This window comes from Schistocerca cancellata, unplaced genomic scaffold (assembly GCF_023864275.1).
Source record: "Schistocerca cancellata isolate TAMUIC-IGC-003103 unplaced genomic scaffold, iqSchCanc2.1 HiC_scaffold_1148, whole genome shotgun sequence".
Classification (NCBI taxonomy): Eukaryota; Metazoa; Arthropoda; class Insecta; order Orthoptera; family Acrididae; genus Schistocerca; species Schistocerca cancellata.
This window is the reverse complement of record NW_026047147.1, coordinates 1-123,202: the sequence shown is the minus strand read 5'-3', so window position 1 is coordinate 123,202 and position 123,202 is coordinate 1. Positions and strand designations below refer to the sequence as shown.

Here is a 123,202-nt window from a genome sequence, read left to right as displayed (position 1 = left end):
GTAATAAGGGACTATCCTTATTACGAAAAACTCGAAATACACACTGAAAAACCAAAGAAACTGGTACACCCGCCTAATATCTACATATATCTATATCTACATCTACATTCATACTCCGCAAGCCACCAACAGTGTGTGGTGGAGGGCACTATACTTGCCACTCTCATTACCTCCCTTTCCTGTTCCCGTCGCCTTCTGTTCCTGTAGTCAACATACTCTGTTTCGAGTCGTCGCTTTCGTTTACACGTCAGCGTGAAAATTCCCGTTGCTGCGAAAGTGAGGTAATAAGGGACTATCCTTATTACGAAAAACTCGGAATACACACTGAAGTGCCAAACAAACTGGTAAACCCGCCTAATATCTACATCTATCTACATCTACATTTATACTCCGCAAGCTACCCAACGGTGACTGGCGGAGGGCATTTTAAGTGCCACTGTCATTACCTCCGTTTCCTGTTCCAGTCGCGTACGGTTCGCGGGAAGAACGACTGTCTGAAATCCTCCGTGCGCGCTCAAATTTCTCTAATTTTACATGACCTCCTCAGGAGGTATAAGTAGGGGGAAGCAATATATTCGATACCTCATGCAGAAACGCACCCTCTCGAAACCTGGACAGCAAGCTACACCGCGATGCAGAGCGCCTCTCTTGCAGAGTCTGCCATTCGAGTTTGCTAAACATCTCCGTAACGCTGTCACGCTTACCAAATAACCCTGTGACGAAACGTGCCGCTCTTCTTTGGATCTTTTCTATCTCCTCTGTCAACTCGACCTCGTATGGATCCCTCACTGATGACCAATACTCAAGTATAGGTCGAACGAGTGTTTTGTAAGCCACCTCCTTTGTTGATGGACTACATTTTCTAAGGACTCTGCCTATGAATCTCAGCCTGGCAACCGCCTTACCAACAATTAATTTTATATGATCATTCCACTTCAAATCGTTCCGTACGCATACTCCCAGATAATTTACAGAACTAACTGTTACCAGTGTTTGTTCCGCTATCATACAATCGTAAAATAAAGGATTCTTCTTTCTATGTATTCACAATACATCACATTTGTCTATGTTAAGTGTCAGTTGCCACTCCCTGCACCAATTGCCTATCCGCTGCAGATATTCCTGGACTTCGCTGAAATTTTCTAAACGTCTGTACACAAGATTTCCACACTCCTAAACATCTCTAGGCCTACTGTTTTCGATCTCATAGTGTAGTGGAAACGTGAAGGGACACGTACAGCACAAAAGCTTACAGGCCGATCTCCTCTGTTGACTGACAGAGACCGCCGACAGTTGAAGACGGTCGTAATGTGTAATAGGCAGACACCTATCCAGAACATCACACAGGAATTCCAAACTTTATCAGGATCCGCTGCAAGTACTATGAAAGTTAGGCGGGAGGTGAGGAAACTTGGATTTCACGGTCGAGCGGCTGCTCATAAGCCACACATCACGCCGGTAAATGCCATACGACGCCTCGTTCGGTGTAAGGAGCGTAAACACTGGAAAAATGTTGTGTGGACTGACGAATCAGGGTACACAATGTGGCGATCCGATGGCAGGGTGTGGGTATGGCGAATGCCCGGTGAACGTCATCTACCAGCGTGTATAGTGCCAACAGTAAAATTCGGAGGCGGTGGTGTTATAGTGTGGTCGTGTTTTTCATGGAGAAGCCTTGCACCCCTTGCTGTTTTGAGTGGCACTATCACAGCACAGGCCTACACTGACGTTTTAAGCACCTTCTTGCTTCCCACTGTTTAAGAGCAATTCTGGGATGCCGATTGCATCTTTAAACATGATCGAGCACCTGTTCATAATGCACGGCCTGTGGCGGAGTGGTTACACGACAATAACATACCTGAATACTATAGAACGCCTTTGGGATGTTTTGTAACACCGACTTCGTGGCAGGCCTCACCGACAGAGATCGATACCTCTCCTCAGTGCAGCACTCCGTGAAGAATGGGCTGCCGTTTCCCAAGAAACGTGATTCAACGCTTGCCTGCGAGAGTGGAAGCTGTCATCAAGGCTAAGGGTGGGCCAACACCGTATTGAGTTCCAGCATTACCGACGGAGGGCGCCACGAACTTGTAAGTTATTTTCAGCCAGGTGTCCGCATACTTTTGATCGCACAGTGTACGTCACGTCTGTGTGACGCAGGCGTCTCGCACTCACCGGCGCAACGTACATAATTGATCAGCGCTCGGTTGTTTGTAATAAAAATTACTGTAGCCCCCAACGATCGGACGACGTCAAAAAAAAAATGGTTCAGATGGCTCTGAGCACTATGGGACTTAACTTCTAAGGTCATCAGTCCCCTAGAACTTAGAACTGCATAAACCTAAGTAACCTAAGGACATCACACACATCCATGCCCGAGGCAGGATTCGAACCTGCGACGGTAGCGATCGCGCGGTTCCTCGGACGACGTGACACAACGTCATAACGCTGAGGCGACGTAAGTCATGTGGCAGCGGTCTGCACACACACCGGTAGCGGTAGTGTAGTGTGCACAGGGCTTACGGCGGCTGCGCGTTGGTGGATCTGTCTTATGTACTCAGGTGACCCGTGCTAAATGTCTGCGATGTCATCATGGTCGTACGACGGAAATTAACGTACTTTGAATGGTAGCTGGAACTACGTGCATGGGACTTTTCGTTCCGGAAATCGTTGGGGACTTCAGTATTGCCAGATCCACAGTGTCAAGAATGTGCCGAGAGTATCAACTTTCAGACGTCACTTCTCAGCACAAATGAAACCTTCCCATCTCCTCTATACTTCTTTTGTTAATGATAACGTTCCCTTATACAATAACCTATGTAACCTTCCCTTAGGATTTCTATCTCTTGCTTAATGATAACAAATGAAATCTTCCCTTTCAAATTTATTATCTTACTCAATCTTCGCATACAAATTCAATTGCTGCTTATTAAAAGTGATTTTCTGATTATTTCGACGAAACATAGAATGTGTCGTCGTCGTGGCCCTCAGTCGTTATCTGCAATAACCCAAAACTGTTCCTTACCCTTTTTTACTGTTACTGGATCTCCATCTGACTGCTACATCGAGCTGTGACATGAATATACTTACTCTGGTTCACTATTCTCTATTAACTGCTGGTGGGCTGTCATAATAAGTGGCTGCATTTATTACCAAAGCTGACGTTATTCTTCATTAGCAAAGCTGACGTTAGTCTTTAATTAATTTGACTGAAGTTTCGTAATTCATAGTTACACTTTTTCTTGACAACAATAAAATTTTTGCAAAGTTTTACGTTGATGGTTTTTGGGATGGATTATAATCAGTAATGCAAGATTGCTGGCAAAAATTAATTATATTCTGAAAACGCTTCAAATATTTACTGTTGGTAATGAAATGATTTTACAAACGTTCAAATGGAACTTACTTTTTACCATAATCTTACAACTAGCAATGCGCAAACATACCTTCAGTAGTCTTGAGTTTCTCAAAAATTAATTCAATAATATTAGTTCCTCTTATGATAATAGTTAGCTGATGTCTCTGTACATCCGTTTATAATCTCTTGTAAATCATAGCTGGTGGCTGGCAGGCACACCGCTCCTCTCAACTTCTCGCTTCAGACCTGCTACCGACTCGCTTACTACTGACTTCCTACGAACGCTGGAGTGCGGTCTCTCCTGCTTTCTGGTGCAGACAATCCCTGCTAGCATTACAAAACGTATCAATGCGCGGTCTTTCCCGCTCTTTTCTTAAAATGTATCCATACGCGGTCTCTCCCGCCCTTTTTAAAATTGTATCAATGTGCGGTCTCTGTTGTCAACAATACTTTGGTGCTGACACTCCCTGCTACCACAATTACTTCCAACATGACAAATATTAATTATGCCTACTTAATCCTATTAATAAAATATAAACATCTTTCATAAATTGTGATTTGACAATAGACAATAGAAATATATACGTCTTACACAAAGAACGCAGTGGTCGAATATCTTTACTTAACGATCGGGAGCGAAGGTGTTTGTGAAGAATTGTCGGTGCTAACAGACAAGCAACACTGCGTGACATGACCTCAGAAATCACTGTGGGGCGTACGACGAACGTATCCGTCAGGGCACTGCGGAAAAAGTTTGGCGTTAATGGTCTGCGCCAGCTGGCGACCGACGCTAACAGCACCTCCTGGGCTGCATTAATAATTGTGTGCATTTGATCTATTTGATATTGTTAATATAAAAAGTTTTAACAAATTGATCCTGGCCACTGCCCAAAATAATTAGTAAAATTTTCTGTGGAGAGCAGGGAGGGGGGGGGGGCTATGTTAGTGGGCTGCTTCTGTGTTGGCGGCGCTGCGTAGCGCTTTCTTTGTATCTCTGACTGCGCTTTCTTTGTAAGAGACTCTGTGGCTGGTTCTCCGACCGTAAATGTAATAGACTGGCCGTGACGTCATTTTCGTAGCTCCAACATCTCTGGGCTAAAGTCACGTGAATGTTGGCAAAACATGGTTGTTTCGTGTTGCGCTTATGGCTGTACTCAGCATTTTGTCGGGGGAAATGGCATTACATTTCACGTGTGTTTCTACGATAGTGCAGATGCGTTTATTGAAATCTGCTGAAGTGACTTTTACATGTTCTTTTACACTTGAAATAGAGTATCGCGTAAATTAAAGTGTTGAAAGTGATACCTGTAATGTCAGACTCTTATTACATTTTGGAAAGTATCTGTGATAATTCGGTTACAGAAGTAAGTATAACTGTTTCTCGTTCCTACTCATAGGTTCCCTAAGGATGAAAACCTAAGGCAGCTTTGGATACAGGCCTTGAAACGGAAAATCTTTAACCCTTTTGCACATACGCGCCTTTTTGTATGTAGAGGTGAGATTATAATAAGGTAAGAGCACCTGTAGACGACACATGGAGAGAATTTTTTTCTACCCTCTAATACTATTAAATAAATGTAGGCTCCAAAATTATTTTCTGAAACTTCAAAGTCTCACCTTTCATCTAAAATATCATTTTTTTAAACTGATAGTTTAAACTTTTGTAAAAATAGTAGGAACTGAACCTTTCAAGTGCACCTAAAATTGATACTCTAAAATGGACCTGCTCCTAAAGTCGTCAATTTTGGCACCTATAGTTGACATTATTCCCATATCCCATCTTCTTTTATAAGTGACTAGAGCTCAAAACGCGGCGAATCCAATGTTTAAAGTTTTGACACGAGCCCACTCTTACTGTTTAAAAGAATTTTAACGACATTTTACTTCAATCGACAGTCGGCAAGACTCAGCGGAGCAGCGCCTCTGAGGAAGTCCAGCGCAGTTCTGGACGAAACGTAAGGAGCAGAAAAGTTCTTGGACCACGACCTCACATCCCGGAAAGTACAGGGCTATTACAAATGATTGAAGCGATTTCATAAATTTACTGCAGCTCCATTCATTGACATATTGTCACGACACACTACAGATACGTAGAAAAACTCATAAAGTTTTGTTCGGCTGAAGCCGCACTTCAGGTTTCTGCCACCAGAGCGCTCGAGAGCGCAGTGAGACCAAATGGCGACAGGAGCCGAGAAAGCGTATGTCGTGCTTGAAATGCACTCACATCAGTCAGTCATAACAGTGCAACGACGCTTCAGGACGAAGTTCAACAAAAATCCACCAACTGCTAACTCCATTCGGCGATTGTATGCGCAGTTTAAAGCTTCTGGATGCCTCTGTAAGGGGAAATCAACGGGTCGGCCTGCAGTGAGCGAAGAACCGGTTGAACACGTGTATCTGGACATGCTGGAAAATTGGCTCATGCCACAACTGGAGACCGACAGCGCCGACTTCATCTTTCAACAGGATGGTGCTCCACTGCACTTCCATCATGATGTTCCGCATTTCTTAAACATGAGATTGGAAAACCGATGGATCGGTCGTGGTGGAGATCATGATCAGCAATTCATGTCATGGCCTCCACGCTCTCCCGACTTAACCCCATGCGATTTCTTTCTGTGGGGTTATGTGAAAGATTCAGTGTTTAAACCTCCTCTACCAAGCAACGTGCCAGAACTGCGAGCTCGCATCAACGATGCTTTCGAACTCATTGATAGGGACATGCTGCGCCGAGTGTGGGAGGAACTCGATTATCGGCTTGATGTCTGCCGAATCACTAAAGGGGCACATATCGAACATTTGTGAATGCCTAAAAAAACTTTTTGAGTTTTTGTATGTGTGTGCAAAGCATGTGAAAATATCTCAAATAATAAAGTTATTGTAGAGCTGTGAAATCGCTTCAATCATTTGTAATAACCCTGTATATCAACAGCCATCTCTGTCTAAATCGGGGGTCCAGAATAGTACACTCAGCGTATAGAATGTTATTCTCGTAATCTTAAAACTGTCTGCCATGCCTTTCTTGAGCACTGCTTGCACAGCGACAATTTTTTTATTGTTAGAAGCATGCTTCTGCAGAAAACTGTTGAGCAGGTTACAAAACACAATAACTTTTGACAAAGTCACATTTCTTTCGGCACTTATTTCTACCGTAATTTTATAGAATGGGCTAAGTAAGGGCAGCACGTGATTTTTTTAAAGCCTACTCCGGGCTCTCGCTCCGTCTCGCTGTTGTCCGTCGGTCTTCGGAAAAAGGCGAACGAACTAACAAGGGGACATCCCCATCGCACCCCCTTCAGATTTAGTTATAAGTTGGCACAGTGGATAGGCCTTGAAAAACTGAGCACAGATCAATCGAGAAAACAGGAAGAAGTTGTGTGGAAGTATGAAAAAAATAAGCAAAATATACAAACTGAGTAGTCCATGTGCAACATAGGCAACATAAAGGATAAAGCGCGTTATGGGCGCCGTTGTCCCGTGGTTAGCGTGAGCAGCTGCGGAACGAAAGGTCCTTCGCTCAAGTCTTCCCTCGACTGAAAAGTTTAATTTTTTATTTTCAGACAATTATCAAAGTTCAGGCACTCACACATAATCAACTTCGCTCTCCAAAATTCCAGGACATGTTCAGATTTGCTTGGAGATATGCAGGATTTGACGGTCTACACGCGAAAAAATTGGAAAACGTTAAAAACATATGTTTTGACAGAGCACAGGGAAAACTGTGCGACTGTGAAACTTGCATTCATTTGTTGCCGTTTATGTGACAAACTCTTATGTTTTCATCACTTTTTTGGGAGTGATTATCACATCCACAAGAAAACCTAAATCGGGCAAGGTAGAAGAATCTTTTTACCGATTCGCCTAGTGTGCAAGTTAGGTGGGTCGACAACATATTCCTGTCATGTGACGCACATGCCGTCACCAGTGTCGTATACAATATATCAGACGTGTTTTCCTGTGGAGGAATCGGTTAACCTATGGCCTTGCGATTAAATGTTTTCAGTTCCCATTGGAGAGGCACGTCCTTTCGTCTACTAATCGCACGGTTTTGCAGTGCGGTCGCAAAACAGACACTAAACTTATTACAGTGAACAGAGACGTCAATGAAGGCACGGACAGATCGTAACTTTGCGAAAATAAAGAAAGTAAAATTTTTATTCGAGGGAATACTTGAACCAAGGACCTCTCGTTCCACAGCTGCTCACGCTAACCACGGGTCCACGGCGCTCATGTCTCATATTCTCCTTGATGTTGCATATGTTGCGCATGGACTACTCAGTTTGTATATTTTGCTTATTTTTTTCATAGTTCCACACAACTTCTTCCTGTTTTCTCGATTGATCTGTGTTCAGTTTTTCAAGGCCTATTCACTGAGCCAACTTATAACTAAATCTGAGGGGGGTGCGATGGGGAGGTTCCCTTGTAAGTAGCGAGGTTATCCGTCAACTAGTTCGCGTAGTTTGCCTGTGGGAGTGCTCTTCCGAAGTAGTTCGTTCGCGAACTACACAAGACTAATTCACATGCGCAGAACAGACTTTGTGTTGTCAACATACATTGCCGGCCTGGTCACGTGTTCTCGGGATGTCGTGTGTTTGTCCGTATAGCGCCCTGTACATTTAGAATGTCACTACATCTCTACTACAGACGGATTCTTTTCGTACGTGTCGTTGATTATTTATATATGTTGCGCAGACATTTTAACAATATCCATTTGATACCGGGAATAAACCAGCTACGTAACTTTTAAAGGCAAGTGATATTACATCCTGCTTCTTTGCGATAGGTGTCTCAGTTCAGATGCACTCGATTTTTGGTAGTTTTCGGTATGATACGGCACTTTATAGTATTACACAGCGTGACGTACATTTTTGCAGTGATAGTCTTGCAAAAAGACATGACAGTACGCTAGTACTTTTGCAAGTGTCCAAAAAACACAGAATTTGCCACACATTAGCGATGTGCTAATTCGTCCTTTTTTTTTATATTTCTGCATATTTATTTTCTCGTTTTTGCGACCTAAAGCACAATTTTTCTTCCTGGTGACACTTTGAAGTGTTTATTTAACACATTTTACGTACTTGCTCCTAGTTTATTAAATAAATAGTAGACTGAGTAAGAAGGGGGAAAAAAGGCGAGCGGAGAATAAATGTACTGTAAAGCAAATACAGTTGGTCATGTAACAGTCAACCCACATAACACCATTAAGGGAAGTGGTAAGTGACACAAATGAAAGAGTTTGAGGACATGTTTACTAATATTTTGCGTTTCTTAATCAAATGGTGAAGAAAATAAATTGAAGGCAAAATACACCAAAGAAGATGGATGCGTACTTTGATTAGCTACACTATCGTGTTTTTTATTTGATTTGTGCAGAAAATGTATTTAAGCTGAATGCAGAAATTGGTAGTAGGTGCTGTGGAAAATTAAAAATAGTTGGTATAGCATCTACCTTCATCCACACACGTCCAAATTTTTCTCTGTCTAAACATTCCTCTTCAAAGTGTTTTGAATACACTTTGGAATATTTTGTGGGGACAAAATTATTCCTCCTTATGTTCTGAAGCCACATCTTTACTCGTTGTTCATCCTTCGGGAAGCTAAAATATAAATCACACATAATCATTCTCCATCTCCTAGACACACTTAACATGGTCTCCTACTGAAACTTTATTGTAAACAAAAAGGTTTGGACACACATATTATACGAAGACAATTACAGACTCCCACTCTATTGAATTTATCTGTCTCCCGTCTTTCAAAGCTATCTACATAATCGACAAGTCACTGATAAATGCATGGAGGATAGTATTTGCTGAAACAACTAACCACTTTCCACTAGCAAATTTACGAGAGGAAGCGATTGTTTCTAAGCTTTTGTACAAGCCGTAATATCTATTATATAGTCATAAAATCGTAGAAAAATAGGTCTACAGAATGAAGCCTTAATTATAATACGTCTCGAAATTTTTAAACATAGTACCCATGAAAAGTTACTATCGCTCCTTTCACATATTTTTCTTTGCATCCGTAGCAACAAGAGTAATTCACCATAGCTATTACACTATCAACAAACGGTGAAAACACAACAAAAACTCTTGATATTATAAACTTAAAACTCTGCGGAAAGCACAAACGCATCGCAAAGTCCCGAAAACACGTGACAATCCCGGTGTAATGCTGACAACATGCGCAGAACGCAATGCTCACTCCAGAGATATTTACTCTATGGCTGGTTGGACTCGTTGTTGGAAGTTAATCGCCAGTTGTGTTGGGCAGTTGGAAGTTAGTCGCCAGCAGTGAGGGAAGTACTGTTGGGAAGTTGGAGGTGAACAGCCAGCAGTGATGGATATCAAATGTGAGAAGTTAGCATTGATGGAGGGTAGAGGTCTGAAGTGTTAGTGTAGGCGAATGATCTGAAAGTATCCGACTCCGAGATTGAGAATTATTCATCATTATACAGGGTGGTCCATTGATAGTGACGGAACCAAATATCTCACGAAATAAGTGTCAAACGAAGAAACTACAAACAACTAAACTTGTCTAGCTTGAAGGGGGAAACCAGATGTCGCTATGGTTGGCCCGCTAGATGGCGCTGCTATAGGTCAAACGGATATCGACTGCGTTTTTTAAAACAGGAACCCCCATTTTTTATTACGTATTTGTGTAGTACGTAAAGAAATATGAATGTTTTACTTGGGCCACTTTTTTCGCTTTGTGATAGATGGCGCTGTAATAGTCACAAATATATGGCTCACAATTTTAGACGAACAGTTGGTAACTGGTAGGTTTTTTAAATTAAAATACAGAACGTAGGTACGTTTGAACATTTTATATCGGTTGTTCCAATGTGATGCATCTACCTTTGTGAACTCATTATTTCTGAGAACGCAAGACTGATTACATGTTAATACCACATTAATGCAATAAATGCTCAAAATGATGTCCGTAACCTCAATGCATTTGGCACTACGTGTAACGACATTCCTCTCAACAGCGAGTAGCTCGCCTTCCGTAATGTTCACACATGCATTGACAATACGCTGACACATGTTGTCGAGCGTTGTCGGTGGATCACGATGGTAAATATCCTTCAACTTTCCCCACAGAAAGAAATCCGGGGACGTCAGATCCGGTGAACGTGCTTCGACGACCAACCCACCTGTCATGAAATATGCTGTTCAATACTGCTTTAACCGCACGCGAGCTATGTGCCGGACATCCATCATGTCCGAAGTACATCGTCATTCTGCCGTGCAGTGAAACATCTCGTAGTAACGTCGGTAGAACATTACGTAGGTAATCAGCATACATTGCACCATTTAGACTGCCATCTAAAATGGGGGCCAATTATCCTTCCTCCCATAATGCTGCACCATACATTAACCCGCCAAAGTCGCTGATATTCCACTTGTCGCAGCCATCTTGGATTTTCCGTTGCCCATTAGTGCATATTATGCCGGTATAAGGTACCACTGTTGGTGAATGACTCTTCGTCGCTAAATAGAACGCGTGCAAAAAAATCTGTCATCGTCCCGTAATTTCTCTAGTGCCCAGTGGCAGAACTGTACGCGACGTTCAAAGTCGTCGCCACGCAATTCCTGGTGCATAGAAATATGGTATGGGTCCAATCGATGTTGATGCAGCATTCTCAACACCGACGTCATTTGTTGCAGGTCGTGGTTGACGTTTCACATGTGGCTAACACTTCCTGTTTCCTTAAATAACGTAACTATCCGGCGAACGGTCCGGACACTTGGATGATGTCGTCCAGGATACCGAGCAGCATACATAGCACACGCCCGTTGGGCATTTTGATCACAATAGCCATACATCAACACGATATCGACCTTTACCGCAATTGGTAAACGGTCCATTTTAACACGGATAATGTATCACGAACCAAATACCGTCCACACTCGCGGAATAATACGTGATACCACGTACTTATACGTTTGTGATTATTACAACGACATCTATCACAGAGCGAAAACAGTGGTCCAACTAAAACATTCATACTTCTTCACGTACTACACGAATATGTAATAAAAATGTGGTTAACTATTTAAATAAACGCAGTTGATATCTGTTTGACCTATGGCAGCGCCATCTAGCGGGCCAACCATAGCGCCATCTGGTTTCCCCCTTCAAGCTAGACAACTTTCGTTCCTTGTAGTTTTTTCGTTTGATGCTTATTTCGTGAGATATTTGGCCCAGTCACTATCAATGGACCACCCTGTATATCTTTGTACTGGATGTCAATGACGATTTATACTCGGGTCAACAGAAACCTTCGATCTTACTCGTCGGCTTTGACCCGTGACGTAAGCGTGTTGTGGTGTGTGACGTCATTACGGCGCGGAGTTTGTTATGCGATTGTGGCGTGTTTGTAGATGTCTTGTTTTTGTTTGTGGTGCTTTCTGGTGGTGTGTTCATGGTTTTCGTTTGTTTTAATTTAATGCTCATTGCTGTACGTCGGGTGAGTTTGTTATTGAGTGTATTTGGTTGTGGTTTTTTGTTTAGGAATGGATATGAAAGACCGCCTTAATAGTGTTTTTAAGGGCTGTGGGTAAAATGTATAGGCCGAAAGTGTTTAGTTAGGGTGCATTTGTGTGTGATTGTGGTGGCCAATCTAGTTTCTGGGGCTGGAACTTTTTGGGTCTAGTGCAGCAGGGGATACAACCCGTCGGCTTTGAACAATGACGTCATTCCTTAGTCATAGATCGTAATGTCTTCACTTCGAGGCATAGTTCTGTGTTCTAATAAGCACTATCATTAAAATAATTGGATGTAAATGTAAAAGCGATCGCTTGACATTGGGTGCATCATTTTACTGATTGCTTAATGAAGTAGGATCAGTTTATTCTATCTCGTGAGATTTTTTTTTTAAAAAGCCAAAAAATCTTATTACGTACTGAAGGGAGCTAGAACACTAAGAAGAATCGCTTCTCGGCTTTTGACAAGATATTGCGTAATAAAGTAGGATCAGTTTATTCTATCTCGTGAGTTTTTTTTTAAAAGCCAAAAAACACTTATCAGGTACTGAAGGGAGCTGCTTAATAAAGTAGGATCAGTTTATTCTATCTCGTGAGTTTTTTTTTTAAGTCAAAAAATCGTTTCTTTACTGATTGCTTAATGAAGTAGGATCAGTTTATTCTATCTCGTGAGTTTTTTTTTAAAAAAAGTAATAAAGCTCTTATTACTTACTGAAGGGAGCTAGAACACTAAGAAGAATCGCTTCTCGGCTTTTGACAAGATATTGCTTAATAAAGTAGGATCAGTTTATTCTATCTCGTGAGATTTTTTTTTTTAAGCCAAAAAACACTTATTAGGTACTGAAGGGAGCTGCTTAATAAAGTAGGATCAGTTTATTCTATCTCGTTCCATGTTAGAGCTCATTTTATTACTTCTCTTCAAATCACATTAATCGTGGAATTGAAACACACAGCAACAGAACGCACCAGAGTGACTTCAAACACTTTGTTACAGGAAATGTTCAAAATGTCCTCCGTTAGCGAGGATAGGTGCATCCACCCTCCATCGCACGGAATCCCTGATGCGCTGATGCGGCCCTGGAGAATGGCGTATTGTATCACAGCCGTCCACAATACCGGGGTTGCGTAGACGAGAGCATTACGTGGGATGAGGTTCCAGGACAACGATGACGTGAAAATGTTTTTGGGAAATTGGTTCAAACATCAAGATAAAGAGTTCTTTGCAGGCGGAATAGAAAAGCTTGAAGCCTGTGCATTAATGTTCAAGGGGATTATGATGAAAAGCAGAAAAAAAGTATTGTTTTGTAAATATATACGCTTTTATCTCCAGACCAATTTGTCTCTTTCTTTATTGAATGACCCTCGTATCTGTCTGGTAAAAGAATCTTACACTCGCCATCGAGCTCTAGAGATGTTAGAGATGTTTTATATCCGTATCTTGTATTTACGCTGCTGGCGTTTATACTTTTGTATGAACGTCCTTCTTCTAACTCGCTAAGCCTCTTATGACACACTGGCGCGTTCACGTTATTGAGGTTCGTCTTCAACTGATTTCGTTCCATTTTTACTATATATATATACAGGGTGTTACAAAAAGGTACGGCCAAACATTCAGGAAACATTCCTCACACGCAAAGAAAGAAAATATGTTATGTGGACATGTGTCCGAAAACGCTTACTTTCCATGTTAGAGCTCATTTTATTACTTCTCTTCAAATCACATTAATCATGGACTGGAAACACACACCAACAGAACGTACCAGCGTGACTTCAAACACTTTGTTACAGGAAATGTTCAAAATGTCCTCCGTTAGCGAGGATACGTGCACCCACCCTCTGTCGCACGGAATCCCTGATGCGCTGATGCGGCCCTGGAGAATGGCGTACTGTATCACAGCCGTCCACAATACGAGCACGAAGAGTCTCTACATTTGGTACCGGGGTTGCGTAGACAAGAGCTTTCAAATGCCCCCATAAATGAAAGTCGAGAGGGTTGAGGTCAGGAGAGCGTGGAGGCCACGGAATTGGTCCGCCTCTATCAATCCGTCGGTCGCCGAATCTGTTGTTGAGAAGCGTACGAACACTTCGACTGAAATGTGCAGGAGCTCCATCGTGCATGAACCACATGTTTTGTCGTACTTGTAAAGGCACATGTTCTAGCAGCACAGTATGAAATCATGGCGGTCATCGAGAAAGTACAGTACATACTGACGAAACTAAAATGAACTCTAACATGGAAATTAAGCATTTCCGGACAAATGTCCACATAACATCTTTTCATTATTTGTGTGTGAGGAATGTTTCCTGAAAGTTTGGCCGTACCTTTTTGGAACACCCTCTATATGGATTTATCGGTTCTAGTTACACGACAGTATTCTTTAAAAGTCTTCATTATTGTCTTGAATGAAAAAATGGTTTTGGGCAATTTATACCAAATTATGACAGTTCAGATTTACCTGCTCTCACTAGAATGTTCGAGAATTCATTGTGTTCGTAGAATACGCCGTGCCTGCAGAAGCACAACGTGCCATTTATGTATCTAAATATAGTCTAAGGCCGACGGTATGCCAGGAAAACATTTACTGATAACGCTATAGACCTTTACTCTAAAGCTGCATTCGTCTATTTCTGCACAGTATACATCGTCAAATAAAAATAAAAAATGAAAAATAAAAACTTTCTGTCTGAATAACTGTGTAACGCTGCGTAGACGACAGAGTTTTGCCGCAGGCCTATATCAGACACTTTTTTAGGGTAGCCAGCTTCTAGCGCTAAACTTGAATCACGAGTGTCATGCTATTAACAATCAACACGACTTGACCTGAAGGCCTCTGATAAACAGCTGATATATTTTTGAAATTCTGCAGTAGAAATCTTAACCAGACTATGAGTAGCAGAGGTTTAGTAGCAGCCTGCTCGTCATTATTAATAAGAGCGTTCACCCAAATCCTTCTTCCGTGGAAAATGTACAAGAATTCGTCCACAATAACACAACTTGAGAAGGGAGTGAGACAGGGTTGTAGCCTTTCCCCGATGTTATTCAATCTGTATATTGAGCAAGCAGTAAAGGAAACAAAAGAAAAATTTGGAGTAGGTATTAAAATCGAGAGAGAAGAAATAAAAACTATGTAATTCTGTAAGAGACGGCAAAGGACTTGGAAGAGCAGTTGAACGGAATGGACAGTGTCTTGAAACGAGGATATAAGATGAACATCAACAAAAGCAAAACGAGGATAATGGAAAGTAGTCGAATTAAGTCGGGTGATGCTGAGGGAATTAGATTAGGAAATGAGACACTTATAGTAGTAAAGGAGTTTTGCTATTTGGGGAGCAAAATAACTGATGATGGTCGAAGTAGAGAGGATATAAAATATAGACTGGCAATGGCAAAGAAAGCGTTTCTGAAGAAGAGAAATTTGTTGACATCGAATATAGATTTAAGTGTCAGGAAGTCGTTTCTGAAAGTATTTGTATGGAGTGTAGCCATGTATGGAAGTGAAACATGGACGATAAATAGTTTGGAAAAGAAGAGAATAGAAGCTTTCGAAATGTGGTGCTACAGAAGAATGTTGAAGATTAGGTGGGTAGATCACGTAACTAATGAGGAGGTATTCAATAGGATTGGGGAGAAGTTTGTGGCACAACTTGACTAGAAGAAGGGATCGGTTGGTAGGACATGTTCTGAGGCATCAAGGGACCACCAGTTTAGTATTGGAGGGCAGCGCGGAGGGTAAAAATCTTAGAGGGAGACCAAGAGATGAATACACTAAACAGATTCAGAAGGATGTAGGCTGCAGTAGGTATTGGGAGATGAAGGAGCTTGCACAGGATAGAGTAGCATGGAGAGCTGCATCAAACCAGTCTCAGGACTGAAGACCACAACAACAACAACACAACTTCCAAACTGCTTGATTTTGGTTCTTTTTCAGGCGCTGCTGGCGTCGGCGGCTGTGTAGGCTCACAATCAGCAAGAGCAGCAAGTTTCGCGTATAAACTTTGAATGCCGCGTATATCGTCTTCAGATAGCTGCATGATGGTGTTGTTGTATAGCGCGTACATCATTGACTCAGCGACGTCGGAATGGGCACAACCTAGCGTGTGGCCATTTTCGTGAACCAAGACAGCGATCAAGTTTGTTTGTCAAGAAGGCGTATTATTGTCCACTTCCATGTGCTAGTATTCATCCTGACCACCATGAGTTTCAATAGGGTCGTTGTACAAATTAGGGTAATCTGCAAGAGCCAGTATGCGACCTCTCTCGTCAAAACTTCGTTGGCAGAATTGCAGTACTGAATTTTGCCTTACGCGAGCTCCTCTCTTGTTCTAAATGACAGTATCAGGATTTCGGTTGCTGTACTCAAAAGTAAGCTCTGTGTGGTGCTGCCAAATTTTAAAAGCTGCGTCAGCTGCTTGCAACATTTTTCTTGTGGCGAGACAGTAATGCCATTTTACATTCTTCATGTTCCATTTGTAGATGTGTGTAGTAAAGCTCAAAACGTTATCTTCCGCGCCACATCTTGGTTTCTCCTTTAACTGCGAAGTTTCGTCAGTCAGCTCGCCATTAGCTACTAGATTATATATCTGTCGAAATAACGTAAGTGCTTCTTTGAACGCTTCTTCATTCAATTTAGAAAGCTGATCTTCTTGGGCAGCCAAACAACCAAATTTGTGCAAGTACTTTATTGCTGCTTCATCTAGAGCAGATATTAATAAGATTAAAAATATTGAAACTACAATTATTCTGTTCATGGAAAATTTTTTATTGTTATTTTTTATTCAAGTCAATTTTCATGGATGGCTGCATACAAATATATAGAGTATGTGTTCAAAAGCATCTGGACACCTGGCTGAAAATGACTTGCAAGTTCGTGGCATCGGTAATGTTGGAATCCAACATGGTGTTGGCCCACTCTTAGCCTTGATGACAGTTTCCAATCTCGCAGTCAGGTGCTGGAAGGTTTCTTGGGGAATGGCAGCCAATTCTTCAGGGAGTGCTGCACTGAGGAGAGGTATCGATATCGGTCGGTGACGCCTGGCACGAAGTCGGCGTTCCAAAACATCCCAAAGGTGTTCTGTAGGATTCAGGTCAGGACTCTGCAGGGCAGTCCATTACAGGGACGTTACTGTCGTGTAACCACTCCGCCACAGGCTGTGCATTATGGACAGGTGCTCGATCGCATTGAAAGATGCAATCGCCACCCCCGAATTGCTCTTCAACAGTGGGAAGCAAGACAGTACTTAAAACATCAATGTAGGCCTGTGCTGTGATAGTGCCACATAACATAACAAGGGGTGCAAGCCCCTCCATGGACAACACGACCACACCATAACACCACCGCCTCCTAATTTTACTGTTGGCACTATACACGCTGGCAGATGACGTTCACATCCTGCAATCGGACCGCCACATTGTGTATCGTGATTCGTCTCTCCACATCACGTTTTTCCACAATTCAGTCGTCCAATGTTTACGCTCCTAGTCTGGAGCCGCGCGACCGCTACGGTCGCAGGTTCGAATTCTGCCTCGAGCTTGGATATGTGTGATGTCCTTAGGTTAGTTAGGTTTAAGTAGTTTTAAGTTGTAGGGGACTGATGACCTCAGATGTTAAGTCCCATAGTGCTCAGAGCCATTTGAACCATTTTACGCTCCTTACACCAAGCGTTGCATTGTTTGGCATTCACCGGCATGATGTGTGGCTTATGATTTCAACCGTCGGCGGTCTCTGTCAGTGAACAGACGAGGTCGGCCTGTATGGTTTTGGGCCATCCGGATCGTATAATAAAGTAGAATCAGTTATAGATATCAGCAACATGCAACTTACATTCAACAACAAGGAAGTGCAAACTATCCAGGACAATGAGAACAGTCCATGGTTCAAGGCCAAAGATGTGTCTGAAATTTTTTAGTATAAAAATACTGGCGATGCAAATACGTCAACACGTAGAAGTTGATGGCAAAGTGAGATGTGAAAGAATTTTTAACCCCCGAGATTTATGGGGGTTAAGGGGCAACGGAAAATCATCAATATTTATCAACGAAGCACCCTGTATTCACTGATCTTCTCATCCAAGAAAGAAGAGGCTAAGCAGTTTAAAAAGTGGCTCACATGATGTCTTACCATCAATCAGAAAATATGGTGAGTACAAGACGTATCAAAGCCAAATTACTCACTTGGAAAATATGAACAGAATTCGCGAAGAGCACATTCAAAATTTAAATGGAATAGTTGATAGAGCTGTAAGGAACTTTACTTGAATTATTACCTCATGTTGCTCCTAGAACAGTCAATAAAAATTTGAGACTGAAATGATTTGACGATGATTACGACTAAACTTACTATGACATCATAGTGGAGAGAAGAAATTTGCAACAACATTTGTACGGCGTAATGGACAGACATCGAAACAGAGAAGAAATGCTGAGGCTCGATTACAATCCAAATTCGATAAATTTGTACCAAAAATGAAGGAAAACTTGAGCATCGACTACCACATGAACTACACTACTGGCCATTAAAATTGCTACGCCAAGAAGAAATGCAGATGATAAACGGGTATCCATTGGACAAATATATTATACTAGAACTGACATGTGATTACATTTTCACGCAATTTGGGTGCATACATCCTGAGAAATCAGTACCCAAAATCTCTGGCCGTAATAACGGCCTTGATAAGCGTGGGCATTGAGTCAAACTGAGCTCCGATGGCGTGTACAGGTACAGTTGCCCATGCACCTTCGACACGATGCCACAGTTCATCGACAGTAGTGACTGGCGTATTGTGACGAGCCAGTTGCTCGGCCACCACTGACCAGACGTTTTGAATTGGTGAGAGATCTGGAGAATGTACAGGCCAGGGCAGCAGTCGAACATTTTCTGTATCCAGAAAGGCCCGTACAGGACCTGCAACATGCGGTCGTGCATTATCCTGCTGAAATGTAGGGTTTCGGAGGGATCGAATGAAGGGTAGAGCCACGGGTCGTTACACATCTGGAATGTAACGTCCACTGTTCAAAGTGCCGTCAAAGCGAACAAGAGGTGACCGAGACGTGTAACCAATGGCACCCCATATCATCACGCTGGGTGATACGCCAGTATGGCGATGACGAATACACGCTTCCAATGTGCATTCACCGCTATGTCGCCAAACACGGATTCGACCATCATGATGCCATAAACAGAACCTGGACTCATCCGAAAAAATGACGTTTTGCAATTCGTGCACCCAGGTTCGTCGTTGACTACACCATCGCAGGCGCTCCTGTCTGTGATGCAGCGTCAAGGGTAACAGCAGCCGCGGTCTCCGAGCTGGTAGTCCATGCTGCTGCAAACGTCGTCGAACTGTTCGTGCAGATTGTTGTTGTCTAGCAAACGTCCCCATCTGTGGACTCAGGGATCGAGGCGTGGCTGCACGATCCGTTACAGCCATGCGGATAAGATGCCTGTCACCTCGAGTGCTAGTAATCATTTGCATATCACAGCATCCTCTTCCTGCCGATTAAATTTGGCGTCTGTAGAACGTCATTTTCATGGTGTAGCAATTTTAGTGGCCAGTAGCGTATTTCAATATGAAGGCTGACTAGAAGCAAGACGGACTGATTAATGATATCAAATATCTCCATGAGGCTACGTTGTCGGCATAATTTTAATGGATCGAAATCCGTTAAAATTGTGGTTGCAGGTCATTCTTTTTGCGTACAAGTGTTCACACAGTCATAGTTTGCATTGTACCATCCACCTGTCGTTTCGACGGAAAGAGCGAGGCCGGCCGGAGTGGTCGTGCGGTTGTAGGCGCTGCAGTCTGAAACCGCGCGACCGCGACGGTCGCAGGTTCGAATCCTGCCTCGGGGCATGGATGTGTGTGATGTCCTTAGATTAGTTAGGTTTAAGTAGTTGTAAGTTCTAGGGGACTGATGACCTTAGAAGTTAAGTCCTATAGTGCTCAGAGCTCTTGAACCATTTTGAAAGAGGGACACGTGTTGCAATAACATTGATGTGTTGTCCACGTGTGTGCCTGCAATTTTGTGCTTATTTATTGCAAGAGCATTTAGTGTACCGTCAATCTACACTAGGTAAAGCTATGAATCACGCGCCAGCCTAGCGATAACAGCGAAGATAGCGGTGAGGGGCAATGGCCGCCGCCGCTGCTATCGCGGAAGTTTGTCACCCGTGCCCACACGCGCGTATAACTCAGAAACGTTGCGGTGTCTCGAAAAACTGAACAGTCTAAATTTCAAAATGTAATTTCTGCTCAGAGTTAAAGGCTTATACAAAATGAAAAAGGATGATCTTGTCGATGCTATAGAGAAGACTTATCCACAGCATCGACAAGCGGCTTATTTAAACAAATTTTCTAACAAAACTGTACGTGAGTTGAAGCGGATTGCAAAGGAAAATAGAGGGTTTCCAAATTCACACAGAAATAGTTTGGTGGCTCTTATAGATGCAGAGACAATTTTTAAAGAAAATCAGCAACATTCAATATACAACAGAATTGTTAGATGGCAAATACATAATCACGAGTGAGGAAAAAGAATGGTAAGAAAAAATGGTGAGAAAAAAATAGGTCAGCTTCTTCCATTTAAACCCGATGTATTTAGTACGCTGAAGAAAAAAAAAAGAAGCTACGCAATGAAGAACCACGTGAACAAAAACTATGTCGCTTGCGATAAAATGCGCCGGCGAAAAAGTGGCTGCTATCTTTTGGACGAAAAGCCGCCTCCGAAAAAAAGTGATGACGAAGAAGTCGCTTCAGAAAAAAAGTGGCAGCGAGAAAGGTGTCAACATTCTGCTAAAACAGCGGTCAGTTTTCGCCAAAAAAGTCACCGCCGAAATTTTGCAAAAAGGTGATCGTCATCTTTTGGCCGGAAAGTTGAGGGTTTGTCCTGAGCCGCCGCCCTTACTACTGCCCATTTCCCGTACGACCATTTCAGGATTGTACGGTGAATATCAGCAGTGCGGTAAAACATCAATTCTCCGGCATCGCTGCGGCCGGACAAGGATCCTGTAAGAACCGGACCAACGACGATTGAAGAGAATCGTTCAGCGTGACAGAAGTGAAACCCTTCCGCAAACTGCTGCAGTTTCAATGCTGGGCCGTCAACAAGTGTCAACGTGCGAACCATTTGACGAAATGGAGCCGGAGGCGAACTCATATATCCTTGGTGACTTCACGATACAAGGCTTTACGCCTCGGTTGCGCCCGACATTGGACTTTTGATGACTGGAAACACGGACGAGTTTCGCTGAATCGATGGACCCTGCATACCAGCAGGGGACTGTCCAAGTTGGTGGAGGCTCTATAATGGTGTGGAATGTTCAAATGTGTGTGAAATCTTATGGGACTTAACTGCTAAGGTCATCAGTCCCTAAGCTTACATACTACTTAACCTAAATTATCCTAAGGACAAACACACACACCCATGCCCGAGAGAGGACTCGAACCTCCCCCAGGACTAGCCGCATAGTCCATGACTGCAGCGCCACAGACCGCTCGGCTAATCCCGCGCGGCAATGGTGTGAAGCGTGTGCAGTTGCAGTGATATGCGACTCCTGATACGTCTAGATTCGACTCTGACAGGTGACACGTACGTAAGCACCGTGTCTGATCACCTGCATCCACTCATGTCGATTGTGCATTCCGAAGAACTCGGGCAATTCCAGCAGGACAATGTGACACCCCACGCGCCCAAAACTGCTACAGAGAGGCTCCAGGAACACTCTTCTGAGTTTAAACACTTCCGCTGACCACCAAACTCCCTAGACACGAACATTATTGAGCATATCTGGGAATCCCTGCAACGTGCTCTCCACCACCTCGTACTCTTAGGGATTTATGGACAGCCCTGCAGTATTCACGGTGCCAAGTGTCGTGTGGTTCAAATGGCTCTGAGCACTATGGGACTCAACTGCTGTGGTCATAAGTCCCCTAGAACTTAGAACTACTTAAACCTAACCAACCCAAGGACATCACACACATCCATGCCCGAGGCAGGACTCGAACCCGCGACCGCAGCGGTCGTGCGGTTCCAGACTGTAGCGCGTTTAACCGCTCGGCCACTCCGGCCGGCGGTGCCAATCCCCTCCAGCACTACTCCAGACATTAATCGAGTCCTTGCCACGGTGTGCTGCGGCACTTCTGCGTGCTCGTGGGGGCCGTATACGATATTAGCAAGCTGTACCAGTTTCTTTGGCTCTTCAGTGATCTTCAAACATTCCTTTCATTCTTGCGGTGTTTATGTATGTCTTTTGTCTTTTGCCCACCCTATGTACCTCGGTTGAACAACAAAAGAACAATATTGAAACCATTGAGGTCCGCAGCTCGTGGTCGTGCGGTAGCGTTCTCGCTTCCCGCGCCCGGGTTCCCGGGTTCGATTCCCGGCGGGGTCAGGGATTTACTCTGCCTCGTGATAACTGGGTGTTGTGTGATGTCCTTAGGTTAGTTAGGTTTAAGTAGTTCTAAGTTCTAGGGGACTGATGACCATAGATGTTAAGTCCCATAGTGCTCAGAGCCATTTGAACCATTTGAAACCATTGAGTACTGTCACCATAATGTATAGCAATATCTATTTGCTATTTTTTTTTTTTTTACTGAACGTCGTCCCAAAAAGGTGTACCAGTTTGTCTGGCTCTTCAGTGTTTATCATTTGTCAAAGGTATAGGAAGCACCCTTGTACATGAAAAATGTACTTACTGCACAACCAGGTGGGTATTTACGGATATGTCGCAAACGTAATAGCGAGAGAGACGTGATAAGGAAGTGTATAACAGGAAGAGGATGCAGGTTTCCAGTAGTCAAACAGATTTTACTAAAATTACCGGAAAGAAAATACGTACAGTTTTTAATGTCAGATTATCCCAATAGTTCTTGTAGACGAAAAATTTATGTGCTGTAAAAGCTTATTTCTTATGCTGCAATACTTTCCGCACGAGTGTGAAACACCTCTTTCAAACGATGTGAAATGTATGGCAGTGTGCTGTTATAAATATAATTGTATACTCCCATCTATACAATCGTAATTCGTTATACTTGACCTTGGTCATAAAGGATAGAAATCAGACCTAAAACGTAGTACCGCAGAACGAATATTGTGACGGAGAGTATTGCAGACATAAATAAAGAACCAGCTAGATCTCCGCTGCTCACGATCGGACCGTTGCACGGTGCGTGGCGGAGGGTACTTGACTCACCGAGGCCATCCTGCGCTCCGCAAATGCGTCAATACGCGCTGCTGTCGATGTCACCTCCCTCCCTCCCTCCCTCCACCCACCCATGACGTCAGCTCCGCGGCGTGTGCTGACCTCGCTCTGCAGTCACGCATTATCTCCCACTGCACGACGCCCGCTTCCTGCACGCAAACTGCTCTTATATTACCACACAACTAGCAGGCTTGCAGCGAGGCTATTTACTGCAGAGACTGCCACAGAGAGCTAGCCTACAGCTACGTGTATAATAGTGGAAAACAGTACGAAAATTAACATTGTCGGTCGGAATAGTTCCATGTAGTGTATATCCGACAGTGTGATATTCAATAAAATGATAAATGCAGCCAAGTAGAATCGCATTTGACGTCAGCAGTACAGAATACAGGGTGAAACTCGTAGGGCAGAAGGGAAGCAGGCATCATTAGCGACAGTGCGCGTTGTGTACGTAAAGCACGCTTTTACACAGCCACGTGGAGAACTGTCATCACGCGATGAAAAAACCAAAGATTGCTGCGTGGCAGAAGCTGACTCCTTCAACTTATTTATACACTACTGGCCATTGAAATTGCTACACCACGTAGATGACGTGCTACAGACGCGGAATTTAAGCGACAGGAAGAAGATGCTGTGATATGCAAATGATCAGCTTTTCAGAGCGTTCACACAAGGTTGGCGCCGGTGGCCACACCTACAACGTGCTCAATTGAGGAATGTTTCCAACCGATTTCTCATACACAGTTGACCGGCGTTGCATGGTGAAACGTTGTTGTGATGCCTCGTGTAAGGAGGAGAAATGCGTACCATCGCGTTTCCGACTTTGATAAAGGTCGGATTGGAGCCTATCGCGATTGCGGTTTATCGGCACGCGACATTGCTGCTCGCGTCGGTCGAGATCCAATGACTGTTAGCAGAATATGGAATCGGCGGGTTCAGGAGGGTAATACGGAACGCCGTGCTGGACCCCAACGGTCTCGTATCACTAGCAGTGGAGATGACAGGCATCTTATCAGCACGGCTGTAACGGATCGTGCAGCCACGTCTCGATCCCTGAGTCCACAGATGGGGACGTTTGCAAGACAACAACCATCTGCAGGAACAGTTCGACGACGTTTGCAGCAGCACGGACTATCAGCTCGGAGACCGTGGCTGCGGTTACCCTTGACGCTGCATCACAGACAGGAGCGCCTGCGATCGTGTACTCAACGACGAACCTGGGTGCACGAATGGCAAAACGTCATTTTTTTTCGGATGTATCCAGGTTCTGTTTACAGCATCACGTTGGTCGCATCCGTGTTTGGCGACATAGCGGTGAACGCACATTGGAAGCGTGTATTCGTCATCGCCATACTGGCTTATCACCTCGCGTGATGGTATGGGATGCCATTGGTTACACGTCTCGGTCACCTCTTGTTCGCATTGACGGCACTTTGAACAGTGGACGTTACATTTCATATGTCTTACGACCCGTGGCTCTACCCTTCATTCGATCCCTGCGAAACCCTACATTTCAGCACGTTAATGCACGACCGCGTGTGCAGGTCCTGCACGGGCCTTTCTGGATACAGAAAATGTTCGATTGCTGCCCTGGCCAGCACATTCTCCAGATCTCCAACCAATTGAAAACGTCTTGTCAATGGTGGTCGAGCAACTGGCCCGTCACAATACACCAGTCACTACTGTTCATGAACTGTGGTATCGTGTTGTACATGCATGGGCAGCTGTACCTGTACACGCCATCCGAGCTCTGCTTGACTGATTGCTCAGGCGTATCGAGGCCGTTATTACGGCCAGAGGTGGTTGTTCTGGGTAGTAATTTCTCAGGATCTATGCACCGAAATTGCGTGAAAATGTAATCACATGTCAGTTTTAGTATAATATATTTGTCCAATGAATACCCGGCTATCATCGGCAATTCTTCTTGGTGTAGCAGTTTTATTGGCCAGTAGTGTAGTTCGTCACAGCTAGCAGGCTTGCAGTGAGGATACTTACTGCAGTGTCTGTGACAAAGCGGTAGCCTGCATCTACATCTATAACAGTGGAAAACAGTACGAAAATAAACATTGCTGGTCGTAACAGTTGCATACAGTGCATATGACACAGCCACGCGGAAAACAGTTATCACGCGATGAAAAAGCAAAACTAGGTTCGTGGGAGCAAATGGGACTCCCTAACCACCTACCGCCAAGAAGTTGAATAGTTCAAGGGCAGAGATTTATAACTTCGTTAGATTCGCGCAAGATATGGACAGAATCGAAAATGTGGGCGAAGTAGAAAATTGTCTGAGGCATCGAAACGGTTACTTTTGCGCAGGGCAAGGGCCACAAATCGTTATTATTCTCAACTTGTTGCTGATTTACAGTCGCCAGCGACTGCCAGACGTTTGTCAAATGACAAACGTCATGCATTGGAGAAACGACTGCAGAAAGCTGCTCTCACACCCAGACACAAACAGGCTGGATTGCAGTTTACTGGAAAACCTATGTCACGGACTTGACAATGGGATAAAGTGGTCTTCAGGGACGAGAAGAAGTTTAACATAGGTATGGATTTTTCAGTATGATTGCAGTGATATAAGAGGAGAGCAGCATGTAAGAAAAGAGTGGAAATGTTCGCGGTGGAAGATTTGCGAGCCTTCTGCACTGAAGGTAATTCACACATTGCGTGGATCGACACTACGAAGAGCTCTACTATGTACATTAGGATGCTAGAGACATTTTTGTGCCAAGTTCCTACGGGACCAAACTGCTGAGGTCATCGGTCCCTAGGCTTACACACTACTCAGTTTCACTTAAACTAACGCTAAGGATAACACACGAATGCCCGAGGGACGACTGGATCATCTGAGGAGGAGGGGGGGGAGGGAGAGCCGCGCGAACCGTGGCAAGGCCCCTCGGACCGCGCGGATATCCCGCACAGCTTGCTAGAGACGGAATGGATTAGATTGTGTAAGGGGCTAGGGGACCAAAGCCTAACATTTCAACAAAACAAAGCGTCTGTGTGTGTTTCTGCACGACAAAAAGTTCAAAAAGTTGGTTTTAAGAAAAAGATAACGATGGTTTGCCCTGGCCTGCACCTAGCCTGGATTTGAATCCCGTGGAAGACTTTTGGGAAGTACTTACAAGGGTGTTTATCGCAATGGAACGGAATTTGAGGCCGTGTGTGAGCTGAAAAGTGCGAGGCGAGAAGCGTTGACGACAGTTTCACTGCAAGAACTACAAAACTTTCGAATTCGTCGAACGGTTCACACACGGCCCTCCATCCGCCAGTTTAGGCTTCGTTCAGTTCTCGTCTCTCTCTGAGGCCTCGATGACGTTTAAATTTGCTGCGAAGCTCTCTTTTCCTTCCTAGGAGTTTATTAACACCGTGGTCGAATCACGGAGGGTTGATGTCCCATGGTGCAGTTTATGAGAAATATAAATTATTTAACATTTTTCCACGATATTAAGCAATTATATTTGTCACATGTAAAAGAAACTGAAAGTCAAGGAATAATGCGATTATAAAGAAAAACTATTATCTGTAATGTAAGTATTACTATTATCTTTGTCCTTTTTGGCATCGGCGTGAAACAAAAAGAGCCAGACTGTCTTGTTCTGATAAGACGCCATTGTTCGCAGTCTACATAATAAGGTGTGTACATGTTTTATTATTTGAGCAGTGAGCTCCAATATAAGTCGAAAGTATTGCTGTTGTTAATTTTAACCGTAACCTGCCCAACATACCCCGTTTGCTTTTTCAATCATTTTTAAAAGAATTTCAGACGCCGCGCCGGCAGCAAGCTGAACGTCGCTGGACGGCGACAATTGGCAGCCATTAAGCGACAATTTAAAATTATCGTAATTATTATATCGTTCTTTCCACACGCGAAGCTGGAGATCGGCTATATTATTTCATTTATGATTTATAGCAAACTGGTATTTTCAAAGTACTTAGTGATATATTCAGACGATTTATATTACGTGCAATAGGATACAGACCTGGCCTGCGCCAAGGCGAAATTAAATCACACGTAAGTCCTTACGTATTGAAAATAGTTAAATTCCTTTGTGAGTGTGTGTTTATTGCCTATAATGATTAACTGTTTTTGAGAACAGTCTAGCCTAACTAACTTCAATAGTTACGCAGGATCCCACGAATTTTTGTGACAGTGAAATCTAAGAACGATCTGTGCCTTCGCATATCTTTGCAGTGAAACCAAAATCAAATTAAAAATAAAAATACAATATAAATTAGATAAAATAAAATAATAAAATCCCACATTCTCATTTAATTCAACGACACACACATTAATAGGTTATATACAGGGTGTTACAAAAAGGTACGGCCAAACTTTCAGGAAACATTCCTCACACACAAAAAAAGAAAAGATGTTATGTGGACACGTGTCCGGAAACGCTTAATTTCCATCTTAGAGCTCATTTTAGTTTCGTCAGTACGTACTGTACTTCCTCGATTCAAATTGTAAATTTTCACAGTCAACATGTGTGGGCTGACGAGAATCCGCACACAATTGTGCAATCACGTCATCGACACAGATTTTCTGTGAACGTTTGGGCAGGCATTGTTGGTGATGTCTTGATTGGGCCCCATGTTCTTCCACCTACGCTCAATAGAGCATGTTATCACGATTTCATACGGGCTACTCTACCTGTGCTGCTAGAACACGTGCCTTTACAAGTACGACACAACATGTGGTTCGTGCACGATGGAGCTCCTGCACATTTCAGTCGAAGTGTTCGTACGCTTCTCAACAACAGATTCGGTGACCGACGGATTGGTAGAGGCGGACCAATTCCGTGGCCTCCACGCTCTCCTGACCTCAACCCTCTCGACTTTCATTTGTGGTGACATTTGAAAGCTCTCATCTACGCAACCCCGGTACCAAATGTAGAGACTCTTCGTGTTTGAAGTCACGCTGGTACGTTCTGTTGGTGTGTGTTTCCATTCCATGATTAATGTGATTTGAAGAGAAGTAATAAAATGAGCTCTAACATGGAAAGTAAGCGTTTCCGGACACATGTCCACATAACATTTTTCTTTCTTTGTGTGTGAGGAATGTTTCCTGAAAGTTTGGCCGCACCTTTTTGTAACACCCTGTATATATATAGTAAAAGTGTAACGAAATCAGTTGAAGACGAACCTCAATAACGTGAACGCGCCAGTGTGTCATAAAAGGCTTAGCGAGTTAGAAGAAGGACGTCCATACAAAAGTATAAACGCCAGCAGCGTAAATACAAGATGCGGATATAAAACATCTCTAACATCTCTAGAGCTCGATGGCGAGTGTAAGATTCTTTTACCAGACAGATACGAGGGTCATTCAATAAAGAAAGAGACAAATTGGTCTGGAGATAAAAGCGTATATATTTACAAAACAATACTTTTTTTCTGCTTTTCATCATAATCCCCTTGAACATTAATGCACAGGCTTCAAGCTTTTCTATTCCGCCTGCAAAGAACTCTTTATCTTGATGTTTGAACCAATTTCCCAAAAACATTCTCACGTCATCGTTGTCCTGGAACCTCATCCCACGTAATGCTCTCGTCTACGCAACCCCGGTATTGTGGACGGCTGTGATACAATACGCCATTCTCCAGGGCCGCATCAGCGCATCAGGGATTCCGTGCGATGGAGGGTGGATGCACCTATCCTCGCTAACGGAGGACATTTTGAACATTTCCTGTAACAAAGTGTTTGAAGTCACTCTGGTGCGTTCTGTTGCTGTGTGTTTCAATTCCACGATTAATGTGATTTGAAGAGAAGTAATAAAATGAGCTCTAACATGGAAAGTAAGCGTTTCCGGACACATGTCCACATAACATATTTTCTTTCTTTCTGTGTGAGGAATGTTTCCTGAAAGTTTGGCCGTACCTTGTTGTAACACCCTGTATATGAAGTAGAGTTTTTAAGAAAGTTTTTACAAACCTGAAAACAGCACAAAGTTTTGCACATATACCTTGTTATCACATGCAGCGTTTTTCCTGGTTGTTTATGTTTTTCTTTACAGGTGTTTTACTTTCACTGCGTCGTCTTCAACCACATAGAAGTTAATGAAAAAAAAATTATTTATCTCGATATTTTATACGATTGGGAATGTTGTAATTCTATGTGAAAGGTAGTGTGTGTGCGCGCAAGGATTATCAGTACTAACACTGCAGTTCTTAAACGCCACTGTGTATGTAACGCGCCGTCACGTGTCTCAGTGCGTGATCTGACGAAGTAACGTCTCCTTTCCCCCCCCCTCTCTCACCCTCCCTCCCTCTTTCTCTCTCTCTCTCTCTTTCTCTCTCTCTCTCTCTCTCTCTCTCTCTCTCTCTCTCTCTCTCTCTCTTCGCAGAACGCGCGACAACCAGCCTTCGTAGCTGCTCTCTAGAAGCTGCGCCTTGTGTGCAACAGCAAATTGCGACGCAAAGAGAAGGAAGCAACTACAGAGGAAAGGCAAATAGTTGTCTCCCAAGGTGAAGAGAGCAAATCACTTTCAGAAGCTGCTGGTATTATTGGGACAAGCGAGGCAATTGTGTAGTCCATAGCAACGAAACAAATCGCTGTCGTTCAAAAGACGGAACATTAAACATTGACAGTATTTAAAGAAATAATGACGCTATATCATGATTACTGACAAAATAGTGTGTGTATCGCCAGGTTGAAGCCCTTCCGTCCGTGTTTGCTGTACAAATACAATGGTCTTGAACAAAGTAAGAGCATATGGACTATCAGACCAATTGTGTGATTGGATAGAAGAGTTCCTAGGTAACAGAACGCAGCATGTTATTCTCAATGGAGAGAAGTCTTCCGAAGTAAGAGTGATTTCAGGTGTGCCGCAGGGGAGTGTCGTAGGACCTTTGCTATTCACAATGTACATAAATGACCTTGTGGATGACATCGGAAGTTCACTGAGGCTTTTCGCAGATGATGCTGTGGTGTATCGAGAGGTTGTAACAATGGAAAATTGTACTGAAATGTAGGAGGATCTGCAGCGAATTGATTTATGGTGCAGGGAATGGCAATTGAATATCAATGTAGACAAGTGTAATGTGCTGTGAATACATAGAAAGATAGGGATGGGCGATGTACTTGAGGACAATATTATGGAAATGGAAGAGGATGTAGATGAAGATGAAATGGGAGATACGATACTGCTGCGTGAAGAGTTTGACAGAGCACTGAAAGACCTAAGTCGAAACAAGGCCCCCGGAGTAGACAACTTTCCATTGGAACTACTGACGGCCTTCGGAGAGCCAGTCCTGACAAAACTCTACCATCTGGTGAGCAAGATGTATGAAACAGGCGAAATACCCTCAGACTTCAAGAAGAATATAATAATTCCAATCCCAAAGAAAGCAGGTGTTGACAGATGTGAAAATTACAGAACAATCAGTATAACAAGCCACAGTTGCAAAATACTAACACGAATTCTCTACAGACGAATGGAAAAACTAGTAGAAGTCGGTCTCGGAATGATCAGTTTGGATTCCGTAGACATACTGGAACACGTGAGGCAATACTGACCTTACGACTTATCTTAGAAGAAAGATTAAGGAAAGACAAACCTACGTTTCTGGCATTTGTAGACTTAGAGAAAGATTTTGACAATGTTGACTGGAATACTCTCTTTCAAATTCTAAAGGTGGCAGGGGTAAAATACAGGAAGCGAAAGGCTATTTACAATTTGTACAGAAACCAGATGGCAGTTATAAGAGTCGAGGGACATGAAAGGGAAGCAGTGGTTGGGAAGAGAGTAAGACAGGATTGTAGCCTCTCCCCGATATAATTCAATCTGTATATTGAGCAAGCAGTAAAGGAAACAAAAGGAAAATTCGGAGTAGGTATTAAAACCCATGGAGAAGAAATAAAAACGTTGAGGTTCGCCGATGACATTGTAATTCTGTCAGAGACAGCAAAGGACTTGGAAGAACAGTTGAATGGAATGGACAGTATCTTGAAAGGAGGATATATGATGAACATCAACAAAAGCAAAACAAGGATAATGGAATGTAGTCGAATTAAGTCGGGTGATGCTGAGGGAATTAGATTAGGAAATGAGACACTTGGACGGTAAATAGTTTGGACAAGAAGAGAATAGAAGCTTTCGAAATGTGGTGCTACAGAAGAATGCTGAAGATTAGATGGGTAGATCACGTAACTAATGAGGAAGTATTAAATAGGATTGGGGAGAAGACGAGTTCGTGGCACAACTTGACTAGAAGAAGGGATCGGTTGGTAGGAGATGTTCTGAGGCATCAAGGGATCACCAATTTAGTATTGGAGGGCAGCGTGGAGGGTAAAAATCGTAGGGGGAGACCAAGAGATGAATACACTAAGCAGATTCAGAAGGATGTAGGTTGCAGTAGGTACTGGGAGATGAAGAAGCTTGCACAGGATAGAGTAGCATGGAGAGCTGCATCAAACCAGTCTCAGGACTGAAGACCACAACAACAACAACAGATCCTGAGAAATCAGTACCCATAACAACCACCTCTGGCTGTAATAACGGCCTTGATACGCCTGGGCATTGAGTCAAACAGCGCTTGGATGGCGTTTACGGGTACAGCTGCCCAAGCAGCTTCAACGCGATACCACAGTTCATCAAGAGTAGTGACTGCCATATTGCGACGAGCCAGTTGCTCGGCCACCATTGAAAAGACGTTTTCAGATGGTGAGAGATCTGGAGACTGTGCTGACCAGCGCAGCAGTCGAACATCTTCCGTATCCGAAAGGCCCATACAGGACCTGCAACATGCGGTCGTGCATTATCCTGCTGAAATACAGGGTTTCGCAGGGATCGAATGAGGGGTAGAGCCACGGGTTGTAACACATCTGAAATGTAACGGCCACTGTTCAAAGTGCCTTCAATGCAAAAAAGAGGTGGCCGAGATGTGTAACCTATGGCACCCCATGCCATCACGCCGGATGATACGGCAGTATGGCGATGACGAATACACGCTTACAATATGCGTTCACCGTGATGACGCCAAACAGGGATGCGACCATCATGATGCTGTAAATAGAACCTGGATTCATCCGAAAAAATTACGTCTTGCCATTTGTGCACCCAGGTTCGTCACCGAGTACACCATCGCAGGCGCTCTTGTCTGTGATGCAGCGTCAAGAGTAACTGCAGCCACGGTCTCCGAGCTGATAGTCCGTGTTGCTGCAAATATCGTCGAACTGTTCGTACCGATGGTTGTTGTCTTGCAAACGTCCCCATCTGTTGAGTCAGTGATCGAGACCTGGCTGCACGATCCGTTACAGCCGTGCAGATAAGATTCCTGTCATCTGTACTGCTAGTGGTACGAGGCCGTTCGGATCCAGCATGCCATTCCGTATTACCTTCCTGAACCCACCCATTCCATATTCTGCTAACAGTCATTGTATCTCGAGCAACGCGAGCAGCAATGATGCGGTACGATAAACCACAACCACGATAGGTTACAATACGACCTTTATCAAAGTCGGGAACGTGATGGTACGCATTTCTCCTCCTTACACGGGGCATCACTACAACGTTTCACCAGGCAACGCCGGTCAACTGCTGTTTGTGTATGAGAAATCGGTTGGAAACTTTCCTCATGTCAGCACGTTGTAGGTGTCGCTCTGAATGCTCCGAAAAGCTAATCGTTTGCATATCACAGCATCTTCTTCCTGTCGGTTAAATTTCGCGTCTGTAGCACGTCATCTTCGTGGTGTAGCAATTTTAATCGCCAGTAGTGTAAGTTCATTAGACCTTTTTTGTTCCGTATCCTCTCATCGATCAATCCCTAGAGTTTGCTGACGGTGGAAAAAAATCACCGTATAGATAAATTACACAGAGAAGTTAGGACGCAACGAGACGGTCTGACAGTTGGCGCCCCTCCGCTGCCAGGCCCCCGTATTTCATCAGACGTTTCACCTCACCAGACTGGAGCGCGTTCAGTGGTAGCAGTGCTGGCTGGTTAAACCCTCCTACCTGCCGTGCCACGCCCGCCTGCCCTGGATTCCAGATGGGAAGCCGCAACCCTCGCTCCAGGTCTGCACGCTGCCGCGCCTCTATAGCAACTGTTCCAGAACTACGCGGCTTTGATATAGGACCGTGTGGCGACGTAAAAAAAGACTAGTTTCCACAGTGGAATGAATGGAGAGTAACGGAAAGTGTTTAATTTGTAACTACATAAGACGAGAACGTAGCTTTTGCGTGCGCTTGTGTAATCCGTTTTTCTCTTCGGTTTGTATTTACGCCTTTGAGTGCGTTTTTGCCTGGGACGGTGAGGTCGTATCTAGTTGAAATTGATATCACGTACTGAGAACGGTAGTCGCTTGGCGGTGTCAAAGTTTTAAAATTGTAAGTGAAGGCATCGAGGAGTTACGGACGTTTATGCAGCGTGTTTTGAAACACGAAGAGCAGAGACGCGCCGCGCCGCCTGGCCCAGTAAGCGTAGTTTGCTTTGATATAGGACCGTGTGGCGACGTAAAAAAAGACTAGTTTCCACAGTGGAATGAATGGAGAGTAACGGAAAGTGTTTAATTTGTAACTACATAAGACGAGAACGTAGCTTTTGCGTGCGCTTGTGTAATCCGTTTTTCTCTTCGGTTTGTATTTACGCCTTTGAGTGCGTTTTTGCCTGGGACGGTGAGGTCGTATCTAGTTGAAATTGATATCACGTACTGAGAACGGTAGTCGCTTGGCGGTGTCAAAGTTTTAAAATTGTAAGTGAAGGCATCGAGGAGTTACGGACGTTTATGCAGCGTGTTTTGAAACACGAAGAGCAGAGACGCGCCGCGCCGCCTGGCCCAGTAAGCGTAGTTTGCTTTGATATAGGACCGTGTGGCGACGTAAAAAAAGACTAGTTTCCACAGTGGAATGAATGGAGAGTAACGGAAAGTGTTTAATTTGTAACTACATAAGACGAGAACGTAGCTTTTGCGTGCGCTTGTGTAATCCGTTTTTCTCTTCGGTTTGTATTTACGCCTTTGAGTGCGTTTTTGCCTGGGACGGTGAGGTCGTATCTAGTTGAAATTGATATCACGTACTGAGAACGGTAGTCGCTTGGCGGTGTCAAAGTTTTAAAATTGTAAGTGAAGGCATCGAGGAGTTACGGACGTTTATGCAGCGTGTTTTGAAACACGAAGAGCAGAGACGCGCCGCGCCGCCTGGCCCAGTAAGCGTAGTTTGCTTTGATATAGGACCGTGTGGCGACGTAAAAAAAGACTAGTTTCCACAGTGGAATGAATGGAGAGTAACGGAAAGTGTTTAATTTGTAACTACATAAGACGAGAACGTAGCTTTTGCGTGCGCTTGTGTAATCCGTTTTTCTCTTCGGTTTGTATTTACGCCTTTGAGTGCGTTTTTGCCTGGGACGGTGAGGTCGTATCTAGTTGAAATTGATATCACGTACTGAGAACGGTAGTCGCTTGGCGGTGTCAAAGTTTTAAAATTGTAAGTGAAGGCATCGAGGAGTTACGGACGTTTATGCAGCGTGTTTTGAAACACGAAGAGCAGAGACGCGCCGCGCCGCCTGGCCCAGTAAGCGTAGTTTGCTTTGATATAGGACCGTGTGGCGACGTAAAAAAAGACTAGTTTCCACAGTGGAATGAATGGAGAGTAACGGAAAGTGTTTAATTTGTAACTACATAAGACGAGAACGTAGCTTTTGCGTGCGCTTGTGTAATCCGTTTTTCTCTTCGGTTTGTATTTACGCCTTTGAGTGCGTTTTTGCCTGGGACGGTGAGGTCGTATCTAGTTGAAATTGATATCACGTACTGAGAACGGTAGTCGCTTGGCGGTGTCAAAGTTTTAAAATTGTAAGTGAAGGCATCGAGGAGTTACGGACGTTTATGCAGCGTGTTTTGAAACACGAAGAGCAGAGACGCGCCGCGCCGCCTGGCCCAGTAAGCGTAGTTTGCTTTGATATAGGACCGTGTGGCGACGTAAAAAAAGACTAGTTTCCACAGTGGAATGAATGGAGAGTAACGGAAAGTGTTTAATTTGTAACTACATAAGACGAGAACGTAGCTTTTGCGTGCGCTTGTGTAATCCGTTTTTCTCTTCGGTTTGTATTTACGCCTTTGAGTGCGTTTTTGCCTGGGACGGTGAGGTCGTATCTAGTTGAAATTGATATCACGTACTGAGAACGGTAGTCGCTTGGCGGTGTCAAAGTTTTAAAATTGTAAGTGAAGGCATCGAGGAGTTACGGACGTTTATGCAGCGTGTTTTGAAACACGAAGAGCAGAGACGCGCCGCGCCGCCTGGCCCAGTAAGCGTAGTTTGCTTTGATATAGGACCGTGTGGCGACGTAAAAAAAGACTAGTTTCCACAGTGGAATGAATGGAGAGTAACGGAAAGTGTTTAATTTGTAACTACATAAGACGAGAACGTAGCTTTTGCGTGCGCTTGTGTAATCCGTTTTTCTCTTCGGTTTGTATTTACGCCTTTGAGTGCGTTTTTGCCTGGGACGGTGAGGTCGTATCTAGTTGAAATTGATATCACGTACTGAGAACGGTAGTCGCTTGGCGGTGTCAAAGTTTTAAAATTGTAAGTGAAGGCATCGAGGAGTTACGGACGTTTATGCAGCGTGTTTTGAAACACGAAGAGCAGAGACGCGCCGCGCCGCCTGGCCCAGTAAGCGTAGTTTGCTTTGATATAGGACCGTGTGGCGACGTAAAAAAAGACTAGTTTCCACAGTGGAATGAATGGAGAGTAACGGAAAGTGTTTAATTTGTAACTACATAAGACGAGAACGTAGCTTTTGCGTGCGCTTGTGTAATCCGTTTTTCTCTTCGGTTTGTATTTACGCCTTTGAGTGCGTTTTTGCCTGGGACGGTGAGGTCGTATCTAGTTGAAATTGATATCACGTACTGAGAACGGTAGTCGCTTGGCGGTGTCAAAGTTTTAAAATTGTAAGTGAAGGCATCGAGGAGTTACGGACGTTTATGCAGCGTGTTTTGAAACACGAAGAGCAGAGACGCGCCGCGCCGCCTGGCCCAGTAAGCGTAGTTTGCTTTGATATAGGACCGTGTGGCGACGTAAAAAAAGACTAGTTTCCACAGTGGAATGAATGGAGAGTAACGGAAAGTGTTTAATTTGTAACTACATAAGACGAGAACGTAGCTTTTGCGTGCGCTTGTGTAATCCGTTTTTCTCTTCGGTTTGTATTTACGCCTTTGAGTGCGTTTTTGCCTGGGACGGTGAGGTCGTATCTAGTTGAAATTGATATCACGTACTGAGAACGGTAGTCGCTTGGCGGTGTCAAAGTTTTAAAATTGTAAGTGAAGGCATCGAGGAGTTACGGACGTTTATGCAGCGTGTTTTGAAACACGAAGAGCAGAGACGCGCCGCGCCGCCTGGCCCAGTAAGCGTAGTTTGCTTTGATATAGGACCGTGTGGCGACGTAAAAAAAGACTAGTTTCCACAGTGGAATGAATGGAGAGTAACGGAAAGTGTTTAATTTGTAACTACATAAGACGAGAACGTAGCTTTTGCGTGCGCTTGTGTAATCCGTTTTTCTCTTCGGTTTGTATTTACGCCTTTGAGTGCGTTTTTGCCTGGGACGGTGAGGTCGTATCTAGTTGAAATTGATATCACGTACTGAGAACGGTAGTCGCTTGGCGGTGTCAAAGTTTTAAAATTGTAAGTGAAGGCATCGAGGAGTTACGGACGTTTATGCAGCGTGTTTTGAAACACGAAGAGCAGAGACGCGCCGCGCCGCCTGGCCCAGTAAGCGTAGTTTGCTTTGATATAGGACCGTGTGGCGACGTAAAAAAAGACTAGTTTCCACAGTGGAATGAATGGAGAGTAACGGAAAGTGTTTAATTTGTAACTACATAAGACGAGAACGTAGCTTTTGCGTGCGCTTGTGTAATCCGTTTTTCTCTTCGGTTTGTATTTACGCCTTTGAGTGCGTTTTTGCCTGGGACGGTGAGGTCGTATCTAGTTGAAATTGATATCACGTACTGAGAACGGTAGTCGCTTGGCGGTGTCAAAGTTTTAAAATTGTAAGTGAAGGCATCGAGGAGTTACGGACGTTTATGCAGCGTGTTTTGAAACACGAAGAGCAGAGACGCGCCGCGCCGCCTGGCCCAGTAAGCGTAGTTTGCTTTGATATAGGACCGTGTGGCGACGTAAAAAAAGACTAGTTTCCACAGTGGAATGAATGGAGAGTAACGGAAAGTGTTTAATTTGTAACTACATAAGACGAGAACGTAGCTTTTGCGTGCGCTTGTGTAATCCGTTTTTCTCTTCGGTTTGTATTTACGCCTTTGAGTGCGTTTTTGCCTGGGACGGTGAGGTCGTATCTAGTTGAAATTGATATCACGTACTGAGAACGGTAGTCGCTTGGCGGTGTCAAAGTTTTAAAATTGTAAGTGAAGGCATCGAGGAGTTACGGACGTTTATGCAGCGTGTTTTGAAACACGAAGAGCAGAGACGCGCCGCGCCGCCTGGCCCAGTAAGCGTAGTTTGCTTTGATATAGGACCGTGTGGCGACGTAAAAAAAGACTAGTTTCCACAGTGGAATGAATGGAGAGTAACGGAAAGTGTTTAATTTGTAACTACATAAGACGAGAACGTAGCTTTTGCGTGCGCTTGTGTAATCCGTTTTTCTCTTCGGTTTGTATTTACGCCTTTGAGTGCGTTTTTGCCTGGGACGGTGAGGTCGTATCTAGTTGAAATTGATATCACGTACTGAGAACGGTAGTCGCTTGGCGGTGTCAAAGTTTTAAAATTGTAAGTGAAGGCATCGAGGAGTTACGGACGTTTATGCAGCGTGTTTTGAAACACGAAGAGCAGAGACGCGCCGCGCCGCCTGGCCCAGTAAGCGTAGTTTGCTTTGATATAGGACCGTGTGGCGACGTAAAAAAAGACTAGTTTCCACAGTGGAATGAATGGAGAGTAACGGAAAGTGTTTAATTTGTAACTACATAAGACGAGAACGTAGCTTTTGCGTGCGCTTGTGTAATCCGTTTTTCTCTTCGGTTTGTATTTACGCCTTTGAGTGCGTTTTTGCCTGGGACGGTGAGGTCGTATCTAGTTGAAATTGATATCACGTACTGAGAACGGTAGTCGCTTGGCGGTGTCAAAGTTTTAAAATTGTAAGTGAAGGCATCGAGGAGTTACGGACGTTTATGCAGCGTGTTTTGAAACACGAAGAGCAGAGACGCGCCGCGCCGCCTGGCCCAGTAAGCGTAGTTTGCTTTGATATAGGACCGTGTGGCGACGTAAAAAAAGACTAGTTTCCACAGTGGAATGAATGGAGAGTAACGGAAAGTGTTTAATTTGTAACTACATAAGACGAGAACGTAGCTTTTGCGTGCGCTTGTGTAATCCGTTTTTCTCTTCGGTTTGTATTTACGCCTTTGAGTGCGTTTTTGCCTGGGACGGTGAGGTCGTATCTAGTTGAAATTGATATCACGTACTGAGAACGGTAGTCGCTTGGCGGTGTCAAAGTTTTAAAATTGTAAGTGAAGGCATCGAGGAGTTACGGACGTTTATGCAGCGTGTTTTGAAACACGAAGAGCAGAGACGCGCCGCGCCGCCTGGCCCAGTAAGCGTAGTTTGCTTTGATATAGGACCGTGTGGCGACGTAAAAAAAGACTAGTTTCCACAGTGGAATGAATGGAGAGTAACGGAAAGTGTTTAATTTGTAACTACATAAGACGAGAACGTAGCTTTTGCGTGCGCTTGTGTAATCCGTTTTTCTCTTCGGTTTGTATTTACGCCTTTGAGTGCGTTTTTGCCTGGGACGGTGAGGTCGTATCTAGTTGAAATTGATATCACGTACTGAGAACGGTAGTCGCTTGGCGGTGTCAAAGTTTTAAAATTGTAAGTGAAGGCATCGAGGAGTTACGGACGTTTATGCAGCGTGTTTTGAAACACGAAGAGCAGAGACGCGCCGCGCCGCCTGGCCCAGTAAGCGTAGTTTGCTTTGATATAGGACCGTGTGGCGACGTAAAAAAAGACTAGTTTCCACAGTGGAATGAATGGAGAGTAACGGAAAGTGTTTAATTTGTAACTACATAAGACGAGAACGTAGCTTTTGCGTGCGCTTGTGTAATCCGTTTTTCTCTTCGGTTTGTATTTACGCCTTTGAGTGCGTTTTTGCCTGGGACGGTGAGGTCGTATCTAGTTGAAATTGATATCACGTACTGAGAACGGTAGTCGCTTGGCGGTGTCAAAGTTTTAAAATTGTAAGTGAAGGCATCGAGGAGTTACGGACGTTTATGCAGCGTGTTTTGAAACACGAAGAGCAGAGACGCGCCGCGCCGCCTGGCCCAGTAAGCGTAGTTTGCTTTGATATAGGACCGTGTGGCGACGTAAAAAAAGACTAGTTTCCACAGTGGAATGAATGGAGAGTAACGGAAAGTGTTTAATTTGTAACTACATAAGACGAGAACGTAGCTTTTGCGTGCGCTTGTGTAATCCGTTTTTCTCTTCGGTTTGTATTTACGCCTTTGAGTGCGTTTTTGCCTGGGACGGTGAGGTCGTATCTAGTTGAAATTGATATCACGTACTGAGAACGGTAGTCGCTTGGCGGTGTCAAAGTTTTAAAATTGTAAGTGAAGGCATCGAGGAGTTACGGACGTTTATGCAGCGTGTTTTGAAACACGAAGAGCAGAGACGCGCCGCGCCGCCTGGCCCAGTAAGCGTAGTTTGCTTTGATATAGGACCGTGTGGCGACGTAAAAAAAGACTAGTTTCCACAGTGGAATGAATGGAGAGTAACGGAAAGTGTTTAATTTGTAACTACATAAGACGAGAACGTAGCTTTTGCGTGCGCTTGTGTAATCCGTTTTTCTCTTCGGTTTGTATTTACGCCTTTGAGTGCGTTTTTGCCTGGGACGGTGAGGTCGTATCTAGTTGAAATTGATATCACGTACTGAGAACGGTAGTCGCTTGGCGGTGTCAAAGTTTTAAAATTGTAAGTGAAGGCATCGAGGAGTTACGGACGTTTATGCAGCGTGTTTTGAAACACGAAGAGCAGAGACGCGCCGCGCCGCCTGGCCCAGTAAGCGTAGTTTGCTTTGATATAGGACCGTGTGGCGACGTAAAAAAAGACTAGTTTCCACAGTGGAATGAATGGAGAGTAACGGAAAGTGTTTAATTTGTAACTACATAAGACGAGAACGTAGCTTTTGCGTGCGCTTGTGTAATCCGTTTTTCTCTTCGGTTTGTATTTACGCCTTTGAGTGCGTTTTTGCCTGGGACGGTGAGGTCGTATCTAGTTGAAATTGATATCACGTACTGAGAACGGTAGTCGCTTGGCGGTGTCAAAGTTTTAAAATTGTAAGTGAAGGCATCGAGGAGTTACGGACGTTTATGCAGCGTGTTTTGAAACACGAAGAGCAGAGACGCGCCGCGCCGCCTGGCCCAGTAAGCGTAGTTTGCTTTGATATAGGACCGTGTGGCGACGTAAAAAAAGACTAGTTTCCACAGTGGAATGAATGGAGAGTAACGGAAAGTGTTTAATTTGTAACTACATAAGACGAGAACGTAGCTTTTGCGTGCGCTTGTGTAATCCGTTTTTCTCTTCGGTTTGTATTTACGCCTTTGAGTGCGTTTTTGCCTGGGACGGTGAGGTCGTATCTAGTTGAAATTGATATCACGTACTGAGAACGGTAGTCGCTTGGCGGTGTCAAAGTTTTAAAATTGTAAGTGAAGGCATCGAGGAGTTACGGACGTTTATGCAGCGTGTTTTGAAACACGAAGAGCAGAGACGCGCCGCGCCGCCTGGCCCAGTAAGCGTAGTTTGCTTTGATATAGGACCGTGTGGCGACGTAAAAAAAGACTAGTTTCCACAGTGGAATGAATGGAGAGTAACGGAAAGTGTTTAATTTGTAACTACATAAGACGAGAACGTAGCTTTTGCGTGCGCTTGTGTAATCCGTTTTTCTCTTCGGTTTGTATTTACGCCTTTGAGTGCGTTTTTGCCTGGGACGGTGAGGTCGTATCTAGTTGAAATTGATATCACGTACTGAGAACGGTAGTCGCTTGGCGGTGTCAAAGTTTTAAAATTGTAAGTGAAGGCATCGAGGAGTTACGGACGTTTATGCAGCGTGTTTTGAAACACGAAGAGCAGAGACGCGCCGCGCCGCCTGGCCCAGTAAGCGTAGTTTGCTTTGATATAGGACCGTGTGGCGACGTAAAAAAAGACTAGTTTCCACAGTGGAATGAATGGAGAGTAACGGAAAGTGTTTAATTTGTAACTACATAAGACGAGAACGTAGCTTTTGCGTGCGCTTGTGTAATCCGTTTTTCTCTTCGGTTTGTATTTACGCCTTTGAGTGCGTTTTTGCCTGGGACGGTGAGGTCGTATCTAGTTGAAATTGATATCACGTACTGAGAACGGTAGTCGCTTGGCGGTGTCAAAGTTTTAAAATTGTAAGTGAAGGCATCGAGGAGTTACGGACGTTTATGCAGCGTGTTTTGAAACACGAAGAGCAGAGACGCGCCGCGCCGCCTGGCCCAGTAAGCGTAGTTTGCTTTGATATAGGACCGTGTGGCGACGTAAAAAAAGACTAGTTTCCACAGTGGAATGAATGGAGAGTAACGGAAAGTGTTTAATTTGTAACTACATAAGACGAGAACGTAGCTTTTGCGTGCGCTTGTGTAATCCGTTTTTCTCTTCGGTTTGTATTTACGCCTTTGAGTGCGTTTTTGCCTGGGACGGTGAGGTCGTATCTAGTTGAAATTGATATCACGTACTGAGAACGGTAGTCGCTTGGCGGTGTCAAAGTTTTAAAATTGTAAGTGAAGGCATCGAGGAGTTACGGACGTTTATGCAGCGTGTTTTGAAACACGAAGAGCAGAGACGCGCCGCGCCGCCTGGCCCAGTAAGCGTAGTTTGCTTTGATATAGGACCGTGTGGCGACGTAAAAAAAGACTAGTTTCCACAGTGGAATGAATGGAGAGTAACGGAAAGTGTTTAATTTGTAACTACATAAGACGAGAACGTAGCTTTTGCGTGCGCTTGTGTAATCCGTTTTTCTCTTCGGTTTGTATTTACGCCTTTGAGTGCGTTTTTGCCTGGGACGGTGAGGTCGTATCTAGTTGAAATTGATATCACGTACTGAGAACGGTAGTCGCTTGGCGGTGTCAAAGTTTTAAAATTGTAAGTGAAGGCATCGAGGAGTTACGGACGTTTATGCAGCGTGTTTTGAAACACGAAGAGCAGAGACGCGCCGCGCCGCCTGGCCCAGTAAGCGTAGTTTGCTTTGATATAGGACCGTGTGGCGACGTAAAAAAAGACTAGTTTCCACAGTGGAATGAATGGAGAGTAACGGAAAGTGTTTAATTTGTAACTACATAAGACGAGAACGTAGCTTTTGCGTGCGCTTGTGTAATCCGTTTTTCTCTTCGGTTTGTATTTACGCCTTTGAGTGCGTTTTTGCCTGGGACGGTGAGGTCGTATCTAGTTGAAATTGATATCACGTACTGAGAACGGTAGTCGCTTGGCGGTGTCAAAGTTTTAAAATTGTAAGTGAAGGCATCGAGGAGTTACGGACGTTTATGCAGCGTGTTTTGAAACACGAAGAGCAGAGACGCGCCGCGCCGCCTGGCCCAGTAAGCGTAGTTTGCTTTGATATAGGACCGTGTGGCGACGTAAAAAAAGACTAGTTTCCACAGTGGAATGAATGGAGAGTAACGGAAAGTGTTTAATTTGTAACTACATAAGACGAGAACGTAGCTTTTGCGTGCGCTTGTGTAATCCGTTTTTCTCTTCGGTTTGTATTTACGCCTTTGAGTGCGTTTTTGCCTGGGACGGTGAGGTCGTATCTAGTTGAAATTGATATCACGTACTGAGAACGGTAGTCGCTTGGCGGTGTCAAAGTTTTAAAATTGTAAGTGAAGGCATCGAGGAGTTACGGACGTTTATGCAGCGTGTTTTGAAACACGAAGAGCAGAGACGCGCCGCGCCGCCTGGCCCAGTAAGCGTAGTTTGCTTTGATATAGGACCGTGTGGCGACGTAAAAAAAGACTAGTTTCCACAGTGGAATGAATGGAGAGTAACGGAAAGTGTTTAATTTGTAACTACATAAGACGAGAACGTAGCTTTTGCGTGCGCTTGTGTAATCCGTTTTTCTCTTCGGTTTGTATTTACGCCTTTGAGTGCGTTTTTGCCTGGGACGGTGAGGTCGTATCTAGTTGAAATTGATATCACGTACTGAGAACGGTAGTCGCTTGGCGGTGTCAAAGTTTTAAAATTGTAAGTGAAGGCATCGAGGAGTTACGGACGTTTATGCAGCGTGTTTTGAAACACGAAGAGCAGAGACGCGCCGCGCCGCCTGGCCCAGTAAGCGTAGTTTGCTTTGATATAGGACCGTGTGGCGACGTAAAAAAAGACTAGTTTCCACAGTGGAATGAATGGAGAGTAACGGAAAGTGTTTAATTTGTAACTACATAAGACGAGAACGTAGCTTTTGCGTGCGCTTGTGTAATCCGTTTTTCTCTTCGGTTTGTATTTACGCCTTTGAGTGCGTTTTTGCCTGGGACGGTGAGGTCGTATCTAGTTGAAATTGATATCACGTACTGAGAACGGTAGTCGCTTGGCGGTGTCAAAGTTTTAAAATTGTAAGTGAAGGCATCGAGGAGTTACGGACGTTTATGCAGCGTGTTTTGAAACACGAAGAGCAGAGACGCGCCGCGCCGCCTGGCCCAGTAAGCGTAGTTTGCTTTGATATAGGACCGTGTGGCGACGTAAAAAAAGACTAGTTTCCACAGTGGAATGAATGGAGAGTAACGGAAAGTGTTTAATTTGTAACTACATAAGACGAGAACGTAGCTTTTGCGTGCGCTTGTGTAATCCGTTTTTCTCTTCGGTTTGTATTTACGCCTTTGAGTGCGTTTTTGCCTGGGACGGTGAGGTCGTATCTAGTTGAAATTGATATCACGTACTGAGAACGGTAGTCGCTTGGCGGTGTCAAAGTTTTAAAATTGTAAGTGAAGGCATCGAGGAGTTACGGACGTTTATGCAGCGTGTTTTGAAACACGAAGAGCAGAGACGCGCCGCGCCGCCTGGCCCAGTAAGCGTAGTTTGCTTTGATATAGGACCGTGTGGCGACGTAAAAAAAGACTAGTTTCCACAGTGGAATGAATGGAGAGTAACGGAAAGTGTTTAATTTGTAACTACATAAGACGAGAACGTAGCTTTTGCGTGCGCTTGTGTAATCCGTTTTTCTCTTCGGTTTGTATTTACGCCTTTGAGTGCGTTTTTGCCTGGGACGGTGAGGTCGTATCTAGTTGAAATTGATATCACGTACTGAGAACGGTAGTCGCTTGGCGGTGTCAAAGTTTTAAAATTGTAAGTGAAGGCATCGAGGAGTTACGGACGTTTATGCAGCGTGTTTTGAAACACGAAGAGCAGAGACGCGCCGCGCCGCCTGGCCCAGTAAGCGTAGTTTGCTTTGATATAGGACCGTGTGGCGACGTAAAAAAAGACTAGTTTCCACAGTGGAATGAATGGAGAGTAACGGAAAGTGTTTAATTTGTAACTACATAAGACGAGAACGTAGCTTTTGCGTGCGCTTGTGTAATCCGTTTTTCTCTTCGGTTTGTATTTACGCCTTTGAGTGCGTTTTTGCCTGGGACGGTGAGGTCGTATCTAGTTGAAATTGATATCACGTACTGAGAACGGTAGTCGCTTGGCGGTGTCAAAGTTTTAAAATTGTAAGTGAAGGCATCGAGGAGTTACGGACGTTTATGCAGCGTGTTTTGAAACACGAAGAGCAGAGACGCGCCGCGCCGCCTGGCCCAGTAAGCGTAGTTTGCTTTGATATAGGACCGTGTGGCGACGTAAAAAAAGACTAGTTTCCACAGTGGAATGAATGGAGAGTAACGGAAAGTGTTTAATTTGTAACTACATAAGACGAGAACGTAGCTTTTGCGTGCGCTTGTGTAATCCGTTTTTCTCTTCGGTTTGTATTTACGCCTTTGAGTGCGTTTTTGCCTGGGACGGTGAGGTCGTATCTAGTTGAAATTGATATCACGTACTGAGAACGGTAGTCGCTTGGCGGTGTCAAAGTTTTAAAATTGTAAGTGAAGGCATCGAGGAGTTACGGACGTTTATGCAGCGTGTTTTGAAACACGAAGAGCAGAGACGCGCCGCGCCGCCTGGCCCAGTAAGCGTAGTTTGCTTTGATATAGGACCGTGTGGCGACGTAAAAAAAGACTAGTTTCCACAGTGGAATGAATGGAGAGTAACGGAAAGTGTTTAATTTGTAACTACATAAGACGAGAACGTAGCTTTTGCGTGCGCTTGTGTAATCCGTTTTTCTCTTCGGTTTGTATTTACGCCTTTGAGTGCGTTTTTGCCTGGGACGGTGAGGTCGTATCTAGTTGAAATTGATATCACGTACTGAGAACGGTAGTCGCTTGGCGGTGTCAAAGTTTTAAAATTGTAAGTGAAGGCATCGAGGAGTTACGGACGTTTATGCAGCGTGTTTTGAAACACGAAGAGCAGAGACGCGCCGCGCCGCCTGGCCCAGTAAGCGTAGTTTGCTTTGATATAGGACCGTGTGGCGACGTAAAAAAAGACTAGTTTCCACAGTGGAATGAATGGAGAGTAACGGAAAGTGTTTAATTTGTAACTACATAAGACGAGAACGTAGCTTTTGCGTGCGCTTGTGTAATCCGTTTTTCTCTTCGGTTTGTATTTACGCCTTTGAGTGCGTTTTTGCCTGGGACGGTGAGGTCGTATCTAGTTGAAATTGATATCACGTACTGAGAACGGTAGTCGCTTGGCGGTGTCAAAGTTTTAAAATTGTAAGTGAAGGCATCGAGGAGTTACGGACGTTTATGCAGCGTGTTTTGAAACACGAAGAGCAGAGACGCGCCGCGCCGCCTGGCCCAGTAAGCGTAGTTTGCTTTGATATAGGACCGTGTGGCGACGTAAAAAAAGACTAGTTTCCACAGTGGAATGAATGGAGAGTAACGGAAAGTGTTTAATTTGTAACTACATAAGACGAGAACGTAGCTTTTGCGTGCGCTTGTGTAATCCGTTTTTCTCTTCGGTTTGTATTTACGCCTTTGAGTGCGTTTTTGCCTGGGACGGTGAGGTCGTATCTAGTTGAAATTGATATCACGTACTGAGAACGGTAGTCGCTTGGCGGTGTCAAAGTTTTAAAATTGTAAGTGAAGGCATCGAGGAGTTACGGACGTTTATGCAGCGTGTTTTGAAACACGAAGAGCAGAGACGCGCCGCGCCGCCTGGCCCAGTAAGCGTAGTTTGCTTTGATATAGGACCGTGTGGCGACGTAAAAAAAGACTAGTTTCCACAGTGGAATGAATGGAGAGTAACGGAAAGTGTTTAATTTGTAACTACATAAGACGAGAACGTAGCTTTTGCGTGCGCTTGTGTAATCCGTTTTTCTCTTCGGTTTGTATTTACGCCTTTGAGTGCGTTTTTGCCTGGGACGGTGAGGTCGTATCTAGTTGAAATTGATATCACGTACTGAGAACGGTAGTCGCTTGGCGGTGTCAAAGTTTTAAAATTGTAAGTGAAGGCATCGAGGAGTTACGGACGTTTATGCAGCGTGTTTTGAAACACGAAGAGCAGAGACGCGCCGCGCCGCCTGGCCCAGTAAGCGTAGTTTGCTTTGATATAGGACCGTGTGGCGACGTAAAAAAAGACTAGTTTCCACAGTGGAATGAATGGAGAGTAACGGAAAGTGTTTAATTTGTAACTACATAAGACGAGAACGTAGCTTTTGCGTGCGCTTGTGTAATCCGTTTTTCTCTTCGGTTTGTATTTACGCCTTTGAGTGCGTTTTTGCCTGGGACGGTGAGGTCGTATCTAGTTGAAATTGATATCACGTACTGAGAACGGTAGTCGCTTGGCGGTGTCAAAGTTTTAAAATTGTAAGTGAAGGCATCGAGGAGTTACGGACGTTTATGCAGCGTGTTTTGAAACACGAAGAGCAGAGACGCGCCGCGCCGCCTGGCCCAGTAAGCGTAGTTTGCTTTGATATAGGACCGTGTGGCGACGTAAAAAAAGACTAGTTTCCACAGTGGAATGAATGGAGAGTAACGGAAAGTGTTTAATTTGTAACTACATAAGACGAGAACGTAGCTTTTGCGTGCGCTTGTGTAATCCGTTTTTCTCTTCGGTTTGTATTTACGCCTTTGAGTGCGTTTTTGCCTGGGACGGTGAGGTCGTATCTAGTTGAAATTGATATCACGTACTGAGAACGGTAGTCGCTTGGCGGTGTCAAAGTTTTAAAATTGTAAGTGAAGGCATCGAGGAGTTACGGACGTTTATGCAGCGTGTTTTGAAACACGAAGAGCAGAGACGCGCCGCGCCGCCTGGCCCAGTAAGCGTAGTTTGCTTTGATATAGGACCGTGTGGCGACGTAAAAAAAGACTAGTTTCCACAGTGGAATGAATGGAGAGTAACGGAAAGTGTTTAATTTGTAACTACATAAGACGAGAACGTAGCTTTTGCGTGCGCTTGTGTAATCCGTTTTTCTCTTCGGTTTGTATTTACGCCTTTGAGTGCGTTTTTGCCTGGGACGGTGAGGTCGTATCTAGTTGAAATTGATATCACGTACTGAGAACGGTAGTCGCTTGGCGGTGTCAAAGTTTTAAAATTGTAAGTGAAGGCATCGAGGAGTTACGGACGTTTATGCAGCGTGTTTTGAAACACGAAGAGCAGAGACGCGCCGCGCCGCCTGGCCCAGTAAGCGTAGTTTGCTTTGATATAGGACCGTGTGGCGACGTAAAAAAAGACTAGTTTCCACAGTGGAATGAATGGAGAGTAACGGAAAGTGTTTAATTTGTAACTACATAAGACGAGAACGTAGCTTTTGCGTGCGCTTGTGTAATCCGTTTTTCTCTTCGGTTTGTATTTACGCCTTTGAGTGCGTTTTTGCCTGGGACGGTGAGGTCGTATCTAGTTGAAATTGATATCACGTACTGAGAACGGTAGTCGCTTGGCGGTGTCAAAGTTTTAAAATTGTAAGTGAAGGCATCGAGGAGTTACGGACGTTTATGCAGCGTGTTTTGAAACACGAAGAGCAGAGACGCGCCGCGCCGCCTGGCCCAGTAAGCGTAGTTTGCTTTGATATAGGACCGTGTGGCGACGTAAAAAAAGACTAGTTTCCACAGTGGAATGAATGGAGAGTAACGGAAAGTGTTTAATTTGTAACTACATAAGACGAGAACGTAGCTTTTGCGTGCGCTTGTGTAATCCGTTTTTCTCTTCGGTTTGTATTTACGCCTTTGAGTGCGTTTTTGCCTGGGACGGTGAGGTCGTATCTAGTTGAAATTGATATCACGTACTGAGAACGGTAGTCGCTTGGCGGTGTCAAAGTTTTAAAATTGTAAGTGAAGGCATCGAGGAGTTACGGACGTTTATGCAGCGTGTTTTGAAACACGAAGAGCAGAGACGCGCCGCGCCGCCTGGCCCAGTAAGCGTAGTTTGCTTTGATATAGGACCGTGTGGCGACGTAAAAAAAGACTAGTTTCCACAGTGGAATGAATGGAGAGTAACGGAAAGTGTTTAATTTGTAACTACATAAGACGAGAACGTAGCTTTTGCGTGCGCTTGTGTAATCCGTTTTTCTCTTCGGTTTGTATTTACGTCTTTGAGTGCGTTTTTGCCTGGGACGGTGAGGTCGTATCTAGTTGAAATTGATATCACGTACTGAGAACGGTAGTCGCTTGGCGGTGTCAAAGTTTTAAAATTGTAAGTGAAGGCATCGAGGAGTTACGGACGTTTATGCAGCGTGTTTTGAAACACGAAGAGCAGAGACGCGCCGCGCCGCCTGGCCCAGTAAGCGTAGTTTGCTTTGATATAGGACCGTGTGGCGACGTAAAAAAAGACTAGTTTCCACAGTGGAATGAATGGAGAGTAACGGAAAGTGTTTAATTTGTAACTACATAAGACGAGAACGTAGCTTTTGCGTGCGCTTGTGTAATCCGTTTTTCTCTTCGGTTTGTATTTACGCCTTTGAGTGCGTTTTTGCCTGGGACGGTGAGGTCGTATCTAGTTGAAATTGATATCACGTACTGAGAACGGTAGTCGCTTGGCGGTGTCAAAGTTTTAAAATTGTAAGTGAAGGCATCGAGGAGTTACGGACGTTTATGCAGCGTGTTTTGAAACACGAAGAGCAGAGACGCGCCGCGCCGCCTGGCCCAGTAAGCGTAGTTTGCTTTGATATAGGACCGTGTGGCGACGTAAAAAAAGACTAGTTTCCACAGTGGAATGAATGGAGAGTAACGGAAAGTGTTTAATTTGTAACTACATAAGACGAGAACGTAGCTTTTGCGTGCGCTTGTGTAATCCGTTTTTCTCTTCGGTTTGTATTTACGCCTTTGAGTGCGTTTTTGCCTGGGACGGTGAGGTCGTATCTAGTTGAAATTGATATCACGTACTGAGAACGGTAGTCGCTTGGCGGTGTCAAAGTTTTAAAATTGTAAGTGAAGGCATCGAGGAGTTACGGACGTTTATGCAGCGTGTTTTGAAACACGAAGAGCAGAGACGCGCCGCGCCGCCTGGCCCAGTAAGCGTAGTTTGCTTTGATATAGGACCGTGTGGCGACGTAAAAAAAGACTAGTTTCCACAGTGGAATGAATGGAGAGTAACGGAAAGTGTTTAATTTGTAACTACATAAGACGAGAACGTAGCTTTTGCGTGCGCTTGTGTAATCCGTTTTTCTCTTCGGTTTGTATTTACGCCTTTGAGTGCGTTTTTGCCTGGGACGGTGAGGTCGTATCTAGTTGAAATTGATATCACGTACTGAGAACGGTAGTCGCTTGGCGGTGTCAAAGTTTTAAAATTGTAAGTGAAGGCATCGAGGAGTTACGGACGTTTATGCAGCGTGTTTTGAAACACGAAGAGCAGAGACGCGCCGCGCCGCCTGGCCCAGTAAGCGTAGTTTGCTTTGATATAGGACCGTGTGGCGACGTAAAAAAAGACTAGTTTCCACAGTGGAATGAATGGAGAGTAACGGAAAGTGTTTAATTTGTAACTACATAAGACGAGAACGTAGCTTTTGCGTGCGCTTGTGTAATCCGTTTTTCTCTTCGGTTTGTATTTACGCCTTTGAGTGCGTTTTTGCCTGGGACGGTGAGGTCGTATCTAGTTGAAATTGATATCACGTACTGAGAACGGTAGTCGCTTGGCGGTGTCAAAGTTTTAAAATTGTAAGTGAAGGCATCGAGGAGTTACGGACGTTTATGCAGCGTGTTTTGAAACACGAAGAGCAGAGACGCGCCGCGCCGCCTGGCCCAGTAAGCGTAGTTTGCTTTGATATAGGACCGTGTGGCGACGTAAAAAAAGACTAGTTTCCACAGTGGAATGAATGGAGAGTAACGGAAAGTGTTTAATTTGTAACTACATAAGACGAGAACGTAGCTTTTGCGTGCGCTTGTGTAATCCGTTTTTCTCTTCGGTTTGTATTTACGCCTTTGAGTGCGTTTTTGCCTGGGACGGTGAGGTCGTATCTAGTTGAAATTGATATCACGTACTGAGAACGGTAGTCGCTTGGCGGTGTCAAAGTTTTAAAATTGTAAGTGAAGGCATCGAGGAGTTACGGACGTTTATGCAGCGTGTTTTGAAACACGAAGAGCAGAGACGCGCCGCGCCGCCTGGCCCAGTAAGCGTAGTTTGCTTTGATATAGGACCGTGTGGCGACGTAAAAAAAGACTAGTTTCCACAGTGGAATGAATGGAGAGTAACGGAAAGTGTTTAATTTGTAACTACATAAGACGAGAACGTAGCTTTTGCGTGCGCTTGTGTAATCCGTTTTTCTCTTCGGTTTGTATTTACGCCTTTGAGTGCGTTTTTGCCTGGGACGGTGAGGTCGTATCTAGTTGAAATTGATATCACGTACTGAGAACGGTAGTCGCTTGGCGGTGTCAAAGTTTTAAAATTGTAAGTGAAGGCATCGAGGAGTTACGGACGTTTATGCAGCGTGTTTTGAAACACGAAGAGCAGAGACGCGCCGCGCCGCCTGGCCCAGTAAGCGTAGTTTGCTTTGATATAGGACCGTGTGGCGACGTAAAAAAAGACTAGTTTCCACAGTGGAATGAATGGAGAGTAACGGAAAGTGTTTAATTTGTAACTACATAAGACGAGAACGTAGCTTTTGCGTGCGCTTGTGTAATCCGTTTTTCTCTTCGGTTTGTATTTACGCCTTTGAGTGCGTTTTTGCCTGGGACGGTGAGGTCGTATCTAGTTGAAATTGATATCACGTACTGAGAACGGTAGTCGCTTGGCGGTGTCAAAGTTTTAAAATTGTAAGTGAAGGCATCGAGGAGTTACGGACGTTTATGCAGCGTGTTTTGAAACACGAAGAGCAGAGACGCGCCGCGCCGCCTGGCCCAGTAAGCGTAGTTTGCTTTGATATAGGACCGTGTGGCGACGTAAAAAAAGACTAGTTTCCACAGTGGAATGAATGGAGAGTAACGGAAAGTGTTTAATTTGTAACTACATAAGACGAGAACGTAGCTTTTGCGTGCGCTTGTGTAATCCGTTTTTCTCTTCGGTTTGTATTTACGCCTTTGAGTGCGTTTTTGCCTGGGACGGTGAGGTCGTATCTAGTTGAAATTGATATCACGTACTGAGAACGGTAGTCGCTTGGCGGTGTCAAAGTTTTAAAATTGTAAGTGAAGGCATCGAGGAGTTACGGACGTTTATGCAGCGTGTTTTGAAACACGAAGAGCAGAGACGCGCCGCGCCGCCTGGCCCAGTAAGCGTAGTTTGCTTTGATATAGGACCGTGTGGCGACGTAAAAAAAGACTAGTTTCCACAGTGGAATGAATGGAGAGTAACGGAAAGTGTTTAATTTGTAACTACATAAGACGAGAACGTAGCTTTTGCGTGCGCTTGTGTAATCCGTTTTTCTCTTCGGTTTGTATTTACGCCTTTGAGTGCGTTTTTGCCTGGGACGGTGAGGTCGTATCTAGTTGAAATTGATATCACGTACTGAGAACGGTAGTCGCTTGGCGGTGTCAAAGTTTTAAAATTGTAAGTGAAGGCATCGAGGAGTTACGGACGTTTATGCAGCGTGTTTTGAAACACGAAGAGCAGAGACGCGCCGCGCCGCCTGGCCCAGTAAGCGTAGTTTGCTTTGATATAGGACCGTGTGGCGACGTAAAAAAAGACTAGTTTCCACAGTGGAATGAATGGAGAGTAACGGAAAGTGTTTAATTTGTAACTACATAAGACGAGAACGTAGCTTTTGCGTGCGCTTGTGTAATCCGTTTTTCTCTTCGGTTTGTATTTACGCCTTTGAGTGCGTTTTTGCCTGGGACGGTGAGGTCGTATCTAGTTGAAATTGATATCACGTACTGAGAACGGTAGTCGCTTGGCGGTGTCAAAGTTTTAAAATTGTAAGTGAAGGCATCGAGGAGTTACGGACGTTTATGCAGCGTGTTTTGAAACACGAAGAGCAGAGACGCGCCGCGCCGCCTGGCCCAGTAAGCGTAGTTTGCTTTGATATAGGACCGTGTGGCGACGTAAAAAAAGACTAGTTTCCACAGTGGAATGAATGGAGAGTAACGGAAAGTGTTTAATTTGTAACTACATAAGACGAGAACGTAGCTTTTGCGTGCGCTTGTGTAATCCGTTTTTCTCTTCGGTTTGTATTTACGCCTTTGAGTGCGTTTTTGCCTGGGACGGTGAGGTCGTATCTAGTTGAAATTGATATCACGTACTGAGAACGGTAGTCGCTTGGCGGTGTCAAAGTTTTAAAATTGTAAGTGAAGGCATCGAGGAGTTACGGACGTTTATGCAGCGTGTTTTGAAACACGAAGAGCAGAGACGCGCCGCGCCGCCTGGCCCAGTAAGCGTAGTTTGCTTTGATATAGGACCGTGTGGCGACGTAAAAAAAGACTAGTTTCCACAGTGGAATGAATGGAGAGTAACGGAAAGTGTTTAATTTGTAACTACATAAGACGAGAACGTAGCTTTTGCGTGCGCTTGTGTAATCCGTTTTTCTCTTCGGTTTGTATTTACGCCTTTGAGTGCGTTTTTGCCTGGGACGGTGAGGTCGTATCTAGTTGAAATTGATATCACGTACTGAGAACGGTAGTCGCTTGGCGGTGTCAAAGTTTTAAAATTGTAAGTGAAGGCATCGAGGAGTTACGGACGTTTATGCAGCGTGTTTTGAAACACGAAGAGCAGAGACGCGCCGCGCCGCCTGGCCCAGTAAGCGTAGTTTGCTTTGATATAGGACCGTGTGGCGACGTAAAAAAAGACTAGTTTCCACAGTGGAATGAATGGAGAGTAACGGAAAGTGTTTAATTTGTAACTACATAAGACGAGAACGTAGCTTTTGCGTGCGCTTGTGTAATCCGTTTTTCTCTTCGGTTTGTATTTACGCCTTTGAGTGCGTTTTTGCCTGGGACGGTGAGGTCGTATCTAGTTGAAATTGATATCACGTACTGAGAACGGTAGTCGCTTGGCGGTGTCAAAGTTTTAAAATTGTAAGTGAAGGCATCGAGGAGTTACGGACGTTTATGCAGCGTGTTTTGAAACACGAAGAGCAGAGACGCGCCGCGCCGCCTGGCCCAGTAAGCGTAGTTTGCTTTGATATAGGACCGTGTGGCGACGTAAAAAAAGACTAGTTTCCACAGTGGAATGAATGGAGAGTAACGGAAAGTGTTTAATTTGTAACTACATAAGACGAGAACGTAGCTTTTGCGTGCGCTTGTGTAATCCGTTTTTCTCTTCGGTTTGTATTTACGCCTTTGAGTGCGTTTTTGCCTGGGACGGTGAGGTCGTATCTAGTTGAAATTGATATCACGTACTGAGAACGGTAGTCGCTTGGCGGTGTCAAAGTTTTAAAATTGTAAGTGAAGGCATCGAGGAGTTACGGACGTTTATGCAGCGTGTTTTGAAACACGAAGAGCAGAGACGCGCCGCGCCGCCTGGCCCAGTAAGCGTAGTTTGCTTTGATATAGGACCGTGTGGCGACGTAAAAAAAGACTAGTTTCCACAGTGGAATGAATGGAGAGTAACGGAAAGTGTTTAATTTGTAACTACATAAGACGAGAACGTAGCTTTTGCGTGCGCTTGTGTAATCCGTTTTTCTCTTCGGTTTGTATTTACGCCTTTGAGTGCGTTTTTGCCTGGGACGGTGAGGTCGTATCTAGTTGAAATTGATATCACGTACTGAGAACGGTAGTCGCTTGGCGGTGTCAAAGTTTTAAAATTGTAAGTGAAGGCATCGAGGAGTTACGGACGTTTATGCAGCGTGTTTTGAAACACGAAGAGCAGAGACGCGCCGCGCCGCCTGGCCCAGTAAGCGTAGTTTGCTTTGATATAGGACCGTGTGGCGACGTAAAAAAAGACTAGTTTCCACAGTGGAATGAATGGAGAGTAACGGAAAGTGTTTAATTTGTAACTACATAAGACGAGAACGTAGCTTTTGCGTGCGCTTGTGTAATCCGTTTTTCTCTTCGGTTTGTATTTACGCCTTTGAGTGCGTTTTTGCCTGGGACGGTGAGGTCGTATCTAGTTGAAATTGATATCACGTACTGAGAACGGTAGTCGCTTGGCGGTGTCAAAGTTTTAAAATTGTAAGTGAAGGCATCGAGGAGTTACGGACGTTTATGCAGCGTGTTTTGAAACACGAAGAGCAGAGACGCGCCGCGCCGCCTGGCCCAGTAAGCGTAGTTTGCTTTGATATAGGACCGTGTGGCGACGTAAAAAAAGACTAGTTTCCACAGTGGAATGAATGGAGAGTAACGGAAAGTGTTTAATTTGTAACTACATAAGACGAGAACGTAGCTTTTGCGTGCGCTTGTGTAATCCGTTTTTCTCTTCGGTTTGTATTTACGCCTTTGAGTGCGTTTTTGCCTGGGACGGTGAGGTCGTATCTAGTTGAAATTGATATCACGTACTGAGAACGGTAGTCGCTTGGCGGTGTCAAAGTTTTAAAATTGTAAGTGAAGGCATCGAGGAGTTACGGACGTTTATGCAGCGTGTTTTGAAACACGAAGAGCAGAGACGCGCCGCGCCGCCTGGCCCAGTAAGCGTAGTTTGCTTTGATATAGGACCGTGTGGCGACGTAAAAAAAGACTAGTTTCCACAGTGGAATGAATGGAGAGTAACGGAAAGTGTTTAATTTGTAACTACATAAGACGAGAACGTAGCTTTTGCGTGCGCTTGTGTAATCCGTTTTTCTCTTCGGTTTGTATTTACGCCTTTGAGTGCGTTTTTGCCTGGGACGGTGAGGTCGTATCTAGTTGAAATTGATATCACGTACTGAGAACGGTAGTCGCTTGGCGGTGTCAAAGTTTTAAAATTGTAAGTGAAGGCATCGAGGAGTTACGGACGTTTATGCAGCGTGTTTTGAAACACGAAGAGCAGAGACGCGCCGCGCCGCCTGGCCCAGTAAGCGTAGTTTGCTTTGATATAGGACCGTGTGGCGACGTAAAAAAAGACTAGTTTCCACAGTGGAATGAATGGAGAGTAACGGAAAGTGTTTAATTTGTAACTACATAAGACGAGAACGTAGCTTTTGCGTGCGCTTGTGTAATCCGTTTTTCTCTTCGGTTTGTATTTACGCCTTTGAGTGCGTTTTTGCCTGGGACGGTGAGGTCGTATCTAGTTGAAATTGATATCACGTACTGAGAACGGTAGTCGCTTGGCGGTGTCAAAGTTTTAAAATTGTAAGTGAAGGCATCGAGGAGTTACGGACGTTTATGCAGCGTGTTTTGAAACACGAAGAGCAGAGACGCGCCGCGCCGCCTGGCCCAGTAAGCGTAGTTTGCTTTGATATAGGACCGTGTGGCGACGTAAAAAAAGACTAGTTTCCACAGTGGAATGAATGGAGAGTAACGGAAAGTGTTTAATTTGTAACTACATAAGACGAGAACGTAGCTTTTGCGTGCGCTTGTGTAATCCGTTTTTCTCTTCGGTTTGTATTTACGCCTTTGAGTGCGTTTTTGCCTGGGACGGTGAGGTCGTATCTAGTTGAAATTGATATCACGTACTGAGAACGGTAGTCGCTTGGCGGTGTCAAAGTTTTAAAATTGTAAGTGAAGGCATCGAGGAGTTACGGACGTTTATGCAGCGTGTTTTGAAACACGAAGAGCAGAGACGCGCCGCGCCGCCTGGCCCAGTAAGCGTAGTTTGCTTTGATATAGGACCGTGTGGCGACGTAAAAAAAGACTAGTTTCCACAGTGGAATGAATGGAGAGTAACGGAAAGTGTTTAATTTGTAACTACATAAGACGAGAACGTAGCTTTTGCGTGCGCTTGTGTAATCCGTTTTTCTCTTCGGTTTGTATTTACGCCTTTGAGTGCGTTTTTGCCTGGGACGGTGAGGTCGTATCTAGTTGAAATTGATATCACGTACTGAGAACGGTAGTCGCTTGGCGGTGTCAAAGTTTTAAAATTGTAAGTGAAGGCATCGAGGAGTTACGGACGTTTATGCAGCGTGTTTTGAAACACGAAGAGCAGAGACGCGCCGCGCCGCCTGGCCCAGTAAGCGTAGTTTGCTTTGATATAGGACCGTGTGGCGACGTAAAAAAAGACTAGTTTCCACAGTGGAATGAATGGAGAGTAACGGAAAGTGTTTAATTTGTAACTACATAAGACGAGAACGTAGCTTTTGCGTGCGCTTGTGTAATCCGTTTTTCTCTTCGGTTTGTATTTACGCCTTTGAGTGCGTTTTTGCCTGGGACGGTGAGGTCGTATCTAGTTGAAATTGATATCACGTACTGAGAACGGTAGTCGCTTGGCGGTTTCAAAGATTCATGCCGTAAGTGAAGTGATGTAGGCGGCTTTGACGCAGAAGATATTCCGCCCGCCGATATTCGCCCCGTTCAGTGTACGCGTGTCTCTCGCTGTCACTTGTTCGGAGGGGCCGCCTTATAACGGGACGCGTACCAAGCGGAGCGCAGCGGAGTCGCATTGCAAAGTCGGGTGGCCAGGAGGGGGACAAAATACATCCTGCCATGCCAACAGGCTGCGCACTCTGGTCACCCTCCCCCCCCCCCCCCCACACAATCACACAGGCTACACAAATGCGCCCATTGAAATAATTTATTTGCGAATTCGCTTGCTAAGTTGGGAAGCAAGTAAGGAAGCAGTATGTGCGCCGCCAGGCCATCAGACACACCAGCCCCCAAGCAGCAATTAAAATAGTCGCTGTTAATTATATTAGCAGGTGTGACACCCCCGCCTGTGACGGCGTGCATTACAGCTAATTTTTTTTTTTTTTACTCTGGATTTCCTTCTGGACACTCTTTTACTGCTGCCACACAGCACTGCTTGTGGTTTAATTAATATGTAATGCTCCAATTATTTGAATGCTGCCCAATTGCGACGAGTTGTGTGTGTGTGTGTGTGATCTGTAAATTTCTGTTTTGCTTTCTCAGTCAGGAAGCTAGGGTTGCAACAATATTACAGTGAAGCATGCTAACTGAGGAAGTGCAGCCAGGAAGCAAACAGCTGAACATGGATGTTCGCCATGTCAAAATTTTTTGGTGCCTCCAGGCGCCTGTGTGAGGCTGTGCTTTTTGTGTCCTTGGCGTACAATGTGTCTGCTGCCCTGTGTCCCACGCTCTTCACACTTTCCTTTTTTTTTTATTTTTACATTCTATAGAAATCCCTCCACGTTTTTGGCAGCCACTTCAACTGTAACACTACGTTATGTGAGTGGGCGGCACAAGTGGCAGAGTGGATTTATGCGGCATTAGGCATGTCTAGCAGTTCTGCTACGTCTGTCTCTCATCTACTGTATTACAGTGGATTTCTTGCCTTTGATTCTCATATGACAACTTGTTGTTGGCACCACACAGCACAGCATATGGTACTGATTATTGTAATGCTCCAATTGTCGGAAATTTCGATGCACGTGTTTGATCTGTACGTTCCTGTTTTCTTGACAGACAGCATGACTGATATTAGACACCACACCGACGAGTGTCTTTTATTCTAGCCACCATGTTGCTCGACTACCATTCTACAATTTGGTTTCTCCACTTTATTATTCAGTAGCGCCGAATGTTATGGAAGTTCTTCCTTCTTGCCTCACCACAGACTTAGTGGTTGTATTCTCCTTTTGAGTCTCCACTTTACTGCCTATACAGCGTTTTTGTGTGTTCTGAATTGTAGTAAATGTACCATCTACACACTATGTATATATATTACTTTTCTCTATCCTCCTCCATTCACTTTATAGTTATGTTACCTGTTACTTTCGTTCCTTCCTTACTTCTCTCCGACGTTTCATCTTTGCCCCATACATTCTCCCTCTTCTCACCATGGCTTCCTTCTCCTCCTCTCCTCCTTCCCCATATTACTATCCTCTTCAACTCTCTCAAACATACTTTCCTCATACACTCCCTCCCTTCTTTCTACGTACTGATTTTTCTCCTCCCCATCTCTTTTTTTCTGCATTACAGCATGCAAGCAAAGCAGTCTATTGAAGTTCTGTAGTTACTACACACAACTCAGCTGCAAAAGCATCTATTACTGAACTTGCAAGAGATACCTTGCATGGAGAAGTGACTACTTACGCAAAACAAACTCTGTACATTAGAGATACTGTGCATGCAAGAGCTGCAGCACACACTTTTCATGTTCTATCAGCTAAAACTGCTGAATGTGAAGTTCTTCTTATTCATTTCAGTATATCTGTACACACATGTGTTACTGTATACATAAAGGTTGCTGCAAATGAGACAGTTACCAAATGTACTAGAGTTATGGCATCCACAAGGTTAATCACAAAGTCTGTTGTCCTCACAAGCTGTACTGTCTTTGCAAGCTGTGCTGTCCTCGCAAGCTGTGCTGTCCTCGCAAGCTGTGCTGTCCTCGCAAGCTGTGATGTCCTCTCAAGCTGTGATGTCCTCTCAAGCTGTGCTGTCCTCGCAAGCTGTGCTGTCCTCGCATGCTGTGTTGTCCTAGCAAGCTGTGCTGTCCTCGCAAGCTGTGCTGTACTTACAAGCTGTGCTGTCCTGGCAAGCTGTGCTGTCCTTGCAAGTTGTGCTGTCCTCACTACTTGTGATGTCCCTGCAAGGTGTGCTTCCCTCGCAAGGTATGCTGTCCTTGCAATGTGTGCTGTGGTGTCCTCAAAAAGTGTGCTATGTTCACAAGGTCAGATACACTAACTACGTGTTCTGTCATTGTGAGGATTGCCGGTGTCAATATCTGTGCTGTCAATGTAAGCTGTACTGTCCTCACAGGTTTTGTACTCATCACAAGGTGAGGAGGAATGGCATGGCACAATATGCACTTATCAGAAAATGTGTTTTTCCTCGCAACATGTTGTACCTTAATATGATGTTCTGTCCTCGCTTGTTTAACGGTCCTGAAAATATTTGCTGTTCTCATAAGATACGCTGTCCTCAAAAAGTATGCTGTGGCACAAGGTGTGTTGTCCTCGAAAGATGTTCTGTCCTCACAAGTGTCCTCTCAAGCTGTGCTGTCCTCGCAGGCTGTGCTGCCCTCGCAAGCTGTGCTGCCCTCGCAAGCTGTGCTGTCCTCGCAAGCTGTGCTGTCCTCACAAGCTGTGCTGTCCTCACAAGCTGTGCTGTCCTCGCAAGCTGTGCTGTCCTTGCAAGCTGTGCTGTCCTTGCAAGCTGTGCTGTCCTCGAAAGCTGTGCTGTCCTTGCAAGCTGTGCTGTCCTTGCAAGCTGTGCTGTCCTCACAAGCTGTGCTGTCCTCGCAAGTTGTGCTGTTCTAGCAACTTGTACTGTACTCGCAACTTCTGCTGTCCTTGCAAGTTGTGCTGTCCTCGCAACTTTTGCTGTCTCCGCAAGGTGTGCTTCCCTCGCAAGGTCTGCTGTCCTTGCAATGTGTGCTGTGCTGTCCTCAAAAAGTATGCTATGGTCACAAGGTCAGATACACTAACTACGTGTTCTGTCATTGTGATGATTGCCGGTGTCAATATCTGTGCTGTCAACGCAAGCTGTACTGTCCTCACAGGTTTTGTACTCATCACAAGGTGAGCAGGAATGGCATGGCACAATATGCACTTATCAGAAAATGTGTTTTTCCTCCCAACTTGTTGTACCTTAATATGGTGTTCTGTCCTCGCTTGTTTAACGGTCCTGAAAATATTTGCTGTTCTCATAAGATACGCTGTCCTCAAAAAGTATGCTGCTGCACAAGGTGTGTTGTCCTCGAAAGATGGGCTTTAATTGCAGGCTTTTTTGTCCTTGCAAGGGGTCTGCATTCTGTGCAAGGTGAGCTGTCCTCACTGGTTGTGCTGTCCGTGAAAATTATTCTGTCCCCCACATGGTGAGCTGTACTGCCAACATGTGCTAACCTCATAATGAGTGCAGCAATCAGAAGGCATGCAGTCATTGGAACATAAAATTTTTCAGAAAATACGCCATCTTCATATATTGTCCTAACCCTCACAAAGTGTACTAACATTAGAAGGCATACTCTCCTCTTAGGGTGTGCCTCCCTTACAAAATGTCCTCTCATTCCAACATGTGCTCTCCCTTTAAGGTGTGCAGACTGCCTAAAGTCAGCTGTCTTCTGCATATCTGCCATCTTCTTAACGCTTGATGTCCTCAGCAGGTGTGCAATTTTATTGGTATATTGTCTTCTGAAGGTCTCTTTGCAGGGCGAACTGTCTTCACATGGCATGCTAACTTCACAGGTGTGCTGTCTTCAATAGGTGTGCAGTGCTTGTGAGGTGTGCTGTCCTTGCATGGTGTGCCATTCTCACATGGTGTGCCATTCTCACATGGTGTGCCAACCTCACATAGTGTGCCATCCTCACATGGTGTGCCATCCTCGCATGGTGTGCAAACCTCGCATGGTGTGCCATCCTCACATGGTGTGCCATCCTCACATGGTGTGCCATGTTCGCTTGGTGTGCCATGTTCGCTTGGTGTGCCGTCCTTGCAAGGTGTGCCGTCCTCGCAAGGTGTGCCGACCTCGCAAGGTGTGCTGTCCTCGCAAGGTGTGTCATCCACGCAAGGAGTGCTGTCCTCGCAAGGAGTGCCGTCCTTGCAAGGAGTGCCAACCTTGCTAGGTGTGCTGTCCTCACATGCAATGCATGAGAAGCCCCCCCCCATTGCAGAGCAAGCTCAGCTCACATTGTGTGATTCTACCAACCCAAGATGTTCTGTCCTCACATAATGTGCTGTCCTCAGTAGGGATGCTGCCCTCAAAAGGAGTGGTGTCCACGCTTCACATTCTGTCATTCAATAGAGTCACTTCCTAATAATATGTGCCATCTCCAATCACTGTAGTCTCTCGCAATCTGTACTGCTTTTCGAATGTGTGCTGCACCTGGAAGGTGTGCTTTCCTTTCATGGTGAGCTGTGGGCTGCGCTGACAAGAGCTACTGATATCAGAATGTATGCTCCTCTAAGTGTAGCAACGTGTCTCTTTCTTAAATGTATATTCCTCACAATCTGGGATTATTTCATTAAGAGTACTATCCCACAAGGTGTACTGACTACAAGTCATGCTGCTTGGACATGGTTTGCAGTCCTTACACTGCATGACGTCCACACAGATCTTCTCACTTAATAGCAGTGATGAAATCAGACTAGGCAGTAATAACAGTGTCTGCAGACTTTGCAAGAGGTGCAGCCTTTTTAAGGGGTGCAGCCCTTGCAAAGAGTAAGACTTTCAATGACTGCAGCCTTCACAATGAGTGCAGCCTTCACAATGAGTGCAGCCTCTGCAGGGAGTGCAGCCTCCACACGGAGTACACACTTCGCAAAGAGTGCAGTCTTTGCATGCAGTGCGGCAGTTTACGCAAAGGGTGCAGCCCTCAAACAGAATGCAGCTTTCACACAGAGTGCAGCCATCGCAAAGAGTGCAGCCATCGCAAGGAATGCAGCCTTCGCAAGGAGTGCAGCCTTCACAAGGAGTGCTGCCTTCACAAGGAGTGCTGCCTTTGCACGTAGTGCAGCATCCGCATGGAGTGCAGCCTTCACATAGGGGGCACGCTTCGCAAGGAATACAGCCTTCAAAAGGAGTGTACCATTTGCATAGTGCCTTCGCATGGACTGCTGCCATCACAAGGAGTGCTGCCTTCGCAGGGTGAGCTGCCTTCGCAAGGAGTGCTGCCTTCGCAAGGGGTGGTGCCTATGCACGGAGTGCTGCCCTTGCACAGAGTGCTGCCTTCGCAAAGAGTGCTGCCTTCGCAAAGAGTGCTGCCTTCGCAAGGAGTGGTGCCTTCGCAAGGAGTGGTGCCTTCGCAAGGAGTGCTGCCTTCGCACAGAATGCTGCATTTGCACAGAGTGCTGCCTTCGCAAGGAGTGGTGTCTATGCACGGAGTGCTGCCTTTGCACAGAGTGCTGCCTTTGCAAAGATTACTATCTTCGCACGGTGTGCTGCCTTTGCACAGAGTGCTGCCTTCGCAAGGAGTGCTGCCTTCGCAAGGAGTGCTGCCTTCGCAAGGAGTGCTGCCTTCGCAAGGAGTGCTGCCTTCGCAAGGAGTGCTGCCTTCGCAAGGAGTGCTGCCTTCGCAAGGAGTGCTGCCTTCGCAAGGAGTGCTGCATTCGCGCGGAGTGCTGCCTTCGCTAGGAGTGTTGCCTTCGCACGTAGTGCTGCCTTCGCAAGGAGTGCTGCCTTCGCAAGGGGTGGTGCCTATGCACGGAGTGCTGCCCTTGCACAGAGTGCTGCCTTCGCAATGAGTGCTGCCTTCGCAAAGAGTGCTGCCTTCGCAAGGAGTGGTGCCTTCGCAAGGAGTGGTGCCTTCGCAAGGAGTGCTGCCTTCGCACAGAATGCTGCATTTGCACAGAGTGCTGCCTTCGCAAGGAGTGGTGTCTATGCACGGAGTGCTGCCTTTGCACAGAGTGCTGCCTTTGCAAAGATTACTATCTTCGCACGGTGTGTTGCCTTTGCACAGAGTGCTGCCTTTGCACAGAGTGCTGCCTTTGCACAGAGTGCTGCCTTTGCACAGATTGCTGCCTTTGCACAGAGTGCTGCCTTTGCACAGAGTGCTGCCTTTGCACAGAGTGCTGCCTTTGCACAGAGTGCTGCCTTCGCAAGGAGTGCTGCCTTCGCAGCGAGTGCTGCCTTTGCACAGAGTGCTGCCTTCGCAAGGAGTGCTGACTTTGCACAGAGGGCTGCCTTCGCAAGGAGTGCTGCCTTTGCACACAGTGCTGCTTTCGCAAGGAGTGCTGCATTCGCAAGGAGTGCTGCTTTCGCAAGGGGTGCTGCCTTCGCAAGGAGTGCTGCCTTTGCTAGGAGTGCTGCCTTCGCAGGGAGTGCTGCCTTCGCAGGGAGTGCTGCCTTCGCTAGGAGTGCTGCCTTCGCTAGGAGTGGTGCCTTCGCTAGGAGTGGTGCCTTCGCTAGGAGTGGTGCCTTCGCTAGGAGTGGTGCCTTCGCTAGGAGTGCTGCCTTCGCTAGGAGTGCTGCATTCGCAGGGAGGGCTGCGGTCGCAAGGGGTGGTGCCTTCGCACGGACTGCTGCCTTCGCTAGAAATGCTGACTTCGCATGTAGTGCTGCCTTCGCACAGACTGCTGCCTTTGCACAGAGTGATGCCTTTGCACAGAGTGCTGCCTTCGCAAGGAGTGCTGCCTTCGCAAGGAGTGCTGCCTTCGCACGGAGTGCTGCCTTTGCTAGGAGTGCTGCCTTCACAGGGAGTGCTGCCTTCGCTTGTATTGCTGCCTCCGCACGGAGTGCTGCTTTCGCTGGGAGTGATGCCGTCGCATGTGGTGCTGCCTTCGCAAGGAGTGCTGCCTTGGAACAGTGTGCTGCCTTCGCAAGGAGTGCTGCCTTTGCACAGAGTGCTGCCTTCGCAAGGAGTGCTGCCTTCGCAAGGAGTGCTGCCTTCGCAGGGAGTACTGCCTTTGCAAGGAGTGCTGCATTCCAAGTAGTGCTGCCTGCAAAAGGAGCGCTGCCTTCACAAGGAGTGCTGCCTTCGCAAGGAGTGCTGCCTTCGCAAGGAGTGTTCCCTTCGCACGGAGTGCAGCCTTCGCACGTAGTGCCGCCTTCCCACGGAGTGCTGCCTTTGCACAGAGATCTGCATTCGCAGAGTGTGGTGCCTTCGCATGAAGTACTGCCTTCGCAAGGTGTGCAGCCTTCGCTAGGAGTGCTGCCTTCAAAAGGAGTGCTGCCTTCGCAAGGAGTACCGCCTTCGAAAGGAGTGCTGCCTTCACAAGGAGTGCTGCCTTCGCTAGGAGTGTTGTCTTCGCAAGGAGGGCTGCCTTCGAGAGGAGGGCTGCCTTCGCAGGGAGTGCTGCCTTCGCAAGGGGTAATGCATTTTCAAGTAGTGCTGCCTTCTCAGGGAGTACTGCCTTTGCAACGAGTGCTGCCTCCCAATGAGTGCTGCCTCCCAATGAGTGCTGCCTTCGCAAGGAGTGCTGCCTTCGCAAGGAGTGCTGCCTTCGCAAGGAGTGCTGCCTTCGCAAGGAGTGCTGCCTTCGCAAGGAGTGCAGCCTTCGCAATGAGGGCTGCCTTTGCAGGGAGTGCTGCCTTCGCAAGGGCTGGTGCCTTCGCAAGGTGTGCTGCCTTTGCAAGGAGTGCTGCCTTCGCTAGGAGTGCTGCCCTTCTAAGGAGAGCTGGCTTCGCAAGGAGTGCTGCCATCGCTAGGAGTGCTGCTTTCGCAAGGAGGGCTGACTTTGCAGGGAGTGCTGCCTTTGCAGGGAGTGCTGCCTTCGCAAGGAGTGCTGCCTTCACAAGGAGTGCTGTTTTCGCAGAGAGTGCTGCATCCACAAGGACTGCTGCCTTCGCAAGCAGTGCCGCCTTCGCAAGGAGTGCTGCCTTTGCAAGGAGCGCTGCCATCGCAAGGACTGTTGCCTTCGCTAGGAGTGCTGCCTTCGCAAGGAGGGCTGCCTTCGCAAAGAGGGTTGCCTTCGCAGGGAGTGCTGCCTTCGCAAGGGGTAATGCCTTCGCAAGTAGTTCTGCTTTCGCAGGGAGTACTGCCTTTGCAAGGAGTGCTGCCTTCCAAGGAGTGCTGCCTTCGCAAGTAGTGCTCCCTTCGCAAAGAGTGCTGCCTTCGCGAGGAGTGCTGCCTTCGCAAGGAGTGCTGCCTTCGCAATGAGGGCTGCCTTCGCTAGGAGTGCTGCCTTCGCAAGGAGTGCTGCCTTCGCAAGGAGTGCTGTCTTCGCAAGGAGTGCTGTCTTCGCAAGGAGTGCTGTCTTCGCAAGGAGTGCTGTCTTCGCAAGGAGTGCTGTCTTTGCAAGGAGTGCTGTCTTCGCAAGGAGTGCTGCCTTCACAAGGAGTCCTGCCTTCGCAAGGAGTGCTGCCTTCACAAGGAGTGCTGCCTTCGCAAAAAGTGCTGCCTTCGCAAGGAGAGCTGCCTTCCCAAGGAGTGCTGCCTTCCCAAGGAGTGCTGCCTTCCCAAGGAGTGCTGCCTTCCCAAGGAGTGCTGCCTTCCCAAGGAGTGCTGCCTTCCCAAGGAGTACTGCCATCGCAAGGAGTGCTGCCTTCGCAAGGAGTGCTGCCTTCGCAAGGAGTGCTGCCTTCGCAACGAGTGCTGCCTTCGCACGGAGTGCTGCCTTCGCAAGGAGTGCTGCCTTTGCAAGGAGTGCTGCATTCAGAATGAGTGGTGCCTCCGCAAGGGGTGCTGCCTTCGCAAGGAGTGCTGCCTTTGCAAGGAGTACTGCCTTCGCAATGAGTGCTGCCTTCGCTAGGAGTGTTGCCCTCGCAAAGAGGGCTGCCTTCGCAAGGAGGGCTGCCTTCGCAGGGAGTGCTGCCTTCACTAGGAAGGCTGTCTTCGCAAGGAGGGCTGCCTTCGAGAGGAGGGCTGCCTTCGCAGGGAGTGCTGCCTTCGCAAGGGGTAATGCCTTCGCAAGTAGTGCAGCCTTCTCAGGGAGTTCTGCCTTTGCAACGAGTGCTGCCTTCCAATGAGTACTGCCTTCGCAAGGTGTGCTGCTTTCGCAAGGAGGGCTGCCTTCGCAGGGAGTGCTGCCTTTGCAGGGAGTACTGCCTTCGCAAGGAGTGCTGCATTCGCAAGGAGTGCTGCCTTCGCAGGGAGTACTGCATCCGCAAGGATTGCTGCCTTTGCGTGGTGTGCTGCCTTCGCAAGGAGTGCTGCCTTTGCAAGGAGCGCTACTATCGCAAGGAGTGCTGCCTTCGCTTCGAGTGCTGCCTTCGCAAGGAGGGCTGCCTTCGCAAAGAGGGAGTACTGCCTTTGCAACGAGTGCTGCCTTCCAATGAGTGCTGCCTTTGCAAGGAGTGCTGCCTTCGCAAGGAGTGCTGCCTTCGCAAGGAGTGCTGCCTTCACAACGAGGGCTGCCTTTGTAGGGAGTGCTGTCTTCCTAAGGGGTTTTGCCTTCGCCAGGAGTGCTGCCTTTGCAAGGATTGCTGCCTTCGCAAGGAGAAATGCCTTCGCAAGAAGTGCTGCCTTCGCAAGGAGTGCTGCCTTTGCACAGAGTGCTGCCTTTGCAGGGAGTGCTGCCTTTGCACAGAGTGCTGCCTCCGCCAGGAGTGCTGCCTTTGCATGGACTGTTGCCTTCGCAAGGAGTGCTGCCTTCGCAAGGAGTGCTGCCTTTGCAAGGATTGCTGCCTTCGCTAGGAGTGCTGCCTTCACTAGGAGTGCTGCCTTCGCTAGGAGTGCTGCCTTCGCAGGGAGTGCTGCCTACGCAGGGAGTGCTGCCTTCGCAAGGAGAGCTGCGTTCACAAGGAGTGCTGCCTTCGCAAGGAGTGCTGCCTTCGCAAGGAGTGCTGCTTTCACACAGAGTGCAGCCTTTGCACATAGTGCTGCCTTCACACGGAGTGCTTCCTTTGACAGAGTGCTGCCTTCGCAAGGAGGGCTGCCTTCGCAGGGAGTGCTGCCTTCACATGGGGTGGTGCCTTCGAAAGGAGTGCTGCCTTTGCAGACAGTGCTGCCTTTGCAAGGGGTGTTGCCTTCGCAAGGAGTGCTGCGTTCACAAGGAGTGCTGCCTTCGCAAGGAGTGCTGCCTTCGTAAGTAGTGCTGCCTTCTCAGGGAGTACTGCCTTTGCAACGAGTGCTGCCTTCCAATGAGTGCTGCCTTCACAAGGAGTGCTGCCTTCGCAAGGAGTGCTGCCTTCGCAAGGAGTGCTGCCTTCGCAAGGAGTGCTGCCTTAGCAAGGAGTGCTGCCTTCGCAATGAGGGCTGCCTTTGCAGCGAGTGCTGGCTTCGCAAGGGGTGGTGCCTTCGCAAGGAGTGCTGCCTCTGCAAGGAGTGCTGCCTTCGTAAGGAGATATGCCTTCGCAAGGAGTGCTTCCCTCGCTACGAGTGCTGCCCTTCTAAGGAGAGCTGCCTTCACTTGGAGTGCTGCCATCACTAGGAGTGCTGCTTCGCAATAAGGGCTGCCTTCGCAGGGAGTGCTGCCTTTGCAGGGAGTGCTGCCTTTGCAAGGAGTGCTGCCTTCGTACGGAGTGCAGCCTTCGCACGTAGTGCTGCCTTCGCACGGATAGCTGCCTTTGCACAGAGATCTACATTCGCAGGGAGTGGTGCCTTCGCAAGAAGTGTTGCCTTTGCAAGGAGTGCTGCCTTCGCTAGGAGTGCTGCCTTCGCAAGGAGTGCTGCCTTCGCAAGGAGTGCAGCCTTCGCACGGAGTGCAGCCTTCGCACGTAGTGCTGCCTTCCCACGGAGTGCTGCCTTTGCACAGAGATCTGCATTCGCAGGGTGTGGTACCCTCGCAAGAAGTGCAGCCTTCGCAAGGTGTGCTGCCATCGCTAGGAGTGCTGCCTTCAAAAGGAGTGCTGCCTTCGCAAGGAGTACTGCCTTCGAAAGGAGTACTGCCTTCGCAGGGAGTGCTGCATCCGCAAGGAATGCTGCCTTCGCAAGGAGTGCTGTCTTCGCAAGGAGTGCTGTCTTCGCAAGGAGTGCTGTCTTTGCAAGGAGCGCTGCCATCGCAAGGAGTGCTTCCTTCGCTAGGAGTGCTGCCTTCGCAAGGGGGGCTGCCTTTGCAATGAGGTCTGCCTTCGCTAGGAGTGCTGCCTTCGCAAGAAGTGCTGCCTTCGCAAGGAGTGCTGCCTTCGCACGGAGTGCAGCCTTCGCACCGAGTGCTTCCTTTGACAGAGTGCTGCCTTCGCAAGGAGTGCTGCCTTCACAAGGAGTGCTGCCTTCGCAAGGAGTGCAGCCTTCGGAAGGAGTGCAGCCTTCGCAAGGAGTGCAGCCTTCGCACGGAGTGCTTCCTTTGACAGAGTGCTGCCTTCGCAACGATTGCTGCCTTCCCAAAGAGTGCTGCCTTCCCAAGGAGTGCTGCCTTAGGACGGAGTGCTGCCTTCGCTAGGAGTGCTGCCTTCGTACGGAGTGCAGCCTTCGCAAGGAGGGCTCCCTTCGCAGGGAGTGCTGCCTTCGCAAGGGGTGATGCCTTCGCAAGTACTGCTGCCTTCGCAGGGAGTACTGCCTTTGCAACGATGCTGCCTTCCAATGAGTGCTGCCTTCGCAAGGAGTGCTGCCTTCGCACGGAGTGAGGCCTTCGCATGGAGTGCTGCTTTTGCTCAGAGTGCTGCCTTCGCAAGGAGTGCTGCCTTCGCAAGGAGTGCCGCCTTCGCAAGGTGTGCTGCCTTTGCACAGAGTGCTGCCTTTGCACAGAGTGCTGCCTCCGCAAGGAGTGCTGCCTTTCATGGACTGTTGCCTTCGCAAGGAGTGCTGCCTTTGCAAGGATTGCTGCCTTCGCAAGGAGTGCTGCCTTCGCTAGGAGTGCTGCCTTTGCAAGGAGTGCTGCCTTCGCAAGGGGTGCTGCTTTCGCACAGAGTGCAGCCTTCGCACATAGTGCAGCCTTCGCACATAGTGCTGCCTTCACACGGAGTGCTTCCTTTGACAGAGTGCAGCCTTCGCACGGAGGGCTGCCTTCGCACGGAGGGCTGCCTTCGCAGGGAGTGCTGCCTACGCGGGGAGTGCTGCCTTCGCAGGGAGTGCGGCCTTCGCAAGGAGTGCTGCCTTCGCAATTAGTGCTGCCTTCGCAAAGAGTGCTGCCTTCGCAAGGAGTGCTGCTTTCGCAAGGAGTGCTGCCTTCGCAAGCAGTGCTGCCTTCGCTCATAGTGCTGCCTTCACACGGAGTGCTGCCTTCGCAAGGAAGGCTGCCTTCGCAAAGAGTGCTGCCTTCGCAAGGAGTGCTGCCTTTGCACAGAGTGCTGCCTTTGCAGGGAGTGCTGCCTTTGCACAGAGTGCTGCCTCCGCAAGGAGTGCTGCCTTTGCATGGACTGTTGCCTTCGCTAGGAGTGCTGCCTTTGCAAGGAGTGCTGCCTTCGCAAGGAGTGCTGCCTTCGCAAGGAGTGCTGCATTCGCAAGGAGTGCTGCATTCGCAAGGAGTGCTGCTTTCGCACGGAGTGCAGCCTTCGCACATACTGCTGCCTTAACACAGAGTGCTTCCTTTGACAGAGTGCTGCCTTCGCACGGAGGCCTGCCTTCGCAGGGAGTGCTGCCTACGCAGGGAGTGCTGCCTTTGCAAGGAGTGTTGCCTTCTCAAGGAGTGCTGCCTTCGCAAGGAGTGCTGCCTTCGCAAGGAGTGCTGCCTTCGCAAGGAGTGCTGCCTTCGCACGGAGTGCAGCCTTCGCACGTAGTGCTGCCTTCGCACGGAGTGCTGCCTTTGCACAGAGATCAGAAATTCGCAGGGAGTGGTGCCTTCGCATGAAGTGCTGCCTTCGCAAGGAGTGCTGCCTTAGCTAGGAGTGCTGCCTTCGCAAGGAGTGCTGCCATCGCAAGGAGTGCTGCCTTCGCACGGAGTGCAGCCTTCGCACGTAGTGCCGCCTTCCCACAGAGTGCTGCCTTTGCACAGAGATCTGCATTCGCAGGGTGTGGTGCCTTCGCAAGAAGTGCTGCCTTCGCAAGGTGTGCTGCCTTCGCTAGGAGTCCTGCCTTCAAAAGGAGTGCTGCTTTCGCAAGGAGTACTGCCTTCAAAAGGAGTGCTGCCTTCGCAAGGAGTGCTGCCTTCGCTAGGAGTGTTGTCTACGCAAGGAGGGCTGCCTTCGAGAGGAGGGCTGCCTTCACAGGGAGTGCTGCCTTCGCAAGGGGTAACGCATTTGCAAGTAGTGCTGCCTTCTCAGAGAGTACTGCCTTTGCAACGAGTGCTGCCTCCCAATGAGTGCTGCCTTCGCAAGGAGTGCTGCCTTCGCAAGGAGTGCTGCCTTCGCAAGGAGTGCTGCCTTCGCAATGAGGGCTGCCCTTAGAGGGAGTGCTGCCTTCTCAAGGGGTGGTGCCTTCGCAAGGAGTGCTGCCTTTGCAAGGAGTGCTGCCTTCGCAAGGAGTGCTGCCTTCGCTAGGAGTGCTGCCCTTCTAAGGAGTGCTGGCTTCACAAGGAGTGCTGCCATCGCTAGGAGTGCTGCTTTCGCAAGGAGGGCTGACTTCGCAGGAAGTGCTGCCTTTGCAAGGAGTGCTGCCTTCGCAAGGAGTGCTGCCTTCGCACGGAGGCCTGCCTTCGCAGGGAGTGCTGCCTACGCAGGGAGTGGTGCCTTCGCATGAGGTGCTGCCTTCGCAAGGAGTGCTGCCTTCGCAAGGAGTGCTGCCTTTGCAAGGAGTGCTGCCATCGCAAGGAGTGCTGCCTTCGCACGGAGTGCAGCCTTCGCACGAAGTGCTGGCTTCCCACGGAGTGCTGCCTTTGCACAGAGATCTGCATTCGCAGGGTGTGGTGCCTTCGCAAGAAGTGCTGCCTTCGCAAGGTGTGCTGCCTTCGCTAGGAGTCCTGCCTTCAAAAGGAGTGCTGCCTTCGCAAGGAGTACTGCCTACGAAAGGAGTGCTGCTTTCGCAAGGAGTGCTGCCTTCGCTAGGAGTGTTGTCTTTGCAAGGAGGGCTGCCTTCGAGAGGAGGGCTGCCTTCACAGGGAGTGCTGCCTTCGCAAGGGGTATCGCTTTCGCAAGTAGTGCTGCCTTCTCAGAGAGTACTGCCTTTGCAACGAGTGCTGCCTCCCAATGAGTGCTGCCTTCGCAAGGAGTGCTGCCTTCGCAAGGAGTGCTGCCTTCGCAAGGAGTGCTGCCTTCCCAAGGAGTGCTGCCTTGGGACAGAGTGCTGCCTTCGCTAGGAGTGTTGCCTTCGTACAGAGTGCAGCCTTCGCAAGGAGTGCTGCCTTCGCAAGGTGTGCTGCCTTTGCAAGGAGTACTGCCTTCGCAAGGAGTGCTGCCTTCGCAAGTAGTGCTGCCTTCGCTAGCAGTGTTGCCTTCGCAAGGAGTGCTGCGTTCAGAAGGAGTGGTGCATCCGCAAGGAGTGCTGCCTTCGCAAGGAATGCTGCCTTCACAAGGAGTACTGCCTTCGCAAGGAGTGCTGCCTTCGCAAGGAGTGCTGCCTTCGCAAGGAGTGCTTCCTTCGCAAGGAGTGCTGCCTTCGCAAGGAGTGCTGCCTTTGCAAGGAATGCTGCCTTCGCAAGGAGTGCTGCCTTCGCAAGGAGTGCTGCCTTCGCAATGAGGGCTGCCCTTAGAGGGAGTGCTGCCTTCGCAAGGGGTGGCGCCTTCGCAAGGAGTGCTGCCTTTGCAAGGAGTGCTGCCTTCGCAAGGTGTGCTGCGTTCGCTAGGAGTGCTGCCCTTCTAAGGAGTGCTGGCTTCGCAAGGAGTGCTGCAATCGTAGGAGTGCTGCTTTCACAAGGAGGGCTGACTTAGCAGGGAGTGCTGTCTTAGCAGGGATAGCTGCCTTTGCAGGGAGTGCTGCCTTCGTAAGGAGTGCTGCTTTCGCAGGGAGTGCTGCATCCGCAAGGAGTGCTGCCTTCGCAAGGAGTGCTGCCTTCGCAAGGAGTGCTGCCTTTGCAAGGAGCGCTGCCATCGCAAAGAGTGCTGCCTTCGCTAGGAGTGCTGCCTTCGCAAGGAGGGCCGCCTTCGCAAAGAGGGCTGCCTTCGCAGGGAGTGCTGCCTTCGCAAGGGGTAATGCCTTCGCAAGTAGTTCTGCTTTCGCAGGGAGTACTGCCTTTGCAAGGAGTGCTGCCTTCCAAGGCGTGCTGCCTTCGCAAGAAGTGCTCCCTTCGCAAACAGTGCTGCCTTCGCAAAGAGTGCTGCCTTCGCTAGGAGTGCTGCCTTCACAATGAAGGCTGCCTTCGCTAGGAGTGCTGCCTTCGCAAGGAGTGCTGCCTTCGCTAGCAGTGTTGCCTTCGCAAGGAGTGCTGCGTTCAGAAGGAGTGGTGCCTCCGCAAGGAGTGCTGCCTCCGCAAGGAGTGCTGCCTTCGCAAGGAGTACTGCCTTCGCAAGGAGTGCTGCCTTCGCAAGGAGTGCTGCCTTCGCTAGGAGTGCTGCCTTCGCTAAGTGTGCTGCCCTCGCAAGGAGGGCTGCCTTCGAGAGGAGGGCTGCCTTCGCAGGGAGTGCTTCCTTCGCAAGGGGTAATGCCTTCGCAAGTAGTGCTGCCTTCTCAGGGAGCACTGCCTTTGCAACGAGTGCTGCCTTCCATTGAGTGCTGCCTTCGCAAGGAGTGCTGCCTTCGCAAGGAGTGCTGCCTTCGCAAGGAGTGCTGCCTTCGCAAGGAGTGCTGCCTTCGCAAGGAGTGCTGCCTTCACAAGGAGTGCTGCCTTCGCAAGGAGTGCTGCCTTCGCAAGGAGTGCTGCCTTCGCAATGAGGGCTGCCTTTGCAGGGAGTGCTGCCTTCACAAGGGGTGGTGCGTTCGCAAGGAGTGCTGCCTTCGCAAAAGTGCTGCCTTCGCAAGGAACGCTGCCTTCGCAAGGAGTGCTGCCTTCGCAATGAGGGCTGCCTTTGCTGGGAGTGCTGCCTTCGCAATGGGTGGTGCCTTCCCAAGGAGTGCTGCCTTTGGAAGGAGTGCTGCCTTCGCAAGGAGATATGCCTTTGCAAGGATTGCTGCCTTCGCTAGGAGTGCTGCCCTTCTAAGGAGAGCTGCCTTCGCAAGGAGTGCTGCCTTCGCTAGGAGTGCTGCTTTCGCAAGGAGGGCTGCCTTCGCAGTGAGTGCTGCCTTTACAGGGAGTGCTGCCTTTGCAGGGAGTGCTGCCTTCGCAAGGAGTGGTGCCTTCGCAAGGAGTGCTGCCTTCGCAGGGAGTGCTGCATCCGCAAGGAGTGCTGCCTTCGTAAGGTGTGCTGCCTTCGCAAGGAGTGCTGCTTTTGCAAGGAGCGCTGCCATCTCAAGGAGTGCTGCCTTCGCTAGGAGTGCTGCCTTCGCAAGGAGGGCTGGCTTCGCAAAGAGGGAGTTACGCCTTTGCAATGAGTGCTGCCTTCCAATGAGTGCTGCCTTTGCAAGGAGTGCTTCCTTCGCAAGGAGTGCTGCCTTCGCAAGGAGTGCTGCCTTCGCTAGGAGTGCTGCCCTCGCAAGGAGGGCTGCCTTCGAGAGGAGGGCTGCCTTCGCAGGGAGTGCTGCCTTCGCAAGGGGTAATGCCTTCGCAAGTAGTGCTGCCTTCTCAGGGAGCACTGCCTTTGCAACGAGTGCTGCCTTCCAATGAGTGCTGCCTTCGCAAGGACTGCTTTTTTCGCAAGGAGTGCTGCCTTCGCAAGGAGTGCTGCCTTCGCAAGGAGTGCTGTCTTCGCAATGAGGGCTGCCTTTGCAGGGAGTGCTGCCTTCGCAAGGGGTGGTGCCTTCGCAAGGAGTGCTGCCTTCGCAAGGAGTGCTGCCTTCGCAAGGAGTGCTGCCTTCGCAAGGAGTGCTGCCTTCGCAATGAGGGCTGCCTTTGCTGGGAGTGCTGCCTTTGTTGGGAGTGCTGTCTTCGCAAGGGGTGGTGCCTTCGCAAGGAGTGCTGCCATTACAAGGAGTGCTGCATTCGAAGGAGATATGCCTTCGCAAGGAGTGCTGCCTTCGCTAGGAGTGCTGCCCTTCTAAGGAGAGCTGCCTTCGCAAGGAGTGCTGCCACGCTATGAGTGCTGCTTTCGCAAGGAGGGCTGCCTTCTCAGTAAGTGCTGCCTTTGCTGGGAGTGCTGCCTTCGCAAGGAGTGGTGCCTTCGCAAGGAGGGCTGCCTTCGCAGGGAGTGCTGCATCCGCAAGGAGTGCTTCCTTCGTAAGGTGTGCTGCCTTCGCAAGGAGTGTTGCCTTTGCAAGGAGCGCTGCCATCGCAAGGAGTGCTGCCTTCGCTAGGAGTGCTGCCTTCGCAAGGAGGGCTGCCTTCGCAAAGAGGGAGTACTGCCTTTGCAACGAGTGCTGCCTTCCAATAAGTGCTGCCTTTGCAAGGAGTGCTGCCATCGCAAGGAGTGCTGCCTTCGCAAGGAGTGCTGCCTTCGCAAGGAGTTCTGCCTTCGCAAGGAGTGCTGCCTTCCCAACGAGGGCTGCCTTTGTAGGGAGTGCTGTCTTCGCAAGGGGTTTTGCCTTCGCCAGGAGTGCTGCCTTTGCAAGGAGTGCTGCCTTCGCAAGGAGAAATGCCTTCGCAAGGAGTGCTGCGTTTGCACAGAGATCTGCATTCGCATTGAGTGGTGCCTTCGCAAGAAGTGCTGCCTTCGCATGGAGTGCTGCCTTCGCTAGGAGTGCTGCCTTCGCAAGGAGTGCTGCCTTCGCAAGGGGTGCTGCCTTCGCACGGAGTGCAGCCTTCGCACGCAGTGCTGCCTTCCCACGGAGTGCTGCCTTGGCACAGAGATCAGAAATTCACAGGGAGTGGTGCCTTCGCATGAAGTGCTGCCTTCGCAAGGAGTGCTGCCTTAGCTAGGAGTGCTGCCTTCGCAAGGAGTGCTGCCATCGCAAGGAGTGCTGCCTTCGCACGGAGTGCAGCCTTCGCACGTAGTGCCGCCTTCCCACATAGTGCTGCCTTTGCACAGAGATCTGCATTCGCAGGGTGTGGTGCCTTCGCAAGAAGTGCTGCCTTCGCAAGGTGTGCTGCCTTCGCTAGGAGTCCTGCCTTCAAAAGGAGTGCTGCTTTCGCAAGGAATACTGCCTTCGCTAGGAGTGCTGCCTTCAAAAGGAGTGCTGCCTTCGCAAGGAGTACTGCCTTCGAAAGGAATGCTGCCTTCGCAAGGAGTGCTGCCTTCGCTAGGAGTGTTGTCTTCGCAAGGAGGGCTGCCTTCGAGAGGAGGTCTGCCTTCCCAGGGAGTTCTGCCTTCGCAAGGGGTAATGCATTCGCAAGTAGTGCTGCCTTCTCAGGGGTACTGCCTTTGCAACGAGTGCTGCCTCCCAATGAGTGCTGCCTTCGCAAGGAGTGCTGCCTTCGCAAGGAGTGCTGCCTTCGCAAGGAGTGCTGCCTTCGCAAGGAGTGCTGCCTTCGCAAGGAGTGCTGCCTTCGCAATGAGGGCTGCCTTTGCAGGGAGTGCTGCCTTCGCATGGGGTGGTGCCTTCGCAAGAAGTGCTGCCTTCGCAAGGAGTGCTGCCTTCGCTAGGAGTGCTGCCCTTCTAAGGAGAGCTGGTTCCGCAAGGAGTGCTGCCATCGCTAGGAGTGCTGCCATCGCTAGGAGTGCTGCTTTCGCAAGGAGGGCTGACTTCGCAAGGAGTGCTGCCTTCCCAAGGAGTGCTGCCTTTGCAAGGAGCGCTGCCATCGCAAGGAGTGCTGCCTTCGCTACGGATGCTGCCTTCGCAAGGAGGACTGCCTTCGCAAAGAGGGCTGCCTTCGCAGGGAGTGCTGCCTTCGCAAGGGGTAATGCCTTCGCCAGTAGTTCTGCTTTCGCAGGGAGTACTGCCTTTGCAAGGAGTGCTGCCTTCCAAGGAGTGCTGCCTTCGCAAGTAGTGCTCCCTTCGCAAAGAGTGCTGTCTTCGCAAGGAGTGCTGCTTTCGCAATGAGGGCTGCCTTCGCTAGGAGTGCTGCCTTCGCAAGGAGTGCTGCCTTCGCAAGGAGTGCTGCCTTCGCAAGGAGTGCTGCCTTCGCAAGGAGTGCAGCCTTCGCAAGGAGTGCTGCCTTCGCAAGGAGTGCTGCCTTCCCAAGGAGTGCTGCCTTAGGACAGAGTGCTGCCTTCGCTAGGTGTGCTGCCTTCGTACGGAGTGCAGCCTTCGCAAGGAGTGCTGCCTTCGCAAGGAGTGCTGCCTTTGCACAAATTGCTGCCGCCGCACGGAGCGCAGCATACGCACAGCGTGCTGCCTTCGCAAGAGGTGCTGCCTTCGCAAGGAGTGCTGCCTTCGCAGGTAGTGCTGCCTTTGCAAGGAGTGTTGCCTTCGCAAGGAGTGCTGCGTTCACAACGAGTGCTGCCTTCGCAAGGAGTGCTGCCTTCGCAAGGAGTGTTGCCTTCGCATGTAGTACTGCCTTCGCAAGGAGTGCTGCCTTCGCAAGGAGTGCTTCCTTCCAAGGAGTGCTGCCTTCGCTAGAAGTGCTAACTTCGCGCGGAGGGCTGCCTTCGCAAGGAGGGCTCCCTTCGCAGGGAGTGCTGCTTCGCAAGGGGTAATGCCTTTGCAAGTGCTGCTGCCTTCGCAGGGAGTACTGCCTTTGCAACGAGTGCTGCCTTCCAATGAGTGCTGCCTTTGCAAGGAGTGCTGCCTTCGCAAGGAGTGCTGCCTTCACAAAGAGTGCTGCCTTCGCAACGAGGCCTGCCTTTGTAGGGAGTGTTGTCTTCGCAAGGGGTTTTGTCTTCGCCAGTAGTGCTGCCTTTGCAAGGAGTGCTGCCTTCGCAGGGAGAAATGCCTTCGCAAGGGGTGCTGCCTTCGCAAGGAGTGCTGCCTTTGCACAGAGTGCTGCCTTTGCAGGGAGTGCTGCCTTTGCACATAGTGCTGCCTCCGCAAGGAGTGCTCCCTTTGCATGAACTGTTGCCTTCACAAGGAGTGCTGCCTTCGCAAGGAGTGCTGCCTTTGCAAGGAGTGCTGTCTTCGCTAGGAGTGCTGCCTTCGCTAGGAGTGCTGCCTTCGCAGGGAGTGCTGCCTACGCAGGGAGTGCTGCCTTCGCAAGGAGAGCTGCCTTCGCAAGGAAAGCTGCTCTTGCAAGGAGTGCTGCCTTCCAAGGAGTGCTGCCTTCGCTAGAAGTGCTGCCTTCGCACGGAGGGCTGCCTTCGCAAGGAGGGCTCCCTTCGCAGTGAGTGCTGCCTTCGCAAGGGGTAATACCTTCGCAAGTACTGCTGCCTTCGCAGGGAGTACTGCCTTTGCAACGAGTGCTGCCTTCCAATGAGTGCTGCCTTTGCAAGGAGTGCTGCCTTCGCTTGGGGTGGTGCCTTCGCAAGGAGTGCTGCCTTCGCAATGAGTGCAGCCTTCGCAAGGATTGCTGCCTTCACATGGACTGTTGCCTTCGCAAGGAGTGCTGCCTTTGCAAGGATTGCTGCCTTCGCAAGGAGGGCTGACTTCGCAAGGTGTGCTACCTTCCCAATGAGTGCTGCCTTTGCAAGGAGTGCTGCCTTCGCACGGAGTGCAGCCTTCGCATGGAGTGCTGCTTTTGCTCAGAGTGCTGCCTTCGCAAGGAGTGCAGCCTTCGCAAGGAGTGCAGCCTTCGCAAGGAGTGCAGCCTTCGCAAGGAATGCTGCCTTCGCAAGGAGTGCTGCCTTCGCAAGGATTGCTGCCTTCACATGGACTGTTGCCTTCGCAAGGAGTGCTGCCTTTGCAAGGATTGCTGCCTTCGCAAGGAGTGCTGCCTTCGCTAGGAGTGCTGCCTTCACTAGGAGTGCTGCCTTCGCAGGGAGTGCTGCCTATGCAGGGAGTGCTGCCTTCGCAAGGAGAGCTGCCTTCACAAGGAATGCTGCCTTCGCAAGGAGTGCTGCCTTCGCAAGGAGTGCTGCTTTCGCACGGGGTGCAGCCTTCGCACATAGTGCTGCCTTCACACGGAGTGCTTCCTTTGACAGAGTGCTGCCTTCGCAAGGAGGGCTGCCTTCGCAGGGAGTGCTGCCTACGCAGGGAGTGCTGCCTTCGCAGGGAGTGGTGCCTTCGCAAGGAGTGCTGCCTTCGCAAGGAGTGCTGCCTTCGCACGGAGTGCAGCCTTCGCACGTAATGCTGCCTTCACACGGAGTGCTTCCTTTGACAGAGTGCTGCCTTCGCAAGGAGGGCTGCCTTCGCAAAGAGTGCTGCCTTCGCAAGGAGTGCAGCCTTTGCATAGAGTGCTGCCTTTGCAGGGAGTGCTGCCTTTGCACAGAGTGCTGCCACCGCAAGAAGTGCTGCCTTTGCATGGACTGTTGCCTTCGCAAGGAGTGCTGCCTTTGCAAGGAGTGCTGCCTTTGCAAGGAGTGCTGCCTTCGCAAGGAGTGCTGCCTTCACAAGGACTGCTGCCTTCGCTAGGAGTGCTGCCTTCGCTAGGAGTGCTGCATTCGCAGGGAGTGCTCCCTACGCAGGGAGTGCTGCCTTCGCAAGGAGTGCTGCCTTCGCAAGGAGTGCTGCCTTCGCAAGGAGTGCTGCCTTCGCAAGGAGTGCTGCCTTCGCAAGGAGTGCTGCCTTCGCATGGAGTACAGCCTTCGCACGTAGTGCTGCCTTCGCACGGAGTGCTGCCTTTGCACAGAGATCTGCATTCGCAGGGAGTTGTGCCTTTGCAAGAAGTGCTGCCTTCGCAAGGAGTGCTGTCTTCGCTAGGAGTGCTGCCTTCGCAAGGAGTGCTGCCTTCGCAAGGAGTGCAGCCTTCGCACGGAGTGCAGCCTTCGCACGTAGTGCTGCCTTCCCACGGAGTGCTGCCTTTCCACAGAGATCTGCATTCGCAGGGTGTGGTGCCTTCGCAAGAAGTGCTGCCTTCGCAAGGTGTGCTGCCATCGCTAGGAGTGCTGCCTTCAAAAGGAGTGCTGCCTTCGCAAGGAGTGCTGCCTTCGCTAGGAGTGTTGTCTTCGCAAGGAGGGCTGCCTTCGAGAGGAGGGCTACCTTCGCAGGGAGTGCTGCCTTTGCAAGGGGTAATGCATTCGCAAGTGGTGCAGCCTTCTCCGGGAGTACTACCTTTGCAACGAGTGCTGCCTCCCAATGAGTGCTGCCTTCGCAAGGAGTGCTGCCTTCGCAAGGAGTGCTGCCTTCGCAAGGAGTGCTGCATTCGCAAGGAGTGCTGCCTTCGCAATGAGGGCTGCCTTTGCAGGGAGTTCTGCCTTCGCAAGGGGTGGTGCCTTCACAAGGAGTGCTGCCTTTGCAAGGAGTGCTGCCTTTGCAAGGAGTGCTGCCTTCGCAAGGAGTGCTGCCTTCGCAAGGAGTGCTGCCCTCGCAAGGAGTGCTGCCTTCGCTAGGAGTGCTGCCCTTCTAAGGAGAGCTGGCTTCGCAAGGAGTGCTGCCATCGCTAGGAGTCCTGCTTTCGCAAGGAGGGCTGACTTCGCAGGGAGTGCTGCGTTTGCAAGGAGTGCTGCCTTCGCAAGGAGTGGTGCCTTCGCAAGGAGTGCTGCCTTCGCAAGGAGTGCTGCCTTCGCAAGGAGTGCTGCATTCGCAAGGAGTCCTGCTTTCGCAAGGAAGGCTGCCTTCGCAAGAAGTGCTGCCTTCACAAGGGGTAATGCCTTCGCAAGTAGTTCTGCTTTCGCAGGGAGTACTGCCTTTGCAAGGAGTGCTGCCTTCCAAGGAGTGCTGCCTTCGCAAGGAGTGCTCCCTTCGCAAAGAGTGCTGCCTTCGCAAGGAGTGCTGCCTTCGCAAGGAGTGCTGCCTTTGCAAGGAGTGCTGCCTTCGCAAGGAGTACTGCCTTCCCAAGGAGTGCTGCCCTGGGACAGAGTGCTGCCTTCCCTAGGAGTGTTGCCTTCGTACAGAGTGCAGCCTTCGCAAGGAGTGCTGCCTTCGCAGGGTGTGCTGACTTTGCAAGGAGTACTTCCTTCGCAAGGAGTGCTGCCTTCGCAAGGAGTGCTGCCTTCGCCAGCAGTGTTGCCTTCGCAAGGAGTGCTGCGATCGGAAGGCGTGGTGCCTCCGCAAGGAATGCTGCCTTCGCAAGGAGTGCTGCCTTTGCAAGGAGTACTGCCTTCGCAAGGAGTGCTGCCTTCGCAAGGAGTGCTGCCTTCGCTAGGAGTGCTGCCCTCACAAGGAGTGCTGCATTCACAAGGAGTGCTGCCTCTGCAAGGAGTGCTGCTTTCGCAAGGAGTACTGCCTTCTCAAGGAGTACTGCATTCGCAAGGAGTGCTGCCTTCACAAGGAGTGCTGCCTTCGCTAGGAGTGCTGTCTTCGCAAGGAGGGCTGCCTTCGAGAGGAGGGCTTCCTTCGCAGGGAGTGCTGCCTTCGCAAGGGGTTTGCCTTCGCAAGTAGTGCTGCCTTCTCAGGGAGTACTGCCTTTGAACGAGTGCTGCCTTCCAATGAGAGCTGCCTTTGCAAGGAGTGCTGCCTTCGCAAGGAGTGCTGCCTTCGTAAGGAGTGCTGCATTCGCAAGGAGTGCTGCCTTCGCAAGGAGTGCTGCCTTCGCAAGGAGTGCTGCCTTCGCAAGGAGTGCTGCCTTTGCAATGAGGGCTGTCTTTGCAGGGAGTGCTGCCTTCGCAAGGGGTGGTGCCTTCGCAAGGAGTGCTGCCTTCGCAAGGAGTGCTGCCTTCGCAAGGAGTGCTGCCTTCGCAAGGAGTGCTGCCTTCGCAATGAGGGCTGCCTTTGCTGGGAGTGCTGCCTTCGCAAGGGGTGGTGCCTTCGCAAGGGGTGCTGCCTTTGCAAGGAGTGCTGCCTTCGCAAGGAGATATGCCTTCGCAAGGAGTGCTGCCTTCGCTAGGAGTGCTGCCCTTCTAAGGAGAGCTGCCTTCGCAAGGAGTGCTGCCTTCGCTAGGAGTGCTGCTTTCGCAAGAAGGGCTGCCTTCATAGGGAGTGCTGCCTTTGCAGGGAGTGCTGCCTTCGCAAGGAGTGGTGCCTTCACAAGAAGTGCTGCCTTCACAGGGAGTGCTGCATCCGCAAGGAGTGCTGCCTTCGCAAGGTGTGCTGCCTTCGCAAGGAGTGCTGCCTTTGCAAGGAGCGCTGCCATCGCAATGAGTGCTGCCTTCGCTAGGAGTGCTGCCTTCGCAAGGAGGGCTGCCTTCGCAAAGAGGGCTGCCTTCGCAGGGAGTGCTGCCTTCGCGAGGGGTAATGCCTTCGCCAGTAGTTCTGCTTTCGCAGGGAGTACTGCCTTTGCAAGGAGTGCTGCCTTCCAAGGAGTGCTGCCTTCGCAAGGAGTGCTCCCTTCGCAAAGAGTGCTGTCTTCGCAAGGAGTGCTGCTTTCGCAATGAGGGCTGCCTTCGCTAGGAGTGCTGCCTTCGCATGGAGTGCTGCTTTCGCAAGGAGTGCTGCCTTCGCAAGGAGTGCTGCCTTCGCACAGAGTGCAGCCTTCGCGCATAGTGCTGCTTTCACATGGAGTGCTTCCTTTGACAGAGTGCTGCCTTCGCAAGGAGTGCTGCCTTCGCAAGGAGTGCTGCCTTCGCAGGGAGTGTTGCCTTTGCAAGGAGTGTTGCCTTCGCAACGAGTGCTGCGTTCACAACGAGTGCTGCCTTCGCAAGGAGTGCTGCCTTCGCAAGGAGTGTTGCCTTCGCAAGTAGTACTGCCTTCGCAAGGAGTGCTGCCTTCGCAAGGAGTGCTTCCTTCCAAGGAGTGCTGCCTGCGCTAGAAGTGCTAACTTCGCACGGAGGGCTGCCTTCGCAAGAAGGGCTCCCTTCGCAGAGAGTGCTGCTTTGCAAGGGGTAATGCCTTTGCAAGTGCTGCTGCCTTCGCAGGGAGTACTGCCTTTGCAACGAGTGCTGCCTTCCAATGAGTGCTGCCTTTGCAAGGAGTGCTGCCTTTGCAAGGAGTGCTGCCTTCGCAAGGAGTGCTGCCTTCGCAAGGAGTAGTGCCTTCGCAACGAGGGCTGCCTTTGTAGGGAGTGCTGTCTTCGCAAGGGGTTTTGTCTTCGCCAGGAGTGCTGCCTTTGCAAGGAGTGCTGCCTTTGCAAGGAGTGCTGCCTTTGCAAGGAGTGCTGCCTTCGCAAGGAGAAATGCCTTCGCAAGGAGTGCTGCCTTCGCAAGGAGTGCTGCCTTTGCACAGAGCGCTGCCTTTGCAGGGAGTGCTGCCATTGCACAGAGTGCTGCCTCCGCAAGGAGTGCTCCCTTTGCATGAACTGTTGCCTTCGCAAGGAGTGTTGCCTTCGCAAGGAGTGCTGCCTTTGCAAGGAGTGCTGCCTTCGCAAGGAGTGCTGCCTTCGCAAGGAGTGCTGCCTTCGCAAGGAGTGCTGCCTTCGCAGTGAGTGCTGCCTTTGCATAGAGTGCTGCCTTCACGCGGAATGCTGCCTTCGCTACGAGTGATGCCTTCGCACGTAGTGCTGCCTTCGCAAGGAGTGCTGCCTTCGCAAGGAGTGGTGCCTTCGCAAGGAGTGCTGCCTTTGCACAGAGTGCTGCCTTTGCACAGAGTGCTGACTTTGCACAGAGTGCTGCCTTTGCACAGAGTGCTGCCTTTGCACAGAGTGCTGCCTTTGCACAGAGTGCTGCCTTTGCACAGAGTGCTGCCTTTGCTAGGAGTGCTGCCTTTGCTAGGAGTGCTGCCTTGGCAGGGAGTGCTGGCTTCGCACGGAGTGTTGCCTTCGCTAAGAGTGCTGCCTTCGCTAGGAGTGCTGCCTTCGCGCGGAGTGCTGCCTTCGCTAGGAGTGTTGCCTTCGCACGTAGTGCTGCCTTCGCAAGGAGTGCTGCCTTCGCAAGGAGTGCTGCCTTCGCAAGGAGTGCTGCCTTTGCACAGAGTGCTGCATTTGCACAGAGTGCTGCCTTTGCACAGAGTGCTGCCTAAGCACAGAGTGCTGCCTGTGCACAGAGTGCTGCCTTTGCACAGAGTGCTGCCTTCGCAAGGAGTGCTGCCTTCGCAGCGAGTGCTGCCTTTGCACAGTGCTGCCTTCGCAAGGAGTGCTGCCTTAGCAAGGAGTGCTGCCTTCGCAAGGAGTGCTGCCTTTGCACAGAGTGCTGCCTTCGCAAGGAGTGCTTCCTTCGCAAGGAGTGCAGCCTTCGCAAGGAGTGATGCCTTCGCAAGGAGTGCTTCCTTCCAAGAAGTGCTGCCTTCGCAAGGAGTGCTGCCTTCGCAAGGAGTGCTGCCTTCGCAGGGAGTACTGCCTTTGCATGGAGTGCTGCATTCCAAGTAGTGCTGCCTGCAAAAGGAGCGCTGCCTTCACAAGGAGTGCTGCCTTCGCAAGGAGTGCTGCCCTCGCAAGGAGTGTTCCCTTCGCACGGAGTGCTGCCTTCGCACGGAGTGCTGCCTTCCCACGGAGTGCTGCCTTTGCACAGAGAGCTGCATTCGCAGGGTGTGGTGCCTTCGCATGAAGTGCTGCCTTCGCAAGGTGTGCAGCCTTCGCTAGGAGTGCTGCCTTCAAAAGGAGTGCTGCCTTCGCAAGGAGTACCGCCTTCGAAAGGAGTGCTGCCTTCACAAGGAGTGCTGCCTTCGCTAGGAGTGTTGTCTTCGCACTGAGGGCTGCCTTCGAGAGGAGGGCTGCCATCGCAGGGAGTGCTGCCTTCGCAAGGGGTAATGCATTTTCAAGTAGTGCTGCCTTCTCAGGGAGTACTGCCTTTGCAACGAGTGCTGCCTCCCAATGAGTGCTGCCTCCCAATGAGTTCTGCCTTCGCAAGGAGTGCTGCCTTCGCAAGGAGTGCTGCCTTCGCAAGGAGTGCTGCCTTCGCAAGGAGTGCAGCCTTCGCAATGAGAGCTGCCTTTGCAGGGAGTGCTGCCTTCGCAACGGCTGGTGCCTTTGCAAGGTGTGCTGCCTTTGCAAGGAGTGCTGCCTTCGCTAGGAGTGCTGCCCTTCTAAGGAGAGCTGGCTTCGCAAGGAGTGCTGCCATCGTTAGGAGTGCTGCTTTCGCAAGGAGGGCTGACTTTGCAGGGAGTGCTGCCTTTGCAGGGAGTGCTGCCTTCGCAAGGAGTGCTGCCTTCACAAGGAGTGCTGCCTTCGCAGGGAGTGCTGCATCCACAAGGAGTGCTGCCTTCGCAAGCAGTGCCGCCTTAGCAAAGAGTGCTGCCTTTGCAAGGAGCGCTGCCATCGCAAGGACTGTTGCCTTCGCTAGGAGTGCTGCCTTCGCAAGGAGTGCTGCCTTCACAAGGAGTCCTGCCTTCGCAGGGAGTGCTGCCTTCGCAAGGAGTGCTGCCTTCGCAAAAAGTGCTGCCTTCGCAAGGAGTGCTGCCTTCCCAAGGAGTGCTGCCTTCCCAAGGAGTGCTGCCTTCCCAAGGAGTGCTGCCTTCCCAAGGAGTGCTGCCTTCCCAAGGAGTACTGCCATCGCAAGGAGTGCTGCCTTTGCAAGGAGTGCTGCCTTCGCAAGGAGTGCTGCCTTCGCAAGGAGTGCTGCCTTCGCAAGGAGTGCTGCCTTTGCAAGGAGTGCTGCGTTCAGAATGAGTGGTGCCTCCGCAAGGGGTGCTGCCTTCGCAAGGAGTGCTGCCTTTGCAAGGAGTACTGCCTTCGCAAAGTGTGCTGCCTTCGCTAGGAGTGTTGCCCTCGCAAAGAGGGCTGCTTTCGCAAGGAGGGCTGCCTTCGCAGGGAGTGCTGCCTTCACTAGGAAGGCTGTCTTCGCAAGGAGGGCTGCCTTCGAGAGGAGGGCTGCCTTCGCAGGGAGTGCTGCCTTCGCAAGGGGTAATGACTTCGCAAGTAGTGCTGCCTTCTCAGGAAGTACTGCCTTTGCAACGAGTGCTGCCTTCCAATGAGTACTGACTTCGCAAGGTGTGCTGCTTTCGCAAGGAGGGCTGCCTTCGCAGGGAGTGCTGCCTTTGCAGGGAGTACTGCCTTCACAAGGAGTGGTGCATTCGCAAGGAGTGCTGCCTTCGCAGGGAGTGCTGCATCCGCAAGGATTGCTGCCTTCACAAGGTGTGCTGCCTTCGCAAGGAGTGCTGCCTTTGCAAGGAGGGCTACTATCGCAAGGAGTGCTGCCTTCGCTACGAGTGCTGCCTTCGCAAGGAGGGCTGCCTTCGCAAACAGGGAGTACCGCCTTTGCAACGAGTGCTGCCTTCCAATGAGTGCTGCCTTTGCAAGGAGTGCTGCCTTCGCAAGGAGTGCTGCCTTCGCAAGGAGTGCTCCCTTCGCAACGAGGGCTGCCTTTGTAGGGAGTGCTGTCTTCCTAAGGGGTTTTGCCTTCGCCAGGAGTGCTGCCTTTGCAAGGAGTTCTGCCTTCGCAAGGAGAAATGCCTTCGCATAGAGTGCTGCCTTTGCACAGAGCGCTGCCTTTGCAGGGAGTGCTGCCTTTGCACAGAGTGCTGCCTCCGCCAGGAGTGCTGCCTTTGCATGGACTGTTGCCTTCGCAAGGAGTGCTGCCTTCGCAAGGAGTGCTGCCTTTGCAAGGATTGCTCCCTTCGCAACGAGGGCTGCCTTTGTAGGGAGTGCTGTCTTCCTAAGGGGTTTTGCCTTCGCCAGGAGTGCTGCCTTTGCAAGGAGTTCTGCCTTCGCAAGGAGTGCTGCCTTCGCAAGGAGTGCTGCCTTTGCACAGAGCGCTGCCTTTGCAGGGAGTGCTGCCTTTGCACAGAGTGCTGCCTCCGCCAGGAGTGCTGCCTTTGCATGGACTGTTGCCTTCGCAAGGAGTGCTGCCTTCGCAAGGAGTGCTGCCTTTGCAAGGATTGCTGCCTTCGCTAGGAGTGCTGCCTTCGCTAGGAGTGCTGCCTTCGCTAGGAGTGCTGCCTTCGCTAGGAGTGCTGCCTTTGCTAGGAGTGCTGCCTTCGCAGGGATTGCTGCCTACGCAGGGAGTGCTGCCTACACAAGGAGAGCTGCCATCACAAGGAGTGCTGCCTTCGCAAGGAGTGCTGCCTTCGCAAGGAGTGCTGCTTTCGCACGGAGTGCAGCCTTTGCACATAGTGCTGCCTTCACACGGAATGCTTCCTTTGACAGAGTGCTGCCTTCGCAAGGAGGGCTGCCTTCGCAGGGAGAGCTGCCTACGCAGGGAGTGCTGCCTTCGCAAGGAGTGCTGCCTTTGCAAGGAGTGCTGCCTTCGCAAGGAGTGCTGCCTTCGCAAGGAGTGCTGCCTTCGCAAGGAGCGCTGCCTTCGCAAGGAGTGCTAACTTCGCACGGAGTGCAGCCTTCGCACAGATAGCTAGCCTTCACACGGAGTGCAGCCTACGCACAGTGTGCTGCCTTCGCAATGAGGGCTGCCTTTGCAGCGAGTTCTGGCTTCGCAAGGGGTGGTGCCTTCGCAAGGAGTGCTGCCTCTGCAAGGAGTGCTGCCTTCGTAAGGAGATATGCCTTCGCAAGGAGTGCTTCCCTCGCTACGAGTGCTGCCCTTCTAAGGAGAGCTGCCTTCGCAAGGAGTGCTGCCATCACTAGGAGTGCTGCTTCGCAATGAGGGCTGCCTTCGCAGGGAGTGCTGCCTTTGCAGGGAGTGCTGCCTTTGCAAGGAGTGCTGCCTTCGCAAGGAGTGCAGCCTTCGCACGGAGTGCAGCCTTCGCACGTAGTGCTGCCTTCTCACGGAGTGCTGCCTTTGCACAGAGATCTGCATTCGCAGGGTGTAGTACCCTCGCAAGAAGTGCAGCCTTCGCAAGGTGTGCTGCCTTCGCTAGGAGTGCTGCCTTCAATAGGAGTGCTGCCTTCAAAAGGAGTGCTGCCTTTGCAAGGAGTACTGCCTTCGAAAGGAGTGCTGCCTTTGCAGGGAGTGCTGCCTTCACAAGGAGTGGTGCCTTCGCAAGGAGTAATGCCTTCGCAGGGAGTGCTGCATCTGCAAGGAGTGCTGCCTTTGCAAGGAGTGCTGTCTTCGCAAGGAGTGCTGTCTTCGCAAGGAGTGCTGTCTTTGCAAGGAGCGCTGCCATCGCAAGGAGTGCTTCCTTCGCTAGGAGTGCTGCCTTCGCAAGGAGGGCTGCCTTTGCAATGAGGGCTGCCTTCGCTAGGAGTGCTGCCTTCGCAAGGAGTGCTGCCTTCGCAAGGAGTGCTGCCTTCGCAAGGAGTGCTGCCTTCGCAAGGAGTGCTGCCTTCGCACGGAGTGCAGCCTTCGCACGGAGTGCTTCCTTTGACAGAGTGCTGCCTTCGCAAGGAGTGCTGCCTTCACAAGGAGTGCTGCCTTCGCAAGGAGTGCAGCCTTCGCAAGGTGTGCTGCCTTCGCAAGGAGTGCTGCCTTCCCAAAGAGTGCTGCCTTCCCAAGGAGTGCTGCCTTAGGACGGAGTGCTGCCTTCGCTAGGAGTGCTGCCTTCGTACGGAGTGCAGCCTTCGCAAGGAGGGCTCCCTTCGCAGGGAGTGCTGCCTTCGCAAGGGGTGATGCCTTCGCAAGTACTGCTGCCTTCGCAGGGAGTACTGCCTTTGCAACGAGTGCTGCCTTCCAATGAGTGCTGCCTTCGCAAGGAGTGCTGCCTTCGCACGGAGTGAGGCCTTCGCATGGAGTGCTGCTTTTGCTCAGAGTGCTGCCTTCGCAAGGAGTGCTGCCTTCGCAAGGAGTGCAGCCTTTGCAAGGAGTGCTGCCTTCGCAAGGAGTGCTGCCTTCGCAAGGAGTGCTGCCTTTGCACAGAGTGCTGCCTTTGCAGGGAGTGCTGCCTTTGCACAGAGTGCTGCCTCCGCAAGGAGTGCTGCCTTTCATGGACTGTTGCCTTCGAAAGGAGTGCTGCCTTTGCAAGGATTGCTGCCTTCGCAAGGAGTGCTGCCTTCGCTAGGAGTGCTGCCTTCGCTAGGAGTGCTGCCTTCGCAGGGAGTGTTGCCTACGCAGGGAGTGCTGCCTTCGCAAGGAGAGCTGCCTTCGCAAGGAGAGCAGCCTTCACAAGGAGTGCTGCCTTCGCAAGGAGTGCTGCCTTCGCAAGGGGTGCTGCTTTCGCACAGAGTGCAGCCTTCGCACATAGTGCAGCCTTCGCACATAGTGCTGCCTTCACACGGAGTGCTTCCTTTGACAGAGTGCTGCCTTCGCACGGAGGGCTGCCTTCGCACGGAGGGCTGCCTTCGCAGGGAGTGCTGCCTACGCGGGGAGTGCTGCCTTCGCAGGGAGTGCTGCCTTCGCAAGGAGTGCTGCCTTTGCAAGGAGTGCTGCCTTCGCAAGGAGTGCTGCCTTCGCAAGGAGTGCTGCTTTCGCAAGGAGTGCTGCCTTCGCAAGGAGTGCTGCCTTCGCACATAGTGCTGCCTTCACACGGAGTCCTGCCTTCGCAAGGAGGGCTGCCTTCGCAAAGAGTGCTGCCTTCGCAAGGAGTGCTGCCTATGCACAGAGTGCTGCCTTTGCAGGGAGTGCTGCCTTTGCACAGAGTGCTGCCTCCACAAGGAGTGCTGCCTTTGCATGGACTGTTGCCTTCGCAAGGAGTGCTGCCTTTGCAAGGAGTGCTGCCTTCGCAAGGAGTGCTGCATTCGCAAGGAGTGCTGCATTCGCAAGGAGTGCTGCTTTCGCACAGAGTGCAGCCTTCGCACATAGTGCTGCCTTCACACAGAGTGCTTCCTTTGACAGAGTGCTGCCTTCGCACGGAGGCCTGCCTTCGCAGGGAGTGCTGCCTATGCAGGGAGTGCTGCCTTTGCAAGGAGTGTTGCCTTCGCAAGGAGTGCTGCCTTCGCAAAGAGTGCTGCCTTCGCCAGGAGTGCTGCCTTCGCACGGAGTGCAGCCTTCGCACATAGTGCTGCCTTCGCACGGAGTACTGCCTTTGCACAGAGATCTGCATTCGCAGGGAGTGGTGACTTCGCATGAAGTGCTGCCTTCGCAAGGAATGCTGCCTTCGCTAGGAGTGCTGCCTTCGCAAGGAGTGCTGCCATCGCAAGGAGTGCTGCCTTCGCACGGAGTGCAGCCTTCGCACGTAGTGCTGCCTTCCCACGGAGTGCTGCCTTTGCACAGAGATCTGCATTCGCAGGGTGTGGTGCCTTCGCAAGAAGTGCTGCCTTCGCAAGGTGTGCTGCCTTCGCTAGGAGTCCTGCCTTCAAAAGGAGTGCTGCCTTCGCAAGGAGTACTGCCTTCGAAAGGAGTGCTGCCTTCGCAAGGAGTGCTGCCTTCGCTAGGAGTGTTGTCTTCGCAAGGAGGGCTGCCTTCGAGAGGAGGGCTGCCTTCACAGGGAGTGCTGCCTTCGCAAGGGGTAACGCATTCGCAAGTAGTGCTGCCTTCTCAGAGAGTACTGCCTTTGCAACAAGTGCTGCCTCCCAATGAGTGCTGCCTTCGCAGGGAGTGCTGCCTTCGCAAGGAGTGCTGCCTTCGCAAGGAGTGCTGCCTTCGCAAGGAGTGCTGCCTTCGCAATGAGGGCTGCCCTTAGAGGGAGTGCTGCCTTCGCAAGGGGTGGTGCCTTCGCAAGGAGTGCTGCCTTTGCAAGGAGTGCTGCCTTCGCAGGGAGTACTGCCTTTGCATGGAGTGCTGCATTCCAAGTAGTGCTGCCTGCAAAAGGAGCGCTGCCTTCACAAGGAGTGCTGCCTTCGCAAGGAGTGCTGCCCTCGCAAGGAGTGTTCCCTTCGCACGGAGTGCTGCCTTCGCACGGAGTGCTGCCTTCCCACGGAGTGCTGCCTTTGCACAGAGAGCTGCATTCGCAGGGTGTGGTGCCTTCGCATGAAGTGCTGCCTTCGCAAGGTGTGCAGCCTTCGCTAGGAGTGCTGCCTTCAAAAGGAGTGCTGCCTTCGCAAGGAGTACCGCCTTCGAAAGGAGTGCTGCCTTCACAAGGAGTGCTGCCTTCGCTAGGAGTGTTGTCTTCGCACTGAGGGCTGCCTTCGAGAGGAGGGCTGCCATCGCAGGGAGTGCTGCCTTCGCAAGGGGTAATGCATTTTCAAGTAGTGCTGCCTTCTCAGGGAGTACTGCCTTTGCAACGAGTGCTGCCTCCCAATGAGTGCTGCCTCCCAATGAGTTCTGCCTTCGCAAGGAGTGCTGCCTTCGCAAGGAGTGCTGCCTTCGCAAGGAGTGCTGCCTTCGCAAGGAGTGCAGCCTTCGCAATGAGAGCTGCCTTTGCAGGGAGTGCTGCCTTCGCAACGGCTGGTGCCTTTGCAAGGTGTGCTGCCTTTGCAAGGAGTGCTGCCTTCGCTAGGAGTGCTGCCCTTCTAAGGAGAGCTGGCTTCGCAAGGAGTGCTGCCATCGTTAGGAGTGCTGCTTTCGCAAGGAGGGCTGACTTTGCAGGGAGTGCTGCCTTTGCAGGGAGTGCTGCCTTCGCAAGGAGTGCTGCCTTCACAAGGAGTGCTGCCTTCGCAGGGAGTGCTGCATCCACAAGGAGTGCTGCCTTCGCAAGCAGTGCCGCCTTAGCAAAGAGTGCTGCCTTTGCAAGGAGCGCTGCCATCGCAAGGACTGTTGCCTTCGCTAGGAGTGCTGCCTTCGCAAGGAGTGCTGCCTTCACAAGGAGTCCTGCCTTCGCAGGGAGTGCTGCCTTCGCAAGGAGTGCTGCCTTCGCAAAAAGTGCTGCCTTCGCAAGGAGTGCTGCCTTCCCAAGGAGTGCTGCCTTCCCAAGGAGTGCTGCCTTCCCAAGGAGTGCTGCCTTCCCAAGGAGTGCTGCCTTCCCAAGGAGTACTGCCATCGCAAGGAGTGCTGCCTTTGCAAGGAGTGCTGCCTTCGCAAGGAGTGCTGCCTTCGCAAGGAGTGCTGTCTTCGCAAGGAGTGCTGCCTTTGCAAGGAGTGCTGCGTTCAGAATGAGTGGTGCCTCCGCAAGGGGTGCTGCCTTCGCAAGGAGTGCTGCCTTTGCAAGGAGTACTGCCTTCGCAAAGTGTGCTGCCTTCGCTAGGAGTGTTGCCCTCGCAAAGAGGGCTGCTTTCGCAAGGAGGGCTGCCTTCGCAGGGAGTGCTGCCTTCACTAGGAAGGCTGTCTTCGCAAGGAGGGCTGCCTTCGAGAGGAGGGCTGCCTTCGCAGGGAGTGCTGCCTTCGCAAGGGGTAATGACTTCGCAAGTAGTGCTGCCTTCTCAGGAAGTACTGCCTTTGCAACGAGTGCTGCCTTCCAATGAGTACTGACTTCGCAAGGTGTGCTGCTTTCGCAAGGAGGGCTGCCTTCGCAGGGAGTGCTGCCTTTGCAGGGAGTACTGCCTTCACAAGGAGTGGTGCATTCGCAAGGAGTGCTGCCTTCGCAGGGAGTGCTGCATCCGCAAGGATTGCTGCCTTCACAAGGTGTGCTGCCTTCGCAAGGAGTGCTGCCTTTGCAAGGAGGGCTACTATCGCAAGGAGTGCTGCCTTCGCTACGAGTGATGCCTTCGCAAGGAGGGCTGCCTTCGCAAACAGGGAGTACCGCCTTTGCAACGAGTGCTGCCTTCCAATGAGTGCTGCCTTTGCAAGGAGTGCTGCCTTCGCAAGGAGTGCTGCCTTCGCAAGGAGTGCTCCCTTCGCAACGAGGGCTGCCTTTGTAGGGAGTGCTGTCTTCCTAAGGGGTTTTGCCTTCGCCAGGAGTGCTGCCTTTGCAAGGAGTTCTGCCTTCGCAAGGAGAAATGCCTTCGCATAGAGTGCTGCCTTTGCACAGAGCGCTGCCTTTGCAGGGAGTGCTGCCTTTGCACAGAGTGCTGCCTCCGCCAGGAGTGCTGCCTTTGCATGGACTGTTGCCTTCGCAAGGTGTGCTGCCTTCGCAAGGAGTGCTGCCTTTGCAAGGATTGCTCCCTTCGCAACGAGGGCTGCCTTTGTAGGGAGTGCTGTCTTCCTAAGGGGTTTTGCCTTCGCCAGGAGTGCTGCCTTTGCAAGGAGTTCTGCCTTCGCAAGGAGTGCTGCCTTCGCAAGGAGTGCTGCCTTTGCACAGAGCGCTGCCTTTGCAGGGAGTGCTGCCTTTGCACAGAGTGCTGCCTCCGCCAGGAGTGCTGCCTTTGCATGGACTGTTGCCTTCGCAAGGAGTGCTGCCTTCGCAAGGAGTGCTGCCTTTGCAAGGATTGCTGCCTTCGCTAGGAGTGCTGCCTTCGCTAGGAGTGCTGCCTTCGCTAGGAGTGCTGCCTTCGCTAGGAGTGCTGCCTTTGCTAGGAGTGCTGCCTTCGCAGGGATTGCTGCCTACGCAGGGAGTGCTGCCTACACAAGGAGAGCTGCCATCACAAGGAGTGCTGCCTTCGCAAGGAGTGCTGCCTTCGCAAGGAGTGCTGCTTTCGCACGGAGTGCAGCCTTTGCACATAGTGCTGCCTTCACACGGAATGCTTCCTTTGACAGAGTGCTGCCTTCGCAAGGAGGGCTGCCTTCGCAGGGAGAGCTGCCTACGCAGGGAGTGCTGCCTTCGCAAGGAGTGCTGCCTTTGCAAGGAGTGCTGCCTTCGCAAGGAGTGCTGCCTTCGCAAGGAGTGCTGCCTTCGCAAGGAGCGCTGCCTTCGCAAGGAGTGCTAACTTCGCACGGAGTGCAGCCTTCGCACAGATAGCTAGCCTTCACACGGAGTGCAGCCTACGCACAGTGTGCTGCCTTCGCAATGAGGGCTGCCTTTGCAGCGAGTGCTGGCTTCGCAAGGGGTGGTGCCTTCGCAAGGAGTGCTGCCTCTGCAAGGAGTGCTGCCTTCGTAAGGAGATATGCCTTCGCAAGGAGTGCTTCCCTCGCTACGAGTGCTGCCCTTCTAAGGAGAGCTGCCTTCGCAAGGAGTGCTGCCATCACTAGGAGTGCTGCTTCGCAATGAGGGCTGCCTTCGCAGGGAGTGCTGCCTTTGCAGGGAGTGCTGCCTTTGCAAGGAGTGCTGCCTTCGCAAGGAGTGCAGCCTTCGCACGGAGTGCAGCCTTCGCACGTAGTGCTGCCTTCTCACGGAGTGCTGCCTTTGCACAGAGATCTGCATTCGCAGGGTGTAGTACCCTCGCAAGAAGTGCAGCCTTCGCAAGGTGTGCTGCCTTCGCTAGGAGTGCTGCCTTCAATAGGAGTGCTGCCTTCAAAAGGAGTGCTGCCTTTGCAAGGAGTACTGCCTTCGAAAGGAGTGCTGCCTTTGCAGGGAGTGCTGCCTTCACAAGGAGTGGTGCCTTCGCAAGGAGTAATGCCTTCGCAGGGAGTGCTGCATCTGCAAGGAGTGCTGCCTTTGCAAGGAGTGCTGTCTTCGCAAGGAGTGCTGTCTTCGCAAGGAGTGCTGTCTTTGCAAGGAGCGCTGCCATCGCAAGGAGTGCTTCCTTCGCTAGGAGTGCTGCCTTCGCAAGGAGGGCTGCCTTTGCAATGAGGGCTGCCTTCGCTAGGAGTGCTGCCTTCGCAAGGAGTGCTGCCTTCGCAAGGAGTGCTGCCTTCGCAAGGAGTGCTGCCTTCGCAAGGAGTGCTGCCTTCGCACGGAGTGCAGCCTTCGCACGGAGTGCTTCCTTTGACAGAGTGCTGCCTTCGCAAGGAGTGCTGCCTTCACAAGGAGTGCTGCCTTCGCAAGGAGTGCAGCCTTCGCAAGGTGTGCTGCCTTCGCAAGGAGTGCTGCCTTCCCAAAGAGTGCTGCCTTCCCAAGGAGTGCTGCCTTAGGACGGAGTGCTGCCTTCGCTAGGAGTGCTGCCTTCGTACGGAGTGCAGCCTTCGCAAGGAGGGCTCCCTTCGCAGGGAGTGCTGCCTTCGCAAGGGGTGATGCCTTCGCAAGTACTGCTGCCTTCGCAGGGAGTACTGCCTTTGCAACGAGTGCTGCCTTCCAATGAGTGCTGCCTTCGCAAGGAGTGCTGCCTTCGCACGGAGTGAGGCCTTCGCATGGAGTGCTGCTTTTGCTCAGAGTGCTGCCTTCGCAAGGAGTGCTGCCTTCGCAAGGAGTGCAGCCTTTGCAAGGAGTGCTGCCTTCGCAAGGAGTGCTGCCTTCGCAAGGAGTGCTGCCTTTGCACAGAGTGCTGCCTTTGCAGGGAGTGCTGCCTTTGCACAGAGTGCTGCCTCCGCAAGGAGTGCTGCCTTTCATGGACTGTTGCCTTCGAAAGGAGTGCTGCCTTTGCAAGGATTGCTGCCTTCGCAAGGAGTGCTGCCTTCGCTAGGAGTGCTGCCTTCGCTAGGAGTGCTGCCTTCGCAGGGAGTGTTGCCTACGCAGGGAGTGCTGCCTTCGCAAGGAGAGCTGCCTTCGCAAGGAGAGCAGCCTTCACAAGGAGTGCTGCCTTCGCAAGGAGTGCTGCCTTCGCAAGGGGTGCTGCTTTCGCACAGAGTGCAGCCTTCGCACATAGTGCAGCCTTCGCACATAGTGCTGCCTTCACACGGAGTGCTTCCTTTGACAGAGTGCTGCCTTCGCACGGAGGGCTGCCTTCGCACGGAGGGCTGCCTTCGCAGGGAGTGCTGCCTACGCGGGGAGTGCTGCCTTCGCAGGGAGTGCTGCCTTCGCAAGGAGTGCTGCCTTTGCAAGGAGTGCTGCCTTCGCAAGGAGTGCTGCCTTCGCAAGGAGTGCTGCTTTCGCAAGGAGTGCTGCCTTCGCAAGGAGTGCTGCCTTCGCACATAGTGCTGCCTTCACACGGAGTCCTGCCTTCGCAAGGAGGGCTGCCTTCGCAAAGAGTGCTGCCTTCGCAAGGAGTGCTGCCTATGCACAGAGTGCTGCCTTTGCAGGGAGTGCTGCCTTTGCACAGAGTGCTGCCTCCACAAGGAGTGCTGCCTTTGCATGGACTGTTGCCTTCGCAAGGAGTGCTGCCTTTGCAAGGAGTGCTGCCTTCGCAAGGAGTGCTGCATTCGCAAGGAGTGCTGCATTCGCAAGGAGTGCTGCTTTCGCACAGAGTGCAGCCTTCGCACATAGTGCTGCCTTCACACAGAGTGCTTCCTTTGACAGAGTGCTGCCTTCGCACGGAGGCCTGCCTTCGCAGGGAGTGCTGCCTATGCAGGGAGTGCTGCCTTTGCAAGGAGTGTTGCCTTCGCAAGGAGTGCTGCCTTCGCAAAGAGTGCTGCCTTCGCCAGGAGTGCTGCCTTCGCACGGAGTGCAGCCTTCGCACATAGTGCTGCCTTCGCACGGAGTGCTGCCTTTGCACAGAGATCTGCATTCGCAGGGAGTGGTGACTTCGCATGAAGTGCTGCCTTCGCAAGGAATGCTGCCTTCGCTAGGAGTGCTGCCTTCGCAAGGAGTGCTGCCATCGCAAGGAGTGCTGCCTTCGCACGGAGTGCAGCCTTCGCACGTAGTGCTGCCTTCCCACGGAGTGCTGCCTTTGCACAGAGATCTGCATTCGCAGGGTGTGGTGCCTTCGCAAGAAGTGCTGCCTTCGCAAGGTGTGCTGCCTTCGCTAGGAGTCCTGCCTTCAAAAGGAGTGCTGCCTTCGCAAGGAGTACTGCCTTCGAAAGGAGTGCTGCCTTCGCAAGGAGTGCTGCCTTCGCTAGGAGTGTTGTCTTCGCAAGGAGGGCTGCCTTCGAGAGGAGGGCTGCCTTCACAGGGAGTGCTGCCTTCGCAAGGGGTAACGCATTCGCAAGTAGTGCTGCCTTCTCAGAGAGTACTGCCTTTGCAACAAGTGCTGCCTCCCAATGAGTGCTGCCTTCGCAGGGAGTGCTGCCTTCGCAAGGAGTGCTGCCTTCGCAAGGAGTGCTGCCTTCGCAAGGAGTGCTGCCTTCGCAATGAGGGCTGCCCTTAGAGGGAGTGCTGCCTTCGCAAGGGGTGGTGCCTTCGCAAGGAGTGCTGCCTTTGCAAGGAGTGCTGCCTTCGCAAGGAGTGCTGCCTTCGCTAGGAGTGCTGCCCTTCTAAGGAGTGCTGGCTTCCCAAGGAGTGCTGCCATCGCTAGGAGTGCTGCTTTCGCAAGGAGGGCAGACTTCGCAAGAAGTGCTGCCTTTGCAGGGAGTGCTGCCTTCGCAAGGAGTGGTGCCTTCGCAAGGAGTGCTGCCTTCGCAGGGAGTGCTGCATCCGCAAGGAGTGCTGCCTTCGCAAGGAGTGCTGCCTTCGCAAGGAGTGCTGCCTTTGCAAGGAGCGCTGCCATCGCAAGGAGTGCTGCCTTCGCTAGGAGTGCTGCCTTCGCAAGGAGGGCTGCCTTCGCAAAGAGGGCTGCCTTCGCAGGGAGTGCTGCCTTCGCAAGGGGTAATGCCTTCGCAAGAAGTTCTGCTTTCGCAGGGAGTACTGCCTTTGCAAGGAGTGCTGCCTTCCAAGAAGTGCTGCCTTTGCAAGAAGTGCTCCCTTCGCAAAGAGTGCTGCCTTCGCAAGGAGTGCTGCCTTCACAATGAGGGCTGCCTTCGCTAGGAGTGCTGCCTTCGCAAGGAGTGCTGCCTTTGCAAGGAGTACTCCTTCGAAAGGAGTGCTGCCTTCGCAAGGAGTGCTGCCTTTGCAAGGAGTGCTGCCTTCGGAAGGAGTGCTGCATTCGCAAGGAGTGCTGCTTTCGCACGGAGTGCAGCCTTCGCACATAATGCTGCCTTCACACGGAGTGCTTCCTTTTACAGAGTGCTGCCTTCGCACGGAGGCCTGCCTTCGCAGGGAGTGCTGCCTACGCAGGGAGTGCTGCCTTCACAAGGAGTGTTGCCTTCGCAAGGAGTGTTGCCTTCGCAAGGAGTGCTGCCTTCGCAAGGAGTGCTGCCTTCGCACGGAGTGCAGCCTTCGCACGTAGTGCTGCCTTCGCACGGAGTGCTGCCTTTGCACAGAGATCTGCATTCGCAGGGAGTGGTGCCTTCGCATGAAGTGCTGCCTTCGCAAGGAGTGCTGTCTTCGCAAGGAGTGCTGTCTTCGCAAGGAGTGCTGCCATCGCAAGGAGTGCTGCCTTCGCACGGAGTGCAGCCTTCGCACGTAGTGCTGCCTTCCCACGGAGTGCTGCCTTTGCAAAGAGATCTGCATTCGCAAGGTGTGCTGCCTTCGCTAGGAGTCCTGCCTTCAAAAGGAGTGCTGCCTTCGCAAGGAGTACTGCCTTCGAAAGGACTGCTGCCTTCGCAAGGAGTGCTGCCTTCGCTAGGAGTGTTGTCTTCGCAAGGAGGGCTGCCTTCGAGAGGAGGGCTGCCTTCACAGGGAGTGCTGCCTTCGCAAGGGGTATCGCTTTCGCAAGTAGTGCTGCCTTCTCAGAGAGTACTGCCTTTGCAACGAGTGCTGCCTCCCAATGAGTGCTGCCTTCGCAAGGAATCCTGCCTTCGCAAGGAGTGCTGCCTTCGCAAGGAGTGCTGCCTTCGCAATGAGGGCTGCCCTTAGAGGGAGTGCTGCCTTTGCAAGGATTGGTGCCTTTGCAAGGAGTGCTGCCTTTGCAAGGAGTGCTGCCTTCGCAAGGAGTGCTGCGTTCGCTAGGAGTGCTGCCCTTCTAAGGAGTGCTGGCTTCGCAAGGAGTGCTGCCATCGCTAGTAGTGCTGCCTTTGCAAGGAGCGCTGCCATCGCAAGGAGTGCTGCCTTCGCTAGGAGTGCTGCCTTCGCAAGGAGGGCCGCCTTCACAAAGAGGGCTGCCTTCGCAGGGAGTGCTGCCTTCGCAAGGGGTAATGCCTTCGCAAGTAGTTCTGCTTTCGCAGGGAGTACTGCCTTTGCAAGGAGTGCTGCCTTCCAAGGAGTGCTGCCTTCGCAAGAAGTGCTCCCTTCGCAAACAGTGCTGCCTTCGCAAAGAGTGCTGCCTTCGCAAGGAGTGCTGCCTTCACAATGAAGGCTGCCTTCGCTAGGAGTGCTGCCTTCGCAAGGAGTGCTGCCTTCGCAAGGAGTGCTGCCTTCGCAAGGAGTGCTGCCTTCGCAAGGAGTGCTGCCTTCCCAAGGAGTGCTGCCTTGGGACAGAGTGCTGCCTTCGCTAGGAGTGTTGCCTTCGTACAGAGTGCAGCCTTCGCAAGGAGTGCTGCCTTCGCAAGGTGTGCTGCCTTTGCAAGGAGTACTGCCTTCGCAAGGAGTGCTGCCTTCACAAGGAGTGCTGCCTTCGCTAGCAGTGTTGCCTTCGCAAGGAGTGCTGCGTTCAGAAGGAGTGGTGCCTCCGCAAGGAGTGCTGCCTTCGCAAGGAGTGCTGCCTTCGCAAGGAGTACTGCCTTCGCAAGGAGTGCTGCCTTCGCAAGGAGTGCTGCCTTCGCTAGGAGTGCTGCCTTCGCTAGGTGTGCTGCCCTCGCAAGGAGGGCTGCCTTCGAGAGGAGGGCTGCCTTCGCAGGGAGTGCTTCCTTCGCAAGGGGTAATGCCTTCGCAAGTAGTGCTGCCTTCTCAGGGAGCACTGCCTTTGCAACGAGTGCTGCCTTCCAATGAGTGCTGCCTTCACAAGGAGTGCAGCCTTCGCAAGGAGTGCTGCCTTTGCAAGGAGTGCTGCCTTCGCAAGGAGTGCTGCCTTCGCTAGGAGTGCTGCCCTTCTAAGGAGTGCTGGCTTCCCAAGGAGTGCTGCCATCGCTAGGAGTGCTGCTTTCGCAAGGAGGGCAGACTTCGCAAGAAGTGCTGCCTTTGCAGGGAGTGCTGCCTTCGCAAGGAGTGGTGCCTTCGCAAGGAGTGCTGCCTTCGCAGGGAGTGCTGCATCCGCAAGGAGTGCTGCCTTCGCAAGGAGTGCTGCCTTCGCAAGGAGTGCTGCCTTTGCAAGGAGCGCTGCCATCGCAAGGAGTGCTGCCTTCGCTAGGAGTGCTGCCTTCGCAAGGAGGGCTGCCTTCGCAAAGAGGGCTGCCTTCGCAGGGAGTGCTGCCTTCGCAAGGGGTAATGCCTTCGCAAGAAGTTCTGCTTTCGCAGGGAGTACTGCCTTTGCAAGGAGTGCTGCCTTCCAAGAAGTGCTGCCTTTGCAAGAAGTGCTCCCTTCGCAAAGAGTGCTGCCTTCGCAAGGAGTGCTGCCTTCACAATGAGGGCTGCCTTCGCTAGGAGTGCTGCCTTCGCAAGGAGTGCTGCCTTTGCAAGGAGTACTCCTTCGAAAGGAGTGCTGCCTTCGCAAGGAGTGCTGCCTTTGCAAGGAGTGCTGCCTTCGGAAGGAGTGCTGCATTCGCAAGGAGTGCTGCTTTCGCACGGAGTGCAGCCTTCGCACATAATGCTGCCTTCACACGGAGTGCTTCCTTTGACAGAGTGCTGCCTTCGCACGGAGGCCTGCCTTCGCAGGGAGTGCTGCCTACGCAGGGAGTGCTGCCTTCACAAGGAGTGTTGCCTTCGCAAGGAGTGTTGCCTTCGCAAGGAGTGCTGCCTTCGCAAGGAGTGCTGCCTTCGCACGGAGTGCAGCCTTCGCACGTAGTGCTGCCTTCGCACGGAGTGCTGCCTTTGCACAGAGATCTGCATTCGCAGGGAGTGGTGCCTTCGCATGAAGTGCTGCCTTCGCAAGGAGTGCTGTCTTCGCAAGGAGTGCTGTCTTCGCAAGGAGTGCTGCCATCGCAAGGAGTGCTGCCTTCGCACGGAGTGCAGCCTTCGCACGTAGTGCTGCCTTCCCACGGAGTGCTGCCTTTGCAAAGAGATCTGCATTCGCAAGGTGTGCTGCCTTCGCTAGGAGTCCTGCCTTCAAAAGGAGTGCTGCCTTCGCAAGGAGTACTGCCTTCGAAAGGACTGCTGCCTTCGCAAGGAGTGCTGCCTTCGCTAGGAGTGTTGTCTTCGCAAGGAGGGCTGCCTTCGAGAGGAGGGCTGCCTTCACAGGGAGTGCTGCCTTCGCAAGGGGTATCGCTTTCGCAAGTAGTGCTGCCTTCTCAGAGAGTACTGCCTTTGCAACGAGTGCTGCCTCCCAATGAGTGCTGCCTTCGCAAGGAATCCTGCCTTCGCAAGGAGTGCTGCCTTCGCAAGGAGTGCTGCCTTCGCAATGAGGGCTGCCCTTAGAGGGAGTGCTGCCTTTGCAAGGATTGGTGCCTTTGCAAGGAGTGCTGCCTTTGCAAGGAGTGCTGCCTTCGCAAGGAGTGCTGCGTTCGCTAGGAGTGCTGCCCTTCTAAGGAGTGCTGGCTTCGCAAGGAGTGCTGCCATCGCTAGTAGTGCTGCCTTTGCAAGGAGCGCTGCCATCGCAAGGAGTGCTGCCTTCGCTAGGAGTGCTGCCTTCGCAAGGAGGGCCGCCTTCACAAAGAGGGCTGCCTTCGCAGGGAGTGCTGCCTTCGCAAGGGGTAATGCCTTCGCAAGTAGTTCTGCTTTCGCAGGGAGTACTGCCTTTGCAAGGAGTGCTGCCTTCCAAGGAGTGCTGCCTTCGCAAGAAGTGCTCCCTTCGCAAACAGTGCTGCCTTCGCAAAGAGTGCTGCCTTCGCAAGGAGTGCTGCCTTCACAATGAAGGCTGCCTTCGCTAGGAGTGCTGCCTTCGCAAGGAGTGCTGCCTTCGCAAGGAGTGCTGCCTTCGCAAGGAGTGCTGCCTTCGCAAGGAGTGCTGCCTTCCCAAGGAGTGCTGCCTTGGGACAGAGTGCTGCCTTCGCTAGGAGTGTTGCCTTCGTACAGAGTGCAGCCTTCGCAAGGAGTGCTGCCTTCGCAAGGTGTGCTGCCTTTGCAAGGAGTACTGCCTTCGCAAGGAGTGCTGCCTTCACAAGGAGTGCTGCCTTCGCTAGCAGTGTTGCCTTCGCAAGGAGTGCTGCGTTCAGAAGGAGTGGTGCCTCCGCAAGGAGTGCTGCCTTCGCAAGGAGTGCTGCCTTCGCAAGGAGTACTGCCTTCGCAAGGAGTGCTGCCTTCGCAAGGAGTGCTGCCTTCGCTAGGAGTGCTGCCTTCGCTAGGTGTGCTGCCCTCGCAAGGAGGGCTGCCTTCGAGAGGAGGGCTGCCTTCGCAGGGAGTGCTTCCTTCGCAAGGGGTAATGCCTTCGCAAGTAGTGCTGCCTTCTCAGGGAGCACTGCCTTTGCAACGAGTGCTGCCTTCCAATGAGTGCTGCCTTCACAAGGAGTGCAGCCTTCGCAAGGAGTGCTGCCTTCGCAAGGAGTGCTGCCTTCGCAAGGAGTGCTGCCTTCCCAAGGAGTGCTGCCTTCGCAAGGAGTGCTGCCTTCGCAAGGAGTGCTGCCTTCGCAAGGAGTGCTGCCTTCGCAATGAGGGCTGCCTTTGCAGGGAGTGCTGCCTTTACAAGGGGTTGTGCGTTCGCAAGGAGTGCTGCTTTCGCAAAGAGTGCTGCCTTCGCAAGGAGTGCTGCCTTTGCAAGGAGTGCTGCCTTCGCAATGAGGGCTGCCTTTGCTGGGAGTGCTGCCTTCGCAATGGGTGGTGCCTTCCCAAGGAGTGCTGCCTTTGCAAGGAGTGCTGCCTTCGCAAGGAGATATGCCTTCGCAAGGAGTGCTGCCTTCGCTAGGAGTGCTGCCTTTCTAAGGAGAGCTGCCTTCGCAAGGAGTGCTGCCTTCGCTAGGAGTGCTGCTTTCGCAAGGAGGGCTGCCTTCGCAGTGAGTGCTGCCTTTGCAGGGAGTGCTGCCTTTGCAGGGAGTGCTGCCTTCGCAAGGAGTGGTGCCTTCGCAAGGAGTGCTGCCTTCGCAGGGAGTGCTGCATCCGCAAGGAGTCCTGCCTTCGTAAGGTGTGCTGCCTTCGCAAGGAGTGCTGCTTTTGCAAGGAGCGCTGCCATCTCAAGGAGTGCTGCCTTCGCTAGGAGTGCTGCCTTCGCAAGGAGGGCTGGCTTCGCAAAGAGGGAGTACTGCCTTTGCAACGAGTGCTGCCTTCCAATGAGTGCTGCCTTTGCAAGGAGTGCTTCCTTCGCAAGGAGTGCTGCCTTCGCAAGGAGTGCTGCCTTCGCTAGGAGTGCTGCCCTCGCAAGGAGGGCTGCATTCGAGAGGAGGGCTGCCTTCGCAGGGAGTGCTGCCTTCGCAAGGGGTAATGCCTTCGCAAGTAGTGCTGCCTTCTCAGGGAGCACTGCCTTTGCAATGAGTGCTGCCTTCCAATGAGTGCTGCCTTCGCAAGGACTGCTGCCTTCGCAAGGAGTGCTGCCTTCGCAAGGAGTGCTGCCTTCGCAAGGAGTGATGCCTTCGCAATGAGGGCTGCCTTTGCAGGGAGTGCTGCCTTCGCAAGGGGTGGTGCCTTCGCAAGGAGTGCTGCCTTCGCAAGGAGTGCTGCCTTCGCAAGGAGGGCTGCCTTCGCAAGGAGTGCTGCCTTCGCAATGAGGGCTGCCATTGCTGGGAGTGCTGCCTTCGCAATGGGTGGTGCCTTCCCAAGGAGTGCTGCTTTGCAAGGAGTGCTGCCTTCGCAAGGAGATATGCCTTCGCAAGGAGTGCTGCCTTCGCTAGGAGTGCTGCCCTTCTAAGGAGAGCTGCCTTCGCAAGGAGTGCTGCCTTCGCTAGGAGTGCTGCTTTCGCAAGGAGGGCTGCCTTCGCAGTGAGTGCTGCCTTAGCAGGGAGTGCTGCCTTTGCAGGGAGTGCTGCCTTCGCAAGAAGTGGTGCCTTCGCAAGGAGTACTGCTTTCGCAGGGAGTGCTGCATCCGCAAGGAGTGCTGCCTTCGTAAGGTGTGCTGCCTTCGCAAGGAGTGCTGCTTTTGCAAGGAGCGCTGCCATCTCAAGGAGTGCTGCCTTCGCTAGGAGTGCTGCCTTCGCAAGGAGGGCTGGCTTCGCAAAGAGGGAGTACTGCCTTTGCAACGATTGCTGCCTTCCAATGAGTGCTGCCTTTTCAAGGAGTGCTTCCTTCGCAAGGAGTGCTGCCTTCGCAAGGAGTGCTGCCTTCGCTAGGAGTGTTTTCTTTGCAAGGAGGGCTGCATTCGAGAGGAGGGCTACCTTCGCAGGGAGTGCTGCCTTTGCAAGGGGTAATGCATTCGCAAGTGGTGCAGCCTTCTCATGGAGTACTACCTTTGCAACGAGTGCTGCCTCCCAATGAGTGCTGCCTTCGCAAGGAGTGCTGCCTTCGCAAGGAGTGCTGCATTCGCAATGAGTGCTGCCTTCGCAATGAGGGCTGCCTTTGCAGGGAGTGCTGCCTTCGCAAGGGGTGGTGCCTTCACAAGGAGTGCTGCCTTTGCAAGGAGTGCTGCCTTCGCAAGAAGAGCTGCCTTCGCTAGCAGTGCTGCCCTTCTAAGGAGAGCTGGCCTCGCAAGGAGTGCTGATATCGCTAGGAGTCCTGCTTTCGCAAGGAGGGCTGACTTCGCAGGGAGTGCTGCCTTTGCAAGGAGTGCTGCCTTCGCAAGGAGTGGTGCCTTCGCAAGGAGTGCTGCCTTCGCAGGGAGTGCTGCATCCGCAAGGAGTGCTGCCTTCGCAAGGTGTGCTGCCTTCAGAAGAAGTGCTGCCTTTGCAAGGAACGCTGCCAGCACAAGGAGTGCTGCCTTTGCAAGGAGTGCTGCCTTCGCAAGGAGTGCTGCCTTCGCAAGGAGCGCTGCATTCGCAAGGAGTCCTGCTTTCGCAAGGAGGGCTGCCTTCGCAGGGAGTGCTGCCTTCGCAAGGGGTAATGCCTTCGCAAGTAGTTCTGCTTTCGCAGGGAGTACTGCCTTTGCAAGGAGTGCTGCCTTCCAAGGAGTGCTGCCTTTGCAAGGAGTGCTCCCTTCGCAAAGAGTGCTGCCTTCGCAAGGAGTGCTGCCTTCGCAAGGAGTGCTGCCTTTGGAAGGAGTGCTGCCTTCACAAGGAGTACTGCCTTCCCAAGGAGTGCTGCCTTGGGACAGAGTGCTGCCTTCCCTAGGAGTGTTGCCTTCGTACAGAGTGCAGCCTTCGCAAGGAGTGCTGCCTTCGCAAGGTGTGCTGCCTTTGCAAGGGGTAATGCCTTCGGAGGGAGTGCTTCCTTCGCAAGCGGTGGTGCCTTCGCAAGGAGTGTTGCCTTCGCAAGGAGTGCTGCCTTTGCAAGGAGTGCTTCCTTCGCAAGGAGTGCTGCCTTCGCAAGGAGTGCTGCCTTCCCAAGGAGTGCTGCCTTCGCTAGGAGTGCTGCCCTCACAAGGAGGGCTGCCTTCGCAAGGAGGGCTGCCTTCGCGGGGAGTGCTGCCTTCGCAAGGGGTAATGCCTTCGCAGGGAGTGATGCCTTCGCAAGGGGTGGTGCCTTCGCAAGGAGTGTTGCCTTCACAAGGAGTGCTGCATTCACAAGGAGTGCTGCCTCCGCAAGGAGTGCTGCTTTCGCAAGGAGTACTGCCTTCGCAAGGAGTACTGCCTTCGCAAGGAGTGCTGCCTTCACAAGGAGTGCTGCCTTCGCTAGGAGTGCTGTCTTCGCAAGGAGGGCTGCCTTCGAGAGGAGGGCTGCCTTCGCAGGGAGTGCTGCCTTTGCAAGGGGTAATGCCTTCGCAAGTAGTGCTGCCTTCTCAGGGAGTACTGCCTTTGAACGAGTGCTGCCTTCCAATGAGTGCTGCCTTCGCAAGGAGTGCTGCCTTCGCAAGGAGATATGCCTTCGCAAGGAGTGCTGCCTTCGCTAGCTGCCCTTCTAAGGAGAGATGCCTTCGCAAGGAGTGCTGCCTTCGCTAAGAGTGCTGCTTTCGCAAGGAGGACTGCCTTCGCAGGGAGTGCTGCCTTTGCAGGGAGTGCTGCCTTCGCAAGGAGTGGTGCCTTCACAAGAAGTGCTGCCTTCGCAGGGAGTGCTGCATCCGCAAGGAGTGCTGCCTTCGCAAGGTGTGCTGCCTTCGCAAGGAGTGCTGCCTTTGCAAGGAGCGCTGCCATCGCAATGAGTGCTGCCTTCGCAAGGAGTGCTGCCTTCGCAAGGAGTGCTGCATTCGCAAGGAGTGCTGCCTTCGCATGGAGTGCAGCCTTCGCACGTAGTGCTGCCTTCGCACGGAGTGCTGCCTTTGCACAGAGATCTGCATTCGCAGGGAGTGGTGCCTTCGCAAGAAGTGCTGCCTTCGCAAGGAGTGCTGCCTTCGCTAGGAGTGCTGCCTTCGCAAGGAGTGCTGCCTTCGCAAGGAGTGCAGCCTTCGCACGGAGTGCAGCCTTTGCACGTAGTGCTGCCTTCCCACGGAGTGCTGCCTTTGCACAGAGACATGCATTCGCAGGGTGTGGTGCCTTCGCAAGAAGTGCTGCCTTCGCATGGTGTGCTGCCATCGCTAGGAGTGCTGCCTTCAAAAGGAGTGCTGCCTTCGCAAGGAGTACTGCCTTCGAAAGGAGTGCTGCCTTCGCTAGGAGTGCTGCCTTCGCTAGGAGTGTTGTCTTTGCAAGGAGGGCTGCCTTCGAGAGGAGGGCTACCTTCGCAGGGAGTGCTGCCTTTGCAAGGGGTAATGCATTCGCAAGTGGTGCAGCCTTCCCATGGAGTACTACCTTTGCAACGAGTGCTGCCTCCCAATGAGTGCTGCCTTCGCAAGGAGTGCTGCCTTCGCAAGGAGTGCTGCATTCGCAATGAGTGCTCCCTTCGCAATGAGGGCTGCCTTTGCAGGGAGTGCTGCCTTCGCAAGGGGTGGTGCCTTCACAAGGAGTGCTGCCTTTGCAAGGAGTGCTGCCTTCGCAAGAAGAGCTGCCTTCGCTAGCAGTTCTTCCCTTCTAAAGAGAGCTGGCTTCGCAAGGAGTGCTGATATCGCTAGGAGTCCTGCTTTCGCAAGGAGGGCTGACTTCGCAGGGAGTGCTGCCTTTGCAAGGAGTGCTGCCTTCGCAAGGAGTGGTGCCTTCGAGAGGAGGGCTGCCTTCGCAGGGAGTGCTGCCTTCGCAAGGGGTAATGCCTTCGCAAGTAGTGCTGCCTTCTCAGGGAGTACTGCCTTTGAACGAGTGCTGCCTTCCAATGAGTGCTGCCTTCGCAAGGAGTGCTGCCTTCGCAAGGAGATATGCCTTCGCAAGGAGTGCTGCCTTCGCTAGCTGCCCTTCTAAGGAGAGATGCCTTCGCAAGGAGTGCTGCCTTCGCTAAGAGTGCTGCTTTCGCAAGGAGGACTGCCTTCGCAGGGAGTGCTGCCTTTGCAGGGAGTGCTGCCTTCGCAAGGAGTGGTGCCTTCACAAGAAGTGCTGCCTTCGCAGGGAGTGCTGCATCCGCAAGGAGTGCTGCCTTCGCAAGGTGTGCTGCCTTCGCAAGGAGTGCTGCCTTTGCAAGGAGCGCTGCCATCGCAATGAGTGCTGCCTTCGCAAGGAGTGCTGCCTTCGCAAGGAGTGCTGCATTCGCAAGGAGTGCTGCCTTCGTATGTAGTGCAGCCTTCGCACGTAGTGCTGCCTTCGCACGGAGTGCTGCCTTTGCACAGAGATCTGCATTCGCAGGGAGTGGTGCCTTCGCAAGAAGTGCTGCCTTCGCAAGGAGTGCTGCCTTCGCTAGGAGTGCTGCCTTCGCAAGGAGTACTGCCTTCGCAAGGAGTGCAGCCTTCGCACGGAGTGCAGCCTTCGCACGTAGTGCTGCCTTCCCACGGAGTGCTGCCTTTGCACAGAGACATGCATTCGCAGGGTGTGGTGCCTTCGCAAGAAGTGCTGCCTTCGCATGGTGTGCTGCCATCGCTAGGAGTGCTGCCTTCAAAAGGAGTGCTGCCTTCGCAAGGAGTACTGCCTTCGAAAGGAGTGCTGCCTTCGCTAGGAGTGCTGCCTTCGCTAGGAGTGTTGTCTTTGCAAGGAGGGCTGCCTTCAAGAGGAGGGCTACCTTCGCAGGGAGTGCTGCCTTTGCAAGGGGTAATGCATTCGGAAGTGGTGCAGCCTTCTCATGGAGTACTACCTTTGCAACGAGTGCTGCCTCCCAATGAGTGCTGCCTTCGCAAGGAGTGCTGCCTTCGCAAGGAGTGCTGCATTCGCAATGAGTGCTCCCTTCGCAATGAGGGCTGCCTTTGCAGGGAGTGCTGCCTTCGCAAGGGGTGGTGCCTTCACAAGGAGTGCTGCCTTTGCAAGGAGTGCTGCCTTCGCAAGAAGAGCTGCCTTCGCTAGCAGTTCTGCCCTTCTAAGGAGAGCTGGCTTCGCAAGGAGTGCTGATATCGCTAGGAGTCCTGCTTTCGCAAGGAGGGCTGACTTCGCAGGGAGTGCTGCCTTTGCAAGGAGTGCTGCCTTCGCAAGGAGTGGTGCCTTCGCAAGGAGTGCTGCCTTCGCAGGGAGTGCTGCATCCGCAAGGAGTGCTGCCTTCGCAAGGTGTGCTGCCTTCAGAAGAAGTGCTGCCTTTGCAAGGAACGCTGCCATCACAAGGAGTGCTGCCTTTGCAAGGAGTGCTGCCTTCGCAAGGAGTGCTGCCTTCGCAAGGAGCGCTGCATTCACAAGGAGTCCTGCTTTCGCAAGGAGGGCTGCCTTCGCAGGGAGTGCTGCCTTCGCAAGGGGTAATGCCTTCGCAAGTAGTTCTGCTTTCGCAGGGAGTACTGCCTTTGCAAGGAGTGCTGCCTTCCAAGGAGTGCTGCCTTCGCAAGGAGTGCTCCCTTCGCAAAGAGAGCTGCCTTCGCAAGGAGTGCTGCCTTCGCAAGGAGTGCTGCCTTTGCAAGGAGTGCTGCCTTCGCAAGGAGTACTGCCTTCCCAAGGAGTGCTGCCTTGGGACAGAGTGCTGCCTTCCCTAGGAGTGTTGCCTTCGTACAGAGTGCAGCCTTCGCAAGGAGTGCTGCCTTCGCAAGGTGTGCTGCCTTTGCAAGGGGTAATGCCTTCGGAGGGAGTGCTGCCTTCGCAAGGGGTGGTGCCTTCGCAAGGAGTGTTGCCTTCGCAAGGAGTGCTGCCTTTGCAAGGAGTGCTTCCTTCGCAAGGAGTGCTGCCTTCGCAAGGAGTGCTGCCTTCGCAAGGAGTGCTGCCTTCGCTAGGAGTGCTGCCCTCACAAGGAGGGCTGCTTTCGCAAGGAGGGCTACCTTCGCAGGGAGTGCTGCCTTCGCAAGGGGTAATGCCTTCGCAGGGAGTGCTGCCTTCGCAAGGGGTGGTGCCTTCGCAAGGAGTGTTGCCTTCACAAGGAGTGCTGCATTCACAAGGAGTGCTGCCTCCGCAAGGAGTGCTGCTTTCGCAAGGAGTACTGCCTTCGCAAGGAGTACTGCCTTCGCAAGGAGTGCTGCCTTCACAAGGAGTGCTGCCTTCGCTAGGAGTGCTGTCTTCGCAAGGAGGGCTGCCTTCGAGAGGAGGGCTGCCTTCGCAGGGAGTGCTGCCTTCGCAAGGGGTAATGCCTTCGCAAGTAGTGCTGCCTTCTCAGGGAGTACTGCCTTTGAACGAGTGCTGCCTTCCAATGAGTGCTGCCTTCGCAAGGAGTACTGCCTTCGCAAGGAGTACTGCCTTCGCAAGGAGTGCTGCCTTCGCAAGGAGTGCTGCTTTCGCAAGGAGTGCTGCCTTCGCAAGGAGTGCTGCCTTTGCAATGAGGGCTGCCTTTGCAGGGAGTGCGGCCTTCGCAAGGGGTGGTGCCTTCACAAGTGTGCTGCCTTCGCAAGGAGTGCTGCCTTCGCAAGGAGTGCTGCCTTCGCAATGAGGGCTGCCTTTGCTGTGAGTGCTGCCTTCGCAAGGGGTGGTGCCTTCGCAAGGAGTGCTGCCTTTGCAAGGAGTGCTGCCTTCGCAAGGAGATATGCCTTCGCAAGGAGTGCTGCCTTCGCTAGCTGCCCTTCTAAGGAGAGATGCCTTCGCAAGGAGTGCTGCCTTCGCTAAGAGTGCTGCTTTCGCAAGGAGGACTGCCTTCGCAGGGAGTGCTGCCTTTGCAGGGAGTGCTGCCTTCGCAAGGAGTGGTGCCTTCACAAGAAGTGCTGCCTTCGCAGGGAGTGCTGCATCCGCAAGGAGTGCTGCCTTCGCAAGGTGTGCTGCCTTCGCAAGGAGTGCTGCCTTTGCAAGGAGCGCTGCCATCGCAATGAGTGCTGCCTTCGCTAGGAGTGCTGCCTTCGCAAGGAGGGCTGCCTTCGCAAAGAGGGCTGCCTTCGCAGGGAGTGCTGCCTTCGCAAGGAGTAATGCCTTCGCAAGTAGTTCTGCTTTCGCCGGGAGTACTGCCTTTGCAAGGAGTGCTGCCTTCCAATGAGTGCTGCCTTCCAAGGAGTGCTGCCTTCGCAAGGAGTGCTCCCTTCGCAAGGAGTGCTGCCTTCACAAGGAGTGCTGCCTTCGCAAGGAGTGCTGCCTTCGCAATGAGGGCTGCCTTCGCAGGGAGTGCTGCCTTCGCATGGGGTGGCGCCTTCGCAAGGTATGCTGCCTTCGCAGGGAGTGCTGCCTTTGCACAGATTCCTGCCTTCACAAGGAGTGATGCCTTCGCAAGGAGTGCTGCGTTCTCTAGGAGTGCTGCCTTCACAGGGAGTGCTGCCTTCACAAGGGATGGTGCCTACGCACGTAGTGCTGCCTTCGCACGGAGTGCTGCCTTCGCAAGTAGTGGTGGATTCGCAAGGGGTGCTGCCTTCGCATGGAGTGCTGTCTTTGCACAGAGTGCTGCCTTTGCACGGAGTGCTGTCTCCGCACGGAAAGCAACCTTCGCAAGTAGTGCTTCCTTTGCACGGTATGCTGCCTTTGCAAGTAGTTCTGCCTTCGGAAGTAGTGCTGCCTTCGCAAGGAGAATTGCCTTCGCAAGGAGTGCTGCCTTTGCACAGATTGCTGCCTTCGCACGGAATGCAGCCTACGCACAGAGTGCTGCCCTCGCAAGAAGTGCTGCCTTCGCAGGGAGTGCTGCCTTCGCATGGGGTGGCGCCTTCGCAAGGAGTGCTGCCTTCGCAGGGAGTGCTGCCTTGGCAAGGTGTGTTGCCTTCGGAAGGAGTGCTGCCTTCACAAGGAGTGCTGCCTTCCCAAGGAGTTCTGCCTTGGGACAGAGTGCTGCCTTCCCTAGGAGTGTTGCCTTCGTACAGAGTGCAGCCTTCGCAAGGAGTGCTGCCTTCGCAAGGTGTGCTGCCTTTGCACAGATTGCTGCCTTCGCATGGAATGCAGCCTACGCACAGAGTGCTCCCTTCGCAAAGATTGCTGGCTTCGCAAGGAGTGCTGCCTTCGCAAGGAGTGCTGCCTTTGCAAGGAGTGCTGCCTTCGCAAGGAGTACTGCCTTCCCAAGGAGTGCTGCCTTGGGACAGAGTGCTGCCTTCCCTAGGAGTGTTGCCTTCGTACAGAGTGCAGCCTTCGGAAGGAGTGCTGCCTTCGCAAGGTGTGCTGCCTTTGCAAGGGGTAATGCCTTCGGAGGGAGTGCAGCCTTCGCAAGGGGTGGTGCCTTCGCAAGGAGTGTTGCCTTCGCAAGGAGTGCTGCCTTTGCAAGGAGTGCTGCCTTCGCAAGGAGTGCTGCCTTCGCAAGGAGTGCTGCCTTCGCAAGGAGTGCTGCCTTCGCAAGGAGTGCTGCCTTCACAAGGAGTGCTGCCTTCCCAAGGAGTTCTGCCTTGGGACAGAGTGCTGCCTTCCCTAGGAGTGTTGCCTTCGTACAGAGTGCAGCCTTCGCAAGGAGTGCTGCCTTCGCAAGGTGTGCTGCCTTTGCAAGGAGTACTGCCTTCGCAAGGAGTGCTGCCTTCGCAAGGAGTGCTGCCTTTGCAAGGAGTACTGCCTTCGCAAGAAGTGATGCCTTCGCAATGAGTGCTGCCTTCGCTAGGAGTGCTGCCCTCGCAAGGAGGGCTGCCTTCGCAAGGAGGGCTGCCTTCGCAGGGAGTGCTGCCTTCGCAAGGGGTAATGCCTTCACAGGGAGTGCTACCTTCGCAAGGGGTGGTGCCTTCGCAAGGAGTGTTGCCTTCGCAAGGAGCGCTGCGTTCACAAGGAGTGGTGCCTCTGCAAGGAGTGCTGCTTTCGCAAGGAGTACTGCCTTCGCAAGGAGTACTGCCTTCGCAAGGATTGCTGCCTTCACAAGGAGTGCTGCCTTCGCTAGCAGTGCTGTCTTCGCAAGGAGGGCTGCCTTCGAGAGGGGGGCTGCCTTCGCAGGGAGTGCTGCCTTCGCAAGGGGTAATGCCTTCGCAAGTAGTGCTGCCTTCTCAGGGAGTACTGCCTTTGAACGAGTGCTGCCTTCCAATGAGTGCCGCCTTCGCAAGGAGTGCTGCCTTCGCAAGGAGTGCTGCCTTCGCAAGGAGTGCTGCCTTCGCAAGGAGTGCTGCCTTCACAATAAGGGCTGCCTTTGCAGGGAGAGCTGCCTTCGCAAAATGTGGTGCTTTTGCAAGGAGTGCTGCCTTCGCAAGGAGTGCTGCCTTCGCAAGGAGTGCTGCCTTCGCAAGGAGTGCTGCCTATGCAAGGAGTGCTGCCTTCGCAATGTGGGCTGCCTTTGCTGGGAGTGCTGCCTTCGCAAGGGTTGTTGCCTTCGCAAGGAGTGCTGCCTTTGCAAGGAGTGCTGCCTTCGCAAGGAGATATGCCTTCGCAAAAAGTGCTGCCTTCGCTAGGAGTGCTGCCCTTCTAAGGAGAGCTGCCTTCCTAAGGAGTGCTGCCTTCGCTAGGTGTGCTGCTTTCGCAAGGAGGGCTGCCTTCGCAGGGAGTGCTGCCTTTGCAGGGAGTGCTGCCTTCGCAAGGAGTGGTGCCTTCGCAAGTAGTGCTGCCTTCGCAGGGAGTGCTGCATCCGCAAGGAATCCTGCCTTCGCAAGGTGTTCTGCCTTTGCAAGGAGCGCTGTCATCGCAAGGAGTGCTGCCTTCGCTAGGAGTGCTGCCTTCGCAAGGAGGGCTGCCTTCGGAAAGAGGGCTGCCCTCGCAGGGAGTGCTGCCTTCGCAGGGAGTGCTGCCTTCGCAAGGAGTAATGCCTTCGCAAGTGGTTCTGCTTTCGCAGGGAGTACTGCCTTTGCAAGGAGTACTGCCTTCCAAGGAGTGCTGCCTTCCAAGAAGTGTTGCCTTCGCAAGGAGTGCTGCCTTCGCAAGGAGTGCTGCCTTTGCAAGGAGTGCTGCCTTCGCAAGGAGTGCTGCCTTCCCAATGAGGGCTGCCTTCGCAGGGAGTGCTACCTTCGCATGGGGTGGTGCCTTTGCAAGGTATGCTGCCTTCGCAGGGAGTGCTGCCTTTGCACAGAGTGCTGCCTTCACAAGGAGTGATGCCTTTGCAAGGAGTGCTGCGTTCTCTAGGAGTGCTGCCTTCACAGGGAGTGCTGCCTTCACAAGGGATGGAGCCTACGCACGTAGTGCTGCCTTCGCATGGAGTGCTGCCTTCGCAAGTAGTGGTGGATTCGCAAGGGGTGCTGCCTTCGCACGGAGTGCTGTCTTTGCACGGAGTGCTGTCTCCGCACGGAAAGCAACCTTCGCAAGTAGTGCTTCCTTTGCATGGTATGCTGCCTTTGCAAGTAGTTCTGCCTTCGCAAGGAGTGCTGCCTTTGCAAGGAGTGCTGCCTTTGCAAGGAGTGCTTCCTTCGCAAGGAGTCCTTCCTTCACAAAGAGGGCTGCCTCAGCAGGGATGGCTGCCTTCGCAGGGAGTGCTGCCTTCGCAAGGAGTGGTGCCTATGCACATAGTGCTGCATTCGCACAGGTTCCTGCCTTTGCAGGGAGTGCTGCCTTCACAAGGAGTGATGCCTTCGCAAGGAGTGCTGCGTTCTCTAGGAGTGCTGCCTTCACAGGGAGTGCTGCCTTCACAAGGGATGGAGCCTACGCACGTAGTGCTGCCTTCGCATGGAGTGCTGCCTTCGCAAGTAGTGGTGGATTCGCAAGGGGTGCTGCCTTCGCACGGAGTGCTGTCTTTGCACGGAGTGCTGTCTCCGCACGGAAAGCAACCTTCGCAAGTAGTGCTTCCTTTGCATGGTATGCTGCCTTTGCAAGTAGTTCTGCCTTCGCAAGGAGTGCTGCCTTTGCAAGGAGTGCTGCCTTTGCAAGGAGTGCTGCCTTCGCAAGGAGTCCTTCCTTCACAAAGAGGGCTGCCTCAGCAGGGATGGCTGCCTTCGCAGGGAGTGCTGCCTTCGCAAGGAGTGGTGCCTATGCACATAGTGCTGCATTCGCACAGGTTCCTGCCTTTGCAGGGAGTGCTGCCTTCGCACAGAGTGCAGCCTTCGCATGGAGTGCTGCTTTTGCTCTGAGTGCTGCCTTCGCTAGGAGTGCTGCCTTCGTTAGGAGTGGTGCCTTCGCTACAAGTGCTGCCTTCGCAGGGAGTGCTGCCTTCGCAAGGAGTGGTGCCTTCACACGGAGTGCTGCCCTCGCTAGGAATGGTGCCTTTGCATGTAGTGCTGCCTTTGCACGGAGTGCTGCCGTCGCAAGGAGTGCTGCCTTTGCTAGGAGTGCTGCCTTCGCTAGGAGTGATGCCTTCACAGGGGGTGCTGCGTTTGCTAGGATTGCTGCCTTCGCACGGAGTGCTGCTTTCACTAGGAGTGCTCCCATCGCAGGGAGTGCTGCCCTCGCACGGAGTGCTGCCTTCGCAGGGAGTGCTGCCTTCACAAGGGGTGGTGCCTTCGCAAGGAGTGCTGCCTTCGCAAGGAGTGCTGCCTTTGCAAAGAGTGCTGCCTTCCAAGGAGTGCTGCCTTCACAGGGAGTGCTGCCTTCAAAGGAGTGCTGCCTTCGCAACGAGTGCTGCCTTCACAAGGAGTTCTGCCTTTGGAAGGAGTGCTGCCTTCGCAATTAGGGCTGCCTTCGCAGGGAGTGCTGCCTTTGCAAGGGGTGGTGCCTTCGCAAGGAGTGCTGCATTCGCAAGGAGTGCTGCATTCGCAAGGAGTGCTGCCTTTGCACAGACTGCTGCCTTCGCAAGGAGTGCTGCTTTCGCAAGGAGTGGTGCGTTCGCTAGGAGTGCTGGCAAAAAACAAACATGCAACGAACAAATCGATAAAAGTTACGGGTTGGGCAGAGCAGAAAAATAAACAGGAAAACAAAAGTAAATTGGACTGCTTTACTGTAAACACGATATAGGCTTTCCAAAACTAAACCTTCCTGCTTGTTTCGAAAGGAGGAAGACGCAATTTGCAGCTGTAATGAAGATGTGTTGGAAGTAGGATATATGTGTGGTGGATATACCGTGAATCGCAGATCGATCGAGGAAGTTCGTGGCTGCAGTTGAAGGTATGGAAAATTATGGGTACAGCAATTCTACTACTATTTCCAACGATTTGGTTAAATGTATCGCATGTGTTTTTACGTAGTTACTGTCTACTGAACTTCAAAGTTATAAGTCGCTCGTAACGCATTCCGTCATTTTGCCGTATTTAGCACTTTCTACCGTAGACGAAGTGTATTGGATGGCTCAGCACTCGACCATTACTGTCGCGTCACGTCTAGAACAAACGGGGTGGGGAAAAACAATTTGACCGAAGTGCAGAGCAGGAAGTCAGCATCAAATGAAGGAATTTCGGTATTGCAAGTGTCAGTTGAATATTTCGGGCGCTATGCCAACATGGCAACTGTGGTCACTTTGAACATTTGCTATGACATACATAATAGCAATAAGTGGCGGCTCCCTTCTTACTCACCTTTTTAAGACGTATTGAAACATGAGACATGGACATCTGATTCTCTTCATCTCTAAAAACGTGCTGTGTCCTAAGTCAGCTATGAGTTTGCAAATCGTGCCATCTCTGCAAATTCTGCTGTCTCTGCAATGCATGCTATCTTTGAAACATGTGCTGTCTTTGCAAGGTGTGCTGTCTTTGCAAGATGTGCTGCCTTCGCAAGCAGTGCTGCCTTCACATGGCATGCTGCCCTACAATGCATGATGCCTTCGCAAGGCGTGCTGTCTTTAAAAGGCGTCCTGCCTTCGCAAGGCATGCTGTCTTCGTGAGTCGTACTGTCTTGACAAGCCGTGGTGTCTTTACAAGCCTTCTGTCTGTGCAAGGGGTGCAGTCTTTGCAAGGTGTGCTGTCTTGGCAAGGTGTGCTGTCTTTGCAAGGAGTGCTGATTTATTAAGGCCAGCTGTCTCAGCAAGGCATGCTTTCTCAGCAAGGCGTGCTGTCTTGGCAAGGCATGCTTTCTTGGCTATGTGTGCTCTCTGGGCAAAGTGTGCTGTCTTGGCAATGCATACTATCTTCGCTACGCATACTGTCTTATCAAGGCGTGCTGTCTACACATTGTGTGCTTTCTACAGATGGCGTGCTATCTACACATGGCATGCTGTCTGCAGATTTCGTTCAGTCTACACATGACATGCTGTCTACACATGGCGTACTGTCTAAATATGTCTTTGGAAGACATTCTACCTACACAATGTGTTCTGTCTACACAAGGCGTGCTGTCTACATAAGACATGCTGCCTACACAAGGCGAGCTGTCTACTTAAGGATGGCTGTCTGCAAAAGGCGTGCTGTCTACACAAGGTGTGCTGTCTTCACAAGGCATGCTGCTTTCGCATGCCATGGCACCTTTTGAGGGCGTGCTGTCTTCGCTAGCCATCCTGTTTTCGCAAGGCATGCTGCTTTAGGAAGTTGTGCTGTCTTGGCAAGGCATGCTGTCTTGGCAAGGCATGCTGTCTTGGCAAGGTGTGCAGTCTTGGCAATGCATGCTGTCTTGGCAAGGCATGCTTTCTTGGCAAGGTGTGCTGTCTTGGCAATGCGTGCTGTCTTCTCAAGGCATGCTGTCTTGTCAAGGTGTCCTGCCTTGTCAAGGCATGCTGTTCTGGCTATGCAAGGTGTTTTGTCTGGGAATTGTGTTCCATCTTGGCAAGGTGTGCCATCTTTCAAATGTGTGCCATCTTTGCAAGGTGTGAATTCTTTGCAAGCTGTGAATTCTTTGCAAGGCATGCTGTATTTGCATGGTTTGCTGTCTTTGCAAGTTGTTCTGTCTTTGCAAGTCGTGCCATCTCTGCAAATTCTGCTGTCTCTACAATGCATGCTATCTTTGAAACGTGTGCTGTCTTTGCAAGGCGTGCTGTCTTTGCAAGGTGTGCTGTTTTTGCAAGATGTGCTGTCTTCGCAAGCAGTGCTGCCTTCACATGGCATGCTGCCCTACAAGGCATGATGCCTTCGCAAGGCGTGCTGTCTTTAAAAGGCGTCCTGCCTTCGCAAGGAATGCTGCCTTCGCAAGGCATGCTGCCTTCTTGAGGTTGGCTGCCTCGACACGGAGTCCTGCTTTTGCTAAGCATTCCTCCATCACAAGGCGTGCTGTCTTTCCAAGCCGCGCTGCCTTTGTAAGGCTATTTGTCTTCGCAAGGCGAGCTTTGTCACTACGAGTTCTGCATTCGCAAGGTGTGCTGTCCTCACAAGGTGAGCTGATTTTGTAAGTCATTCTGCCTTTACGAGTTGTGCTGCCAATGCAAGTCGTGCTGTGTTGCCATGACATGCTGTCTTGGCAAGACATGCTGTCTTCGCAAGGTGTGCCATCTTTGCAAATCGTGCTGTCTACACAAGGTGTGCTATCTTCACACGGTGTACTGCCTTTGGAAATCGTACTGTCTTCGCTGTCTTGGAAAGGCAGCATGCACTATAAAGGAAATATGCACTATAAAACAAGCACACAATGGAATGGCAGCACAAGCTGCAAAGGCAGCACATGCTGCAATGGCTGCATATGCTAAAAAGGCTGCATATGCTACAAAGGTTGCACACCATGCAAAGGATGCAAATGCTGCAACAGCAGCACATGATGCAATGGTAGCACACACTACGAAGGCAGCACATGCTACAAAGGCGGCGCACAATACTAGGCAACACACACTGCAAAGGCAGCCCATGCTGAGAAAGGCAGCACAAACTGAAAAGTCAGCACATATTGGAAAGGCGTCACACAATGGCAAGGTACTGCACACTGAAACCCAGCATGCACTGGGAAGCAAGCATACAATGAAATAACAACACACTGTAAAGTGTCACAATGTGGATAGGCAGCACACACTGAAAGGCTGCAAACACTAGAAAAGCAGAAGACAATGGACGGGCGCCTTTGAAATCTTCTGCCAAAATGATATTACCTTAATGAAATCTGAAGAGAGGGACAATTTCGTATTTAAAGAAACTCTGCTCGTTTACGTCGTTTACTGCTACCAGGTGGAACATATATATTAAATAGCCAGGTGTTGTAAACAGTACAAGCTACAACTGTATTACATGTGAGTTTTCAACGTGATCCACTATTATGCCCTCTTTCGCGAGTATCACGGTCTCTAATTCATCTCCAGTTCCAGCATTAATTACAGCACTATATCCCAATACATCGTGTAGTGCAGTATCCTTTACTTCTGTAACTAGAATAATATCAGTGTTTGCCTCATACATAAAGTCTTTCAACCTACTTGCTTTTAGGGAGCTCCCTATGCTGTTTATGGATTCATAATGTATCACATTTTATAAACTCAACTCTTTCATCGCATGCAGTCAGTATGAAAGCTATGGATAGGTGTCACATACGTATCCACCTCTGTCGCTTAGTTTGGATGAGGTAACCATTCCCGCCCCCCCTTGCAATCTTAGTAAGCATCCAGCGAAAATCGTGCACAGACACACATGTGAAACTCTTAAATTGACCGAATTAGTTCGATAGCTGTGATTCAGGGCCTAGTGTAATGCCACCAAGTGTTTGAAACCTCCGCAAAGAATTCTGTTGCATGGTTCATACCGATGTCTCGATATCGCCATCGTGTAACTTACAGCAAGTATTTTATTCTTGTCGCTCACCTACATTAAGGAAAATGGGAAACATTTACCACCTTCCGATATTGTTGTCATTGTTAGTAAGTAGAATGAAAGTAGTCTCTGGTCAGGAGAAACTAAAAGCGATTATTTGTTTCCACAGACAGAGCTTAACAATTCGTATCAGTACACTGTCCCATCCAAGGGGCAGATTCGTTACTCTGTCGTATGCATATAACGAGATAACATAAAGACTTTACGTCACAGCTACTCAGTTTATGGGGCCAGGTAAGCTACACACATCGTCATGATTCACTTCTTGTTTGCTGAGATAATATAAATTTCGTAAGTAAAATGACATTGCAAGTTGTTGTTGTAGTGAACATCTTCTAAAAGCTTAATGCAAAGACACACACGGTCAACCTGACTGACGATGCGAGGAAGTAAATTGACTGGCTCGGTTAAGAGGTGTATATAATTTTGATTCGTTTCACAATAGATTCACGTAGAATGGTCATTTTTGAAAGTTTCGGCGAACAATACAGTTAAGACTTTGATTACGATACATGCATCACATTCTTGTAAAGCTATTGTATTAAACGTGTGCTACTTTCGATATTAATCGCAATTGCAGAAAGCAGCAATGAATATGTCTCGTCTCGTTTCTCCGATCGTTTCCCGTACTGTGCGACCCACAGAGCTCTATCGCTGCATCAGCGGTCGATTGTTGCTGTTGCCGCCACGGAATGATGGCAGTTAAATTCAAATTTCCTCCAAGTATAAGGGATTCTACGATATAAATGAAAATGGAAAGAAGTAACGAAAGCGGCAACTAGCAGTCAAACTCAACGTTCCTGGTGGTTTAATGCTATGACAATTTTAAACAATAAACTACGCAGTGGAACTGAGAGCTATCACAGGAATCTGCAATATACCCTCGATGGACAAACTGATTAAAGTTTTCGTCCTTGCCACTTCTCATTTTACAGACAACTGATTCTGACTACTTCTTATGAACTGCACTTAACTGAGGCCATAACTCATGTCCAAGTCGTCTTATTGTATTACTACTATCGTATCTTTCTTAGGTAAAGAACGAGCAAAATAGCAGTTTTCATTTTCTGTTGCGGCATAGGAATGATTATGTGATTACTTCTATATACAATTCATCTGTAACTTTATGAACTCAATATTTAGTAAGAGGGCCAACCCAATTACATACTGCACAGTGTGAATAATTGCTGCAATTTTGGTGGCAACAACAACAAACAACTAGTCAGTGCCGAGATTTGGCTGTAGAATAGTGGCAACACAGAGCTACCGTTGCAGCCGAGTGGTTCATGAAACCTTGGCCGTGACCACAGCGGCTGAGGCGCGTCTACAGCCGTAGCAACCGCACAGCAGCCCACACTGAGGTGTGACGTCACACGGCACCCCTGTCTCGGTTGATCACCCACAACGTGTTTCGCTACATTTGATCAATTCACTATTTGCTCATACCTGAAACGTTAGTAAGTTTTTTTTGTGATCGGTATGAACAAATGAAACGTGTTGTATAATACTCCCCTACGAGGGACATTACTATTAACAATTTTACATTCAATTTTTATCAATAGCTTATTTGCTAGTTACCCCATTTCCTCTTTCTACGCTCAGTTAGCGCCAAGCAAATCACGCGTACCTTCGAAACTTGGACCTTTTTACCAGGTACATCTCTAGAAGTATTAGGTACATAACATGTCTTTGTAATTTACACGCAGAATTTAATCTTCTACGAAAAAGACAGACGTCAATCCTTATCTCTGTTTAAGATACGCGTCGGAATCTCTCCCTACTTGAAGCGGCGAACGTATGTCCGAAACTCCACCCATAGCTCATCCTCGCATATACTGCCGATTGCAACGTGCGCGCCCAGTGGTCACTGATCAGTTACGCCATTGTAATCTGTCCAGAGTGAGCTGTTTCGCCGTCCACAGATTATTACAGAACGTGCACGGCCTTTATATCCAGTTTATGTATTTTAGACTTTCCGTTTCAAGGTTAGCCAAATGACAGTCGCTCCCAGTCCGTGTTTCACGACCGCTTTCTTTGCAGTCTGCCGCCGATTGTGAACTTAGCTCCTTTTCCAGTCACATAACGTTTCTTCCAACGTTTATTCTAATGACTGATTCCTCTTGTTACTCCATGCCATGAATGGTTATCTGCATTCCGAAGAGCTAAATGAAAATTAATGCAACGTACACTATTATTTTAAACTGATGGAAGTAACAGTTCTTAGCGAGTAGCCTCGAACCCGATATTCAATTCAGAGTTTACCTCGGACGAGAAAAAACGTTCTGTGTAGTGTTGAAAGCTGTGACGAAAAAAGGAATCTATTTATTTCCATTCTCTACAAAGGCAGTACAAAAAAATCAACTTATCCCATATCTGTAATACAAATTTATTTGAAAGCGCTGGCCATCGCTACGATCGTACGAAGGCAATACAAAGTTTATTCCACACCGCCAGACTGCGTTATGCGATACTCTCTGGCGCTGTGTGCTGACGGATTTGAAATCGCAGCCGCCTGTCTCTGTGACGTGGCAGTCTTGTTCGCTCACAGTTATTTCATATTTCGTGTTACCTCCTTTCATGCTAAAAGACCGCAGCCTTCTCTCCACGCACACAAAAACAGATTTCTATTTTTTTTTATTCATTTCACGAAAATGCGTGAATCGCGCCGAACCAGCGATTTGGAAAGACACGTTCTATTGGCGCCTCGCGTGGCAGAAGACGTTGACTGCAAAAGGAGTTTCGGAGGACGCAGTGCAGCCGTCGGTCGACAGATGGCAGTAGGCGACTTGCAGTGTCCGGCAGTGATATAAACAATAAGACGCTAAAAAGAAATAAACAGCGCGGAAAAGAGTAACATGTCTACTGGGCATCTTGTGACCCGCGGCAATCAAGGACATTGTATATAATAGTGCACACGAAAATTCTGATAGCCTTTTGTTGAGAATTGTAAATATCGAAAGCGGGAGAAATGTTAAGCGTAAAAATAAAATCTTTTCTTCTCTGTGTTTCCGTTTTGTAACAGGAATGGTATGTTAATATTTACTTTCATTGCGTGAAACAAAAAGTAAAACATTCCTTAGCAGTTCTACATATGTCTACCGAGTGTGTTTTTCACAAACCGATCTTCCACCACCGCTTGTGGTTCGTCATGTAAACACTATCAATCGGTTTAGGGCGCTCAAGTCGGCTCATCTCTGGCGTGAACGACGGTGCACGATGACAAAATCTCGCTTAAACAGCACTGCTTAAGTTATGCCTTTTTTCACATACGTGGCACACACGTCTCCGGATGACTTCCAAACGGGTCGTCCCCCCATGTTCCGCCACGTCACTCGAATACCAGCACTGGTTACACGAAATCGCCAAATAATGACATTGTATTGACTTTGAACGCATTTAATTACGCTTGCAGATCTTAGTAACGTAGAAGCCGAATGTATTTTTCTGTTGATTCTCCCTCTTCTGCAGCCCACAGAGCTTTGTCAGTGCCCCAGCCATTGATTGTTGGTGCTAGCCATCTGCAACGTCGGCAGTTAAACTTTCTAGCTAGTAATGTCGATTTTATTAAGTAAATGAAAACGGAGGAAAATGATAATAATTGCACAACCACCAGTCAAACGTAACGTTTAGGGAAGTTATAGGCGATCAAAGCCTTAAGGCAAAAATTACGACAATGGGGCACACATAACCGTTATTGCATAAATCCACATTCCGAGTTGGGCCTTCCACGCACAATGTCGCAAAAGTTACCGTTATGTCCAAACGAAATTACGCATCGTATTCTTCGATGGAAAATGCCACTGACTTCCACTAATCACTTGTGGCGTAATGTCTTCATAACACTTCCACCTCACTGCAATAAACGGTTGTGAGCTCTAGTACACATTCTGCCCGATGTAGAAGCACTTCAATATTTCCGCAATCGTAATTTATTAGATACTCAAAGCTGTCACCTTTGGTCCTCTTAATTATCACGTCAGTATTCACATATGTTATGTGAGCGTCGACCACCGGTTTGCTCACACGGAGAGATGATGATTTAGTGTCATCAAACAGCACATGTGGAAACCGAATCACCAAACTCGTCGTTCATCCGAACATGAGTTAACTATCGTATTCGCCGTTAGAAAACAGTACTTATTGATAAAAGCGACAGTAATTTCCGTAACCGTTCTCTTTCCATAGCTAAATGTTTCGTCAACTGTTAATTGCATTCTTCTTAGTTAAAGGGTTTTCAGTTCTTCAGCAATACATAAAGTAACAGTTTCAAAGACGAGATAATTATGAAATGCCGCTAAAACAGCACTGCGCAGAAAATTCCGTTACGACTGTGGACGGAGTGTGTCGCAACGACATTCTTCCGACACACACTTCCGGCGTTCTTGGCCGGCTTCGACGTGAGTAACAAATCGAGGTTCGGATGAATGTCTCCACCGCCTCTTCCTGGACCAGCTGACTCCAGCCGTGCTGCCAAACGAGGTGTCGACGTCTGCGACGCTGCTTCCCCCGTGCTTAAAACGTAAACGAGTCTTCAGACTCCTCTGTCATCTGTCGATGCTACGGCAACAGCCGCCGTGCGGCTACAAGTTGCTGCTGTACATTCTCCTCTCTGCGGCCTGTCTTTTCACACAAGTGATGGGGCTCGGTTTTACGTGAATATAAGTAACGTAACTATTTTTGCGTACAACACCACAGCCAATATTTACAGTTACTAGTAACTGCTTTTTCGCATTACTCATCTTAAATGTATTCAGGTTTTGTAATACCTTAACAGTTTTCGTATGTGCTTGTGGTCGTCGGCAAGCAAATGCATCATTACCAGCGCAGAAAACTCATCGTTGTCAAACCGGCATCGGAGACGAATTTGCGTACCTAGAAAGGTAGCTACTTACGAGAGTTTACATGTATTCTGGAACCTACACAGCTTACTCTGTTATTGGCCACACTAAGAAAATAAAATTAGCACTCGAAAAATTCCCTCTGTTTAGGAACTTAGGGAATGTCAAGGGCGCACTTTTTGTTTGGCTCTAGCTTTAAAACGCCATAAAAACATTTAGTCGTGTATATGTAACCGTTTGCAACTCTGCACCTTACATATTATTTTTCTCGCCTTACCCGTGTTTCTACTAGCTGACTGGTGACATGTTTTCCTTATTACAGCATTTTCCATTGCGAAGTGGGGCTGTGGCCCTTTACATATTCCGGCCACATATTAAGAGAGTGTTACGATTGTCATGATGACAATGATGATGGAAAAGAGAAAGTCGTTGTTATTGTGTCTCGTACTGTCAAGAGCTTAGTGAATATCTATGCAGTTTCTTTGCGACAGTACTTCATTATCCAAGCATCAGGGCAGGCGCCTCTTGCTGATAGTCTATGGTGACGTCATGACATCCACACTCGCGACTCATTCATTCTCCTCCTGTTTTGCCTCCGTATGTGAGGATTTGGCCCTGCGTCAGGTCTGTGTCTTTTAGCCGTTCTCCTTATTCGCTGTTCGTCTTAGTCCCTTCACTGCATGTTTTCCTGTTTTTATGCGTATGGGCGCTGATGACCACGCTGTTTAGCGCCTGTAAACCTCCAAAACACACACACACACTCTTCGCTATTTCAAAGCGTCTCATTTTTGTTCTAGTGTAATACAGTTTGAAAACGTGGAAATGGCGGATATCTGTTCGACTGTTTTACTCTCTGGGCGATAAGCGCAAAAATACTTTTTTAAGGCATTGTCTTCGCCTCGACCAACGAATCTCCTGTCCTCTGTTGGCAACATGCTGACATTGTTCCCATCACGCCTTCCACCTCGAAATTCTACAGCATTCTGTTTCACCTTTCTGCTATACGTTAAAAAATAACGCAATTTTTTTTGTTGACCACGAAAAACAAAATTATCATTTTTATTTCTTCTTCTGAAGTGTGCTATCCGTCGCGTTTAAGTAACCGACATAGCACAGTTGTAGCAGAGATTGGTATGCCTTGTGTATCTACATACTCCTCAGAAATCATTGCCTACTATGGGCAATGATTTCTAATCAAGAAACGTATTTTACACCTTGCTTCCTAACGATTTGGTTAAATGTATCGCATGTGTTTTTACTTCAAAGTTATAAGTCGCTCGTAACGCATTCCGTCATTTTGCCGTATATAGCCCTTTCTACCATAGACGAAGTGTATTGGATGGCTCAGCACTCGACCATTACTGTCGCGTCACGTCTAGAGCAAACAGGGTGGGAAAAAACAATTTGACCGAAAGTGCAGAGCAGGAAGTCAGTTCAAATGAAGGAATTTCGGTATTGCAAGTCTCAGTTGAATATTTCGGGCGCTATGCCAACATGGGAACTGTGGTCACTTCGAACATTTGCTATGACATACTTATAGCAATAAGTGTCGGCTCATTTTTACTCATTTTCACCTTTCTAAGACATATTGAAACATGAGACATGGACATCCGATTCTGTTCATCTCTAAAAACGTGCAGTGTCCTATGTCAGCCAAGTGCGACACACGTGTAAGTGGCGCTTTAAATTTATCTCGTTCTCATGGTGGCGGTTGGTTAGTTCACACAGCCTGTGTTTACGTATACATTTTCTGTAAACTACCAATCATTTAGAGCCAAGACGCTCGTGTGTGGGATTTTAATTACGTTCCGGTGCCGCCGAAAATATTCAGTCGCGATGCCTAGTTGCTATACTCAAATTTTTGTGTTTCATGCTGCGTTTCCACGATACACTTTTGGTCAGATTGTTTCTATGCACCCTGCATGACGACGCCGGATGGCAAACTTCGCTGAATCAGAACAGCTTACATTTTTCTTTTTTTACGAACGCTGGGTGACTGCCACCCACATATTCTGCCATGTCACTGGCACGCTAGCACGCGACACATAAAATCACGAAACCAGTATCAGATCCGCGTACCGATTATGTGCATATTTAAACGTTATTCACAAATGTAGATAGCAGTAATGTGTAAGATGAATTTCTTTTTCCGTTAGTCTTCCGCGTCCTGCAACCGACAGAGCTTTGTCGCTGCCTCAGCGACCGATTGTTGCTGCTACTACGCAGAACGATGTCAATTTTAAAGTCTGCCGCGAGTAATGGCGGTTTTCTGAAGCAAACGAAAGCGGGAGAAAAATGTATATGCATCATCTGATCGAGAGTGAATCCCTAATTGGCACAGCGACTTAATTTTT

The 123,202-nt window shown here is 50.3% G+C and overlaps 16 protein-coding genes across 16 annotated transcripts; 14 read left to right on the top strand and 2 right to left on the bottom strand.

Annotated features, from left to right (window-relative positions):
* Positions 1-60,504: 60,504 nt before the first annotated feature.
* On the bottom strand, positions 60,505-61,014 carry LOC126159848 (fibropellin-1-like). The gene has a single exon (XM_049916659.1). The coding sequence runs from the start codon at positions 61,012-61,014 to the stop codon at positions 60,505-60,507; it is 510 nt and encodes a 169-aa protein (XP_049772616.1).
* Positions 61,015-61,597: 583 nt separating this feature from the next.
* Positions 61,598-64,943, top strand: LOC126159847 (ice-structuring glycoprotein-like). Its single transcript, XM_049916658.1, has 2 exons — positions 61,598-61,867; positions 62,067-64,943. Exons 1-2 carry the CDS (start codon positions 61,598-61,600, stop codon positions 64,941-64,943), a joined length of 3,147 nt encoding a protein of 1,048 aa, XP_049772615.1.
* On the top strand, positions 64,940-65,752 carry LOC126159846 (uncharacterized). The gene has a single exon (XM_049916657.1). The coding sequence runs from the start codon at positions 64,940-64,942 to the stop codon at positions 65,750-65,752; it is 813 nt and encodes a 270-aa protein (XP_049772614.1).
* Positions 65,753-67,151: 1,399 nt separating this feature from the next.
* On the bottom strand, positions 67,152-67,544 carry LOC126159845 (60S ribosomal protein L22-like). Its single transcript, XM_049916655.1, has one exon. It carries the CDS (start codon positions 67,542-67,544, stop codon positions 67,152-67,154), a length of 393 nt encoding a protein of 130 aa, XP_049772612.1.
* Positions 67,545-70,726: 3,182 nt separating this feature from the next.
* On the top strand, positions 70,727-71,407 carry LOC126159844 (CWF19-like protein 2). Its single transcript, XM_049916654.1, has one exon. The coding sequence runs from the start codon at positions 70,727-70,729 to the stop codon at positions 71,405-71,407; it is 681 nt and encodes a 226-aa protein (XP_049772611.1).
* A 5,323-nt stretch (positions 71,408-76,730) lies between these two features.
* Positions 76,731-77,828, top strand: LOC126159843 (uncharacterized). Its single transcript, XM_049916653.1, has one exon. The coding sequence runs from the start codon at positions 76,731-76,733 to the stop codon at positions 77,826-77,828; it is 1,098 nt and encodes a 365-aa protein (XP_049772610.1).
* Positions 77,829-82,913: 5,085 nt separating this feature from the next.
* LOC126159841 (trophinin-like) lies at positions 82,914-84,077 on the top strand. The gene has a single exon (XM_049916652.1). The coding sequence runs from the start codon at positions 82,914-82,916 to the stop codon at positions 84,075-84,077; it is 1,164 nt and encodes a 387-aa protein (XP_049772609.1).
* Positions 84,078-85,695: 1,618 nt separating this feature from the next.
* LOC126159840 (uncharacterized) lies at positions 85,696-86,502 on the top strand. The gene has a single exon (XM_049916651.1). The coding sequence runs from the start codon at positions 85,696-85,698 to the stop codon at positions 86,500-86,502; it is 807 nt and encodes a 268-aa protein (XP_049772608.1).
* Positions 86,503-89,043: 2,541 nt separating this feature from the next.
* Positions 89,044-91,580, top strand: LOC126159839 (ice-structuring glycoprotein-like). The gene is made up of 2 exons (XM_049916650.1): positions 89,044-90,136; positions 90,730-91,580. Exons 1-2 carry the CDS (start codon positions 89,044-89,046, stop codon positions 91,578-91,580), a joined length of 1,944 nt encoding a protein of 647 aa, XP_049772607.1.
* Positions 91,581-91,825: 245 nt separating this feature from the next.
* LOC126159838 (uncharacterized) lies at positions 91,826-92,632 on the top strand. Its single transcript, XM_049916649.1, has one exon. It carries the CDS (start codon positions 91,826-91,828, stop codon positions 92,630-92,632), a length of 807 nt encoding a protein of 268 aa, XP_049772606.1.
* Positions 92,633-94,573: 1,941 nt separating this feature from the next.
* LOC126159837 (trophinin-like) lies at positions 94,574-95,260 on the top strand. Its single transcript, XM_049916648.1, has one exon. It carries the CDS (start codon positions 94,574-94,576, stop codon positions 95,258-95,260), a length of 687 nt encoding a protein of 228 aa, XP_049772605.1.
* A 1,953-nt stretch (positions 95,261-97,213) lies between these two features.
* Positions 97,214-97,792, top strand: LOC126159836 (trophinin-like). The gene has a single exon (XM_049916647.1). The coding sequence runs from the start codon at positions 97,214-97,216 to the stop codon at positions 97,790-97,792; it is 579 nt and encodes a 192-aa protein (XP_049772604.1).
* A 1,953-nt stretch (positions 97,793-99,745) lies between these two features.
* LOC126159835 (ice-structuring glycoprotein-like) lies at positions 99,746-100,741 on the top strand. The gene has a single exon (XM_049916646.1). The coding sequence runs from the start codon at positions 99,746-99,748 to the stop codon at positions 100,739-100,741; it is 996 nt and encodes a 331-aa protein (XP_049772603.1).
* An 879-nt stretch (positions 100,742-101,620) lies between these two features.
* On the top strand, positions 101,621-103,216 carry LOC126159834 (uncharacterized). Its single transcript, XM_049916644.1, has one exon. It carries the CDS (start codon positions 101,621-101,623, stop codon positions 103,214-103,216), a length of 1,596 nt encoding a protein of 531 aa, XP_049772601.1.
* A 2,239-nt stretch (positions 103,217-105,455) lies between these two features.
* LOC126159833 (uncharacterized) lies at positions 105,456-107,057 on the top strand. Its single transcript, XM_049916643.1, has one exon. The coding sequence runs from the start codon at positions 105,456-105,458 to the stop codon at positions 107,055-107,057; it is 1,602 nt and encodes a 533-aa protein (XP_049772600.1).
* Positions 107,058-107,694: 637 nt separating this feature from the next.
* On the top strand, positions 107,695-109,890 carry LOC126159832 (trophinin-like). Its single transcript, XM_049916642.1, has one exon. It carries the CDS (start codon positions 107,695-107,697, stop codon positions 109,888-109,890), a length of 2,196 nt encoding a protein of 731 aa, XP_049772599.1.
* Positions 109,891-123,202: the final 13,312 nt, after the last annotated feature.

Bases quoted from the DNA above. Each gene is read 5' to 3' on its own strand.
- LOC126159846 (XM_049916657.1), top strand. From the start codon at position 64,940: ATGAGGGCTGCCTTCGCTAGGAGTGCTGCCTTCGCAAGGAGTGCTGCC.
- LOC126159840 (XM_049916651.1), top strand. From the start codon at position 85,696: ATGAGGGCTGCCTTCGCAGGGAGTGCTGCCTTTGCAGGGAGTGCTGCC.
- LOC126159841 (XM_049916652.1), top strand. From the start codon at position 82,914: ATGCATTTTCAAGTAGTGCTGCCTTCTCAGGGAGTACTGCCTTTGCAA.
- LOC126159843 (XM_049916653.1), top strand. From the start codon at position 76,731: ATGAGTGCTGCCTTTGCAAGGAGTGCTGCCTTCGCTTGGGGTGGTGCC.
- LOC126159838 (XM_049916649.1), top strand. From the start codon at position 91,826: ATGAGGGCTGCCTTCGCAGGGAGTGCTGCCTTTGCAGGGAGTGCTGCC.
- LOC126159832 (XM_049916642.1), top strand. From the start codon at position 107,695: ATGAGGGCTGCCTTCGCAGGGAGTGCTGCCTTCGCATGGGGTGGCGCC.
- LOC126159834 (XM_049916644.1), top strand. From the start codon at position 101,621: ATGGAGTACTACCTTTGCAACGAGTGCTGCCTCCCAATGAGTGCTGCC.
- LOC126159847 (XM_049916658.1), top strand. From the start codon at position 61,598: ATGAGTGCAGCCTTCACAATGAGTGCAGCCTCTGCAGGGAGTGCAGCC. The intron at 61,868-62,066 runs GCATGGAGTGCA...GCCCTTGCACAG, and splicing joins TTGCACGTAGTGCAGCATCC to AGTGCTGCCTTCGCAAAGAG.
- LOC126159835 (XM_049916646.1), top strand. From the start codon at position 99,746: ATGAGTGCTGCCTTCACAAGGAGTGCAGCCTTCGCAAGGAGTGCTGCC.
- LOC126159839 (XM_049916650.1), top strand. From the start codon at position 89,044: ATGCATTTTCAAGTAGTGCTGCCTTCTCAGGGAGTACTGCCTTTGCAA. The intron at 90,137-90,729 runs GTAATGACTTCG...CTGCCTTTGCAG, and splicing joins GAGTGCTGCCTTCGCAAGGG to GGAGTGCTGCCTTTGCACAG.
- LOC126159845 (XM_049916655.1), bottom strand. From the start codon at position 67,544: ATGGCAGCACACCTTGCGAAGGCTGCACTTCTTGCGAGGGTACCACAC.
- LOC126159848 (XM_049916659.1), bottom strand. From the start codon at position 61,014: ATGGGGGGGGGCTTCTCATGCATTGCATGTGAGGACAGCACACCTAGC.
- LOC126159833 (XM_049916643.1), top strand. From the start codon at position 105,456: ATGAGGGCTGCCTTTGCAGGGAGTGCTGCCTTCGCAAGGGGTGGTGCC.
- LOC126159837 (XM_049916648.1), top strand. From the start codon at position 94,574: ATGAGTGCTGCCTTCGCAGGGAGTGCTGCCTTCGCAAGGAGTGCTGCC.
- LOC126159844 (XM_049916654.1), top strand. From the start codon at position 70,727: ATGAGTGCTGCCTTCGCAAGGAGTGCTGCCTTCGCAAGGAGTGCTGCC.
- LOC126159836 (XM_049916647.1), top strand. From the start codon at position 97,214: ATGAGTGCTGCCTTCACAAGGAGTGCAGCCTTCGCAAGGAGTGCTGCC.